The 144,179-nt window shown below is 39.2% G+C and overlaps 8 protein-coding genes and 2 pseudogenes across 12 annotated transcripts; 3 read left to right on the top strand and 7 right to left on the bottom strand.

Moving 5' to 3' along the window:
* The first annotated feature begins 21,484 nt into the window (after positions 1 to 21,484).
* LOC125255826 lies at positions 21,485 to 33,221 on the top strand. 5 transcript variants are annotated; one of them, XR_007181999.1, is made up of 9 exons: positions 21,485 to 21,736; positions 22,170 to 22,254; positions 22,803 to 22,930; positions 24,157 to 24,230; positions 28,122 to 29,197; positions 29,477 to 29,632; positions 30,041 to 30,136; positions 32,010 to 32,390; positions 33,080 to 33,219. XR_007181999.1 is itself a non-coding variant. In XM_048171327.1 (8 exons), exons 5-8 carry the CDS (start codon positions 28,130 to 28,132, stop codon positions 32,328 to 32,330), a joined length of 1,641 nt encoding a protein of 546 aa, XP_048027284.1. In that variant the 5' UTR covers positions 21,486 to 21,736; positions 22,170 to 22,254; positions 22,803 to 22,930; positions 24,157 to 24,230; positions 28,122 to 28,129; the 3' UTR covers positions 32,331 to 33,221. The 5 variants fall into 5 exon arrangements, 4 of the variants coding, with proteins under 4 accessions (XP_048027284.1, XP_048027285.1, XP_048027287.1 ...); XM_048171327.1 differs by having other exon boundaries at positions 21,486 to 21,736; positions 32,010 to 33,221; XM_048171328.1 differs by lacking the exon at positions 22,803 to 22,930 and having other exon boundaries at positions 21,486 to 21,736; positions 32,010 to 33,221.
* Positions 33,222 to 35,712: 2,491 nt separating this feature from the next.
* Positions 35,713 to 45,813, bottom strand: LOC125255821 (annotated as a pseudogene).
* Positions 45,814 to 71,936: 26,123 nt separating this feature from the next.
* LOC125255812 (extracellular calcium-sensing receptor-like) lies at positions 71,937 to 76,810 on the bottom strand. The gene is made up of 6 exons (XM_048171313.1): positions 76,110 to 76,810; positions 75,575 to 75,869; positions 74,528 to 75,313; positions 73,954 to 74,175; positions 73,312 to 73,435; positions 71,937 to 73,141 (listed from the first exon to the last, which is right to left on the bottom strand). Exons 1-6 carry the CDS (start codon positions 76,331 to 76,333, stop codon positions 72,228 to 72,230), a joined length of 2,565 nt encoding a protein of 854 aa, XP_048027270.1. The 5' UTR covers positions 76,334 to 76,810; the 3' UTR covers positions 71,937 to 72,227.
* Positions 76,811 to 76,943: 133 nt separating this feature from the next.
* Positions 76,944 to 80,666, bottom strand: LOC125255807 (extracellular calcium-sensing receptor). The gene is made up of 6 exons (XM_048171306.1): positions 80,312 to 80,666; positions 79,856 to 80,144; positions 78,797 to 79,612; positions 78,478 to 78,702; positions 78,032 to 78,155; positions 76,944 to 77,953 (listed from the first exon to the last, which is right to left on the bottom strand). Exons 1-6 carry the CDS (start codon positions 80,536 to 80,538, stop codon positions 77,055 to 77,057), a joined length of 2,580 nt encoding a protein of 859 aa, XP_048027263.1. The 5' UTR covers positions 80,539 to 80,666; the 3' UTR covers positions 76,944 to 77,054.
* A 286-nt stretch (positions 80,667 to 80,952) lies between these two features.
* Positions 80,953 to 86,584, bottom strand: LOC125255835 (extracellular calcium-sensing receptor-like). Its single transcript, XM_048171340.1, has 6 exons — positions 86,350 to 86,584; positions 85,910 to 86,198; positions 84,920 to 85,729; positions 84,527 to 84,751; positions 84,168 to 84,291; positions 80,953 to 81,867 (listed from the first exon to the last, which is right to left on the bottom strand). Exons 1-6 carry the CDS (start codon positions 86,550 to 86,552, stop codon positions 80,966 to 80,968), a joined length of 2,553 nt encoding a protein of 850 aa, XP_048027297.1. The 5' UTR covers positions 86,553 to 86,584; the 3' UTR covers positions 80,953 to 80,965.
* A 1,645-nt stretch (positions 86,585 to 88,229) lies between these two features.
* On the bottom strand, positions 88,230 to 92,326 carry LOC125255815 (extracellular calcium-sensing receptor-like). The gene is made up of 6 exons (XM_048171316.1): positions 92,014 to 92,326; positions 91,516 to 91,804; positions 90,383 to 91,192; positions 89,989 to 90,213; positions 89,689 to 89,812; positions 88,230 to 89,561 (listed from the first exon to the last, which is right to left on the bottom strand). The coding sequence occupies exons 1-6, from the start codon at positions 92,211 to 92,213 to the stop codon at positions 88,660 to 88,662; spliced, it is 2,550 nt and encodes an 849-aa protein (XP_048027273.1). The 5' UTR covers positions 92,214 to 92,326; the 3' UTR covers positions 88,230 to 88,659.
* Positions 92,327 to 92,892: 566 nt separating this feature from the next.
* Positions 92,893 to 95,260, top strand: LOC125255829 (annotated as a pseudogene).
* Positions 95,261 to 105,214: 9,954 nt separating this feature from the next.
* Positions 105,215 to 108,909, bottom strand: LOC125255814 (extracellular calcium-sensing receptor-like). Its single transcript, XM_048171315.1, has 6 exons — positions 108,603 to 108,909; positions 108,063 to 108,351; positions 106,956 to 107,765; positions 106,567 to 106,791; positions 106,266 to 106,389; positions 105,215 to 106,132 (listed from the first exon to the last, which is right to left on the bottom strand). The coding sequence occupies exons 1-6, from the start codon at positions 108,800 to 108,802 to the stop codon at positions 105,231 to 105,233; spliced, it is 2,550 nt and encodes an 849-aa protein (XP_048027272.1). The 5' UTR covers positions 108,803 to 108,909; the 3' UTR covers positions 105,215 to 105,230.
* A 557-nt stretch (positions 108,910 to 109,466) lies between these two features.
* On the top strand, positions 109,467 to 114,223 carry LOC125255802 (extracellular calcium-sensing receptor). Its single transcript, XM_048171302.1, has 6 exons — positions 109,467 to 109,919; positions 110,034 to 110,331; positions 110,520 to 111,353; positions 111,526 to 111,747; positions 112,814 to 112,937; positions 113,096 to 114,223. The coding sequence occupies exons 1-6, from the start codon at positions 109,696 to 109,698 to the stop codon at positions 113,989 to 113,991; spliced, it is 2,598 nt and encodes an 865-aa protein (XP_048027259.1). The 5' UTR covers positions 109,467 to 109,695; the 3' UTR covers positions 113,992 to 114,223.
* Positions 114,224 to 131,281: 17,058 nt separating this feature from the next.
* LOC125255801 (extracellular calcium-sensing receptor-like) lies at positions 131,282 to 135,990 on the bottom strand. Its single transcript, XM_048171301.1, has 6 exons — positions 135,688 to 135,990; positions 135,231 to 135,528; positions 134,150 to 134,983; positions 133,695 to 133,916; positions 132,416 to 132,539; positions 131,282 to 132,320 (listed from the first exon to the last, which is right to left on the bottom strand). The coding sequence occupies exons 1-6, from the start codon at positions 135,912 to 135,914 to the stop codon at positions 131,425 to 131,427; spliced, it is 2,601 nt and encodes an 866-aa protein (XP_048027258.1). The 5' UTR covers positions 135,915 to 135,990; the 3' UTR covers positions 131,282 to 131,424.
* Positions 135,991 to 144,179: the final 8,189 nt, after the last annotated feature.

Below are 144,179 nucleotides of genomic sequence, written 5' to 3'. Positions count from 1 at the left end.
TGTTAGAAGGTAGTATAAAACATATGGAAAAAATAGCAATAGTCACTCCAACCAAAGTAGTTTTCAGTTCGGTCTCAGGGCCTGTTTACATCTGGTCACTTCATGCGTTTTCTCTGATCAGACAGCTGTCCGAAAGACCAGGGGCCGGTTGCATAAACTGCTAAGACTAGTCTTACAAGTTAGTCATCACATTTTTTTCTTTAAGATTGTTCATAACTGTTTTAAGTCAAGTACATATAAATGTAGATTGGTATAATTTGAAACCAAAAAGTAACACATGCCCTTGACTAATCACTAGTTAGTCATACTAGTACTTAAGACACAGTCTTAACATATTGGCAATGTTTATGCAACTGGCAGCAGATGTAAATGCCCTCTGAAATGCAATCGAGATGGATATAAATCTGATCACTCAAACCACTTCAGGAGGTGGTCTGGGATACATTCCAGTCAAAACTGAACAAGTTTAATTGCATTTGGTTGTTGAAACCATACATGCAAATTTTACTCCTCCCAAAAATGTTAAATAATAAACATGTGAGAGCATGTTATAGGCTAAATAATATGTTATAGCCAGATGTGTCAGTGCTACTGCATCACGCATCACAGCAGATAAACAGCTGAGCATCTCTTAAGCAAGCCAACAAGCAAACTGCTGCAAATGAAACTAGTGAAAAAAAGTGTCACAGATGCTCAAAACACTATCATCCTTACTAAAAGTAATGAGACTTAATTATCTTACCAGTGCTGTTGCCACGCTCTTTCCTACTGCGGTCTGTGATATTGAAATTAACTGATGATCAATAAAATGTAGCTCATATTTGTTGCTTTCTGTGATGTGAACTCCATTAAATCTGCATATAGCGTGGGAACTGAAGATCGGATTTACATCTGTTAGACATTTATGTGGCCAAGTGTAAATGGAATCATTATGATAAATCAGACAGCTATCTGGTCAGCAGAATTGCCAGGTTTTCACAACAAAACCCACCCAGTTGCTACTCAAAACTAGCCTGAAACAAAAATTGTGTTCCGCTAAATATCATGTTATTTGGAGTTTCTTCAACCCGCAGCAACAGTGTTAAAGTAGCCCAATTCCGTGGGAAAATCGAAGACTTGGCAACACTGCTGATCAGTAAAAAAAAGTGAAGTGATCAGATGTAAACAGGCCATCAGACTATTGGACTCCACTTCACATTGGAGGTGTCTGTTCCTTTGCATCTGAATTTCAACAAATCCACCAAACAGAAACACTTTCTTAAGTAAAATGCATGAGAAAATGATCACAAATGAGTGTTCAGATGCTGTAATTGTCAAAAGCCAAACCAATCAGCTGAAAAATGTTTTTAGCTCGGCTTGACTCATTTTGGCCCATAAATTCTTCAGCTGCTTCCTTCATGAATCACACAACCCTGTATTCTCCTCCAACAACAGTAAAAGCTTGTATTTCCAATACTTCTAATGTGTCCGATGAAATGCCCTGTTTACAGTACAAACACTATATACATATCTGACTCTGAGGGGGTTTACTGTTGAAGTTGAATGACTTGTTTTAGCAATTAAATTGATTGTTGAAAACACTTTTCCTCAGCTCTGAATACTAATTTTATGTATAAGAAGAGAAATACGGACATGGAGTGACAGAGTTAAAGAATGCCAGAGAGGTGGGTGATTTTGAGTGGGTGTTCATCTAATGCTCTGGGGGTGTGTGTAAAGATGTTAAACACAACAGCCTATAAGTATGCACGTCTCTGATGCACACACAGTTCCTGACTGACATCAGACACGAAACATGGACTTCATCAAGGGAGCAATGGGTGGGAAGGTGGACAAGATAATCGATCAGGCTGGTAAGCTCATTGCAAGGTTACAGTATCCTCTAATTGATGCCTGAAAACAAATGTAATTTAGTTGCAAGAAGTGGTGCATGCTAGTAATTTCTGTAATTTACAGCTAACCTAGCCAAAGAGAAAGTTGAAGCAATAATCGGAGGAGACAAGGAAAAGGCAGAAGATGCAAAAGACAAAAAAGCGGAAGGAGGTAATATTTTACTTTCCTTTGAAAGGAGCTCTTGGGAAAATAATCTTAAACAACTCTTCCACTATCATATTCATCCAGTTCAAAGCTCTCTGATCAATGCATTCTGTCTGTGTAGGCATTAGTGACATGTTGAGCGGTGCGATCGGCAAAGCTGCTACAGATGCTGCGACTGATAAGGCAGCTGATCAGGTGTTGTCCTTTGGGAAGAGCCTTTTCAAGTGAGCCTGGATACTTTAAGCCTGAACTCTCTTCACTCATCGCTGTATGCTAACTGGACCCCATCCTTCTGCAATTATCTTCTAACTTTCAGCACTGAATAATAGGAGCTGTACATTTTGTCGTCTAGAAATAGGCAATGTCTGAAGCAGACAACTTTCTGTATATTTTGTAGTACCTTTTTGAGCTCAAACTTAAAAAATGTTTGTTGTCATTTCAGAAACCTTGTATAAAAACAATTTCAGAAATAAATTATGAAAATAAGTGAACTATTATTTGAACAATGGCAATAAACTTAGCTGGATGCTATATGAAAATATAGAATTAAAGAGCCATTGCTCAGTTAGAGATTGAGTTTGAACAGGTTTAAGTTCATTTATGTATTTTAACCATCTTTTGAAATCTTTAAAATGATTTCAGAGAAACATCAGAGAATCAATAAAATACATTGCTAACACTCACTGATGTTTGTTCTGTTGTTTTCCCACCAAAATGATGTCACTTCCTGGAGGGCTGGTTTTGGTTAGTTAAAGGGATATTGGACTACCTCTTTAAAAAATATATGGTACGTTCGAGTCATGTTGGACAGATCATATTTAAGAGTTTAAAGCACTTGAACGGCACCAAAAATTCCTTATTACAATAGGGATTTACTCAGGATTTTCTTTGTCACAAATTTGTTAAAATATATTTAACTATTATTGTTATTCAAAATAAAACTAGCAATGTTGCATGCTCAAAACAGTATTGTACATTCACATTTGCAATCGCTGATGTTTCTGATGTCACAAACTACCTTGTAACCAATCACATCAACAAGTGGATCTCTGAACTGGTGTGAGTGACTGGAGGCGGGGCTAAATTGTATATTCATAGAAGAGCAGTCACAGACACATCAGGCTCCACCGTTCACCAATCACAGCGCACTCAATCACCAGAATACTGATTACCGCCACCTTCACCTCATCAACGCACTCATCAACACCACTACAAAGAGCACTCACACACAGCACTCCATGTCTGGTCTCGTTTGCAGATACTTACGTGTATGCTTACCTCAAAGACTCCCTGCTCTCTACTTACCTGTCTCCAGTGTCTCCTGTTCTCCCAGTGTGTTCCTTCGTCCATGTGTGAGTGCTCCTTTGTCTCCAGTGATCTCCAGCTCCAGCCATTCCAAAGACTCATTCATCTGAAAACAGAAAGGACTGTAACTATCTCTACTCATCTCAACATTCATCATCATTGCCATTACTTCACTCCTGCACTGCTGTTTATGCTCACTGGTTTTAATAAACAACACTTACCTGTGAATCTCTGTGTCCGACCCCTCTGTAACGTAACAGAAGACCGGACCTATACCGAAGAACCAGTATGAGCCAACCGGATCCCTTCCAAGCACTTGTGGATGCGCTTCGTCGCACTCTCATCACCAATCCACCATCACCGCCACCAACAGTCACCTCTCCTTCACTAGCACCAGCAGTTGCCACCGTCAACACAGGTACTTCTTCGTCACCACCGGTCTATGCCAGTCCCATGGCCAAGCCAGCGCCCTACTCAGGATCGACGGAGGACTGCAGCGGATTTCTCCTGCAGTGTGAACTGGTCCTGGAGATGCAGCCGCACCTGTACCCGAACGACACCTCCAAGATAGCGTTCCTCATCTCCCAGTTGAGTGGCAAAGCACTGAAATGGGCAGACTCCATCTGGTTTCAACACGGTGCTGTCACTCAGTCATACTCTGCCTTTATTTCCCATTTCCGGGAGGTGTTCGGAAAACCGATCACTGATTCATCTGCTGGTGAGAAACTTTATAATCTAAAACAAGGGTCGATGTCTATTTATGATTATGCTTTGCAATTCAGAACGCTTGCTGCTGTCAGTGGGTGGAATGAACAAGCTTTGATTACCACCTACCGCCAAGGATTGGAGCCTCGGGTGCGGCTGCATCTTGCTGCATACAAGGATTCCATCGGCTTAGAGAAGTTCATCCAGCTTTCCATCCGCTGCGCCACTCATATGCATGCGTGTCTTCAAGAACATCAGGGCCAGTCACTTACCAACTCACTCCTCTGCCGGTCCGAACCCGTCAGCTCCCCAGAACCAGCCAACGAACCCATGGAAGTAGAAAATTCCCGTCTCACTCCTTCTGAGCGCCAACGTCGGCTGACCCTGAACCTGTGCTTGTACTGTGGCGCACCCGGGCATGCGATCTCTGCATGCCCCACATGACCTCCTCGTCCCATGGTGAGTGCCATTATTCCTTCTATTCAGAAAATGAAACCACTCACCACTATCGTCAACCTTACTGCGGCTGATATCTCCCTTACAGTGGTTGCGCTCCTCGACTCAGGATCAGCCGGCAACTTCATCTCCGGCGCCCTCTGCCGGCAACTTCACCTCAAGACCTCTCCGTCTCCGACTATCTACCAGATCAACTCCATAACTGGCAAACCTCTCAGCCGTAAGCAAGTCCGCCGTGTGGTAGGACCCATCAAGCTGCAAGTTGGACTTTTACACCTGGAGGAAATACATCTGCTGGTTCTGGAGGATTCCACCGCTGACGTGGTTCTAGGGCGACCCTGGCTGGAGCAGCACAGTCCCACCATCTCCTGGAAAACCGGCAAAATCCTGAAGTGGGGCGAAACCTGTTTCTCACGATGCTTCTCTGAACTTCCCATTCCTTGAGCTTCTCCCAAAGAACTTTCCATCTGTGCAACATCCATCGAGAGTCCTGTGGAGAAATGTTCCATCGACATTCCCAAGTGTTACGCCCCCTTCAGTGATGTCTTCTGCCCTCAGAGAGCGTCTAAGCTGCCTCCACACCGGCCAAGGGACTGTGCCATTGATCTGCTTCTGGGTGAACCAGTGCCAAAAGGAAAGATCTATCCACTATCCATCCCGGAGGAGAAGGCCATGGAGGAATACATCAAAGAGGCCCTTGATCAAGGTTACATCTGCCCGTCTACTTCCCCTGCTGCTTCAAGCTTCTTCTTCGTGGCAAAAAAGGACGGAGGCTTGAGGCCCTGCATTGATTACCGCTCTCTCAACAAAATCACCGTCAAGTTTCGATATCCCCTTTCTCTCATCCCAGCGGCCCTGGAACATCTCTGTGGTGCCACTGTGTTTACGAAGTTGGACCTCCGCAGCGCGTACAACCTCATCCGGATACGTGAGGGGGACGAGTGGAAGACCGCCTTCATCATGCCCACTGGCCACTACGAATAGCTTGTTATGCCGTATGGCCTGGTCAATGCCCCCTCCGTATTCCAGGACTTCATACATGAGGTGCTCCGGGAGTTTCTCCATCGATTCGTATTGGTTTACATCGACGACATCCTCATCTACTCCCGGAGCCTGGCCGAACATCGCCAACACGTTGCGGAGGTCCTCACACGTGTAACGATGTAGCGGTTATTAATCAATTTATGGGTGGAATATGAATATAATAATTCATAAGGTTTTATGAATTATTATGCACATATTGACCCAAGGGGGAATTAAACATATTTGATTACATATGTGATTAGTTCAGGTTCAATAATTATTTAGAGAAACTACCAGCTCGTCCAGCAAACCGTTGCTTCTCATAGAATATTATGAACGGAGTTATTCTCTGGCCATGAAAATAACTTGCTATTATAGCATCAAAGCATAAAGCGATCGAAAACGTTAAAGTGACTTGGTCTTCAGTTGAAAGAACAAACAGAACAATCGAGCGTGAATAACGTTTTAATATATGCAAACTACGAATACAGAGGTTATACATCTAAATATATATACAAGAATATACACACATATGTACAAGAGTGGAAGTAGAGAAGGAAAGAGAGAAGGCAAGTAGCAAACTTACAAAACAGTCCTTGAGGCCAACGCGGAAATCATTTTCATCATCTAAGATTGAGAAACGGCAGTATACTTGCATTGGTTGTGCGTGTCGAATTTCAGTTTAGCGCTGGTGCAGTTCGTTGGCTTCTTCCGTTCCACGGGAAGGTTTGAACTGAGGACTTGAGAGTGAGTTTCGCTGGAAGATGGCGGTCCCGAAGCTGAGCGCGATGGCAGCGCGTGGTCACCGGAGACGTCCGGGAGAGACGTGCACGAGGTGCTCGTGAGACAATCGGGAGAACACCCACGTGAATGATTCAGGGCCGTCGGGAGCACACACAGGAGAATCCTGGTGTTCCTTTTTATGACAGATAGGCCGACACACCTCCTTGAGGTGGAATGGCCAATGACATTGATGCAAAGTTGGCGGGCAAGCTCTTTCTTTGTTTGGTCTCCTAGATGAATTTGCATACTTTACGACTATCAGATCGGATTTCGAGATGGAGTGCTTTCTTCACAATATCATTTAAACACTAGAAAACATGTATACGCTCGAAATACATGATGGATATATTTCAGCATAGTTGTATTTTACATATACAGTCAAAAATGTATGTTTGTGTGTTTCTGTATTTGTTTGTGTGTGTGTGTGTGTTGGAATGTGTTCTGGACAGTCTCTGGGGGGTAGTGCTCCTTTGAAGTCACCAAAGTGAGGAAGTTGGAGTTTACTGTTTACCCTCACGGGTCCACAAACCTGCCGAAAGTCACAGCCGTCCGGAGCCGATTTAGTGATTTACAAACAAAGTTCATCAGGTTAAAAGTGTTCTGAAAACTCCAAAGTTTATTGACTCTGAACGGATCCATCCAGACGTTACAGTCCCCCTTTCGGCCAACGAAGTTCCTGTGCGGACTTCGTTGGACGTTAACCAAGTTTGATGGCACATGGATCCGGATGGTCACGCAGCAGGTGGTTCCTACTGGTCCTTGAGGAAGGGCAGATAGGCACTTGTCTGTGGACTCTTGCATCCCTTTGGTCCCTTTGGATAGGATGAAGGCCAGGCCCAGGGCGAGTGCGTACTTGATTGCTATGGAGAGGCAAAGGACTGTGTTGTCAGCAGTCCAAGCTTGGGCTTTAGGTGAGCTGGTCAGGACAGGCAGCCGGGAGAGTGCCTGGAGGGCTGCATCGATGGGAGTACTGTCACTTAGCTGGGACCCCCCTTTGTCAATCCTCAGTTCCAGTCCTGGATCTAAGGTGTGATGGTGATTCCTGGAGGGGGATGGGATTTCCGGTTCCGACTGGTCCTCTTTGCTTGAGAGACAGTATACTGTCAGGTTGCAGCGGTGAAGGATGGAACCCAGGGGTACCTGGATCCACTTGGATTGGGCAGGCTGACCCGAGTGGCGGTGTTGTGCTGATTGTAGGTTAGGGTGGCAGCATGAGTGGGGGTGTGGACGAGCAGTCGATCACCCACAATCTCGGCTTGTGTTCCGATGACTGGGGTGCGAGGCTTGGCCTCGGCAGGGCAGCGTGTGTCGCTAGTCATGGGCTGCAACCGGCCCATTCCTTCAGTGTGGTTTCTGAGGAAGAGCTGGTTTGGGCAGAAGTACTGAAAGTCTTTGGTGAAACTACACCTGCAACCGTGGGGAGCCAGGCACAGCCGTGGGTTGCTGTTGTGGTAGGCTACCGCAACCGAGGTGTGTTTCTTGGCATGGGTGTTACGTTGCCACCACCTGATATTGACCTTGTCTTTGGGTCCGGAGATGTTATCTTGTTCACCACTGGTTAGATTGAGAAGGACGGCCACCTCATTCTGCTCGGGGGTCGACATGCAGTAGGATGGCAGCACCCAGGGAGTCAGTGAGGTGGGCTGGAACAGTCTTGGTGGGTCTGCCAGTAGCAAAGTCCAGCACAGTTTGTGTTGGATACTGAGGAATCCTATTCATAGCCACTCTGTCCATTGAGAAGCTGACTTCTCGCAGCAGGTCTGTCATCAGAGCTATTACCGGCTGATTTTGGGCAAAGTCATTTTGGAAGACTGTAAACAGCTGCTTCATTGAGTTCGCCGTTTGGATCAGCAGGAAACTGTGAGTACAGAGAACCACCACAATACCTTTCCAGGTTTTGCAGATGGTTTGCAGGGTTTGGCTCTGTGTTGCGAGTTGTTCTCTCAGCTGTAGGCGGAGCTTGTTGCGATGCTGATGAGTGGAGTAGGCTGTGATGAGACTCGAGTCTCCTGGTTGGTACAGGTGCAGCGGCACCTGCCGTGCCATCAGTAGTTCCGTGGGGAACACCTGAGTTGACTCCTGTATGGTGTCTGTGATGGCCATGAGCGTCAGGGGAGGTTCTACAGTCCAGTCTTTCTGGTCGACTGACCATGGAAACGTGACTCCTCTGTGTTGCAGTGGAGCTCTGTAATTTGCGTTTGCAGTCTGGACTTGACAGCAAACTTGACATTCTCTGACATACTCTGCCACATCTTTCTGCATGCTGGGACAGTACACCACTTGTTTCAAAGTCTCATAAATAGTTCTGGTGCCATGGTGTTTGGCACATGGTGTGTCGTGGGTGTATATCAGTTCACCCCCCTTTTGGCCCTGTGGCAGTACAAGCTTTGGCGCTGTGAGGACATCGGGGGACATATTGTAGAAAGTTCACTCCCACACGCAGCATGTGGTTGGTCTCATGTAGTTGTTTGTGGCCAGGGGCCGTCGTGGGACCAGATGCCGTGAACGGGAGGTTGGAGGGGTATGAGTGGTGGTGCAAAACATGTCGCATGGAAGTGTTGGCAAGTTTGGTTGTCAGTGGCAGTGGCAGTAAGGCGGGAAATGTTGCAGGAACAGTCCGCTGGCTGCGGGTTGTTGTTGCCACACTAAGGGTGGGTGACTGGGGTGGGGGTACCCGTAGGTTGCCGTGTGGTGTGCCAGTCTTAGCACGGGCAGTAGTTTGGACGTTTGCGCCTTTGCCACGCCCTGGTTGCTTTGAACGTCTTTTCAGCTCTTCCCAGTAAACAAACGTGTTGTGTGTTTGGGTGGTGTCATCACGTGTTTGGAACATGTGTTGATGTTTCACCGGCATGTTGTGTTCAGTTTTGAAACCAGTCTGTTTCCAGCTCAGAAGATGGCATTTGAAACCACGTCTGGCATAGTGTGAGTCTGTGCAAATGAGTTCTCTGAGGTTATGAGCTAAGGAGACGTGAAGGGTTTTGAGGGTAGCTGCTGCTTCACCATACTGACATGACTGGGAACCCCACCTGCTGTTCTGTGGTTGGCAGGGTTGGTTGTTTAACCATCGTACCCCTGCACTTGCCTGTAGGATGCCCTCATGGGTGTAGGAACGTCCATCGACGTAGGCCGTGGGCATTCCTTGGCACGCATTCTCTTTGAGGTACCTGTGACAGGTTGGTTGCTGTTGTTGGGGTACCTTTATCTTAAGTGTCAACGCTGGTGGGCTGTTATAGCAGTTTTGGCAGGCAGCTGAATCTCCGCTCCGTGCAGACTTGTGCTTTCTGGCACGTCGTGGCAGTGGCACTTGCTGGTTTGACATCCTGAAGTCGATGGTGGGTCGCCACTTGTTGTCTGGTTTGACAATGGACCAGATGGGGACTGAATAGGTGCTGTTGCATGGGCAGCTAACACCTTTTCCTTCCATGAAACAAATAGTTTCCTGTACTGGTTCATGTGAGGTGATGTGACTTTTGTATTGCCTGATGAAGGTGGGAGGAGCATTTGGGTGTGTTGCACTATGCACTGGGTGAAGTTTAGTGAGACCCCAGCCTAAAAAGTCTTTGTCAAATGTCACTTTAAATTTGTTCAGGACCTTTCGGAGTTTTCGACAGTCTGCATCATTCTTTGGGACATTTGCATCTTTCTGAATCTGTTGGCCTTTAGACTCAAACCATGGGAATGACTCCTCCGTGGTGGTGTCAGCTGTCAGATTGGCTATCAGGGGTGCAGCGCTTTCCTGAGTTTCCCAGGCAGGCTGGTTAGCGACTGTGGGTACAGCGAGGTGTTGGTCCTCCATCAGCTCCGTTCTGCGCACCTGTTCTGTGGGTACCAGTTTGATGGAAGTGATGGAGATGCTCTTGAAGGATGCTGTGAAACTTGTATTGCTTAGGCTTCCTTCTGGGACCCTTGCATCTGGTATTGAGCCGGTGGCTGTTAACCTGAGTTCACCAGTCATGGCAGTTGTAGTTCAGTGTCCATTCTAGATGGTAGGCTTTGGGAATGCTGATGTCTGTGACCATGCATTCGTTGAGCCAACTGTGGACTACATAGGGTGACACTTCAGTTAGGGGTGTGGCTTTTAGAGTGAGTCCAAGTTCCACGCCTTCAGGTGAAAGTGTGAAGGAGCCCAGCGTGTGGCTTAGGGTTTGACCACATTGCCTGTTGAGCCAAACAGCACCCCCTTTGGTGTAAGGTGGTACTACCGTTTCCTGTGTGTGGAGCCAAACAGCACCCCCTTTGGTGTAAGGTGGTACTACAATTTCCTGTATGTTGATCCAAACAGCACCCCCTTTGGTGTAAGGTGGTACTACAGTTTCCTGTATGTGGATCAGGATGCAGACCTCTTGGATGTTCTGGGCTGACAGGAAGTTGGCAGTGTTGGCAGGAACAACAGGGAGCTGTACAGTCATTGGGCCCACAACAACTCCTTAGCATTGTCCGTATATGAGCATTTAGAGTGCATCAGGAGGTCTGGAAGGACCAGGAAGTGATGAGTTAGACGCTGGTTGTTCCCTTTGAAGTTCAAAACGCAGATGTCCTTGACAGTCGTCATGGTTGGCAGACGAAAGTCTAGTGGGAAGTGTGTTTGCTTGTTGACAAATGGGAGGTCCGGTGTTCCTTCAATGAGAGCCCTGAGCAGTGTATGGCTGAAGTTGTCTGCCCACAGTGTGAGAATAATGTCTGTTGTAGTTACATCATTCAGCTGTGAGTCTGTCATGATCTTGGAGCAGAAGGAGTTACAGTCTATGGTGAGTTGAAGTGCGCCGGGTAGCGAACTTGAACTGTGCTCTGAGACGGGGTTCCCGCGGTTAGCTGGGAGATTTCCCGCGACCTCTGTGACCTGACCGTCTGGCTCAGGTGGTCTGGGTGACTGGGAAGGCAGAAGTTCACACACTTGAGCCCAGATTTTCAGCGGTCTGGCGTTCAATAAGGGCTCAAAACAGTCTAGCAGGTCTTTGTGGGTGAAACAGAGAAACGTGTCCATTTGCGCTACGCACACAGGAGGTACCAGGCTCACTCGACCAATGGTGTGGTGCATGGGAGCTGTGTGTTCAAGGTGGACCTCATTTGGACTGTGCGACTGCACATTCAGCTCACATCTTTGTGACTTGAGAGTCTGATTTTGTCTTTCAGCTTCATTTCTCAGTCTTTCAAAAAGGTAAGGACAGGTTTCTGGGCAGTGATCGGAGCCTGGTAACTGGTTGATTTCTACAGTCTTTTTAGAGCAGTTCTGCTTGGCTTGAGCTTCGTCGACCAAGTCTCGCAGCTGCTGAATAGACATGCTGCGTGAGCAGGCCAAGGCTGCCAGATGATCACTCACCGCAGGGTGCAGCTCTCGGAGAAACAGAGTTTGAAGATGAAATCTTCCTCCATTGCTGGCTGACATGCTCTAGTACCCTTTGCAGTCGGCTGTAGCAAGTGTATGGGTTTTTCAGTCTGCCCCTTTTTAGGTCCATGGCAGCGGGGAGCCCTTGATCTGATGCAGGGTCAGAAAGCTTTTGGATCAGAGCCTGTTGCAGGTGCTGGCAGTTGGATGTGACAGCTGCTGGCAAAGTTTCTTGGCCGCTGGACGTTTTGGGCAGTGGACTTTTAACCCCATTTGGAATTAGGGCTTCTTGACTGGTTAGGGGAAACTCGGTGATGTGTGTTTCCCCTCCCATGCCACTTTTCAGTACTCTGTAACCAGTGTCAAGTTCATTCACATAGTCTCTTTGTTGTTTCGGAGCCATAACTCCTTTCTGGGCCTGTTTGAGATGATTTTCACAGGTCAGGGCTTTATTGTGTCTGTCTTTCGGCTTAGTCTCTGCTTTGGCTAGGGAGCTTCGCTGTGTTGGAGTTTTTCAGTCAGTTCTCTACGCTCCACCTCCAGGTGGAGCTCTGCAAGGGCTTTTTGAAGTCTTTGCAGCTCCTCCTGCAGCTCGGGTTTGGATTCATCCGCTGTCCAACGCTGGTCCTGGGTCTCGACGAGTCGCTGATCGTGGTGACGATGAATCTGGGCCTGATTCCTCCGGGCATCCTCCGCCTGGAGCTTGAGGTTGTGGGCGATGGCTCGGATGACTTTCGCCCATTCTTTGTAGCTCGGCGTCGGATCGTGGGCCATCAGTCGATTTCAGGTTGTCGTCCAGCTGCTCGTTGCTTAGGTGCTGGGGATCCACAGCGGCGTTGGGCAGGAACGTGCTGGTCAGGGAGCCCAACCAGGTCTTGAGTCGGTCCCCGTGGGTGCTGGGGCTGGCTGCTCTGAACACGTTAGCTTGCTGTTGGCGAGAGAAAGACAGCACAAACAGAACCAATGCAAGCACGCGCAGAACTAACGACTTATAATAATGCATGATTATATAATTCTTTGGTTTGGTTCCAGTTAACTGGTGCAGACAGTTAGTGGAATGTAGGCTAGACACTTAATTGTCGATAGCCAAAAGGACCACGTGGGTCAATTTGTGTGGGTGAGTGCCGGATTTAAACAAAGAATTTGACAGGCGGTAGCCTAAGAGTCCTTTGATGACTCTCGCTGCTCGGTCGTCTATCTATTACTCAGTTTTCCGTGATGGCTCTCACAGGCTCTGCTTTTACATGAACTGAAAGAACAAACACAGTAGAAAAGCAAACAGAACAGGGTGGATGCAATTAAATGAGAAATAGAGCAGTAAACAAATAGAAAGGAATAAAAATAGAATAGCAATAAACTAAAACAGAAGGGCTAGAGGGGAGAAGTGAAACTTAAACTTCCTATTCCAGCTGGGTTTATGACGGTGTCAGGCGAGTGCACTGTTGCGTCATAAACCTAGAGGGATGGTATGGCTAGAGTATAAGGGTTGGCCCGCACCTGAATAATCGAAGAATATGTAATATTCTGTGGCTTTCAATTAGGTGAAGTGACTGTATGTCACTAATTTAGGCCTGGGTGAATTGTGGGTGCTCAGATAAGAACTCAATGGCAGGCAACCTTTCCTAGACGTTCAAACACTCGACTGCGGTGTCCGTGGCCACCTGTCCCCTTTGTAACACGGTGCAACCTCTCAAACAGGGAACACAGCACAATTGCGCACTTCGGTAAGGTATTTGCGCCAACGGCCAGTGACCGGTCAAAATTGAGTTTTCCCTGAACTCAGAGTCTGTCCCCTTTACGGGCAGTTACTCCAAACGGGCGGTTCTGTCGTGCAGAAGCCTGAGCAGGGAAATTAAACAAAATTGCCGTTTGTTGTCACTGGGCTCGTTGCCTCCCTGTACCTGATACACAACTCGCTGACGTCCTTGCGTGTTGCCCGTGATACGAGGTCAGAATGTCCCCGATTCACACACAGTTAGTGCAAGACCCGCCAGGCCAGGCAGCTCCACTCACTGGAACTCACTGGGGCGACCGTCAACTCACCACCAGGCGGTGAAGGGCCTTATCTGCAAATACACAAGTGGTCACACAAACACAGCTTAATTGTAAATTTAAATCTCAGTTTAAATCTTGTTTAAACCAAATTTAAATAATTAAGTGTGTATGACAAAAGAAAATGAGCCTAAAATGACAGTCAGAATGAACTAGTTAAACTAGAACTGAAATGAGCAAAAGGGGGTAAAGAAAAACAAAATAGTTCAGATGCACTTGATTCAAATTTGCATTAAACGAGTGCGCAGAATAGCAGAATGGGAAAAGAGAAAGCAACGAGGATAATTCAGATGCACTTGATTCAAATTTGAATTAAATCTTGTTTAATTAAATTTAAATGAGTGCATAGAATAACAGAATGGAAAAAGAAAGGAGAAAGCCTTCCCTATTTGTGATTTTTCTAAAGAGAATTGCTTGTTGATGAGCAAAATGCCAACTGATTGACACTACTTAATTTTAAAATTCAATTAAATGTTATTTAATTAAATTTAAAATAAGTGTATGAAATAGGGGAGGCTTGGGTGTGCGTGAATGTTATTGCCAGCAATAACAAACAGGACCCAGAACTAAGAGTGAATAAAATAAAACATTAAGTAATAAAAGGAATGAATTTCCAAAGTAAAAATAAGAAATAACTTGAGAGAAGAGAGAGAAAAGACAAAAAGGGAATAGATGAAATAAAACAAAGTAAATAAAATAAAATAAAATAAAATAAAATAAAATAAGAGTAGATCTGTGAACACAGGAAAAGAATACAAGGAAAAGAGAATTGACTTATCTGGTAGTGTCCACCAGGGGGCACTCTCAGAAAGTGAATTCTCTTGTTGGAAGGGAAACTTAATTTAAATTAAAAATTTAAACGTGTTTAAATTAAATTTAAATCAGTAAACCACATTCCAACAATGATTGGAAAGCATAACCACCAAAAGCAAATTACTTTTACAACTCCCCGCAGTATAGAGAAGCAAAGATAATTTGGAGATAATTTCAGTTCAAAGTATGGAGAGCGGCTTTAACTCAGAACGTCCACGGTGGCGTCAATGAGTCCACACAACCAATAAGTAGGGAGGGGTGCCACCTGGACAGACTGCCCTCTGGCGTCTGGTCAGAGTTACTGCATCCCCTTTCTTTAATTCGTGATATAAAACGAGCGCGCTTGTGGGATTCTACGCTGTTTTAACTGCACGATCACGATTACAACTATAGAACCTCAGCAGATTCTTTCATAAATATATATGTGTACCGTTTTACTCACGGGTACACAACTTTTGGGAATCAGTCCCTTTGGTGCAAACTTTAATGCACGCGAATATGTAACTTTGCGGGATTGCTTCGCCGCTGTTACTAATCAACATTGGATCAGATGTCGATATAGCTCCAAACTTTTACACATCAATCGTTAAACAGATGAACTGCTTTCCGATTAGATCTGTAACGGTCACGTGGTTGGGTAGCTAAACCAACGCATGTACCAAGGAGCGCCAACTATTGTGAATTATTTGGACGACACAAGTAATTCAGATTTAATAGTGGCAGATAATAATAAGGCCTTTTGAAAGAGGGATCGCAGGAATCTCGCCACGACTCTCTAAACTCGCTGAATACGATTCAATTCGTTTATTCAAGCGGAAATTAATATTAAACTGTATTGCAAAAGACTGTCGCCCTTTTGCATACGAGTCTGAATATTAACAAACTGCAGTTATTTCACGGTCAACCAAGGCTAGGCCTGCAGTGTTTTTAGACACAAACAGTAGCTTGTTAACGGTGTGTAGTGAGGACGCGTGCGTCGTCTCACTGAATAAAGCGCGCATACACACATTAAATCATACAAAATTATTCTACATTGCTCTTTTACCAAAAACCAAGTTTAAAACGTGCCCGCATCCTCCACCAAAAATGTAACGATGTAGCGGTTATTAATCAATTTATGGGTGAAATATGAATATAATAATTCATAAGGTTTTATGATTATGCACATTCCGACCCAAGGGGGAATTTAACATATATTGTGAATCAATTACAACGAATTATAATTGATTACATATATGATTAGTTCAGGTTCAATAATTATTTAGAGAAACTACCAGTCGTCCAGCAAACCGTTGCTTCTCATAGAATATTATAAACGGAGTTATTCTCTGGCCATGAAAATAACTTGCTATTATAGCATCAAAGCATAAAGCGATCGAAAACGTTAAAGTGACTTGGTCTTCAGTTGAAAGAACAAACAGAACAATCGAGCGTGAATAACGTTTTAATATATGCAAACTACGAATACAGAGGTTATACGTGTCTAAATATATATACAAGAATATACACACATATGTACAAGAGTGGAAGTAGAGAAGGAAAGAGAGAAGGCAAGTAGCAAACTTACAAAACAGTCCTTGAGGCCAGCGCGGAAATCAGTTTCATCATCTAAGATTGAGAAACGGCAGTATACTTGCATTGGTTGTGCGTGTCGAATTTCAGTTTAGCGCTGGTGCAGTTCGTTGGCTTCTTCCGTTCCGCGGGAAGGTTTGAACTGAGGACTTGAGAGTGAGTTTCGCTGGAAGATGGCGGTCCCGAAGCTGAGCGCGATGGCAGCGCGATGGCAGCGTGTGGTCACCGGAGACGTCCGGGAGAGACGTGCACGAGGTGCTCGTGAGACAATCGGGAGAACACCACGTGAATGATTCAGGGCCGTCGGGAGCACACACAGGAGAATCCTGGTGTCCTTTTTGTGACAGATAGGCCGACACACCTCCTTGAGGTGGAATGGCCAATGACATTGATGCAAAGTTGGCGGGCAAGCTCTTTCTTTGTTTGGTCTCCTAGATGAATTTGCATACTTTACGACTATCAGATCGGATTTCGAGATGGAGTGCTTTCTTCACAATATCATTAAACACATAGAAAAATGCATTTGTCAGCTATGTGACATCTCTCAGTGAATAGCTCGAGTCCGGAGCTTTAAAACGAGATCAAACTCGATAGATCAGAAAGGCATATACAAGAAGTTATGGTTTACAGACAAAATTCCCTTATTACAACTAACACTAGCACAAATACACTCATTTAAACACTAGAAAACATGCATACGCTCGAAATACATGATGGACATATTTCAGCATAGTTGTATTTTACATATACAGTCAAAAATGTATGTTTGTGTGTTTCTGTATGTGTTTGTGTGTGTGTGTGTGTTGGAATGTGTTCTGGACAGTCTCTGGGGGGTAGTGCTCCTTTGAAGTCACCAAAGTGAGGAAGTTGGAGTTTTCTGTTTACCCTCACGGGTCCACAAACCTGCCGAAAGTCACAGCCGTCCGGAGCCGATTTAGTGATTTACAAACAAAGTTCATCAGGTTAAAAGCGTTCTGAAAAGTTTATTGACTCTGAATGGATCCATCCAGACGTTACACACGTCTTTGTCAGTTCCATCTGTTCCTGAAAGCTGAGAAATGCTCTTTCCACCAGTCATTCCTGGGCTATATCATCGACCACAGTGGCATCCGGATGGACGAGAGGAAGGTGGAATCCATCACCACCTGGCCAGAACCATCCACCATAAAAAGAATTACAACGCTTCCTTGGATTTGCCAACTTTTACCGTCGATTCATCAAGAACTACAGCTCCATCACTCATCCTCTCACCAGTCTGCTCTGTAACAAGCCCAAGTCTCTGTCCTGGACTCCAACTGCCACCAACGCCTTCAACTGCCTCAAGGAAGCCTTCACCACCGCTCCCCTCCTCGTTCACCCCGATCCAGAGCTGCCATTCATCGTGGAGGTGGACGCCTCCACCACCGGAGTGGGAGTGGTTCACAGCAGCAGGGGACACCAAGTAGGCTCCATCCATGCGCCTTCTTCTCCCGCAAGCTCAACCCGGTGGAGGTCAACTACGACATCGGTGACAGAGAACTCCTAGCCATGAAGTTGGCTTTGGAAGAGTGGAGGCATTGGCTGGAGGGAGCCAAACACCCATTCCTGGTCCTTACAGATCATAAGAACCTAGAATATCTCTGTGCTGCAAAAAGACTGAATCCAAGACAAGCCTGCTGGGCCATGTTCTTCTCCCGATTCAATTATACAATCTCCTATCGTCCAGGTTCGAAGAACGTGAAAGCTGATGCCCTCTCTCGTCTTCATGCTCCAGAAGAAAAATCCGAAGAACCTGAGTCGATCATTCCAAGCTCCCTCATCGTCAGCCTGATAACATGGTCAGAAGAGACCATTCCCTCCTCCAATGCCTCCNACTTATTTACACTTAAAGAGTTGGATTATCATGCTAAACATGGTCAAAGTTTCAAAACACAAGTTGGATGTATATGACGGAGTATTTCAGTGCCAAAAATACTCTTCCAAATCCTCATAAATTTTCAAAGTCTTTTTTTCGAGTATGTGCCCGAGTGACATTGGAAAGGTCGGAATTCCTTGTTTGTGCACTTCTACCAGAAGGGTGCATGCGCAAATGTCGACCAGAGTGAGAGAGCAAGAGCACACCCATCAACGCACATTCCGTCAGCAGCGCTTGCCAGGTCACAGGACTTCAAGAAATCAACAATGTCACCAAAGAAGTGTGTTTTTGGTTGTGAGGGAAAGATAACATTGAACCCAGCATTAAGTGGAGCTGAGAGTTTTGTGCTTATGCATTACATTGATATGCTCTCAATATTTGTTATTAAAATAACCATAGAAACTGATCGTTGCAAACACTTTTTTATTGGTTAAAATGAATGGAGAAAAACCTTGTGTTTTTCCGTGGCTGCTCGAGCCCTCAGTATCGGCGCTTATGGTTTTATAAACAAGGCCCAGTTCTACACTGGATTTACCGATCATTTTAAACTGAAAGATGGAGCGGTCACAGCTGTAATGATCCCGATCATGAGTCAGAACCACAGACAGGTGGTGAGTAAAACTGCTTCAAATGTCTGTTTTGTTGGCAATAGGCACCTAAGTTCATATAATGTAAACAACACAAATGTAGTGAATTCATAAATTCATTATTCATCATTCACTATATGCTATATTCATTATAGTGATTCAGAAGTTATCCAGGGATAATACGATGGTGTAGGCAGTTTTCGGAAAAACTCGGTACAGCGTATCTATCTTTTATAAATATGATAAAACTAAAGACTTTTCAGAGATATGAAGGATGCACTACTACTCTATAAGTACTTAAGATTATCAAGAAACTGTGTGTGATACCCCCCCCCCCCCTTAAAATACACTTAAAGCTACTTTGTTCTTAAATTGATAAAGTTAACAACATCAGCATTGTCTGACTAATTGTGTTTATTGTGTATTAGATTTACCTGTAGATTTAAATTTTTGTAGCCACTCTGCAGTCCAATGTCTTTTGCTTTTGACTACATGTGAATCTCCACTTGTCACTGATGATTGTCATTTGGACCTTTCTGGATTACAATTCGCCATCAAAATGGTAAGTATAATTATAGCAGCTGTTAAAAAAGGCTATAAATGATCCACTGCCTGTATCATCCTCCACATGCCATATATAGCTTACTAGCTGGGACTCCTTCCTTATGTAAACAAACGTGAAGTAATGATGCAAAGACGAACGGATGCATGCTCGAATTTCCCGAGGAAATTCACCAATAACACCCGAATTAGAAAACATTATTACTAGCTTACCGTTGTGAAGTGGACTAAGGTAAGGAGATTGTTTTGAACACTGGCTGGTTATGTAACATGCCAAATATTAAAAGGATTGCAATGTAAAATATTATTGTGTACATAAAGATAAAAATGCTTTGGTGGAATCCGGCTTTTCCTGTAGATGGTCTGCTCGCACGCTTTAATGAGCAGATCCATAAGCGTTCAGTTTTTCCGCTTGCAAATTCCGCCATGTAAATAGTGAATCTGCCATGGAGCGAGTGCAACTGGCATTTAAAGGGAATGGGAGATGAGACTCTGATTGGTTTATTGCACGTTACGCCCAAAACACACCCATTACTCATTACTCAAGAGAATAGGGAAAACCCTTTTACACCATGTGCCAGGCACGCAGACCATTTCCCCGTCCTTAAAAGTATATTTAAAAAAACAAATGAAAACAAGTCAATTAATTACAAAATGATTCAACAGAGAATACCAGAAGCCATTGCTGCCCTTGAGGAGGACCTTAAGAAACAAAATTGGAGTGAGGTTTATGTAAATGATGAACCTAATAGAGCCTATGATGCTTTCTTGACCATACTAATTGAACAATATGAAAAACACTGTTTCTATAAGATTGTAAGGGAGCGCAAAAATTATGATAAACAACTCAAGCAACATGGAAAGTTCTCAATAGTATAATTAAAAAGAATATGGCAAAAGTAGATTATCCAAATAATTTTATAAATGATGATACAAGAGTTATAGATAAGGTGAATGACATTGCTAGTAAATTGAATGAGTATTTTGTAAATATTGGATATAAGTTAGCAAATGAGATTGTGGTGCAAAGAAATGGGGATAGGGTAGAAGTAAATATTTCCAGTAATAGTTACTCAATATTCATTAGGGGAGCTGATGAAAAGGAAATACTTGACATTGTCAATAACTCTAAGAGTAAAAAGTCAACTGATTTGTAACGATATTGACATGTCATTATTAAAAAAACATTATAGAACATATAGTAAAACCATTTACATATATTTGTAACCAGTCATTTTTAATAGGTTTATTTCCAATTAATATGAAAGTAGCTAAAGTTATTCCTACTTTTAAAAGTGGCGATAGACATCTTTTTTCCAATTACAGACCAATTTCTCTGCTTTCCCAGTTCTCAAAAATTTCAGAGAAATGATTTGTGTGCCAGCTTGATAATTATAGATAAACACAAATTATTGAGTGAACACCAGTGGCTTTAGAGCAAATAGGACGACAGATATCAATATGTACAAATAAATAATGTTAAATCAAAGTCACTTGGTGTGTTCCGCAAGGCTCTGTGCTAGGTCCGAAATTGTTTGTACTGTGTTATCAATGATATTTGTAAAGTGTCTAAATTATTAAAAATGGTTTTGTTTGCTGATGATACAAATTTATATTGTTCAGGGAAAAATCTGGAACATATTTTTAATGAAAACTCATTATATGTTTTGTATTGTTCGCTCATAGTTCCATACATGATTTATTGTGTGGAGGTGTGGGGTCATACATATAAAACTAATATAAATCCAATATATATGTTACAAAAAAGAGCTATTAGAATTATAAAAAATGTTGACTATTATGAACCAACTAATAAATTGTTTAGAAAAAAACTGCATGCTTTAAAATTTGTTGATTTAGTGGATTTTTATACTGCACAGGTAATGTATAAGGTATATAATATTTTACTTCCAAATTGTATCCAAAGGCTGTTCACAATAAGAGAAAGTAAGTATAAATTAAGAGGATTATGTATGTTTAACAAAATAAGGGCGAGAACTAATATAAAATGTAGAAGTATATCTGTCAAAGGGGTAAACTTATGGAATAATTGTGACAAGGAATTAAAATTGTGTACATCACTTTCTAAATTCAAGAAAATGTTTAAAAACAAGGTGATAAATAATTATACAATTTAATATGAAATATGAGTATGTAATATTTAAACTATTGTATTATTATTTAAAATGTGTATTTTTTTGGAAAATGTCTTGTAGCAAGTCCAGGGGAAAAAAAAGTGACATTCATTTGATATATATGTATAAAACGTAGGCATAATAAGCAGTGGCTCAGCCTACACCTTTTTCGGTTATTATGTATACACTGAAAAAAATGATTCTGACCCCTTGTAAATGTTACATGTTTTTATCTGGTTAATTTCACTGATTTTAATGTGTTATTTAATCCTACTTATTTTTTATTACTAATTTTCAAATCCACTGCCCTTGTTTAAAACAAGTTAATTTCATTCAATTAAAAGTAATTAGAAAAAAATACGTTTCATTTAATTTCCATATACTGTCCGGTCTGCGCATGTGCAGACACATTTTTTTCTGAAGGCGCCAAGGCTTGGGGGATTGAACGTGATGCACTCGTTTGAATGCTGCATCCAGCTCTGCATTTTCGGTAAGTAAGCAATATATAATCATTGGTGTGTTATATTTGTTACTTAAACAGGGTTCTGTTTACACTTTAAAACATTTTATAGAAAAAAAATGTGTTTAGCTAATGCTAAGTTTGTGTGTTTTTTATATAAATTACTTTAGCTAAGGTTTCAGCGACTAGCTTAACCACGTGAGTTGTGTAAGGTTAGTAAGTTAACTTAGCTTAAGTGTTAAATGCTTGGTGAATTCAGTGTTTGTCTTGACTTATTTATTAGTTTGTGGAAGCCGAATAAAAGCAAAACAGTTTTACGAATGTTAACGTTAATTGTAGCTGTAACTAATTTTCAAATTCACTGCCCTTGTTTAAAACAAGTTAATTTCATTCAATTAAAAGTAATTAGAAAAAAATACGTTTCATTTAATTTCCATATACTGTCCGGTCTGCGCATGTGCAGACACATTTTTTTCTGAAGGCGCCAAGGCTTTGGGGATTGAACGTGATGCACTCGTTTGAATGCTGCATCCAGCTCTGCATTTTCGGTAAGCAATATATAATCATTGGTGTGTTATATTTGTTACTTAAACAGTGTTTAGCTAATGCTAAGTTTGTGTGTTTTTTTTATATAAATTACATTAGATAAGGTTCAGCGACTAGCTTAACCACGTGAGTTGTGTAAGGTTAGTAAGTTAACTTAGCTTAAGTGTTAAATGCTTGGTGAATTCAGTGTTTGTCTTGACTTATTTATTAGTTTGTGGAAGCCGAATAAAAGCAAAACAGTTTTACGAATGTTAACGTTAATTGTAGCTGCACCTTCCTTGCTGTCTAGGCTTGTACGTTACGTTAGACTGGCCAAGCCTAACATTACATTAACGTTATTCCTGACTGGCTGTAAGCATGTTTTCTAATTTTGTCAATGTGTTAACATTAGGACAAAATACACCTGTGAAATCATGTTGGTAAAAGGTGGTTAATGTGCACTGACGGCAAGAATTTATGTTTCTACATAATCATAATGGCAGGCCTAGGTAACGTTGGGTGCCTGAATTTACCGTTTCTTTAAAAGTTTGTATTTTTTTCACACCTGTAGACCCGCCCCTACTCTGCCGCTCCGACCGACCGTGACATTTTTCAAGGCCTGTCACTCCACTTGCGCAAACCTAACCAACGAATGCAACGAACACTAGCCAATCAGAGGCAGGTCTTCGCGGAATGCGGGTAGGAAAAAAAAAAAACAAGCTTCTCTTTCGTGGTAGCGGCATGGGTAGCAGTCCTCGTGGACGGTATCCGACTCGCCTTATCAGAGCTTAAAACGTAAAGGTGGGGCTGAAAGTACATGTAGTAGAAGCATGCAAATGTTTCATAACTAAATAGCAGGAGATTTGCAGATGACACGAGAGGACCAGCTAGTACGACCACAGCCGATAGTCCAGTGAAAGACCAGTTAACCTGAAGTGGTAGGCAGAAGACGACAGGGATAAGAATGTGGGTTTAGCTAGCAGGTTGATGTTGTTCAACTTTGTTTCTGCTCTAAACACAAAGACCAATTATGTTGGCACTGCATTTATTGCTCCCAATTTCAAACTAATACTTTTAGTATAGAAGTGGAACATGAAAAATACAAATATTAATAGTTAGTGATATGGCATGAAGACAGAAAAAATAATTAATTAATTTTAATTAAATTAACAAATTAATTAAATTTACAAAACTAAGAGCTGGCAGGGGTCTTGACTTGTTGACTCAGTTATATCTCACAATGTACTTAGTAGTTGTAGGCTTGTGGACTGCATTGTGAAGAGATTTTTCTGTTTCTGATTTCACAAACAGTTTATAAAAAATCGCCATATAATATGATCTGACACGATGTAAATAACCTTACACAATTATTTATTCTAAAACATTGTACAGGTGTTTATATTTCATGCATTGTTGTACAAACAATGGTAGTTAATTTAAGAAACCAAATCTATTTTGTACTTAATTCACACAATTTCCAGAAACTTCAATATACCCCTCTTGTTTCATATAATTTCCTGTCTGTATGCTTAGAGCATCTAAAGCTTTGAAAGCATTATTTTCTGATGTCATTTCTAAATGCTCTTAAGTAATTTATAAGAGGAATAACACGCTTGCAAGAAAATAGTCCCGCTGTGAATAAATAAGTTGATAATTAAAATAATCTTTCCTGAAAATGAAGTCCATGTCTGTCTGTCCACTTCCACCCTCTTAATCTGCCATTTGTTGGATATTTTTTTATAGTAATAAGGTATTATTAAATTTTGGACTTGGACAGAAATTAGGTTGTAGTGATCTGATTTGAGTCGTGGGCTTTAACATGTTTTGTGCTGACACAAGTTTGTGATTATTGGACAATTACTTTTTTCCTCAACATGCTTACAATTTATCTTTTTAATCCCTGCTCATTTTTATTTCTGTTGCAGGTTATTCTCATATCTGATTGTCTTGGTGTGATGTGGACCAAAACCTAATTCTTTGGGGAGCTCATATTGTTTTGGTAAGTGCATTTAACATGCATCTTAACAGCTATACTGATCACAGCAGTGATGCTACGGAGAAAGCTAAAAATGTTCTGCAACTGTGTGGTATACATTTTGTTCTTTATTTATGGGGGGGATCTCAACGCTGGTACTTTATCATCATATAATTCATAGAGAAGTGCTGCTATAAAAGTACCAGTACACAGACATTTTCTTCATGTCTAGCTTCCTGCTAGGCGTGCTTGTGTGTATTTGTTCTTTCTATAACAGTAATTACTAACAGCAGTGCAAAGTAAATCTGCCACTGATACACTGTTACTCTTAGGGCGTACTCACACTAGGCCCGGTTGCCTTGTACCGTGCCCAAGCACGATTGTCCCCCCACGGTTATGCTTTCCTTGTCTAGGAAACACTGCACTCTTTTGAGAAAAGCGCTCTCTCTCGCACGGCACAGTGGAGTTTATGTGCGAGTTCCGTGCTGAGTGTGAGTACGCCCTTAATCTGTTGAGTAAAGCTTCTGTTTGCTTAATATGAGATTCCGTGGCCCAAACTAAGTCACAAAAAACTATACATTTAGTTGTCTTTACAGAGCATAGCTTTATGTAATCAAAGTTGAAGCGGATCACCATGCCCCGGATGTGACTGTTATGACACCATCACTAATGTTTGATTTTTGTCCCCTTTTCTCTCTTTGTGGTTTCTCTAGTTTATGTGGCAGTGTAAAGACTGTGGTGCGGAAGTGTCTAGGCGATCAGAAATTCTTAAACATTACAGACTAAAACATAGTCATTTTGGGCGTGGCCATCATATTAAGTGTATATACCCTAATTGTCCATGCGTATTTACGACTTGGAATTCACTTTTGTCACATTTGTCAAGGAATCACGAAAATACCTTAAAGCACTCTGACATATTTACTTCATTTTCCTGTCATTTATGTGGCTGTAGTGAACTTGGAACAGAACATGATTATTTTGTGCACATAGGCCATCATCTGAAAAACAATGAGACAGTCACATGTATGTTTAAAGGCTGTGAATACACATCCAATGTATACAGCACCTTCAAGTCGCATAAAAGTCGGAAGCACAGCTTACATACGTTGAGAGATTTTAAGCATGGTGTAGTCCAGGGAACTAGTGTAGCTGAAACTGAAGAGCCTGGTGTTTCAGACAGTGAAGAATTCTGTAATGAAAGTCAGTCTGATGACATTGATTTAGATAAGTCAAAGGATCAGCCAGAGATAATAGAACAAAAAATTGCTGCAGTGTTATTAAAGCTGGAAAATATTTTTCATGTGCCAAGTGCTGCAATTGATGAATTGCTGGAAGAATTTCAATATTTGTTGAGCACAGCATCTTTGTGTAGTACAAGAAATGTGATACATGACACACTGAATAGTTACAACCTGCAAATTGACAAGTCAGTCATTGACGAACTTGCATCGGCCCTGTGTACATCTAATCCGGTCTATAAGTCAATTGGCAAAGGTTGTCCTTTGGCAACATCCTTTAAGCGCAAAAAATACTACAGAGACAATTTTCAAGTTGTGGAACCCATAGAATATATCTTGGATGACAAAGATAAAAGAACGCTGCAGTATGTTCCACTATTAAAGTTTTTACAGCAGCTTTTTACTAATGGTCACATTCTTAACAAAGCATTAGATAATCACCTCATATCAGAGGGCAGAGGAGAAGTGAAATACGAGTCTTTTCGAGATGGTCAGTTTTTCAAGGATAACCATTTTTTGTCAGAAGGTGAGGTGCGAGTGTTGTTGAATTTTTATGTGGATGATTTCGAAATTTGTAATCCACTTGGCACATCTCGTAAAAAGCACAAGATCTGTGGCGTTTACTGGACTCTCAGCAATTTACCACCAGGTTGTCATTCTTCATTGTCTTCAATTTATTTGGCCTTACTCTGCAGATCTGATGATGTGAGGAAATATGGCTATGAAAAGGTACTAGAGCCCTTGTTGAGGGATCTTGCCATTTTGGAAAGTCAAGGTATTTTTATTGCTCAGCTTGGAGATTTTGTTAAAGGCACAATACAGTGTGTTGTAGCAGACAATTTGGGGGCACATGGAATTGCTGGATTTATTGAAAGTTTTGCAGGTGAATACATTTGCCGCTTTTGTGTGGCAAAAAAGTCGGAAATTCAGGAGCGCGAAGTGAGTTCAGGGACATTTACTCTCCGAAGCAAAGAGATGCATGAAATGCATGTTAGATCAGCACAGGACAATGCACAACCTTGTTACGGTGTTAAAAGGAAGTGTGTTTTCTCTTCATATCTTTCTCATTTTAATGTCTGCACAGGCTACCCTCCAGATGTTGCACATGACATCTTTGAAGGCATATTACCAGTTGAGTTGGCACACTGCCTCAACTTGTTAATTTCAAAAAAGTATTTCACACTTGACAAACTCAATGAGTCCATTCAGAAATTTCCTTACAAGTGGACAGACAAAAGTAATCGTCCTCATGCTATTCCCAGGACATTCATGCTGAAGAAAAGCATTGGAGGAAATGCGCATGAAAATTGGTGTCTTTTGCGATTGCTTCCGCTTTTGATTGGACATTTGGTGCCCCCAGATGAACCTGCCTGGCAGGTCATTTTGGACCTTAAAGATATCGTTGAGCTAGTTGTTGCACCAGTGCACACAACACAATCCATTGCTTTCCTTGAAGCCAAGATTTGTGACCATAGAGCTAGGTTACAAGAGGTTTTTCCTGGTCTAAACCTGTTGCCGAAACATCATTTTGTGGAACATTATCCACAGATGATCAGATTTTTTGGTCCACTAGTTGGGTTGTGGACAATGAGGTTTGAGGCGAAACACAGTTTTTTTAAGCAGGTGGTCCGTCACACACGCTGCTTTAAAAACGTACTCTTGTCCATGGCGGTGAAGCATCAGTTCATGATTGCTTATAACTTGGCGTCAACCACAACCGAAACTTCTAGCTTGACTGTCTCAGCTGTCTCAACTGTCTCTGTTGACATTTTGCATCAGGATGTGCAGAAGGTTCTGCAGTTGGAATACCCTGATATTACTCACATTCAACTCACAAAGAATGCGTCTGTTAATGGAGTTAACTACAGAGAAGGTATGGTTGTTGTTCATGGCTCTGTAGGTGGCTTACCAGAGTTTGCAGAGGTTATCCAGATGGTTGTAGTGGAGAAAAGCTTGAGCTTTATTGTTAAAAAGCTTGATGCATGGTATAGGGAGCATTTTAGGGCATTTGAGTTATGTCCCACTTCAGAAGTCTCCCTCATTCAACTTGGTGCCTTGTTGGACCAGTACCCCTTGGCAGATTACAGGATTGGAGGCCGGCGAATGGTGACACTTAAACGATTCATACAGATACAAGGTTGGATTATGGTAGTTCGTGTTGTGTTCATACGCTGCATGAGTTCATACACTAATACACTAAATATGGTAACAAGAGGGCAGCCTAACATTTCTTACAGGAGGAATAATTTTGTTTTTAGTAATGATAGAAAGAATTTTCTTAGGGAAATCCAATCTAATCATCTGACATCTCCCTGTACTAAACTACCCTCATGTTGCCATTATATAAATGTACATGTTAAGGAAAACATTTGTGACTAAAATAATACAAATTAGTGTTCAAATCTGTCAGTTTAAATATATCATGTTCAAAGGAAGAACTACCACACAACCACAAACAAAGAAAAAAATATCTCAGTGTTCTTCATTCCACGCAAAGAAAGTAACGGTAAAAATTCATTGTGTTTTCAAGTGCAGAATAACATTACAGATTGGAATTGTATGGTGGTATGTTCCTGCTCTGGTTCGGTTCATAAAAAGTTATACCTAAGTAACAATAGTACGAAATTCTGATTTACCTTTTTTTTTTTTTTTTTTTTTTTTTTTTAACAATTAGATTGAAGAATGGCACAGCATCTGAAGTTGAGAGTCATTGTGGGCGACGATGACTATAGAAGACTTGATCTCCATTCAGGAATGCCAGAAACTTTGGCAGAGTTCCACAATACAATTTGCCAAGCATTTGGAATTGAAACAGACTTTCGTATTCAATTCATGGATCCTGACTTCAACAATGATTTCATGAATGTTACATCAGTACAAGACATAAAGGACAGAAGTACAATCAAGTTGGTGTACATGGCAACCCTAACTCTAACCCCCCTAAATGATGTGGGTTTGAGTCCATCTTCTGTAATGCAGAATGCTCCCAGCACTTCTGGATCATCTGGAGCACCAGTGAGCAACCAAACATCTCCCATTTCCTCACAGGCCTCATTGTCCACAACAGACTCGGATGACACCATCATTCTGCCACATTCAGACAATGAATTGAGATCACGTGCATGGCCACGTGAATTCCCCATTCCTCACTTTCCATACAATGTAGAGGTGCAGCTTCAACGTGGAAATGACCGCTTCAGAGAAACTGGCACTCAACTGAAGATTACTCCAGGGTTAAAGTCTGACATCTTAGAGAAGCTAGCCGAGGAGATCTTCCAGTATACAGCGTACCCACAAAATTACCAAATAGATGATGTAGCAGAGGCACTCATCAAAAAATTTCCCTGTTTGAAGGAACCATCTGCCACTGGTTACTATGGCTGGATGATTAGCCTAAAATATAAAATGGCTAATTACAGAACAAAGATGCGAACAATTGGCTTTCCAGAAGTGACTGTAAATGCTTTGAAAAACAAACGTAGTGATGACTGCCTCCCAGCCAAAAATGTAAAGAAGCCTAAAAAGGCTGAAGTCAACTTTTGTCCTTCACACCCTGCTGGTGAAACGGATGAAAGCTTAGAAAATGTCAGACTTGAAATGTTGAATGATGTCAGACAAAGAAACAGTGCATCATGTGTAAAAAAGAAGATGTCAAAAACATTCTCCTACAGAAGAAAAGAGGTAGTGCAGGAAAATCCAGCTGCCGGAGAGTTTAAAGCCAGGTGGCCTGCACTTTTTCACATTGATGAGGTAAGCACATGCTTGCTCCCAGGGTTTTTACATTGCACTTTGACCCATTGTAAATATAAAAAAATATTAGCAAGGTTTAAATAAGGATGCAGGCTGCTGGTCCAGTTTTGATTTCTTGCCATTACCCTTGATTGATAGCAATACATCTGGCTAGAACACACTGTACACCTAATATAAGGAAATTAGAATATATCTATTTAATAGCTACAAAATATCATTACACCGATGGCTGATCACAGTGCTCTTTGTCTTCTGTTGTTTTTTTTGTGTGTGTAATAGATAAATGCTGAATTCCAGCGCATAACAACCGTCCCACTTGAAACAACCTTCATGGCTCAGTTGGACAGCCATTTACCCCAGCTGACATCTATTTTCAACAAAAAGGGAGGTGTTTCTGGCCAAAAACTAGCCAAACATCTGGCGATCTTGCAAGAGGTAAACATGTTTTTACATTTTAGTAGAAAATATCATATACACTGTGGAGAAACCTGAAATGTACCTGTCTAGTGCCAGCCTTGATTATTTGTAAGGGGCAAGGTTCCTAAGGCTACATCCACACTACTACATTTTTGTTTTAAAACGGAGACCTTTTGGTACATTTGCACCTACCATGCAGACTGAACTGTCACCCTATCACCCTACACATTCAGACCTGATATTTTATGAAAATTAAGTCACAATACACTAACATTCTTTAGCTAAAGAAGGCAGTCCATTTACAGAATGTATAATGAAGTCATTGTGTATATATTTTTGAGGTTACCACAGGTTTGAAATATTCTACAGTTTCAAGACATTTTTTATTATTTATTGTATTTTAATAGTTGTAATCCTTTTACACAGGCTACAAGTGACATCAATCTTAAAAGGGCAGCAGTCCTCAAGGCACTTTGCATCTACCTTGGTGAGGATGATGGACATCTCATTCGGGAGTATAAGGCAAGTCATTGTAATTGCATTTATCAATCAGATGTACTGTCTTGTATTATAAAATGTTTTAAGATCCTAATGTCACTAACCCACTAGTTAGAAGAAAATGAATTTAAAGGGGCATTCAACAAAAACAAACCCGATGCATAACAAAATCAGTGTGTTGACACCAAAACTATGGCAGCTGTAGTCCTATCACAGTCTACATGCTGTCGTGTTTTGGGGTCTAGAGCTATTATAGTGTGGAAGCCTGCTGTTTATTTAAATCAACTAATGCAAATTCTCTAGCCACTAAAGCATGTCACTACAGAGGATCATACTGGTGTTTTTATGTTTTAGCCCATTGATGACAAATGCATTAAAGGAGAACTCCGGTCAATTTTAACATTGAGCTCATTTTTTTGTAAATTTGGAGTGCTGTCAGTACAGAGAACCTGTTTTTTGGTCCACAGTAGTCGATTGTCGAGTTCAAGCGCATAGGTTTAGTTACCTATGATCACGCGCGTGATCTCGACAATCGACTACTGTGGACTTCAACCGAAAACAGGAAATAAATACAGGTATGTGCACTGGCTGAATTAACATCACTTTTATTCATATCTTTCACATCTGCTGCAGTCAGATTCACCCGTGTTCACTCTAAAGGAATTGCTCACATGGCTGGGCATTTGTAATGACACATCAAGGATGTTAAGAGGCTAAAAGCAGGTTTAAAACTTGCCCCATTGAAGTCAACAGGGTGCAAATTTTAAAAACAGGATAACACTGTGTAGGCAACACCGATTTCTGTCGTTGTTCTCTGTACTGACAGCACTCCAAATTTACAAAAAAATTAGCTCAATGTTAAAATTGACCGGAGTTCTTTAACATTACCACTGACCATTTTCCAAAGCATCAATTTTAAAAAAATTAATTTTAACCATATAAGTAGCCATAAGGTTGAGAATATTTGTATAAAAATCAACAATTTGCTGCACAATTTTCAAAGCAGGTACCATTTTCTAAACACACCCTGGTGCATTCAAGAACTCTGACATCCAGTAATTATTAACAGACTCTGACAAACTTTATGTTGAGGAAATGAAATCCTGCAGAGTAAAACAACATGGATGTTGTCACAGGATGATGTACATTTGTCTGTGTCTGGACTGGAGATTTTCAGTAATTGGCTAAAACATTTTAAACCATCAGTTTGGTTCTTGGAACAATAAGGCAGGCTTTATTCATTATTTTTCTTATTGTTCAATTAAAAGACCAAAACCAACAATGTGTTAGTCCATCTCTCAATCCATTCTGACTTCTGTCTCTGCTCCATTTGCAGAAAAGTTTGGATATTTTTCACAATGCCATAAAAACAAAAATCTGTGGTTTGTTAATTCACATTAGGGCTGGGCGATATATCGCATGCGATTGTCACGCGCATTTCGTCAGTAAAGCCAGTTCCCTGATTACCGCTAAATCGCCATCACTTGCTTTCAAATGCAGCGGCATTTAATAGACAGAGCCGTAGATCACTGACAAGCCACGCAATATCGCGTTCAATATCGCAGATGAATCGCCTTCGATAATGAACGCGATATTGCGTGGCTTTTCAGTGATCTACGGCTCTGTCTATTAAATGCCGCTTCATTTGAAAGCAAGTGATGGCGATTTAGCGGTAATCAGGGAACCGGCTTTACTGACGAAATGCGCGTGACGATCTCATGCGATATATCGCCCAGCCCTACTTCACATGAACCTTTATTTAACTGACAAAAATATTTTCAATAGTTTTACTGACCAGTGTAATTATATATTGTAAATATAAAGAAATTTAGAATTTTCAGGTCATTAAAATCTATTACATAAATTCATGTTTTTCTTATATTCTACAAATATACAGGACATCGAAGGAGATGACATCCAGAGAGACCTGCAGAATTCCACCATGGGCGTATATGTCATCAACAAGGAGGGTGGAGAAATTGGAGCACATGATGACATTGGCATTTATGTTGAAGGAGAAATCATTCTGGACAACATTGGATCTGTAGCCCAAGCATGTGCAATGATGCTGGGAGTCATCTATGTATTGAACATGGCTTACCCCAAAGAGCTGAAATACTCCTATGAATTCATTCAAAAAGTGCTCTTGAAAATGGATGGAGAAAGGCTTTCCCCCAAAGTCCTTGGACTAAAGAACAAAATCATTGCTGGACTGTAGGATTTCTTCAGCCGCTCTTGTGAACGCCGCTAAGCTGCATTTTTAAATCTGGTTTGGGAGGCGATAGAAAACATTTAGTATGATGTAAAATGCAGCCCTAGAAGATGTTTCAAACTGAAAACAAAGTGAGTGGTGGACTGTAATACATAGCCACTGGTGTGAACATTTAAAGTTGTCATTGGATTTTGTAGAATATTCACCTGAAATTAAAATTGCAATCCTGGAAATAAGCCAGGTTTCTATCCACACTCAGCACAAAATGTATCCATCCATCCATTAATGCCATATGAATATTAGAAGTTAAGCGCTTTGAGATAAACAGTTGGTGATGTCTGCGTCATTAAGGCATTGCATAAGAAGAGGACACAATGAGATGACGTCATTAAAAGAGCTCCAGTCAAAGTTCAAACGATGGAGAACCATGTGGAAAACATGGAATTATGACATTTCTTGTTAGTTTCATGTAAGAATGTTACAGCCTCCTCATTGCTCCACACAGATGTGATGTTTTCATTTGCCACTATTTTTATTATTCTCAGAGGAGCTTAAGCTTCAGTGGACATTTAAGTCACGTTTCATTTTATTCAGTAAGTGTTTCCATATTGATACACCAACTTTTTCACCTCAGCCAAGCATAAAATCTATTTTGTTATATTACATTCTTTTTTTCCTATTACAGTATTTTTTGAATGTAACTTTGCAGTTTTTTGTAATTTCAGCATCAAGTCCTCAGTGTGCACTGTGTTGCAGCTGTGGACAGTTCTTGTACTATAGTATTTTTTGTTCTGTATAGTACTGGTGTATTTTGTTATTTGTATATGTTGTGCTCTTGCAAATGGGTGGTAAAAGGCTTTCCTCCAAAGTTCTCCTGTGTGTGTATATATATATATATATATATATATATATATATATATATATATATATATATATATATATATATATATATATATATTACAGCCACTATTGTGAACATTTAAAGCTGTACTAAGGATGTTTTGGAATATTGACTCAATGTAAGTTTGCAGTTTAATGTAATCTCACACAAGTTCCTCAGTGTTTGCTGTCTTCCAGCTAATCTGGTTCATTTGTTTTGTTTTTGTAACGAATGGTACAATGTATTTTATGTTAATGGATGATACTAGTGCATTTTGTTATAAGAAAGCAATTTGAGAAATGGTGACTTGAGTTACATTACTGGCATTCTTGTTTGAGAGAGCAAAAATATCTCTTGGATCAGAAAAATAAAGTTAGAGTTGAAAATATTGGGTTTGCTTTATTTGTCTGAATATTAATGAAAGATACAATAGATTAAAAAAAATATTGGATTAAACTTAATTTTAATATGTAGAAATTAAACGATTAAATTGATCTGGTTGCACAATTAATTTGAGTAAATTCTACTCAAAATAGTTTAGCTAAAATTATGAATATAATTAATCTGAAATTACTGAAAGAGATTAATAAACTCAATGTATAAAATATAAGTACAACCAATTTATAAAATATAAGTAAACTCAACTTATAAAATATAAGTTCACTCAACTTAAAAATATATCTGGATTTAGATAAATTTATTTCGTGCAACCCCTTGACGTAATAAAATTAAGTAAATTCAACATAACATTTTTTTCAGTGTATTTTTCTTATGAATAATTGATTGCAAGGACCGAAAAAAAAAAAAAAAAATGTTGTAGTTGTACATATTTTCATTCTACATAATCACTGTTTCAAAACACAAGGGCCCTCATTTGTCAAACGATCGTATGCCAGAAAACTGCGTACACTCATTTCCACGCAAAATTTGGCATTTATCAATATGAGCGTGAGCGGTGGCTATGATAAAATCTCACGTCAGGGCTGCATTCATCCCCGACAAAACATCAAACATCATCAAAAGACATCAAAAGAACATTAGGATTCTAGTGTTGCTAACTTTGCATTTCAACCATATCAGCAAACTAAAATGCAGACAAAGTTAACACTGCTCAGTTTAATGGTCCGAGTACATCTAGGAGTACATTTATTTTTTCGCATGCGATTACTTCCTCTTCATGGCCGGGTTACATTTCTCTGTGTCGTAAACTATAGGGCAAGACTTCTAAAATTTGGAGCGTGATATTTAATTGACGACAGTTTTCAGCCGCCACATTTATCATCACCCGTTCATTCGTGCGACAGAATTGGCCGCATACGAAAGTTTAATGAATCACATGTGAGCGTTGTCATAAGTTTCTACGTTCGTTTGATAAATGAGGGCCATTTTTTGTAGTGAAAAGGATACTTTATGATTTTGTGTATTGCACACAATTGAAAATATGCTAAAATTTTTGAAAAAAAGTGCACTTTTGATGATCTGTTGTGATATTAGTACTAAGAGTTTTGAAAATTTACCAATTGCTTGTGAAAATTGCACCAAAGCAATTAAAAAAAAAAAAAACAAAAACTAAGAGTATTTGGTAATGTGGCATCTAGCCTGTGTTACTATAATTATTTCAGCAACAAGGGTGATTTGAAACCTGTATCTTGCATTGTTTGCTGCTGAATGAACTGATTTTTAAAAGTATTAAATTGAAAGAAGAACATACTGTTGTGTTTCGGTGATTGAACCAAATGTTGTCATTACATATCACAATGATCTTGTGTTTTGAAATAGTGATTATGTAGAATGAAAATATGTACAACTAGAATGAAAGTATGAGATCAGGTTTCGAAAGAATGACTAGCTGTATTACAAGTGTGATCAGTTTGGATTTTTGTACTAAGAGTTTTGAAAATGTACATCTTGTGAAAATAGTACCAACGCAAATTAAAAACAAACTGTAAATTTAAAATAAAGAAAAATGTTTGTCTTATTTTTATTGTCTTTTATTTTATCAAAAGTATGCAAGCTGACATATGCAAACATAATTGTAAAGAGAATTTACAAAAAAAAGAAATATATATATATATATATATATATAAATTAACATACTTATGATTTCATTATATATGTTTCCATCTTCATATTTGCACATTTTCATACATTTCATGTTTGCAAAGAAGTATAACAGCTGATGCATTAAAAATCACAGAATATATAATTTGCAATATTTTTTAGTATGCACTGATGCGGTGATTGCACTGTGTGACTCAGAGAGCTTTTGATGGTACTTTACCCATTAGGTGTTTTTTGGTATTCTTCTCTGGTCTAAATACAATAATGAAGCACTTAGGCACAAAAATACAGAGAATCAGACCAAAGCTTGAAGCTAAAATGGCAAATATCTCTACAGCTACAGTAAATTTCCCTGGAGAGCTGACATAAGCTGGAACAAATGTGATCCATACAGCACAGAATATGAGCATGCTGAATGTGATGAATTTAGCCTCATTGAAATTATCAGGCAGTTTTCGGGCAAGAAAAGCTAAAACAAAGCAAAGGAAAGCTAGGAGGCCAATATAACCCAGTACAGCCCAGAAACCAATAGCTGATCCTAAACTGCATTCAAGAATTATCTTTTCTTTGTAGATTTGCATATTATTGTAAGGAAATGGTGGGGATGTTGTTAACCAAAGCACACATATGAGAACCTGTACAAAAGTGAAACCAAAAACACTGAGTCTCTGTTGATGAGGCCCAAACCATTTCATGACATTACTTCCTGGAAGTGTAGCCCTGAAAGCCATTAACACCACTATTGTTTTCAACAGAACACATGAGATACAGAGGACAAAAGTGATTCCAAATGCTGTGTGACGTAACATACAGGACCACTCAGTGGGCCGACCAATGAAAGTAAGTGAACAGAGGAAACATAGAGTCAGTGAAAAGAGCAGCAGAAAGCTCAGCTCTGAGTTGTTGGCTCTTACTATTGGAGAGGCTCTGTTTTTGTAGAACACTAAAGCCATGCTCAAAGCCACTAAAGAGCCTGCAATAGAAAAAGCAGCCAGGATAATCCCAAGGATTTCATCCCAGGAGAGAAACTCCACTGGTTTAGGAAGACACTTGTCCTTCTTATTATTGGGCCAGTACTCAGGTAGGCATTTATGACAATCTAAAGAATCTGGAAGATGGAAGAAATCAATGCGTTACAGTCATTTATGAACCATAGGAAGAAAAGGGAGACAAACAGGTTATCAGACCTTTTAGAATTACCAACTCAGTGGAAAAAGCAGGGTCCATGATATGGTGCTCATTTTTGTCCTATAAAATGCTATCATTTTACCTAAACATTAAGTTAACATACATTCTGTAAAGTGTAAATAAATAAATAAATGAAATTGAAGAAGTAAACTCTTGAAATATTGCATGTTGTTTATTTATTTATTTAGTACTACCCTGAAAAATATATTTAAAAAATTGCATCTTGTTTTCATTTAGCACTTGTAACGTTTTATGTAGATAAACCTCACGAAGATGAAGATAAAGACTATAAAATATACTTTAATAACTAAAACACTGGAGGCAGGAAATATTTACATGCAAACATAAATGAGAACAGACAAACACTGAAGGAGAACTGAGGACTTATAACCAGGAACCAAACAAAGGAACTAATGAGATAACAGAACATAGGTGAAACCGAATGAACTAATCAGAACATAGGAAAACTGGGTCACAGAGAGCACAAAAGGCCATACATTTTACAGTACTGCCCTGAATAAGCAATTTAATAAAAGTCTTGGTTACGACTGTAACCTTAGTTCCTTGAAGAGGGAACGAGACGTTGCGTCGAAAATTACGTAGTGGGAACGCAACGCGTGATGTCGTCATGAAGCACATGTGAAATCAGTCCAATGGTGTGAAAAGATGTCAGAGGAGGGTGACATCACGACCAGGAAACTATAAAGCACGCTCAAACAGTGCAACGCTAGCTTCAAAAGTGTCTGAAGTAGTCGCTGACAGACATGCTGGAAGTATGGCAGGGCGACGCAACGTCTTGATCCCTCTTCAGGGAACTAAGGTTACAGTCGTAACCGAGACGTTCCCTTCCAAGGGAACTTGTGTTGTGTCGAGAAATGACGCAGTGGTAACGTTAATACCCACACAGTCATAGTGTCTAGTGTCTGTCTAGTGTGACTCGTCAACACTAGAAAAAACCCGGGCCCCAGGGGTGGATCTCAGGTCAAGGTCGTAAAACCTCACGAATGCATGTGGCGAGGACCAGCCTGCCGCATCGCAAACATCTTGCAAAGATACTCCGGAGAGAAGAGCTTTAGAGGCCGCCATACTTCTAGTAGAGTGGGCTCAAACTGACATAGGGGAAGGTTGTCTGGCCGACTCATAGGCAACTATCCATGCCTATGAGTCGGCCAACTATCCATTTACTCATTCTCTGCTTGGATGCTGGTGCCCCTTTGCTATGAGACCCAAAACAAATGAACAACTGTTCCGACTTACGTCACAGGGCAGCTCTGTGGACGTAAGCATATATGCTGCCCTGAGTGACAGTAATTTCCCCTTGGACCACAGGAGGATTTGGTGCGGCAGTTTGTAAAGTGGACGCGATCGCAAACCCCCTTGGTGATTTATGTAGGCGACCACTGATGTGTTGTCTGACTGGACGAGAACATAACTGTGCTCCCTAAGCCCCACTATCGATGCATAGTGTGTGATCTGAGCACTATGCACTCGATAGGAGGCTGGTTTCTTCCAGGATCTTGACACCTCGGTGTGGAGATCTGGAAAAAATGTGAGGCCCCAACATGGAGGTTGTGCTCACAAGGGCTGGAAGCATGTCCTCACTCTCACACATATCGATGCTCTCCACATCCAACTCCTCAGAGCTGGACACGTTGAGCACCAGTGCTTCAACCAGCATGGAAGAAACTGCAAAGCGTGCTTCCAAACACTGAGAAAAAGCACTGGATGTATCAGGTGAGGGCTGAGATAAGGCTGTCTCAAACCCCTCTGCTAGATCCATTTGCGACCCCCATGATCTAGATCGCCGCTGTGCCTCAGCAACAGCAGGACCCGAACCATGGGGAACGCAAGCCTGGGTGCCCTCCTCAAAGAGTGGGAGCGGAGTGTCCGTAAAGGAAGTAATTCACAGTGCTCACCGCCAACACCCTTGAGTGCTGACTGTGCTTGCTCCGCTCCCAAACAAGCTACACAAAGATTGTGTGTATCCCCACTCGTGATATAACGTGGGCAGGGATGAACACACAATCTAAACTGCTTGTATAGATATGGATATATGACAATACAACACCAAATAAGACAAACAAGTCACAGAGAGCACTACTGAAGACACAGAAGCTAGTGTTGTACTGTTTGAGCGTGCTTTAAAGTTTCCTGGTCGTGAAGTCACCCGCGTCTGACGTCTTGTGTGACCATTGGACTGATTTCACATGTGCTTCATGACGACATCACGCGTTGCGTTCCCACTGCGTCATTTCTCAATGCAACACGAGTTCCCTTGAAAAGTACTGATGTTTACATATAGTCCGCATAACAAAATGACTGGGCACATTTACACGACAAATATATGTTTAAAATGGATACGTTTTTCCTTTGAGTTTTCCACATATAGACGACACCACTGTCAAAACGATCCCCATTCATACGAATCTGTGAAAATGACTAAAAACACTGTATTCTGCTGGCAGACCATTAGATGGCGAGGAAACCCTATAGAATGAACGTAATGTGCATCATTCGCGTTTTATGTTTACACAGAGACCGTTTTCAAAAACGTGCACTTTGAAACTTGTTTTCAAAAGTTTGCATTTTCAGGCCACCAAAACGCCGTTTTCGTGTAAATGAATGCCCAAAAAGCAAAAACAGTTTTATGTTTTTAGTTGAAAAACGGTGTCATGTAAACGGCCCCTGAATTTACTAAATTTATTAAACCTGTTTAAAAGTTTACTACCTGGATGATCGATGACTGTTTTTATGCCTTGATTATTGATACTCTGTGTTATTACCTGGATGATCAATGACTGATTTTATGTTTTGTGATAGTTGTTCATGAGCCCCTTGTTTATCTTCTGTTGTATAGAGAAATCCTCCAGGTCCTGCCCTCTTCAGCATCTTTTGCATATTTAATTTTGAGATTCATCCTTTCACACTCAGGACAATTGAAGAAACTATTACAAAAAGTGCAAAAATGTACTAATTCTAAAGAAGGCAAAGAAAAAAAAATGGCAGTGGCTATTTGCACTAAGTGCAAATAACGATAGATGCTATTTACACCAAGTGTAAATAACAATTAGATGCTATTTACACTAAGTGAAAATAGCATATTTTCTGAGCAAAAGATTTTATTTACAAGTGAAATAGCAATACATTCTATTTACACTGAGTGAAAATAGCTATAGATTCTATTTACACCATATAAAAGTAGGCTATATGCTCTTTTCAATAAGAGTAAACAGGCTTGTAATTAGATGCTATCTATAGCCTACTTTATATTGGCAGATACCATTTGCACCTGGGTATTTATGTACATTAACAGGATGCAATAATATTAAAAACAGGACTTTTAATATTATTTAACACTCATTTGCAGTTTATTTCTAGTTATAGAACATTATTTTCATTTCTATAAAATGAATAATAAATGCCAGCTTGGCAAAAGGCGGATTCGAACTTGCGTCGATCGTGTCAAAAGCCAGGTTTGCGAGTCTCATGCACTACTGCTGTGACACCAAAGACTTTAAACACTGTGCATCTTTTTTAAAACTTGAGTGGCCCAACCAGACATTGCAGGGCTGAGCTAGTGCAAATAGCATTTGCCAACAAGGGATGCTATTTGCACTTAGTGTAAATAGACACTCCGATAAAATATACTGGCATCTTACCCCATGGGTCTAATTTTATTTTTTCACTTCAAAATAAAAACTGTAATTTTTACTTCACTAGTTCAAAAACACCCATGTCTACAAATTCCCCATTACTGAACAGAAACAAAAAACTTTGATGTTCAACAATGATACAATGTCACTATTTTGAAATTCACTATAATCATATTAAAAAAAATGAGATAAATTAACCTCAAACCTATTTCGACAATCTCTCAAATGTTGATATATGGGCCGTTCTACAGAATTGATACAAACTGCTGTCCAACAACCAAACCCTTCTATTATCTACTGAATCTGACAAAAAATAATATATATATATATATATATATATATATATATATATATATATATATATATATATATATATATATATATATATATATATATATATATATAAATATCAGTAAGCTTAATCTAAAATCATAATTTATTTGGTACTTTCAGTTAGGAGGTGGCTGTCCCAAACCCTAACCTCTAAATTTCAACTTGTGAAAATGTTTTAGAAAAAAAAAAAAAAAGTGTCCCACATTTTCATGTCACTACCAGAACAGTGTATGTTAAACAGCTAAATGTGTTCAAAAGTCTGAATTTTTTGAACAACTCTGTAACTTGAGGGGACATCACTATCAAGCAACTTTTTTTGCAAACTTTTTTGGGTGTTATTATAAATTACAAAATTTAGTTTTTATGTGTGTACTGTGTACTGAACTGTGCTAGGTAGCCATGTACTGATTAGCATCTTTGAGCTAGGCTCAAAAGTATCTAAAATTGTCACTACAGAACAGTGGCGGCTGGTGCAAAAAATATTTGGCGGGGCGCAAAAAAAAAAAAAAATTTAGAAATGCAGGAATGAATAGGCTAATTGTTAAATAACCATTTAACAAGTGATATAATAATGTATCTATCTAAAACATGGAAAATTCAGTATTTAATGCATGCCATAGGGCTGTGATCTAAAAAAAAACTGTATTTAATTAAAAAAAAAAAAAAAAAAAAAAAAAAAAAAATTTAAGATCCTGCCCAATATTGGCCTAGAAACAATGTTCATATTGAAGGCTATGAAAAAAACATGAATGTAACTAGTATATGCTATAAATTATGTGCAAAAAAGGGGTCAAATCACATTAGGCCTAGGCTACATTCTAAAATTGTACCTTTACAATCTAAAAACAAAATGTTTTTGAAGCAGAAATTAAATACACTAAACTAAAAATGAAAATAAATAAAAACAAAAGAACAGACTAATAATTATTATTATTTTGATTACCCTACAATAGTCACTTTACACAGTTACTGCTATCGTACAAATACACTTAGTTGTAGGTTCAAAATTCTACATATGACATAGTTATGTTCGCCAACAAAAACAAATTTTCAACAAATATTTTGAGCAAAATGTATTTTACTCAGATTGAACTCGTTCACGGATGTTTGTGCTTGTTGAAGGCTCGTCCACACCTGGCTGCAAAATGGAAATATTTTCTCGACTTTCTAACATTTACAGGTGGAGAATATGTCTGTCAAATGTAAATTATGCACTGAGGAAATTATTAAATGTCATTTCAGCTTAAAAAAAATTATTAATAGAGGTATGTTTGTTTCCACCAATCGCTGCACAAGTTAAGGTTACATATGATGACGAAAGCACGTTAGTGCGAGCCCTCCCGGAACCCATAGAAATTGCATTGCAGTGCCTACAGTTCGAAAAAAAAAGTTCTTTGAATGGAGGTCTATGGGAGCAGTCGGGGCAAATCTCCGCCAGACTGAAATGCCCAAAAAGAGGCGGTACTCCACCGAACGTGATTGACGCTGATTGGACTATATCCAGAGGCAGAACAAACAGCCTAGCAGTGACAGCTAGCGTAACTCTGTGGTTGAATGTGATTGAAAAATCCGTCCCTTTCTCACTTTGGTGGTGCGTCGCCCTATTGTCCTAATGAAGAAACCGCCCCTGCTACAGAAACAGTCACAACTGAAACGTGGTGAATTTTCGGTTGTGACATCATTGTTTTTTGGGGGGGGTTATTCGATAAAATTTAGTTTTTGCTCAAAAGTATCTAAAATTGTCACAACCAAAACTTCACCACATGTTTCGGTCATGACTGTTTTAGTGACATCATTGTTTTGGTAGTGACAAAAGGGAACACATAATCGTTTATTTGGGGGGAAATAAACAAAATTTTGGTACAGTTATGCAAATCATTAGTGTTTTAGTATGTAAGTTAAAATTCTAAGATGTTATTTTAGTGTTTAGTTCAATGCATATTCAAACTAATGAATCCTCAGAGTTCAAATCAGTACAATAAACTTCATGCCTTTTATAAAGAAAGATTTTTTTTTTTTCCCCCAAGACATTTCCAACTCTGACTTTAAACCAATTCTATAAAATAGCCCATATATAAAAAGTGGCAAAATAATAAAAAAAAAAAAAAAAAAAAAAAAAAAATTATAATAATAATAATAATAATAAATAAAAAATAGGGAAGCCATTCATGAGATGAGATGTTGTGTCATTTATGGTCAGCAGAAAATAAATAAAAAAATATTACCCCAGATTTGTAAGATCTAAGTTTTAAACTATATTTAAACTATTGTTTTTCTTTTCTTTATCATTAACTGTCTGTGAGTATTTGTCATTGGCCCAGAACCACCTGTGATTTATCAAGCAGAATGTCCAAACAAATTACCTGTCTCATTGCTGATTTCTCCATTTGCACAGTTAATGCAGTCATAACAGCAGACAGGTCTTCCTTTTTGCACAGCCTTCCTAGTACCTGGAGGACAGCTCTCACTGCACACAGACAAAGGCACCTGCAGGTGACAGGAACACAGAGCATCAGAGTTACAAATGAACTTTTTTCTTTCTTTTTTTAATTAGTAATACACTTAAATAAAATTCATTCATTCATTATCCAAGGCTATCTAGTTATGTTTAGTAGTGTCATATTTATCTGTAAGGATGCTACACCTGTATTTTATGTCTGAGTGGCAAGTGGTGTTGAACATTCAGCTCATATGAAGTGATTTATTTTAATTAATTAATTCAATTAAAGTAAATGACATACAATGATGTCGCTGTACTTTTATATGGTTAGAAAAACAAATATTATGTCAACATAAAAATACAAAAATGTCCCCAAAAAACAGTTCCAGTGGTACCTCACAACTCTAGTAAGTAGCCACAATCACATAGAATAGATCACATGCTATACCTTTTCACTGCCATCATGCCAAATGATATCTCTGTTCAGACTGAATTCTTGGCCTTTACGCTGAGATGCATCATAATGACCCACTGTCACAAAATGAACTGAACTGTCCTTTTGAAGCTGCCAATTCACAAGTTCATATGTGGCCACAGGGTCTCCATTGGTATCAAATGAAACAGAATAATTATTTTTTGTAAAGTTCACTTGTTTGAGCTGATCCAAAACCTGCATAATGGACATGAAAATTTTAAACTGTGTTGGGATTAAAATTATTTGCTGATAATTAGTAGCTGAAATAGTGGATGTTGTTGTATAAATATTTTATAGTAATTTTACACAAAAAAGTAAAGGAATAATACTGTAGTATATAGAGAATTTTAAATTCACTTTTGTAAACATACATATATATATATATATATATATATATATAAAAATCAGCAATAAGAAAAAGTACCTGTCGGGGCTCAACTTTCATGTTTTTGTCACAATACTTTTCGTTACAGACAATGCCATGGAGGGCATGAGCTATAGCATATGTGGCTTTGTACACCATGTTAGTAATCCGTAACTGGGACGTTTCTGTGTACGGGTTCTGTAATGTGCGTAAGGCCTCTGTGCCATCGCATGTTGGCATACCAGTAGAAGAACCTGTCTGCTGTTTTAGACTACAGCTAAATGAGCTTTCCCAGAATTCTGTCAGCAGGGGAAATTTCAGCACCTGCTCTAGAGAGAGGTCAAGTAGAAAGTTACGAAAACCTGGGATAACAGACCGCGGAATTGCAAAGCCCACAGCACCAATACACAAATTAAACCGCAGCATTTCTGGGTCTGTAACCCAAGTCTCACTGCCAATCCACTGCAGCGGAGGAGGAGGCTGCTGACTCAGCTCTTCTAAAAGAAGTCTTATATCACCTGTGGCCAAAAAGGCAACTATTACACGAGCCGTTGATCTGCGAATGACATCTGCGACTCTTTTCAGTTTACTGCGCGGCTGGGTCCTGTAATAGGCCTCAGAATACTCCACACAGATTCCCTCCTCCTCCGCAGCTTTCAGGAATGATGCCATGCCATTGTTCCCATAGTCTGAATCACTGCGCACAGCCCCGATCCACGTCCATCCAAAGTGCTTGACCATCCGTGCCAGTGCAGCCGCTTGATGATGATCGCTGGGAATGGTCCTGAAGAAAGTAGGATATTGCCGCTTGTCACTGAGACACGCACATGTTGCATAATGACTCACCTATAATGCACCAAGATGGAAAAAAAAACAACAACATTTAAAATAAAATGTTTCCGAATGTATAAGGACTTAAAGTAAACATTTTTGATCTTATTGCAATAACATTCATTCTATGTCTCGTGACAAATGTTCACAGATGTTTCTTTTAACAAATATTTTCAAAGTTTTTCTATGTGTATTATGACAAAAATACAATATTTTTTTACAACAATAATTTTTGAGTTTCTGGCACAGTGCCAACATTTTTATTTATTTTGGAAATCTTTTTGACTAAAATATAGTTTTATTTGGCAAACACCTGTGGAATTCCAAAAGGACTGAAAAGTCTTGACATGCTTATAGATGGTGTGGAACCAGATTCTCCAACTAGTGCAAGAACTCCAGCAGATTTTGCACAGGAATCAGTCTCGTTAGATGTGAGATCTAGTCCATTGGCAAGCTGAAATGATACTTTGATTGCCATTGGCACAGAGCCACAAGAGTCATATATATGATACCCTAGTGTGATGCCCGGTAAGAGATCAGAGCTGTTGTTGATCTCTTGGATGGCGAACTGCAAGGCACGAGCAAAGCGCAGTTCTCTGAAGTCCATGCTGTTGAAGTACACACAAAAAAACTATTTAGGTAAAATAAATCATTATAAAAATAAGCACATGAACAGTTTGATTATATGATTCTCATTGAATGAATATCAGAATATAATATGAATATATATTTAGCACAACAGCAAACTACTCAAAACATCTGTTAAAAAAAAAAAATAAATAAAATGTTACATCAAAATCTAACCTGCCACTGCACTCTAGCATTTGTGGCCATCTAGTAAAGGTGTGCTTCTCTGTCCTTAGATAGTAATGAATGGAGAAAACCCCTCCAATAATAAAGTCTCCATCCTTGAAAAGAGCGGGAGGCTGAGGGTTACCTTGGAGGATGCAATTGCCTAAATTAATCCTACACACAGCAGGACAAAGTCTGGTAATACACAGTATTGTCACTGTCAATAAAATATTAACATGCATTTCTCCTGCTTGACAAGCAATCTCTCCAAACATTAGGTGGGAATTAAGCCTTGTTTTATATACCCACCAGCAACTACTGTTGTATTTTGTACATCTCTGTAATGAAAAATGTAAGAGGGTGTGGTTAATATTTCATATCAGTAAATCATAATGAGACAATATGTCTCAAGTGAATAAAAGTTTCAAAACACCCAACCCAGGATCTTCTTTAAGGTAATCCCACCCCCCTGCCAACCTCAAGAGAAATGAGGTTAATGGAAAACATGTATATTTGCATTTAATTGCCTTTACTACTTATTTTGTAAACAATTTGTAAACTTCTTATGTTGACACAACTGTAAAGCATTCTGCAATAAATGCAGCCATAATTACTATAGCCATAGCTATTTAAAAAAATAAAAATAAACATTACTTTGTTCACACCAAACCAAATCAAAAGTTAACTTACAGATGACTATAATATTTAACCCGTCTAATTATTACGTTTGTAGACAGCACCATCAAATGTCCTGGTAGAAATGTCCCTGCGACCCTGTAGAGGACAAGTGGCTTGGAGTATGGATGGATTTTTGCATTTTTTTATGTCATGAATATGTAACAAAGCATACTCATAACTAAGCAGATCAAGTAGTTGTCAAAATTAACTGTTTTAATTCAAAAGATTTGCACCCCAGGACCACAATGTGTCCATAATGTAATGCAGTGTTTGTCTAGACAACATATTCAGAAACTTAAAGGGAACCGCTAGTATTAAGACTTGTATGGCTTAATATAACATAAATGATGTCTCTTACTGAAATATGTAGTAGAAACCCCATGAAAGATTTACATTATTTAAAATAATCCATGACATATTTGGACAATAGGCGGCACCATTTTGTTTAGGTGCACAGTGCGTTCTATGTCGATGACGTCAAATGGTTGCACTCGGTGAGCTACTCACACTGTTGTTATTTTTACCGCAACACAACTTGGAGTATAATATACAATGCCACATTGTGCAGCTTTTGGTTGTAATTTCCAGTCGAAGGGCAACAAGTGAAGCAATGCAAGTCTTGGTTGACTACCTACTGTAGTTCTGGGTTTTTTAGCTTGTTTGCTGTACACCTTGTCACATATCAGTGTTTAGAAATTGTTCTGTTCAGCTTCACGCAATATAAAGTCAATGGAGATGGTTGGATTAGACACGCCAAACAGGATTTCGTTCAAAATACTTCCTCATTCGAAAGAAAGATGGAAGTTTCAGGCCCATCTTGGATCTCAAACACCTTCCTTTCTGCATGCTGCATGTCATAGATGTCCTACAACCAATCGAACCCAGCATGTGGTTTACCTCCGTGGATCTGAAGGATGCATATTTCCACATCCCCATTGCACCTCATCACAGGTTTAGGAAGGTTTTATCAGCTCACTTTTCAGTGCAGGACATACCAATATCGAGTCCTACCATTTGGCCTCTCCCTCTCTCCCCGTGTATTCACACGATGTGTCCAAGTGGCATTAGAACCTCTACAACGGGAGGGCATGTTGATTCTCACATACCTGGGTGACTGGTTGCTTTGTGCCAGATCACCACAGCAAGCAGCCAACAACACACAACGCCTACTAGAGCATGTCAAACCTACAGAAACCTACAGAAACCTACAGAAAAGCTGCCTCTCTCCGTGTTAGTCATTATGCTTCCTGGGGTTACATCTAGACTCCAGAGTGATGAGGGCCACCCTCACAGCGTGCAGGAGGCAGGCTATTCGGGGAGCTATAAAAAAGTTCCAGGTTCGACACAAGCTACCTTATCTCAGCTTCCTACGGCTGGTGGACCTTCTCATGGCAGCTTCATCAACCATTCACTTAGGGCTTTTACACCTTCGTCTCCCTGAGGCTTTGGAGACAGAAACGTTTTCTGCAAAGGGGTGTACCAATGGGGCCGCCCCTGGCATGCAGGGAAGTGGTTACAACAGATGCGTCCCTCACCGGATGGGGAGGACTGTGGCAACATCAGGGCATACGAGGCAGCTAGACCCTGCAGCAGAGGACATCTCACATCAATGTCCTGGAGCTGAGGGGAGTGCTTCTTACCCTAAGACACTTCAGACAAGAGTTATAAGGGAGGCACATTCTGGTGCGGACCGACAACACCGTGGTGGTGGGGGCACAGGGGGGCTCAAGGTCTCTATCTTGCCTTTGACTTTCACGAGTGCTGCTGTTGTGGATGAACAAGCACTTTCTGTCGGTCAGAGCGGCACACATTCCAACAGGGGTCATTGCAACAGTGTGTCAGATTCGCTCTCTCTGAGGCCAGGGGAGTGGTATCTGCACAAAGCGTTGTTCAGTCAATTTGAGGAATTTATGGTACCGCAGCCGTGGACCTCTTTGCCTGCAGAGAGACAACACATTGCCCGCTGTGGTTCACAGCGCAGGAGGAGCGGGGATCACTAGGCCAGGATGCCCATGCCCATGCCCATGACTGGCCGGATCTCCTCCTCTAAACCTTCCCTCCAATTCTACTTCTCTGGCCTGTCCTGAGGCGTATGCAAGAGATACACCACAGGCTTATTCTAGTGGCGCTCTGCTGGCCAGCAAGACCATGGTTCAGTCTGCTGTTGGCCCTTACGTCCCCCACAACCATTACCAGTTCGGAAGGACCTGTTATCGCAAATGAACAGGGCCCTTTGGCATCCCTCACCGAACAAGTTCAGGTTGTGTGTATGGCCCCTGGGGTTGAGCAAGAGCTCTTGCAGTGTTCAGCTGGTATGAGGAACACTGTCATGAATGCTAGAGCTCCATCGACACGTCGCACTTGTGCCAGTAAATGGAAAATTTTTGTTTCATGGTGTACAGAGCTGTCTGTTAACCCAGTCACTTGTGCCATCAGTTCAGTATTGGAATTCTTACAACATTCTTACAACATTTATTGGACACTGGATGGTCCCCAGCGACTCTAAGAGTGTTTGTGCCCAACAGTCATTCATGAACCACATGAATAAGAGAGTGTAGCGTCTGGACCAATCAGACACACAATTATTCATTATATTTAATTCTATATATTTAATGAATTATCCAAAAAATCAATCTATCAAAGTTCTGTGAACCCATCCGCCTAAAACTGCAACAAGCATCCCAAACGTAGCTAACACACAGGTGTCCTGTTACAGAACACAGGAAAACTGATACGAACTTACAATCAGAAAGAATTTTGCAGAGACTAGTGACTCTGACTTCATTCTTTCTGAGAAGGACAAATAAACCCTCTTAATCCTATATATTCTATATATAACCACTTGAGAAATGTATAAACGTGTATCCAATTTTCCCATCTCATGACTTTCCTTTTTATAGGCTTTATTCCATGTATTAATTCTCTCTTTTGAACTATTTTGGTATTAATGTTTCAGAGTTGCAAAATTTATGGAAGTAATTTAATGCCAAATGTTTTTGAAATAAAAAGCTTGTTGAATTGCACTAATTGAAAAAAAAATGAATAACACTTTATATTAACTAGTTAATATGAACTAACAATGAACTGTGCTTCTACAGCACTTATAATCGTTGTTAATGTTAATTCCAGCATTTACTAATCCATTATTAAAATCAAGAGTTGTATTTGTTAACATTAATTAATGCACTGTGAACTAACATGAACAATAAACTGCTGCATTTTATTAACGTTAACAAAGATTACCAAATACAGTAACAAATGTATTACTCATGGATAGTTTACATTAGTAAATACATTATGAACCTTATTGCAAAGTGTTTTCAAATAAACTGTCAAGTAATATGTAAATATTGCTATGTATTTCACTACTGTATGGGATCATACAAAAAAATGGCATCATTTAAACCTCAATAGCATGTGACGAGACTGATTTACAGTCACAAAACCAACTGTAAAGTGTTCATCTAGGGCTCAGGTCGAACAGTGATGCACCCTACTCTCTCTCACAAACACACACACACATACACGCCTATATTACTAACGGGACTATCACTCTACACTCGCCAAGAGGGGACCAGTGTTTCTGGTTATTTTGAAGAAACGAAAATGACATACAAAATTTTCTTTTAAGGTCTTTTTTCATAATATAACTTCAAATAAGCATTTTTTTATTTTTTAAAAAATATGCCAAGAGGGGACCTGCAACTCTGACCGATGTCTACCTATCCAACAGGGGACCTCCATAGCCTGCAATGGAGCTATGTGTGAACAGTGAGCTGGCAGCGAAGTCATTATGTAACTTTATATAATTATGTAATGTTCACACAGGCATAAGGGATCACAGTAGGCATAAACATACACAATATACAAATAAAAAAAGAATGACCAAACCATCAGTTATTAAAAATTTTAAACGTTGAATTGCTTGAGGAAAACCATTTGAATCAGTTTTAAATACAACGGGGGAAAAATACAGTCAGTGAGATGGCAACAGTTCAAAAGCTAATGTTTTGGACATTACAGAAGAGTATTTTCTTTAAGAAATGTATTCTCTGTTGTGGCTTCATACAGTATATGATCAGTCCACATATCCCATTTAAGCTTATTGTCAAGTACACCAAGATATTTATAATTTTGGACTGATTGTACTGGCTGCCTATTAATTAAAAATTAATTAATGCTCTCCAAAATTAATAGACATTTCCTTTGTTTTGGAGATGTTTAGAGTGAGATTTGATTTCTTGCACCAATTTTAAAAGATTGAGGACTGGACTGTGTTCCTCCTGCCCATCATATAATAGACTCACTATACATGTTTCCACTGTTGAGGCAAAAACTTCAAAACTTGCTGCATTAAAAAATCCTCAGTTGGCTCAATTAAATTATGTGAATTGAACACTGGCACTTCATTTCTTAAACCAACCAAAGATTTTCAATGAAACAATCAACATAAAAATTAATTTTGACCTAAAAAAAAGAAAAAAGAAAAAAAACTTATTACAGAGTATTTTTTATGGCAAGAACTAAGTTCAAAAGTTTAAATCTAGCAGAAACAGGTATAAGGTAACAATTGCAGGTCACCATTTTATCAGGTTAGTGATTATATTAAACAAATGGATACTGGTCCCCTGTTAGATGGTGTGAAATGATCTGGTTGCTTTGCCAGTTCTTCATTTTCATTCATTTTGACCTTAAAAATCTTTTTACAGTGTATTTTAATAACAATAATAGGTGTTTTAGTGTTTTTTATGAACATTGCTGCTACATTCAAAGATATACAGAATACAAAATATTGCTAAATATAAAGGTATAAATATAAAAATATTAACATCACTGAACCAACCTACCAATTTCAATCAAGCAGAAATAGCTCTTTAAGGTAACAATTGCAGGTCATCACTTTATACAGTGAAATTTGATTTGATTAAACAACATGCTTTTGGTCCCCTGTTTGATGGTAAATTGCGACATCTGTTTGGTTGCTTTGCCATTTCTTACCATCACAAACACACTCAGATCTCAAAATTTTATGTTAACTCACTGCATTGCTGCCAAATTGTCAGTTATCTCAATTAAATTATGTGAACTTAACTTACACTTTAGCTGAACCAACTGAAGATTTTCAATGCAGGAATCAACATAAAACTGAGTTTTGTCCTTTAAAATCTTTCTACTGTGATGAACATTATGAACATTGCTATTACATTCAGAGATAGTCAGAATAGGAAATATTGCTAAATATAAAGGCAACCAAGCAGGTGTCACTTTACCATCTAACAGGGGACCAGTGTCCTTTTGTGTAATGAAATCAATATAACATGCACATTTTGCTGCTGCTTAACTTCACCATGTACACTTGTGTGAAAATGGGCATGGAATGGTGAATAAAAAATGGTAACCTATTATGGTAACCTGTTATTATAATGGTGAATTAGCTAATTTTGTTCAAGTCAATTATTAAACCTTGCTGAACCAACCTAAATACTTTAATTTATAACAACAAAACAAAGTTTTATGGGTTAAATCAAGCAGAAATAGCTCTTTGAAGTAATACCACTTTATACAGTGAATATTGATTCAATTAATAAAATGCTTTTGGTCCCCTGTTAGATAGCAAATTGTGAAATCTGTTTGGATGTTTTGCATATACTTCAATGAGAGCGAGACATCACTGCCATTGTCAGAGCGCGATCAAGCCAAACAAATCGAGTGATGAATGCAGTTGGACATAGTGGTGTATTAGAGGTAAAAAATGATATAAATACTGTTCGGTTTCTCGCACAAACCGATCGTTTCTTGTCTTAGGACATCAATGTGTTGTCACGAGCTGCAGGGTTTAATTTGGACTTGTCTAAGCAAGTTTTATTTACTGTTATTGTAGAAGTTCCCATCCACTAGCATTATTTGACTGACAGACAGCAACGGTTGGAGGTAAAAATCATAATTTGTGTTCTACTGAAGAAACAAAGACACCTACATCTTGGATGCTCTGGGGGTAAGCAGATAAACATCAAATTTTCATTTTTGGGTGAACTATCCCTTTAAGCAGCAGCAACATGTGCATGCTATAGTGATATCATTACACAAAAGGACACTGGTCCCCTGTTAGATGGTAATGTTTGACACCTATTTGGTTGCCTTTACATTTAGCAATATTTTGTAATCTGATTAGCTCTGTTTGTAACAGTAATGTTCATAATAAGACTAAAACACCAGTTCACAAAATTTAATTGAGATAACTGACAATTTTGCAGCAAGTCAACATAAGATTTTGAGATCTGACCTCCAATATCTTTACAGTGTGTTTGTGATGGTAAGAAATGGCAAAACAACCAAACAGATCTGGCAATTTACCATCTAACAGGGGACTAAAGGTTGCCTGGAAAATCCAGCCTCACCACTGTACCAGCGGATGAGTCTGGTCGGCCATTGAATCAATTCGATTTCTAGGGCGGAGCAAATCCGAGCAAACAGGAAGCGGAGTAAACCAATCAGAGAAGGGCAGATATGACGTTAGCAAAGCGACAAGAGAGTCAACAGCGAAAAGTAAATAATTAATGTGTTTTTGGTCATTTAAAACTGAATTCACAGCTGAATAGAATGAACTCTCAGGTCTCCCGTGCGCAGCCTTTGTTGATATTGAAGGGACTTTCGCCACACTAGAGTGACGCTGTTTGTGTCACTGAAATAAACGAATCTGATTGCACGGTACGTTTTGGAGTGGACTCGAATCGCGGCGGAGGGCAGACTGACCAGACTGATATATCTTGTAGATATATATCAGTCTGGCCTTGCCAGGCAAGACTAAAGGCATTTTGTTTAATCAAATCAATATTCACTGTATAAAGTGATGACCTGCAACTGTTACCTTAAAGAGCAATTTCTTCTTGATTTAAAACAAAACTTAGTTTTGTTGGTATAAACTGATGTATTTAGTTTGGTTCATTGATGTTAAATAATATTTTTGACTTGAACAAAATATGTTAATTTAGATGTTATTATTTTTATTCATCATTCAATGCCCAATTCCACACAAGCAAAAGTGTTCATGCTAAAGTTAAGCAGCAGCAGCATTTGCATGTGCAGTAGTGATTTCACTACACAAAAGGACACTGGTCCCCTGTTAGATGGTAAAGTGCAATTAGCAATATTTCATACTGTTCATACTTACTGTTTACTGTTGTATCCCATATAACTAAATATAATATATAATAATAATGCTATCCATACAAACCCAGACACTTAAAACAAACTTAAAAGACTTCTATGTCAAGGTCAAAGTTCAAAATTTTAGGTTGACTGTTTTATTGAAATTTTTCAGTTGGTTCAACTAAAGTGCCTGTGTAAAAAAAGACATTCAGTTCGCATAATTTGATTAAATCAGCTGAACATTTTCAACGCAGCAAGTCGATATAAAATTTTGAATCTTCACCTGTTCAGTTGCTTTGTTTTTTGTTTTGTTTTTTACTTTGGTTGATGACAGTTGTATTTAATTTTATACTGGATGAGTATATATTTTGAAATACTGTTTAAAATGTCAATTTTAAATAAAATTTCATATTAATGTAATGCAAAGTTTGAAACTAGTAAGTTTTAGGCTTTTTCCACCTTTTCTTTTACAAGGTCCCAGTTCACAAATGTGTTAGTGGCTAAATTGGTCAAATATTATCCAGATGTAGAACGAAGTTTAAATGATTTCTATATTAAAAAACAAACAAACAAAAAACATTTGAATATTTTGTTAATTTACATGGTAATTGCCTCGGAATGTATTAGCATTACAGTGAAATAATAATTAAGATAATTCAAAACATTTCTATAATTGGCCTAGTAGTATAAAAAATAAAATAAAAGGTTCCTTAAGAAAGCAGCCTGTTAAACAGCAGCTTGTAGTCTCAGAGCCTTTTCTAGGACAGCAAGCCTACTTAGTTTGTTATACACTATATATACACTACCATTCAAAACTTTGGGATCGGTAAGAATTTTAATGTTTTTAAAAGAAGTTTCATCTGCTCACCAAGGCTGCATTTATTTAATTAAAAATACAGTAAAAACAGTAATATTGTGAAACAATTTACAATTTAAAATAACTGTTTTCTATTTGAATATATTTTACAAAGTAATTAATTCCTGTGATGGCAAAGCTGAATTTTCAGCATCATTACTCCAGTGTCACGTGATCCTTCAGAAATCATTCTAATATGCTGATTTGCTGCTCAAGAAACATTTCTTATTATTATCAATGTTGAAAACAGTTGTGTACTTTTTTTCAGGCTTCCTTGATAATTACAATGTTCAAAAGAACAGCATTTATCTGAAATACTAAGCTTTTATAACATTATACACTACTGTTCAAAAGTTTGGGGTCAGTAAGAATTTTTTTTTTTATGAAAAGAAATTAAAGAAATTAATACTTTTATTCAGCAAGAATGCATTAAATTGATCAAAAGTGACAGTAAAGACATTTATAATGTTGCAAAAGCTTTGTCAACACAAGAATAAATTACATTTTAAAATATTTTCAAATAGAAAACAGTTATTTTAAATTGTAAATTGTTTCACAATATTACTGTTTTTACTGTAATTTTAATTAAATAAATGCAGCCTTGGTGAGCAGATTAAACTTTTTTTAAAAACATTAAAAATCGTACAGATCCAAAACTGTTGAACGGTAGTGTATAAGAGATATAAGGATTTTTTTTTTGTAGTATATAATATAGTCAATAATAAAGTGTATAATGTCAATAAAACAGTATACAGCAAATAAAAAAGTAATGTATTAAATAATAACAACTACCCTCTAAACAATGTTTTGTTTCGTATCTCAAGAATCAGTTCCTTAAGCAGCCTGTTAAACAGCAGCTCGCAGTCTCAGACCCTCTCTAGGACAGCAAGCCATTCAAACAATAGAAGAGTGTGAACGACGTGTGTTTATGGGCAATTGCAGTTCTTGCTCCAGCCTACAGGGGTGCTGCTGAGTATGGGCTTAAACACTCACACACCTATAGGTCCCCACTTGGTCAAAAATGAAAAAAAAATTCACCAGAGCGTTTTTTACTTGATTTTAACATGATTTAAAGCATGACCAAGTGGGGACCTGAAAAATGTCCCCTCTTTGCTCGGTGGTCCCCTGTTCGTGAATGTGTTACGACACCAATGTCCCCTGTTAGATAGGTAGACAAGTACACACACACACACACACACATTCAAACACACACAACTCAAAGTACATACACATACTTTTTCTTTCTTTTTTTTAACACATTTATGACACAATTTGTTCTACTTTGTTAATTTTATTTTTCCTGCTCATATAAATGCTTTGGCAACACAATATAAAATTTGTATAAGCAGGATAATATATGAGCAGGAAAAAAAAAAAAATAATAATAATAACAAAGTAGAACGAAAGGGTGCATCACTGTTCGACCTGAGACCTAGATGAACATTTTAGAGTTGGTTGTGTGACTAAATCATTCTCTTTAAACGCTATTGAAGGTAGAAACGTTAATTCCAATGTCGTAACTTTAGAGGCGGTCCCTAAATTTGCGAACGTTAAACGTTCAGCGTCAAAACAACTTTATGCCAGTATCTGCTTTCTTGGAGCCTATAACTTAAATCACAAAATGAGGTGCGAGTTTGTTCTTTTATATCACTGTACTAGTCCATTAAGCTATGTTAAGCATTTTATATGTCCTGATGGCAGAGGAATCCTATGAAGTATAAGGGAAACCCTAGTATTACAACACAGCGCTGCAATATTAAGTTAAGGAAACTAAACAACAGAGAGAAATACATGTCTAAGAGAGGTTGACATTACTCTCGAAAAAGCAACCCAGCTTTGTGTCGCTGCAAAAACAACTAAAGCACAAATTTAAAAAATGCATGAGGAGGATCTCAATGTACAAGCCTCTGCATGTGAAAGCAAGCAGGTTGATGCCGTGAAACAAACAGACACGGAAAAAGACCAACAAGATAAAACGAAAGTGAGTGAAAAAGACAAAGCAAGCACGTTTGATTGCAAACGACGTGGAACTGAGCATACATCGCGTTCATGTCCTGCGTATGGCAAACAATGTAAAAATTGCAAGAAGATGAACCACTTTGCCAGGATGTTTAGATCACGGAAAGTGCACGCAGTAGATGATGAAGTCACGGATCAGCAAGCAAGTCTTTTTGTGGGAGATGTGCACGCGAACACACAGTCACGTGCAGAGGAATGGACTATCGAAATGAAACTGGAGCGCAAAACTGTCAAATTCAAACTTGATACTGGCGCACAGGCCAATGTAATTCCATACAGTTTACTACAGAGAACAGGCAAACAGAACATACTTAAACCAACAAAAGTAAAGCTGTCAACATACACTGGAGACAAAATACCTGTGAAAGGAAAGTGCAACTGGACAGGGAAATACAAGAAGAAAATTTATTTCCTAGAATTCATTGTTGTAAAATCAGATGCCAAACCAATACTAGAAATTAAAGCATGTGAACAGATGGGGCTCATCAAGAGAGTGATGGCACTGAATAAAAGTGAAGAAACAGATATTTTCAAAGAGTATGCTGATGTGTTTGAGGGCATAGGCTGTCTGGAAGGGGAACACACCATTCGAATTGATGAGAGTGTGACACCAAAAGTATACCCACCCAGAAAGATTCCTGTCACTTTAAGGGAAAAATTAAGAACAGAACTGTACAGGATGGAAAAAATGAAAGTGGTAGCAAAAATTGAAGAGCCTACGCAGTGGGTAAACCCAATCGTGATTGTAGAGAAGTCTAATGGAAAATTAAGAATCTGCTTAGATCCACGTGATCTAAATACAGCAGTAATGAGGGAACACTACCAGCTACCAACTGTTGAGGAAATAACCTGCAGACTGTCAAAAGCCAAATACTTTACAGTGCTGGACGCAAGTTCAGGTTTTTGGCAACTCAAATTAGATGAAGCCAGTTCTCGCCTCTGTATGTTCAACACTCCCTTCGGCCGTTACAGATTCCTCTGTCTTCCTTTTGGAATTAATTCGGCACCAGAAGTGTTCCATAGGACTGTGGGACAACTGTTTGAAGGAATTGAAGGCGTTGAGACGTACATTGATGACCTTTTGATTTGGGGAGAGACAAAAGAACAGCATGATGAAAAATTGAGAGTGCTAGAGAGAGCAAGAATCAAAAACTTCAAGCTGAATAAAGAAAAATGCAAAGTGTGCCTGGAGGAAATCAAATACCTGGGTCATGTTTTTTTCAAAAGAAGGACTGAAACCTGATCAGAGCAAGATTGAGGCTGTAAAGAAAATGCTAACACCTGAATGCAAAAAAGATGTGGAGCTATTTCTGGGAATGGTCACGTTCCTAGCAAAGTTCATTCCAAACATGTCACAACGCACTGAGCCATTACATGGACTAACTAGAGATGATATGGCATGGCAGTGGAGATATGAGCATCAGCATGCATTCGACCAATTGAAAACAATGCCCACTGAAACTCCTTTGCTTAGATACTATGATGTAAACCTTCCTGTGACACTATCGGTGGATGCTTCCAAAAACGGACTTGGTGCTGTCTTACTGCAAGAGGACAAACCGATTGCATATGCATCACATGACTTGACTTAAACAGAACAGCGCTATGCGCAAATAGAAAAGGAAATGTTAGCGATTGTGTTCGGGGTAGAACGTTTCCATCAGTATGCGTATGGAAGAGACATTAATGTAGAGTCAGACCACAAGCCACTTGAAGTGATAATGAAAAAGCCATTGAACAGTGCTCCAGCTAGAATACAGAGACTGTTAATGAGACTGCAGAAATATCAAGTGCACGTACAGTACAGGCCAGGAAAGGAGATGCATATTGCAGATGCATTGTCCAGAGCTTACTTCCCAGTGACCGACTCACTTGATAAAGACATAGAAGCTCAGGTGCACATGGTGATCTCCAATTTGCCTGTGTCAAATGAGAAATTAGAAGAATTCAAAAAAGAAACAAAGAATGATAAGACGCTGAGTAAACTCATAGAGACAGTTCTGAGTGGATGGCCGAAGACAAAGAGTCAAGCTGCAAAATAAATACAAATGTATTGGAATTACAGAGAGGAAATTTCAGTAGTGGATGGTGTTTTATTCAAAGGAGAACGACTCATTGTTCCTGCAGCAATGAGAGCTGAAATGCTTAAGCGAATTCACGAAAGTCACTTGGGCATTGAAAGCTGCAGACGTAGAGCGAGAGAAGTACTCTTTTGGCCTGGAATGTCGCAAAGTATCACAGAAATGGTGAACAGCTGTGATGTGTGTAGGACTCATCAGAAACGACAAACCAGAGAGCCGTTACATCCACACAGTGTTCCAGATAGACCCTGGCAAAAGATAGGTGTTGACCTATTCACCTTTGGCCAGCAGGAGTATCTACTCTTAGTGGATTACTACTCCAAGTTCATCGAGGTAGAATGGCTGAAGTCAGACACAAGAAGTGCAACAGTCATCACCCATCTTAAGTCACAATTCGCTAGACATGGAATTCCTGAGACAGTAATTTTAGATAACGGACCTCAATTCAGCTCGCGTGAATTCCAAGCTTTTGCAAAAGAGTAAGAGTTTTGTCACAAAACATCAAGCCCCTACCACGCTCAATCGAATGGAATGGCTGAAAGAGGAGTACAAACCGTTAAGCTCATGCTAAAAAAAGCTAACGCAGATGGAAAGGATCCGTATTTGTCTTTGCTGAACCTTAGGAGTACACCATTGGAAGACATTGGAGCATCACCAGCCCAACTGTTGATGGGTCGACACGTGAGAACAAGACTTCCAACAGTGTCACAAATGTTGAAACCCTGTATGGTCTCTAACACAGTGTGGCAGTTGTTAGAAAAAAGACAACAAAAACAGAAAGAATACTTTGATCAAGGAACAAGGGTGCTTCAGAAACTTCAGATTGGTGACAGTGTCAGAATATGGCAAGATGGCATATGGAAACCAGCTCAAGTAACTGAACTTTCTGATCAGCCTAGATCCTATGTTGTACAGACACCTGATGGACAGATGTATAGACGGAACAGAAAGTTTCTGATGCAGTCAAGGGTGAAAAATAACATGACCAAGGACAGGGACAATCAAAATGTGACACAGCAGAATTTGTGTGACAATGCCGATGAGCCATGTGAAGTGGACATTCAAAACAAAACACCACAAAGAAATGCTAGTCCTACAGAGCTTTCAAGTCTCCCAACCAAAACAGCAAGTGGACGTATTGTCACTAAGCCAAGAAGGCTTATTGAGGAGTAGCTATGAACTTTGTGATGACTGTTGAGGTGCAATAGTTTAAAGGACATTAAAGCAGCCGTTAAGGGAAAAAAGAAAAAGAAGAAAATAAAAATGTTTGTTTTTGTTTTGTTTTGTTTTTGTTTTGTTTTTTGTACAGGAAATGTAAAGACATGTTCATAAACAAGAAGGATGTTATGTTAAAAAAAAAAAAAAGAAAAAAAAAGGGGGGATGTCAGGATATGTAAATAATTCATCTTGATTATGATGCAGTTCATGTGGAAGCCACAGGGTGGGGCAGTTCAATAAAGGTACAAGTAATTAGCAGAAAACCTATAAGAGGTCTGTCGTGTATGCTCCATAAATTAATATCTAAACACCCTTCTTCTCTTTTACTGAGAAATGCTGATGTGAAGATGATGCTAAGAAGCTAGAAGCTTCTAAGGAACCCCAAGCTTGTGCCAGGCTCTGGCCTAGACCTTCTATTCACCAAAGATCCTCTGAAAACTGGTTCTCTTTCATCACAACAATATCAGCAAAGATTCAACGGGAGCCTCCACAAATTGCATCAGGACAGATTTAATTCAAATGGGCGAGACATGCAAGTATCAAACTTAGTCTCATTATTTGATACACTAAGTATCTTTACCCCTTTTAAAGAAGGGCCTGTTAAAACTAAACTGATGGTTTGCTCAAGGCTGTTGATCGGCTGAATTTCAAACAATGCTGTAACTTCTTGCTTTCCTGTATTCTGCTTTAGCTCTCTCTTTCCCTTGGTAAACTGTATGCATGTATGTGTGTGAATGTTAGAGTAGTTAAGTGTTTAGTCTAGTTAATAAAGTCTTGATCATGACACACATAAAGTTGTCCATGTTTCATGCTCATATACTAGAGTCTCTAATCATGCAGATCTTGACTACATGCTCTTAGTACTGTACATAAGATTGTTATTTCCCATAACCTGGAAATGAACATTTCTTAGAATTATTAAGCAATTAACACTGAATATTCATTGGCCAAACAGGTTAATTGATTGTAATATAAATTTGATTACATTAAGTTAACTTTATTAACTGATTATTTTGAGCTAATTTGCTACAAGAGATTCTAAAACAGTGTAGTCTGATAACCTGTATTGGCTATCAGACTGTTTTGGAATAAACAACCTTATAAACAACCCTCCTCTATGATGAGCATGTTCTTAAAATGATTGCAAATTTTTAAAGGAGTCATTCCTCAATCTTTTGATATACAAGAGGTCATTGTACTATAAAAAAACATAAGTTTCAAAACTCACAACTTCATTGTTTGTCCAAAAACAAAGTTTATTGAAATCAAGCTAACATTACCTTTTAAAGGATCCTAATGTAAGGAAAGGGGCTGTTTATTTACAACTATGTGAATGTGGTTCCAAAAGGGGGTTTTCGCAGCAATAGCATAGAAGAACCATTTCCAATCCCCAAAGAACCTTTCAGTGAACAGTCCTTAAAAGAACCAATTTTTTAGTGTGTAGAACATTTTGATCATAAATCCACCTTATTCCTGATGAGCCTACTGCACTCATGAATTATGGGTGGAACTTCCGGTTTGGGGAACTTCCGTTCAAAAAGACTTAAATGAATCATATCAAATCATAAGGTTGCCCTACAAATAAAGCTTATCCATCAGTTTGACTGAATGAGCTGTCAATTTTTCTTTCATGTTTTATTTTCAGACATCATGAGAATAATGTAATGCTTGGTATTTTAACGTAATGCTTATTATTTTATTTATTTATTTTATGATGTATTTTAAAGAGCTCTTTTGAGTCACTGCTTTCTATCCTTGTGACTTTTTATTTAGTCCCTTTGCATTCCACTGTAATAGTATGAAAAAGGACAACATATACTGCACATATGTGTTCTGTTCTCCCTATAATAATTTCCGATATCCCATTAATAATTCACTGTAATGCATGAAGAACCTCTCATTTTCTCCTCAAATCCTCACATTATTACATGTGGTTGTAGTAGAGAGCGCACAGACACGGACTTCAACATAAAAGAGGTTTAATCACAAAAGGAAAGCTACAACGCAACACAAAGAAAACAATAGAACCGACAAGGGAGTGCATTGAGTGAGTCCATTATAAAGGAGAGATAATGAGGTGATCCAGGTGTGGGGAATCTGTGATGATGGTGAGCTGATTGGGAAGTGCGTGCAGGTGTTCAGTCCAGAACTGAAGGGAACTGTGACACACATCTCTTTCCAGGTTTGTTTTTACAGGTAAATACAATTTATTATCTGTAAAGTTAATAAGTTCATTCAACAATGTATATTACATAATACAGATATATTTCACTACAGTTATATTTAAACCATCCGTTATTGCTGTGGAAAGAGTCACAGCTTTTCATGGTCTAATGAAAGTACCTTGTTGATGCTTTTACACATTTAAATGTCCTTTTAATTTTCGTTGGTTGAAGGTTGAGTAGAATATTGTCATCTCATTGTACCCAGATAAAAAAAAAAAAAAAAAACTAAAAAAAAAAAAAAAACTACGCATTATTGCATACATAGAGTGGGCCTTTCATAAGAACTCGGCACCAGTTTTTTTTTTTTTTTTTCATAAGTTGAATAGGGAAGGCGTAGAACATTCAGCGTAAGCGTTTTGAAGAATGCGGAAAAGGAAAGTACGTTCAAGGTGATATTTTGTTTATAAAGCATAAACCGTTATATATTTTTTTTTAAATGACCATTCATTTTGCTAGATAAGACCCTTATTGCTCGTCTGATATCGTTTAAAGCCCTTTGAAGCTGCACTAAAACTGCAATTTGGACCTTCAACCTGTTGGTAGCCATTGAAATCCACTATATGGAGAAAAATCCTGTTTTCCTCAAAAACCTTAATTTCTTTTCGACTGATGAAAGAAACATGAACATCTTGGATGACATGGGGGTGAGTTAATTTATCAGGAAAAGTGTATTTAAAAGTGGACTAATCCTTTAATCAGGATCTTTTGAGGTCCAGAAAGGTAGTAAAGACATTGTTAGAATAGTCAACATGACTATAATGGTCAAACCTTAATGTTATTTAGCAAAAAGAATACTTTTTGTGTGCAAAAACACATGCACCGTGCTGCTTGTGTGTACAGTGTCAGCCAATACTGAGCCCACGTTCGGACGTAAACATAGAAGAGCTGAACTGCATTCACTACGTCAGCTGCGTATGACTACAGTTCAAATTGTTAAAGTCGTTATTTTTGTTTTGAATTTGTGCACAAAAAGTATTCTTGGCACTTCATAACATTAAGGTTGAACCACTGTAGTCACATGGACTATTTAACAATGTCTTTAATACTTTTCTGGACCTCAAAAGGTGCAATGACATTGCTGCCTATAGGCTTGAATTGTATAGGAAATACTCAACTTTCAGTGACAATGGTGTCGATTTGTATTGTTCCCAAGTGCAAGTATTCAAAGAGTAAATGTTTAGCCAGAGTTATTTTCAGTGAAGGATCCAGCGTGTTGTAGGCAGTGGCTAAAGGCTCCAAAGAATCGTAAATATGGAGAGAAGACATGGTGATATGTCTCCAAGATATGGAAGTTTTTCAGATTATCTGGAAAAACCTCCATGTCTGTAGTCTCCTTTTCAAACAGGATTACTATGAACACAGTGTTTAGGGACAAACGGAGGGGAAAAAAAATAAATAAAAGAAACTGCCGTTCCATCAGTTCTGTCCAACCCCTGAAACAAAACACTATGAAGTACAGATAAGAAAGCTTTTGACATGTACCATTTTTTTCCCCATAATGCTGTTTAGAAAAGTAGACAACATAAAATACAAATTTCTGTGATAAACCTTTTACAATAACCTTCTGTCTATCTGTTTGTGGGTGGAAATACAATCTGTAGTTTTCACAAAAGTCTTGGAGTGTTTATCATTATCCAGCAGACTTGTATGTCCAGCAAAGCTGGCTGAAAATCTGCAAACTTGCACTTTAATATGAGCAATAGTGATGCTTGTAAACACTGTTAATAAAACTCAATAATTAAGCATGTGATCTTACCTCCTACACATTTAGGGAATTGTCCATCTGAAAAGCAGGTGATTTTGTTCTGTAATTTCACTTCCCTCCCAACACATGAAAGAGTTATTATGTGTCCAGGTCGTACTGAAACCTCAGGCCCTGGGTGTCCGTCCTCAGTGATGTCTGATATCATGTTCACTGTCAGCTTAAGATCGGATCAATCAAGCATCCTCCATGTGAACAACAGATCTATCTTTGATCTACAGCTTTGTCCAATCCAAGGCTTTTGCCATCTGTGGTGTTACCTTCACATTTAGGAAAAGGGCTGCTCCATTCTCCATTTGGCTGACAGGTGATTTTTCTCTGTCCTAAGGGGGAGGGGGAGGGGGGTTGAAGCCGTTTTATTGGTCGATGCCTGACCAATGAACAACGCCAGCCAGTGCGGCATTTTTATGCATATGTATGAGACAATATTTTCATTAAAATATCATTAGTTTTAACGGGGTTTTTTATTACAGTAAAAGATTAGTAAAGTCGTTTATTGGTTAGAGTCGGCCAATGAAATGGGACGTTTTGGTGGTCCATGTAGCAGCCTTTCATCGCGATGGAGGCATCGAGCAATTCCAGGGTAAGTTTTTCTTTATAATACTTATTAAAACAGATTCAAAATAAAATAATTTTTCCTTGATGTATCTATAACGTTACCTTCACTACTGTTAGTGAAGGTGGACTGCGTTAGGTGGTTCTGTAACTTTTATAATGAACTTTTTCATATAATATGAATTTTATAGTTACATAGAAGTATATTTATTTATATTATCAGTGATTTTAAACATCGTGAGTATTGATTAAAATAAAAATAAGACCCATGTAGAATATTTTTGTAACAGAATAATTACCCTGTGCCATGCATGTGGGGTGGGTTACTACTTGATAATTAAAATATTATTGTTGTTGTTATTGTTGCATTTTACGTGAATGCAACTTATATTGTTTTCTTTCTACAGGAGCAAAATTCAGAAATAGAAAGTGCTGTAAGGAATCTGCTGGGCCTCATCCGAAGGCATAGCAACATAAGTTGCAATAATATTTTAATTATAAAGTAGTATTTTGAATCTGTTTTAATAAGTATTATAAAGAAAAACTTACCCTGGAATTGCTCGATGCCTCCATCGCGATGAAAGGCTGCTACATGGACCACCAAAACGTCCCATTTCATTGGCTGACTCTAACCAATAAACGACTTTACTAATCTTTTACTGTAATAAAAAACCCCGTTAAAACTAATGATATTTTAATGAAAATATTGTCTCATACATATGCATAAAAATGCCGCACTGGCTGGCGTTGTTCATTGGTCAGGCATCGACCAATAAAACGGCTTCAACCCCCCTCCCCCTCCCCTCCCTCTCCCCCGCTCTCTGCTCTCTCACATCTGCTTTCAAGTGCACAAGTCAGTTTTGCACCAGGAATATCGCAAAAAGAGTAGCAAAAGTCAAAGCGCCAGAAATTGAATTTGTACTGCCAGATCTGAGAGGCTGTAAGTGCCGACTTGAAGCTGTACAGCGAAACTGAAGTAAAGAGCAAAAGTAAATATGCCTCACACATTTGTGTTTGTCGTTTTGTATTTGTGAATGCCATTTTACACATTTGTAACTATTAATCTGCAACTACAACTTCGTAACACGGGTGTTTTGATTGTTGTCTGTGTGTGCAAATCGAAACATTCAGCTTTTCGCGTCAGGGCAGTGATTGTAAATTTCAATTTACAAATACAAATATTAATACTACAAGTTCTCACATTCAAATCAGCAACCTCTCGGGTTTTGCTACTGAATTACTTCCATAAGGTTTGACGGGACCCACAATATCAGGGAATCGCTCCATTTTTAAGTCTTCCTCTGCTGTGTTTAGAGGACACGTTGCCCCTAGAGAAAGCAGACATTTGATCACATATTTATCCGCACAGAATCATTTATACTTTATGTGGCCCAGTGTTTTGGAGTCACTATACTACTGTTCCCTTTCATGGGAACTGTTGATGCTGCGTCATTACGCTTTGGGAACGCCTCTGCGTGATTGCGTCATGAAGCACTCGTGTATCTAACCAATAATGTGACGAGACATCAGAAGCAGTCTCGGCCGTCAACAAGCTCCTCAGCGCATAGAGCGCAACAGAAAGCCAGTGTGGCCACCCGTGCTCCCCTGCAGAGAGCTTGGGGACCGGGGCGGTCATCACAGGCGAAGCCTTCAAGGGGTAAAGCGGATCTGAGGACTGTTCTGTGAGACAGAACAACATCGAGATGTTGTTCTGTCTCACATGAAGAGGATTGGGTTGAGGCTCAATGCCAAGGAAAGTGTGCTAGTTCCGGCTCAAACTACCAACTACTTAGGGGTAGTCTGGGACTCCACCACGATGCAGGCACATCTGTCTCCTGCTCATGTGAGTTCCATTCTCGATGCCATGAATTGGGTGAAACTAGGCCAGTCACTCACTGTCAAACAGTTTCAAAGACTGTTTAACAGTGATAACTTTGATTTGATGTGATAACTTTTGGCCTTCTGCACATGAGACTCTTGCAGTGGTGGCTCAGGACCAAGGGGTTTTCTCCGAGGGGAAATCCTTTTTGCACGATCAAAGTCATGCGGCGATGCCTTCGTGCTCTGGCCGTGTGGAAAAAGCCTTGGTTCCTGTCCCAAGGACCTGTGCTGGGGGCTTCTTGTCGTCGCGTAATGCTTACAACAGATGCTTCCCTCACGGGCTGGGGGGCGATCATGAGTGGTCGCTCAGCTCAGGGGCTATGGGAGGACCATCAGCGTTCCTGGGCTGGAAATGATGGCGGTATTTCTTGCAATAAAATACTTCCTCCCAGACCTGAGGGGCCATCACGTGTTGGTCCGCACGGACAACATGTCGGTGGTCTCATACATCAACCATCAAGGGGTCTGCGGTCTCGCCAACTTTGCAAATTGGCCCGTCGGATCCTCCTGTGGGCCCATGGGAAGCTCCTCTCACTGAGAGCAGCTTACATCCCAGGGCATCAAAATGTGGGAGCAGACGCCCTGTCAAGGCAGGGGGCCGAGGCCCGGGGAATGGAGACTCTACCCCGAGGTGGTGGAGCTCATTTGGAAAAATTTTGGTCGAGTGGAAGTCGACTTATTTGCTTCGAGGGAGTCAACCCAGTGTCCACTGTGGTTCTCCCTAACTCATCCAGCACCATTGGGTCTGGACGCTATGGGACAGACATGGCCGAGGCTATGTCTGTACGCATTTCCCCCATTCGCTCTGCTCCCGGGAGTTCTGGAGAAAGTACGCCAGGAAGGGGTCAGTCTAATATTGGTAGCCCTGTACTGGCCAACCAGAGTATGGTTCTCAGACCTAGTGTCGCTTCTAGACGGCTCCCCGATGGAGCTTCCTGTCAGGCAGGATCTCCTGTCTCAAGGGGGTGGCATGATAATTCATCCACGCCCAGAACTATGGAGACTGTGGGCCTGGCCTCAGAGGGGGCCAGGCTCATAGATGCTGGTCTCCCAACTGAGGTTGTGGAGACCATTCTCCACTCCAGAGCTCCCTCCACGAGGAAGTTGTAGGCATATAAATGGAAACTGTTCTCTACTTGGTGTAGACAACGCAGTGTGGACCCCGTCCACTCCTCTATTAGCCTTGTGCTTCAATTTCTCCAAGAAAAATTCTCGGATGTTTTATCTCCTTCAACCTTGAAGGTTTATGTTGCGGCCATTTCGGCCTATCATGCTCCTCTGGGGGATTCCTCGGTGGGTCTTTGTAGGAGATCTTCGAGCACTCTCAGTTGCTCCTTCATGTTTGGAATTTGCGCCTGAAATGGTCAAAGCTTTCCTGCACACTAGACCTGGCTATGTGTCAAAAGTCCCCACCAATGTCCCAGGGCCCATTGTACTTCAGGCCTTCTGTCCTACTCCATTTACAAGTCCGGATCAGGAGAAACTCAATCTGCTTTGCCCAGTGAGGGCTTTAGATACATATGTCCACAGAGCTGTCCTGTTGCGTAAAACAGATCAATTGTTTGTGTGTTACGGGTCTCCTAAGAAAGGAGGCCCAGCATCTAAGCAGAGGATGAGCAAGTGGGTGGTCGAGGCTATCTCACTTGCTTACGAAGCGGCCGGACAGCCATCTCCATTAGCTGTCCGTGCCCACTCTACCAGGGGTATGGCAGCCTCAAAGGCTCTAATGTCAGGAGTGTCTATCAACGACATATGTGATGCAGCTGGGTGGTCTTCTCAGCACACATTTATTAGGTTTTACAACCTGGATGTCGGCTCCACAGACAGGTACTTGGCACTACGGCATAGTTGGGATAGTGTTCCCAAAACATAATGACGCAGCGTCGACAGTTCCCATGAAAGGGAACGTCTCAGGTTACGTATGTAACCCTGGTTCCCTGAATAGGGAACGAGACACTGCGTTGCTTTGCCATAACCCCAGCATACCTGGGAGCGTCTTGCTTCAGCCATAATCCAGAAGGTAACGTTCTTTGTTCTGGGTATGCTTTATAGTTTCCTGGTCCGTGATGTCACCCGCTTCTGACGTTTTGTCACATTATTGGTTAGATACACGAGTGCTTCACGACGCAATCACGCAGAGGTGTTCCCAAAGCATAATGATGCAGCGTCTCATTCCCTATTCAGGGAACCAGAGTTACATATGTAACCTAAGATTTTTTCTAATGAGTAGGGTTTAGCATAACAATTAAATTTTTGGGTACCACTTTAGAATACTGATCCTTCATTAATTAATAACTTCATAGAAAAAAAAAAAGACTGATGTATTATTAACACAACTACTAATAACTAACAAGAAACTCTGATAAATGAATAGTGCTCAGTTGAAGGTGGTAGTTCACTATTATCTAATCAGTAATTACTGTTTTTTCATACCTACTAGAGAACTACTAAGAACTACTATGTACAGGTAAATAATTGACGTGACTGATGCATGATGTATAATTAATTCTAAAGTAAAGGTCATGGTAACCCACTAGTAATGACGGAAGTATAGAGGGTATGTACGTTACGTCACCGTCGACCATTATGACTACGGTTCCACCCACTCAGTGGCAGCATTGGTTTTCAGCGTGAATGCTGGAATTTTCAGTAGGAATTCTGAAATATTGGGTGTGGTTATATAGATATTTTATAGCAGGCCTACATGTATTGTGATATTTAGTTCAGTTGTTCCAAAATGAGAAATCTTACCTTACGGGGATCAATTTTGATGTTTTTGCCACATCTTTTTTCTTTACAGACAATGCCATTGAGGGCATGAGCTATAGCATATGTGGCTTTGTGCACCATGTTAGTGATCCGCAACTGGGACGTGTCTGTGTACGGGTTCTGTAATGTGCGCAGGTCCTCTGTACCATTACATTAGAAGAACCTGTATGCTGTTTTAGACTACAATTAAATGATCTTTCCAAGAATTTTGTCAGCAAGGGAGATTTCAGCACCTTCGCTGGAGAGAGGTCAAGTAGAAAGTTACGAAAACCCGGGATTACAGACCGTGGGATTGCAAAGCCCACAGCACTTTTTCTGGGTCTGTAACCCAGACCTCACTGCCAATCCACTGCATTGGAGGGGGGAGGCTGCTGACTCAGCTCATCTAGGAGAAATCTCATATCACCAACGGACATGAAGGCAACTATTACACGAGCTGTTGACCTACGAATGACATCTGCGACTCTTTTTAGTTTACTGCGTGGCTGGGTCCTGTAATAGGCCTCAGAATACTCCACACAGATTCCCTCCTCCTCCGCAGCCTTCAGCAATGATGCCATGCCATTGTTCCTATAGTCTGAATCACTGTGCACAGCCCCGATCCACGTCCATCCAAAGCTCTTGACCATCAGTGCCAGTGCGGCTGCTTGATGGTGCTGGGTATGGTCCTGAAGAAAGAAGGCTCATCTATAGAGCACCGTTAAGAAGAAGAAGAAGAAGAAGAAAAAAAGCTAATTTTTTCTTTAACATGAAAGGACATTTTAAATAATTTCATTACTCGAATCCAGACTTTACAATCACATTTACATGTGTACTATCTGCTGTGACACAAATGTCAAATGTGTCCGATGTTACAAGTATTTTCACATTGTCATTGTCACAGTGGCAACATTTCAAGAACAAGATCAAGAAATAGCAATATAAAGCACGCACCTGTAGAATTCCAAACGAACCAAAAAGTCTTGAAGTGCTTATAGCCGCAGTGGAACCAGATTCTCCAACTAGTGTGAGAACTGCAGCAGATTTTGCACAGGAATTAGTGTCGTTAAATACCAGATCTAGCCCGTTGGCAAGTTGAAATGCTACTTTCATTACAATTGACACAGAGGCACAAGAGTCATATATATGGTACCCTAATGTGATGCCCGGTAAGAAATCAGAGCTGTTGTTAATCTCTTGGATGGCGAACCCTAAAGTTCATGCTGCTGAAAAGCACAAATGAAAAACTGTATTATAATAAAATGTAATTAAATATGCACCTTAGTGAAAGTTCTGCTTGTATGATTCTCATAAACACAGTTTACATAAAGAAAAAAAGACAACTATGAACATGATTTCAGCACAGTAAATTGAGCCCATGCAATCCTTTTGTTTTAAGGATTGTATTTAGTTTTGTCAAACTCTAACCTCCCAATGCACTCTAGTGGTTGTGGCCATCTAGTATAGGTGTGCTTCTCTGTCCTGAGATAGTAATGAATGGTGAAAGCCCCTCCAATAATAAAGTCTCCATTCTTGAAGAGAGCAGGGGGTTGATAGTCACCTTGGAGGATACAGGTGCCTAAATTAACCCCACACACAGCAGGACAGAGCCTGGTAATACACACCACTGTCAATACAAGATTAACATGCATTTCTTCTGCTAGGCAAGCAGCCACTCCAAATGTGAGGTCAGCATTAAGCCAAGTTTTATATATCCACCAACCACTACTGTTGTATGTTGTAACTCCATACAGGACAGGGGGTGTGGTTACTATTTTATATCAGTTAATCATGGTGAGAGAATGTGTCTCATAAGTGTATCATTAAATTTCAAAAGACCAAAACCATGACTTTTCTTCGTTAAGGTCATCTGTGAACCCAAAACGAAATGTAATGAGGAAAACAAGTTTGTTTTAAATGTCATCTGACTTGCCATTTCCTTTGCTTTTTAAGAGGTTTGTCTTGTCTGTTTCAGACTCCATGTTTCAATGACATATATGACTTTCTGTAAATGCAGCCATAAATCATATTGAGTAAATGTTGCAAAAAGTTGTTTAAACTCAAGCTTTTATTCTAAAAATATTTTAAATAATAATAATAACAACATTACGTCTGTATGCATTTTCCCCGATTGCTCTGTTTCCGGGAGTTCTGGAGAGGGTTCGCTGGAACGGCGTCTGCCTGTTGCTAGTAGCCCCATTCTGGCCGGCCCAACTATGGTTTTCGGACCTAATGTCCCTTCTAGATGGCTCTCCTATGGAAATTCCGATTAGGAGTGACATTCTCTCCCAGGCTAACGGGTCTATCCTTCACCCCTGTCCAGAGTTGTGGAAACTATGGGGCTGGCCTCTGAGGGGGCCCAGGTCTCTCAACTGAGGTTGTTGAGACCATTCTCCACTCCAGAGCTCCTCCCACAAAAGGCAACTTTATGGCCTGAAGTGGAGATTATTCACTTCATAGTGCAGATATCACCAGTGGGACCCAGTTAACTTCCCAGTGAGTGCAGTGCTAAACTTTCTGCAAGAAAGGTTTTCTTTTCAGGGTTATCTCCCTCCACAATAAAGGTGTAGATACTCCTTTGGGTGATGTATTTTTGCGGAGACACCTTCTTATTACTTGTTTCCTTCATAGCACTTTGAGACGAGGGTGCTGGCCTGGGATTCGGACGTTGTTTTGCAAGGCCTCTCTGTGGCTCCTTTTGAAGAAGTTTCTGAGAAGTTACGAGATGCTGCGTCGTCATGCCATACTCCTGGCGTGTCCGTGAGCGACTTACTTCAGGTATATCAAAAGCTAAATGTGTATGTTCTAGGGTAGGCTTTATAGTTTCCTGGTCAGTGACGTCACCCACATATGATGTTCCATCATAGCATTTGACTGATTTCATACGTGCTTCACGATGCAATCACACAGAAGCAGTCCCACAGTGTTTCGACTATTCAGGGAACTAAGGTTACATACATAACCAAGAAGTTTTGTGCATTTTAGTAGGGCAGGTAATGGGTTTATTTTAAGATTGTTTTAAGTTCACTTAAAATAAAGTAGTCAAGTTATATATATTTTTTAAAGCCCATTCAATGTTAAAATTGATAGTTTTACTGAAAATTAGCTTCTGAACACTGAAAAAATAACGCATGTCCTCATTTGACTCATTTGAAAAGTTTGTAGTTACATTGTTTGTAAAAACTTTTTCTTAAGTCTAAGTTAAGTATATATATATATATATATATATATACTTAACTTAGACTTAAGTTAAGTATATTACACCGCTAAAGGCCCATTTACATTTCTGTAATAATTTATTGGCTAATGTTTCATATTAATATATTTTTAGGTTAATTAATATAACATTAATACATTAATAATAATTTATTGTGAAGATAACGTCACAAATATTAGAATATTATAAAGCAATGTTTTATAAAAATGTTTTATTTGTATATCAGTTGCCTATACAGTATTGTGACTAAGAAACATACTGAAGTACATAAGATTATACATCTGTTAGAACAACATGCAATTGTAAAACTATATTTATTGCACATTTATCTTGAATTCCATTTTGATTTTTCTGTTCAAAACTGTTTTTGAAACAATCGTACAGTATAGCACAAAAATGTAAAACAGTTATTTCAGTTGATGAGAAAGCTGACACATTAAAATCACATAATGTATCATATTTTATATTAAACAGTTGGCACGAGAGTTTTGTGTGTCTCAGAGGGCTTTTGATGGTACTTTACTCATTAAATGTTTTTTGGTATTCTGCTCTGGTCTAAAAATTATAATGAAGCACTTAGGAGCAAAAATACAGAGAATCAGACCAAAGCTTGAAGCTAAAATTGCAAATATCTCCACAGCTACAGTAAATTTCCCTGGAGAGCTGACATAAGCTGGAACAAATGTGATCCATACAGCACAGAATATGATCATACTGAATGTGATAAATTTAGCTTCATTGAAATTATCAGGCAGTTTTCGGGCAAGAAAAGCTAAAATAAAGCAAAGGAAAGCTAGGAGGCCAATATAACCCAGTACAGCCCAGAAACCAATAGCTGAACCTAAATTGCACTCTAAAATGATCTTTTCTTTGTAGTGTTGCATATTGTTGTAAGGAAAAGGTGGGGATATTGTTAACCAAAGCACACAAATAAGGATCTGTACAAGAGTGAAACCAAAAACACTGAGTCTCTGTTGATGAGGCCCGAACCATTTCATAACATTAGTTCCTGGAAGTGTAGCCTTGAAGGCCATTAACACCACTATTGTTTTCAACAGAACACAGGAGATACAGAGGACAAAAATGATCCCGAACGCTGTGTGACGCAACATACAGGACAACTCAGTGGGCCGACCAATGAAAGTAAGTGAACAGAGGAAACACAGTGTCAATGAGAAGAGCAGCAGAAAGCTCAGTTCTGAGTTGTTGGCTTTTACTATCGGAGATGCCTTGTTTTTGTAGAACACTAAAGCCATGCTCAAAGCCACTAAAGCTCCGGCTATAGAAAAAACTGTGAGGATGATACCAAGGATCTCATCCCAAGAGAGAAACTCCACTGGTTTAAGAAGACACTTGTCATTCTCTTTGTTGGGCCAGGAATCAGGAGGGCATGGATAACAATCTACAGAATCTGGAAAATAAATTAATGGTTAAATTCCACACAGATGTCTTGTCCATGCGATGGACACGCACACAGAAGATAATAGAGGAAAATCAAAATACCACAATATACTGTGGGTTAGAATTACCGGCCATGAATTATGGATGCTTTATTTAGCAGAATATGCTTGAACAAAATACCTGTCTCATTGCTGATTTCTCCTTCTGCACAGTTAATGCAGTCATAACAGCAGACAGGTTTTCCTTTTTGCACAGCCTTCCTAGTACCTGGAGGGCAACTCTTACTGCATACAGACACAGGCACCTGCAGGTGACAGGAACACCCCAGGTGAAAAAAAGTACACTTCTATAATGTACTTAAAGTGCTATATTTTCATGCACCAATTTTGTACTTAATATACTAAAAATTATTCTTTAGTACTTCTTAAGATCATCTTAAGAACATCTAAGTGTACTCAACTGTGCTATTTTGAGACAGCATGAAATATGAACTAAAATGTGCTTTTAATATACTATCTCTGTATTTAAAAAATGTATTTAGATACCACTTATAGTACATTTGAACCCATAGTGTACTACAATTGGTAGCTAAATATATATATATTTTTTACATTTTTTTCACAGTTAAGTACACTTAGATGTTCTTAGGATTATCTTAAGTAGTACTAAAGAAGAATTTTTAGTATATTAAGTACAAAATTAGTGCATGAAAATAGAGCACTTTAAGTACATTATAGAAGTGTACTTTTTTTCACCTGGGACACAGCACTCAAAGATATTCACAGCTATATTCACATATGAACAGAACAAAACAATGCATACTATTTTCTTGCCATCATTCCAAATGATAGCTCTGCTCAAACTGAATTCTTGGCCTTTAGGCTGGGATGCATCATATTGACCCACTGTCACAAAATCAATTGAACCGTCTCCTTGAAGCTGCCAGTTCACAAGTTCATAGGTGGCCACAGGGTCTCCATTGATATCAAATGAAACAGAATAATTATTTTTAGTGAAGTTCACTCGCTTGATCTGTTCAAAAACCTGCAGGGTGGAAATTCAAAATTCAGATGTATTTTGACATGGTGACTGAAATATAATTTGTTGAATAATCAGTGTAGAAATACTTCTACTTCTATATATTTTGATTATATTCATATATATATATATATATATATATATATATATATATATATATATATATATATATATATATATAATATATAATGTGTGCGTGTGTGTGTGTGTGTATGTACACACACAATGTAAACTTTAATTTATAAACAAAAATGTATAATAATATACATTTGTTTTATTATCTCACTTATTTCTTTTTTTTTATATCTTTTTTTTTTCCTCATTTAAAATCAATTTGCTCCATGATGAGAAAACTTACCTGCCGGGGTTCAGCTTTTATGTTTTTGTCACAGTGCTTTTCCTTACATACAATGCCATGAAGGGCATGAGCTATAGCATATGTGGCTTTGTACACCATGTTAGTGATCCGTAACTGGGACGTGTCTGTGTACGGGTTCTGTAAAGCATGCAGAGCCTCTGTGCCATTACATGCAGGCATTCCAGTATAAGAACCTGTATGCTGTTTTAGACTACAGCTAAATGAGCTTGCCCAGAATTCTGTCAGCAGGGGAAATTTCAGTGCCTGTTCTGGAGAGAGGTCAAGTAGAAAGTTACGAAAACCCGGGATAACAGACCGTGGGATTCCAAAGCCCACAGCACCAATACACAAATTAAACCGCAGCATTTCTGGGTCTGTAACCCATGCCTCACTGCCAATCCACTGCATCGGAGGGGGAGGCTGCTGACTCAGCTCTTCTAAGAGGATTCTCATGTCACCTGAGGCCAAGAAGGCAACTATTACACGAGCCGTTGATCTGCGAATGACATCAGCGACTCTTTTCAGTTTACTGCGCGGCTGGGTCCTGTAATAGGCCTCAGAATACTCCACACAGATTCCCTCCTCCTCCGCAGCCTTCAGGAATGATGCCATGCCATTGTTCCCATAGTCTGAATCACTGCGCACAGCCCCGATCCACATCCATCCGAAGTGTTTGACCATCCGTGCCAGTGCGGCTGCTTGATGGTGATCGCTGGGAATGGTCCTGAAGAAAGTAGGATACTGCCGCTTGTCACTGAGACATGCGCATGTTGCATAATGACTTACCTAGTGCACCATTAAGGAATAGTGAAGAAGTAAGTGACCAAAAAAGAAAAAAAAAGACCAAAGTCATTTACTTTACATTCTAATGGTCATTCTTTTGTAAATATGCAGTAAATGAACAATTTTGGAACATTTTTAGTCAATACTATGCCTGTGTCTGTTTTCAATTTATATATATATATATATATATACCAATAATGTATATCCAAAACACATTTTCATTTATTTTTAAAATGACATGAAGTAATCATATTGAACCCTCACCTGTGGAATTCCAAATGGACCGAGAAGTCTTGAAATGCTTATAGACGGCGTGGAGCCAGATTCTGCGACTACTGCTGTAACAGCTGCAGATTTTGCACAGGAATCAGTGTCGTTAAATATGAGATCTAGTCCATTGACGAGCTGAAAGGCTACTTTGATTGCCATTGGCACAGAAGCACAAGAGTCATATATATGATACCCTAAAGTTACGCCCGGTAAGAGATCAGAGCTGTTGTTGATCTCCTCAATGGCGAACTCAAAGACACGAACAAAGCGCATCTCTCTGAAACCCACGCTGTTGAGATAAACACAATAAATATACATAAATAAATAAAAATAATATACCTTTACATGAAAACAGTTGCACATATGATTTCTCATAATTTTATCACAGGATTACAAACATTAGATTATATTTTTTATTAATATATTAACTATTAATTATGATTTTATTATTTATATAAACTAATAATTTTAACAATTTCAGTATCAACATGTTATATTAAGAATGATATCCCATACTACATATGCTAACCTCCCACTGCACTCTAGTGGTTGTGGCCGTCTAGTATAGGTGTGCTTCTCTGTCCTCAGATAGTCATGAATAGAGAAAACCCCTCCAATAACAAAGTCTCCATCCTTGAAGAGGGCAGGTGGCTGAGGGTCACCTTGCAGGATGCAGATGCCTAAATTAACTCCACACAAAGCAGGACAAAGCCTGCCAATGCAAAGTACTGTAACAATTAATAAAACATTCATTTCTCTTGTTAGGACAGTGAGCTTTCCAAATATCAGGTGAGTGTTACATCATGTTTAAATAGCCACTATTGTTCTCTGTGGCAATGAATTTCCAAGAGGGAATGTAAAGAAGGTGTGGTTAATATATTTTAATGCTTAGTCATAATGTCAATTATGTGCTGTGTGTTTTCTTAACTTCAGAAATGGGACCTGCTTTCTTAAGAGTCCCCAACCCCATGAGGAATATGTTACATTCAAAATCCATTATTATATTTGTTTCTCTCACCATCATACTTATTTTGATAAGTTTATTATCTTATTTAATTAACATTTGGGTCACATTCTCAGTCTTTAGCCTGGACTTCTTGTATTTAGTTATTATTATTATGCATGGCTGTAGTATCCCTGTACAAGTGTAGATTTAAGTTTGATTGTTCCTTGTAGTCTCTCCAAAGCACAGTATTCTGCAGGATATGAAGTTTGTTGTTTGTAATGTCCAGTAAATTGACATACATATACTCACTGTTGAACCATTGTGTGATAACTGTATGGTTGATTGTGTACCCTTGTTAACAATAATGGATGGCAGTAATATGTATACAGTAAGATATAAAAATAAAGTAAGCAAAAATGATCAAATCAGTGTTTATTCACTTACTGTTAATTTGTTATTGTGGTTATTTATTTCATATTATTACTATTTCATTCAATTTGTACTGGACTCAAAACATGATCAATTGTATTATTTGTCTTTTCCCATTAGATGTTGTTTGGTGTTTTTCTCAGGCTTTAGTAAAATTATATAAATCTTGGGGGTGAACAAGCAGAGGAGCAGGCCAAAACTGGATGCTAAAATGGCAAAAATTTCCACAGCAGTTGTAAATTTACCAGGTGAACTGACATATGCAGGTACAAATGCCAGCCACACTGCACAAAATATAAGCATGCTGAAGGTGATGTATTTGGCCTCATTAAAATTTCCTGGCAACTTCCGCGCTAAAAATGCCAGAAAAAAACAAACAAAAGCCAAAACACCAATATATCCAAGCACACACCAGAAGGCCAGATCAGAGCCCACACTGCAATCCAGGATGATCTTGGACTGTTGATATTTAGTGTTTCTATAGGGGAAAGGAGGGGATACTGTAAGCCAGGTGGTACATATGACCACCTGAACTAGAGTGCAGCAGAAGATTATGATTCTCTGCTGTGTTGGGCCCAACCATTTCATTATATTGTTTCCAGGTCGGGTAGCTGTAAAAGCTGCCAGAACCACTAAAGTTTTGCCCAGGATGCAGGATATGCAGAGGGAGAAGGTGATGCTGAAGGCAGTGTGTCGCAGCATACAGGACCAGGATGTGGGTTCCCCAATAAACACCAAAGCGCATAAAAAGCATAGAGTCAGTGATAACAAGATGAAAAAACTGAGTTCTGAGTTATTTATGCGCACAACAGGAGTGTTTCTGTAATAAAGAAATACAGCAAACACAGCTAAAGTGAGGCAGGCCCCCACTACAGCTATTACTGTTAGGGTCAATCCCATTGCATCATGGGACAGGAATTCGACCACTTTCGGAATACACACTGTTCCATCATCATTTGACCAGTAATCTTCAGAACAGGCCATACACTCTACTGAATCTAAAGAGAGGGAAACACTATAAAAATGAAGATAAAGGTCCACAGATTTTTGTTGAATTATTGAAGTTCTTCTCCAACCTGTCTTATTACTGATTTTGCCACTGTCACATGGTACACAGTCAAAGCAGCACAGAGGCTGGCCACGCCGGACAGCCTTCCTGAATCCCGGAGTGCAGCTGTTGCTGCACACAGACACCAACACCTGCTTAACCAACACAGTCACACATATATTAGTAATTTATATTAGTGTATAATAATAATGTTCCTGCAGGTCAATATCATTATTAATTACAAGAAACTAATTAGCTAGTGTGAAACTAACCTTGATAAATAATGAATATGGGGCATACTAATTAAAAAACGGGGATTATTTTGCCTTTTGCATTTTCTTCCAACAGGCAGATCTGCCATCTTCAGATGAACAGTTCTTTCATGTTTCAAATGGATACTTACCTCCATTTGACCCTACAGAACTTCAGAACATGAAATCTCATGAACTGAAATACACTGTGAGAACGGCTTGCCTCAGTCTGATGGCCGGGCCACATGATGGCCTTCTCTTGGATAACCAGTTCTTGTCCAGATTCTTGTGCACCATCGAACCTGCCCACATTAACAAACTCAATATTCCCAGCTGAGCCCCTCTGCCAGTTTATGAGGTCATAAGATGGAATAGAATCGCCTTTCATATCAAAATTCACTGTCTCTCCTGAAATAGTGAATGACACCTCTTGGAGATACTGCTGTAACTGAGTTTAAGAGATAAAATCAAGACAGTTTAGTTCAAGTCATAACTTTGTACAGAGTTCATTTAGACATTTAAGCACTCATTATTTTGAGTACCTGCCATGGATAGACATTATGTATATTTGCACATGTGGAGTTACTGAATGGCCCTTTTCCAGGTGTACAGTGAAGAAGGTTGTGCAGGGAATGAGCAATGGCATACACTCCTTTATAAACATTATAGGAAATACGGGGGCTGGAAGTATTAAAGTAGGCAGAGTGCTGCACCCTAATAGTCTCTTGCCCTGTACAGGAGGGTAGATGATTATTCAAGCTGGAACTGGAGGGCGAACAGTCATATAAAACCCCCCACAGCTCGTGAACCAGAGGATTTGAGGGGTAACTTTCTGGGTTCACTGTTGTGAGATACTCTCTTAAACCAGGAATTTGGCCCTGTCGTATGCCAAATCCTATGGTCCCTCCAAGGAAAGGGTAATATTCACTTCCTGTGAACACAGAGGCTGTAACCCATGCCTCACTAGCAATCCACTGTATTCCAGTGACATTCTGTTCCATGTAGTCTCTTAAGAAGGGTGTAAGCTCCCCTTCAGCTGAGAACACCACTACCACCCGAGCAGTGGAGTGACTCATGACTCGAATGATTTCCAGTGCCCTCTGATGCTCGTATAACAGAGGAATCATCTCTTGATAAGCAACACATATGCCTGTGCCCTCCAGCTCCTTCAGTAAGCCCTGAAGGGCAAAGCGACCATACTCGTGATCTCCTCGTACCACTCCCACCCAGGTCCAGTTAAAATGCAACAGGAGTTTTGCAATGGCCTTTACTTGATAGGCATCACTAGGGATGACTCTGAAGAATGTAGGGAATTCTCTCCTATCACTAAGACAGGCACAGGATGAAAAATAACTGATCTGCCAAGAGAGAGAGAGAAAAAAAAATATATATAACAAGAATATTATTTGATCTTAGGTTGCACTGCATGGTTTCACTGTAAACAGATAAGATTGTGTACATGGTTAACTCTACATTACTGAAAAAGAAAGAAAATACTATAATTCTTTTCTCACAAAAAAAAGAAAAAAAAAGCATACACAAACAACAATGCACTTTAAATTAACACAACAATAATTGAAAATGTTTCATTTTAGACTCGCCATTGGTATCCCGAAAGGCCGCAAAATTCTTGAAACTACAATAGACTGAGCTGACCCGGATTCTCCTATGATAGCAAGCAGTGGACCAGCACCTGCACACATGGGGCTTTCTTGCTCATTTGGCCCATTTAGAACAGCTACTGCTGATCTCTGCCCAGTCAGAGGGTATGCACAAGAGTCAAAGATTTTGTAACCCAGATTGTAGTTAGGTAGAAGATCGTTTCGCTTGTTTATTTCCTCTACAGCAAGTTTCATTGTAAGGGCCCAGCGGAAAGCTCTAGGATCAAATCTGCAGTTGAATTAAACAGAGAGAAGGACATAAAAGGCATCCAAACTATAGTTGTACACAGGTTTAAATATTTATATCAAAGCACCCATTCAAGATATTTATACCTTACAAATATAATATTCTCTAAGCAGTTAAAAAAAAAAAAAAAAAACATTTTTGTTACTCACCCATTACATTTGACTGGCCCCGGTCTGTAAGTACAGTTGAGGTCTGGCATTTCCTGATTGTAGTGCAAAGGAAAAATGCCACCTATTAAAAAATCTCCATTAGCCATGAGGCCTGGCTCAAAGTCATTTTGCAGAACACATGTGGAAGCATCTCCGGGAGTGAGTGCACTGAGATAGTAAACCAGAAGCCACGGGAGCAGGACAGTCATGCTCTCTAATGCCTGCATCCCTCAGCATGACTACAGTGGGCAGGACAGCTTGTTATATATACCAGACACAGGTCTCCATGCATCTCATTATGTGTCATGGTTATATGACATCAGTAGGATTCAAAATACTCATATTCATAATTATGTTTTATTAATATACTTCCTTTCTACAACAGTAGCACAACCCATGACCATATACATTGTATTATTTAGAAAGAAGGTAAATTTGTTTTAGGACATGATAGTTTTGTGGTGTATAAGTCTCATGTTATTTTAAGTATATACAAGTTTATACAGTCTGTTTCCTATGTCCCTATATGAAGATATCACATTAGAATAAACATAACATCATATTAGATGAGATATGTTGATTTATGGTAAAATTATATTTTAATTCAAATTCAACATTTTTTGGACACTTTTTCATGTTCAGCTTTCCATTACGTCATTTAATAACTTTTCCCATGAGATGTTGTTTGGTGTTCTTCTCAGGCTTCAGTAAAATAATGTAACATTTGGGGGCAAACAAGCAGAGGAGCAGGCCAAAACTGGATGCTAAAATAGCAAAAATCTCCACAGCAGTTGTGAATTTACCTGGCTGGCTGACATATGCAGGTACAAATGCCAGCCACACTGCACAAAATATAAGCATGCTGAAGGTGATGTATTTGGCCTCATTAAAATTGCCTGGCAACTTTCGTGCTAAAAATGCCAGAAAAAAACAGACACAAGCCAAAACACCAATATATCCAAGTACACTCCAGAAGGCCAGATCAGAGCCCACACTGCAATCCAGGATGATCTTGGACTGTTGATATTTAGTGTTTTTATTGGGGAAAGGTGGGGATACTACAAGCCAGACAGTACATATGACCACCTGAACTAGAGTGCAGCAGAAAATTATGATTCTCTGCTGTGTTGGGCCCAACCATTTCATTATATTGTTTCCTGGTCGGGTAGCTGTAAAAGCTGCCAGCACCACTAAAGTCTTGCCCAGGATGCAGGATATGCAGAGGGAGAAAGTGATGCTGAAGGCAGTGTGTCGCAGCATGCAGGACCAGGATGTGGGCTCCCCAATAAACACCAAAGCACATAAAAAACACAGAGTCAAGGACAACAGGATGAAGAAACTGAGCTCTGAGTTATTCACACGGACTATAGGGGTTCCTCTGTTGTACAGAAATATCACCAGCACTGTGACAGTCAGAAAGGCTCCCACTATAGCTATCACAGTCAGGGTGATTCCCATTGCATCATGGGAGAGAAACTCAACTACTTTCGGGACACACACTGTTCCGTTTGCATTAGACCAGTAGTCTTCAGGGCATGACAGACAATCTACTGAATCTAAAAAAAAAAAAAAAAAGATCAGAAAAAAGGTTAATAATAATAATAGTAATAGTAATAGTAATAATAATAACAGTGCATGTGAGAGATTTAAACAATTCACTGATTCTTGAGATAAGGGACAAAACATGTTTTATATGTTAAAAAAATAAAATAAAAACTAACACTACATTATTAAAAAATTATATTTTTGTAGACAAAGGTTCCAGATAATGAACGATGTAAGGAAACAGGTTTTTATTACAATGTTTTTTTTCTAAAAATTAATGTTTATTCACTTAATTTGTGTCAGCTCCGTCAGACACATTATAAAGCACGCCAATTTAATTAAATCTATCCAAAAACAGTGTAAAGACTTCAGTTATGTAATATTGGTGTTCTTTGTTCTGTTTTCACACTATTATGAACAATCCAGCTCCTAAATTCTCCTCCCTCCTTTTAATATTAAAGGGTTAGTTCACCCAAAAATGAAAATTCTGTCATTAATTACTCACCCTCGTGCCGTTTTACACCCGTAAGACCTTCGTTAATCTTCGGAACACAAATTAAGATATTTTGGTTGAAATCCGATGATGCTCTGAAGCTTCCTGAAGGTGTGTTTTGAAATCGGCCATCACTAAATAATTTGTTATTTTGTTTTTTTTGGTGCACCAAGAATATTCTCGTCGCTTTATAATATTAATATTGAACCACTGTACTCACATGAACTGATTTAAATATGTTTTTAGTACCTTTATGGATCTTGAGAGAGGAAATGTCATTGCTCCCTATGCAGGCCTTACGGAGCCATTGGATTTCAACAAAAATATCTCAATTTGCATTCCGAAGATTAACGAAGGTCTTACGGGTCTGGAATGGCATGAGCGTGAGTAATAAATGACAGAATTTTAATTTTATCTTTAATCATATATCACCAATGTTCTTAGGATAATAAAACATATCATGAATTTTTATTGATGTTCTAAAATTTTTACACAATAAATTGAAAAATGGATTAGACATTTCTTTCAAAATTAACAAAAACCTTCACTTGACGGTGTTAAATACTGATGGAGTTGAGGTCCAGCTGGGGCCAAATATACAATATATTTAAATAGAATCATGAAATAACATTAGAAGAATTCCCCATATGCAAAAAAAATAAAAAATTAAATCACATTATATAGACTTTTTGAAAGTACTTGTCTACTATCAGACATAAAACCTGATAGAGTTGATGTCTGACAGAGTTGACAAAATTTAATGTTTTTCCACTTTAACCACATGTTGTACAGTGGAACATTTTTGTTTTCCCCTCAGTTGTAGGTGCCTTAATAAAAATATAAAAACATTTGTGAAGACACAACTTTGATAATATAGTAATTTTGAATAATAATTTTTAATTTGTTGCATTTTTAAATACTTTGTTTGGCAGATTTACATTGTGACCTCATGCTGAGGACAGGTTAAATTACATGTGTTTCCAAACTGAGTGTGCTTTTAAAATAATACTAAAGAAATTATTTAAAAGTATAAGCAATGAATGCCCCGAGTATACAAATTTCCTAGATGTAACTTTTTAAGTATGTTTATTTTGTTGATATTCTTACAGTTTAACATAAATAGGGCTTTTGTGTTTAGGACATGTTTTGTATGTATGTATATATATATATATATATATATATATATATATATATATATATATATATATATATATATATATCTGTGTTTTTTGCTTTCAATAGGATACAAAGTGTCATCTTTCAAATTCTGTCCATTTTAACACAAAATTCAAACAATAGTGCCATTTTGACGCTTTGTAATGTGGAATAACAGATTGATGTATAGGCACCTCACTTCAATCAGCAGCGCTGAGCATGAGTGAATGCGATCATCCCTTCCTCTTTACTACTAGTTACAGAATAAAGATGAATGAACATTTGTAAGTATGTTGAAAGATACAGTACAACTTACTGAAATGTATCATATCTTGTGTAATCAAACACAGTTTGAAAATCAGTGTTTTAACTGCGGAAAGATGTCAATACATCTTGTAAACAACGTTATGTAGCACACAACTTGTCCACAACTTATTAGTTCGCTAGAGAGAAATGAACTCTTTCGCTAAATATATGCACTATATTAGCCTATATATTATTTATAATTTACTTATCCTGTTAGTGATGTCTTAATTATTTAATGTATGTTTAAATAAATACGTCATGAAAACGAGTTATGACAGCTACTGTGCAAATGATTGTTCAACAACGAATTGCAGAAACATAATTTTTAATTAGATATAGAAGTTATTGCAAATCTACCTGTTTCATTACTGATCTTGCCACTCTCACATGGAACACAGTCAAAGCAGCACAGAGGTTGCCCACGACGGGCAGCCGTCCTAAATCCTGGGGCACAGCTATTACTACACACAGAGACAGGTACCTATGAAAAAAGTACATATAATCACACATTTTAAATATGAGTAAATATATTTTAGTAATGTATAATTACATTTTCTTTATGTTTTCCTCAGTTATACACAGCATACATAGCAAATGTTTCTGATAGAAAGCAGCAAAATACAGTATATAATATGCTAATAGGGGCTCAAGGACAACATAGTAAGTTATTTTAATAGAACAACAGATGGCAGTACAGTGCACAGTCAACACCTTGCCTTGTTCTGTTGGTTAGACCACATAATGGCCTTCTCCTTAATCACCAGTTGTCTCCCAGAGTGCTGAGCACCATCATAGAGGCCCACTTTCACAAACTGAATATCTCCACTTGAGTGTTTTTGCCAGTTTATCAAATCATAATATGGAACTGAGTCTCCTTTATCATCAAAGTTGACATTTTCACCAGATACTGAGAAGGAAACAGCCTCAAGATAATGCTGAAGCTTTGGAGTGCATAAAAGAAGGAACAGAAAATACCAGATAAATTACACAATTACATTTGCCATGAAAAAAAAGTAACCTAAATTTAAAATGTTCCAAGGATAAGATGAAATATGATTTAAATTAATTTATAATTCACTAGTTCTCCTCAGACCTTAAAACAGTTTTACCTGCCATGGAAACACGTTGTTGAGGTTTGCACATGAGGAATTCTCAAATGGTCCATTTCCAGGCCTACAGTCAATGAGATTATGTAGAGAATGAGCAAAGGCATACACTGCTTTATACACATTGTAGGTCACACGAGGGCTGGACGTGTTCATGTAGGCAGCGTGTTCTTGTCTGAGAGTTTCTTTCCCTGTGCAGGAGGGCAAATGGCTGTTCAAGCTGGATGTGGAGGGGGAACAACCATACAGAGCCTCCCACAACTCCTTAACTTGGGGGTTAGAAGGGTACCTTTCGGGGGTCACTGTTTTGAGGTAATCCTGAAGACCTGGGATGTGTCCTTGACGTATTGCAAACCCAACTGTGCCATCTAAGAATGGATATGTTTCTGCTAACACTGAAGCTGTTACCCAAGCCTCACTTGCAATCCACTGAATTCCTGTGATATTTTGAGTAACAAACTCTCTCAAAAAAGGGTAAAATTCCCCTTCTACTGAAAAAACAACAACAACCTTAGCTGTGGATTCCTTCATTACTTTAAGAATCTTTAGGACTTTTTCCTGTTTGTAGTCTTTAGGGATGATTTCATGATAGGCCAAACAAATGTTAGTATTTTCAATTTCTCGCTTTAAGCCTTGCAAAGCGAATTTGCCATAATCATTTTCTTCAATGACTACACCAATCCATGTCCAGCCAAACTTCTTTAACAGCTGTGCAATAGCTTTGACCTGGTAATCATCATTGGGAACTACTCTGAAAAATGTTGGGAACTGCTTCCGATCACTTAGGCAAGAGCAGGTTGAAAAATAGCTTATCTATAAAACAGAAAAAAAAGAAAAGAAAAAAAAAAACCTTTATTACCATAAAACACATAAAAAATAATATATACATATTAAGCTTACGTCTCCAAGATACAGAACACATATAAAAAATAAAAATAAATAAAAATAAATAAATTTTAAAAAAAGAAAAAGAAAAAGAAAAACACTTATTACCATGGGTATTTGGAAGGGTTGCACAGTTCTGGAAAGAACAATAGATTGTGAAGATCCAGATTCCCCTATTAATCCTAATAAAGGGCCAGCCCCAGAGCACATTGAACTCTGAACAACATCCTGTCCATTCAGTACTTCCAGGACTGCTTTCTGAGCCGTAACAGGAGTGGAGCAAGAGTCAAAAATCCTGTAAGCCAGTGTATGATTTGACAGGAGATCTTTTCTATTATTTATCTCCTCCACAGCAAGCTTCATAGAAAGAGCCCAGCGGAAAGCTCTTGGATCAAACCTGCGTTTAAAGTCACAAAAATAACTTTGTAACATTGCTTTTAGAACATTAGTTTGGCATCAGATAGGTTTTGGCAAATGGATTAAACATTAAACAGCAGATAAAATATTGAATTGCCCACAAATGTTTGGAAAGTAACAAATATCCTTACCCTTGACACTGTGCTGCTAAGGGTCTTTTTATATAGTCTGTTGATGGAAGTTCTACTCTATAATGCAAAGGAAAAATCCCTCCTATTGTGAGGTCTCCATTATTCATGAACACTGGCAGATTAAAGTCATCCTGTGGAGAGCAGGTTGAAGTCAGAGCTGCACTGGAAAGGTGAAATACAGAGACAAAAATGTAAATCATCATTCTATCAAGCTCCAAAAACCAACAAACAAACAAAAAACTAAGAGAGCTTAGAGATGTTTCTATTTCACAAGGTTTTATATTGTTAGCCACCTTGCATATCATTATGAATGACGTCTCTTTGGGTTACAGAATATGTTAAATAAGGTGGAGTGTAATAGCACCCATGATGCAGCAAAAAATAAATGAATATGTAAAACCTAATTTAAATATGATGCCTATCAAAGCTTAAAGCTACATTATGTAACTTTATTTTTTTTATTTTTATTTTTTTTAGAGTTTTGAGTAAAATGTAAATAGTGAGCAAGTACATCATAAAACCATCTTCCAAACCATGTTTTTGCCTTACCCTAAATCTCTATGAGCCTATATTTATTTATATTTTAGAGTTGTCAGGACAGATTTCAGTAAATTGCATACTTTCATTATTTGTCTATGTGTATTTACACCATAAGGTCATGCTACTATATGAGATGTAACTAGCTTAGCCACAACAAATGAACTCTGGACCGAAATGGCTTCGTAAGCAAAACGGGAAAGGGACATACTCGTAGTAAAACACAAATCAACATAATTTAAACCATAAACCAGTAAATACTTTGGTCTATTTGCTTTGGGATTACAAATTTAAGAATCTGTTTAAAATCTGCTGATCCTACTTCCTGACATAACTTTACATGAAAAATTAAGGTGAACTGCAATGTATTGGGCATTCAAGGTGAGCACAATGGTATCAGTTTACTGATTAGATAAATATAGTTTCCAGTGAGGGGGTTCTGCAAGCCTCTGATCTTCCTAATGAGAGACAAACTATGTGTGAAATTAATGTTGACAGAGTACCCCCAAATGGAATAAACAGCACCTGGTCATGAGAACTAAGACTATTGTCTTCAGAGTCGGGGGTTCTTTTCTATATTGTTTTTAGATGCTTTTGTTTTAGTGGTCACTTCTAAGGCTGTGTGTACGGTCAACACCTTTATGGACTGCCCACAGAATGCCTATAAAATACAATGTACAGCTCCCTTAGTCAGACTTGGTTACTGCAGCGACCAACAGAACTTTCTCAATATTGCTGAAGATACACAGAGACTCCTGGTTTCTGCTTCTGAGCCTTGCCAAGTTATAACATATTTATACCGGATGTAAACAAGGCTTATAACTGTACACAGCAAAATCCCCAGAGTTAAATAAACTCTGTACATATGGTCCCTCTCTAAATAGCGTTGAAATAACACTGAAGCAGAGTTAAATTTAATGAGATAATTAAGCAATTAATTAAGTAGAGATTGCGCATTAGTGATGGACACCTGCTGTTAACAAGCAGAATCACTGAAGGAATAAGAAAAAACACAAGAACTACAAGTGACTTAAGTCACAGCCTTATTAATTGCTTAACTGTCTCTTTAACTTTAACACTATTTAGAGAGGGACCATAATGTACTCTTAGCAGAGTTGATTTAACTCTGGGGATTTTGCTGTGTAGGTGAATTGTGGTGATTTAATTATATAAATCTTATAAACCTTATGTCAGTAGCCAAAAATCTAAGTATGCGAAACTAGAAGTGATAATGACATACAGTTATGTCTGTATTCCCTGTCCTGAGGAGAAATGGCAGGCTTCTTTCTTTCGTATGTCAAACACAGGTCTCTATGCTATTTGTCCACATTAAAAGTCCAAAATGAAATACATGACAGGCTTTATTTGAATAAGATTTTGCAACAGCAGGATAGCAGTTTTAAATGTAGACTTTTAAATATATATATATTCCACTGCATTACATAAAATATTAAACCAAGTGTCATCAGCAAGCAAATCAAAGTGTTGGTCAAGTGACCAATTACTTTTGAATGCCTTATAATATTAAAGACAGAATGAAAATGTTTTTAAAGACATGTTTATACGCAGTTGTAAGTTGTAAATGTATGTATATATTAACATTTAAAATATCATAAATGTATTGTCTTATTGTATCATTGTAAGATTAAAATATTACAGATTAATAGCTATAATTTCCTTAATATATCTTCTTAAAATCTCTTGTATAGTTCTTTGTCATATTCATTTAGTCCCAAAAATTGTATCCATGCAATAAGAAAAAAAAAAGTTTTTTTATTTTTTAAGCTTTCCCATTAAATGCTGCTTGGTGTTCTCTTCAGGCTTTAATAAAATAATGTAACATTTGGGGGCAAATAAGCAGAGAAGCAGGCCAAAACTAGAAGCTAATATAGCAAAAATTTCCACAGCAGTTGTAAATTTGCCAGGTGAACTGACATATGCAGGTACAAATGCCAGCCACACTGCACAAAATATAAGCATGCTGAAGGTGATATATTTGGCCTCATTAAAATTCCCTGGTAACTTCCGGGCCAGAAAAGCCAGAAAAAAGCAGACACAAGCCAAAAGACCTATGTATCCCAACACACTCCAGAAGGCCAGATCAGAGCCCACACTGCAATCCAGGATGATCTTGGACTGTTGATATTTAGTGTTTTTATAGGGGAAAGGTGGGGATACTACAAGCCAGACAGTACATATGACCACCTGAACTAGAGTGCAGAAGAAGATTATGATTCTCTGCTGTGTTGGGCCCAACCATTTCATTATATTGTTTCCTGGTCGGGTAGCTGTAAAAGCTGCCAGCACCACTAAAGTCTTGCCCAGGATGCAGGATATGCAGAGGGAGAAGGTGATACTGAAGGCAGTGTGTCGCAGCATGCAGGACCAGGATGTGGGTTCCCCAATAAACACCAAAGCACATAGAAAACACAGAGTCAAGGACAACAGGATGAAGAAACTGAGCTCTGAGTTATTCACACGGACTATAGGGGTTCCTTTGTTGTACAGAAATATCACCAGCACTGTGACAGTCAGAAAGGCTCCCACTATAGCTATCACAGTCAGGGTGATTCCCATTGCATCATGGGAGAGAAACTCGACTACCTTCGGGACACACACTGTTCCATTTTCATTGGACCAATAATCTTCAGGACATGACAGACAATCTATTGAATCTATTAAAAAAAGAAAGAAAGAAAGAAAGACAGAATTACTAAAACATGATTTATATTTTATAGTTTTATTACTTTATTACTTTATATTTTCTTGTCAACAGGAAAACATACAATAGGTTACTCTCACCTGTCTGATTACTGATCTTGCCAATATCACATGGAACACAATCAAAGCAGCACAGAGGCTGCCCACGACGAACAGCCTTTCTGAATCCTGGAGTACAGCCGTTACTGCATACAGACACAGGTACCTATTTTTTTAAAAAGTGCATTGATTCATTAAAATTGTATTGAAGCACAGACATGTCACAAACATTTTTCTTATTATACTCAATGTTTTAATACTAATAGGGGCTCAATGACCACATAGTGACAGTTATTTTAATAGAACAACAGATGGCAGTGCAGTGCACAGTTAACACCTTGCCTTGTTCTGTTGGTTAGACCACATAATGGCCTGCTCCTCAATCACCAATTTTCTCCCAGAATGCTGAGCACCATCATAGAGGCCCACTTTGACAAACTGAATATCTCCACTAGAATGTCTTTGCCAGTTTATCAAATCATATGATGGGATTGAATCTCCCTTAATATCAAAGTTAACTTCTTCTCCAGAAACAGAAAAGGAGATTTCCTGTAAATAATGCTGAAGCTTTGGAGTAGAAAAAAGCAACAAGAAAAGAAAAATGAATGAAGGGGTAAGGAAGGGGAACATTTATTAAAAATTATATTTAGTTTTAAAAAGACACTACATCTTGTGCAAAATATAATTACTATTCTGTCTGAAAACCAGTTCTCATCAAACCCTAAGGAACTTTTACCTCCCATGGAAACACATTGTTTAGGTTTGCACATGAGGAATTCTCAAATGGTCCATTTCCAGGCCTACAGTCAATGAGATTATGTAGAGAATGAGCAAAGGCATACACTGCTTTATACACATTGTAGGTCACACGAGGGCTGGACGTGTTCATGTAGGCAGCGTGTTCTTGTCTGAGAGTTTCTTTCCCTGTGCAGGAGGGCAAATGGCTGTTCAAGCTGGATTTGGAGGGGGAACAACCATACAGAGCCTCCCACAACTCCTGAACTTGAGGGTTAGAAGGGTACCTTTCTGGGGTCACTTTTTTGAGGTAATCCTGAAGACCTGGGATGTGTCCTTGACGTATTGCAAACCCAATTGTGCCATCTAAGAATGGATATGTTTCTGCTAACACTGAAGCTGTAATCCAAGCCTCACTTGCAATCCACTGAATTCCTGTGATGTTTTGAGTCACAAACTCTTTTAAGAAAGGGTAAAATTCACCCTCTCCTGAAAAAACAACAACCACATTAGCTGTGGATTCCTTCATTACTTTAAGAATATTCAGGACTTGTTGCTGGGTATAGTCTTTAGGGATCATTTCATGATAGGCAAGACAAATGTTAGTATTTTCAATTTCCCGCTTTAAGCCTTGTAAAGCAAACCTGCCATAGTCATGGTCTTCAGTGACCACGCCGATCCATGTCCAGCCAAACTTCTTTAATAGCTGTGCAATAGCTTTGACTTGATAATCATCACTAGGAACCACTCTGAAAAATGTTGGGAACTGCTTCCTATCACTTAGACAAGAGCAGGTTGAGAAATAACTTATCTAAAAAAAAAAAAAAAAAAAAAAAAAAAAAAAACAAGAAAGAAAGAGAGAAAGAAAGAAGCAGAAAAAGCAACAAATGTTAGCCAACTTTGTAAATATTTAACAGAAAAAGAAAATGTATAGACATTACACAAATACCTCAAGAGTAGTTAAACTAATTTCATTATAAGACATCATTATAAGTCAATCGCTGGAAGTTCCAATGCCACCTTCATAAAAGTTAGGACTTAAAAAATATATAAGAATATATAGAATAACAGGAAAACAAAGTTTCAAAACCAAGGTGTGTTTTTCTTTTTTTTTTTTTTTTTTTTTTTTTTTACCATGGGTATTTTGAAAGGCTCCAGAGTTCTGGAGACAACAATGGATTGTGAGGATCCAGATTCCCCTATTAATCCTAATAAAGGACTAGCTCCAGAACACATAAAACTTTGAACAGCATCCTGTCCATTTAGTACTGCCAGGACTGCTTTCTGAGCCGTTACAGGAGTGGCACAAGAGTCAAAGATACTATAAGCCAGAGTATGGTTTGGTAAAAGGTCTTTTCTGTTGTTAATTTCCTCCACAGCAAGCATCATAGTGAGAGCCCAGCGGAAAGCTCTTGGATCAAACCTGCATAAAAGAAAAAAAATAAATAAAATAAACCAATTTTATATATATATATATATATATATATATATATATATATATATTTTTTTTTTTTTTTTTTTTTATTATTATTTATTGGAAAAAGAATGATAAAAAAAAGAAGTAAATAATAGATTAAAAAATACAGGTTAGGAAAGATGTTAAAAAACAAACCATATAAGACATGTCCTTACCCTCGACACTGTGCTGCTAAAGGTCTCTTTATGTAGTCTGTTGGTGGAAGCTCTACTCTATAATGCAAAGGAAAAATCCCTCCTATTGTGAAATCTCCACTACTCATGAACACTGGCAGATTAAAGTCACCCTGTGGTCTGCAGCTTAAAGGTACAGCTGCACTGGAAAGGTGAAATACAGAGACAAAAATATGAATCATTATCCTGTTAACCTCCACGAGAAAAAAGGTAGAGAGATGCTTCTCTTACCTTCGATTTTATATGTTAGTCATGCATATCATTATGCATGACGTCCTTCTGAGCTATATATCGTATCAGGGGCACTATGTTCTTTCCCATGATGCCTCAAACTGAAACTATTAGCGTCTGTGCTAGACATATTATACTGTATTTAATTACAATATCAATAATGGTTTATTTAGTAGGATTGTCAGTCAAATTAATTACATATGCTATATATATATATATATATATATATATATATATATATATATATATATATATATATAGATAGATAGATAGATAGATAGATAAAAAGCAACTGCAGAATGCTTAACCTAGAAGTTTATATACATTTAATTCCATTATGTTGTGTCTTCACATAATTGATGGTATATTATTAGTGTACCATCTAAACATACTAAATGTAAAATAATTAGACAACATTTAAGTTAGGCCATCTTAAGTGTCCATGTTACAGGTCTGATCCACCAATTGTTTTAAAAATATATTTACAGTGTTTACAGACCATAGTAAAATAAGCACCAGAATAGTTTAAATGAACAAACAGAGATAAAAAAAAAACACATTTAAAATTATTATGTGACCACTTTATTGAACCAGAATTGCATTAAATATTACAAATATTGCAATCAAATATTGAATGTGTAGCAGGTGTGCATTATCATTGGTTAAAAGAAGTGATTAAATTCACAAGGGCTTGGTACATTAAAGATTGACAGCAGGAGGGGCATATGCTTTTGGTTTGCTTGTTTCAGGTGAAAAGTTAAGGCCATCCCTCAATTGCAGATTATCTATATATTCTGTACCCATTAGATTAAGTTGTGTCAGTTATGGCACGGCTTTATGCAATATTGCTTACATTTTGGCCTCTGTGTATTGGTTTGCAGAGACAGCATAAAAGCAAGGACAACTGTGTCTTTCAGGGAGATGAGGATACATCAAGCTTTTACCAGGGGGGAGATGTGGTTTTGGGAGGGATTTTTCCTTTGCATTCCAGCCCTATATCATCATTGTTTTCTTTCAGGACCAAACCTAACCCAACCGTGTATAAATTGTACGTCATGCTTTCATCATCTGAAAGTTGTTGTAAACCTAACCCAACCATGTATAAATTGTACGTCATGCTTTCATCATCTGAAAGTTGTTGTGTAAAACAATATAAATGTTTAGAAATTGCATACATTTTCTTTGTTGTGTTGCAATTATGTGTGTGTGAAATCTGTTGCAGCTTTACCCCTCGAGCACTGAGGTGGATGCAGACAATGATCTTTGCTGTAAGAGAAATTAACCAGCGGCAAGACCTTTTGCCAAATCTTTCTCTGGGCTACCACATCAGGGACAGCGGTGATGACATAGCTGTATCTGTAAAGAGGTCTCTTCTCCTAGTCAATAGACAGCCAGAGAGGGCAGTGGACAAAGCTGTGAAGACACACAAAAGCAGCCGAGCCCTGTAATTGTTAGAGATGCTGCATCAGGAATATCCATGGCTGTTCTGAGAACTCTAGGCTCCTTCAAAATACCCTTGGTAAAGCATTTAACATTATTCATTGTTGCATTTCCTTTTTGGTAATGAAGGCTGTAATGTTGTATTAATTTAATGCTATAATATTGTTTGATTATATTAATGATAGATATGTTAATCATATGTAATTCATCTATATTTTTATATTTTAGGTGAGCTACTTTGCATCCTATTCCTGTCTCAGTAACAAGAGAGAGTTTCCAGCATTCATGCGAACAATGCCAGATGAACTATTTCAGATTAAAGCTTTAGTAAAACTTGTTCATTATTTCCAATGGACATGGGTCGGGGTGACCGGTGTGGATTCAGACTATGCTCGGTTTGCCATTCAGCTCTTCCTGAAAGAGTCACAAAGATTTAATATTTGTCCTGCTTATGTCCACTTTTATCCTGTTGTACTGATGCAAGATGCAGTGGAGGAGCTTGTGAACATTTTAAAAACCTCATCTGCTACAGTCACAGTAAACTTCTCTGGGGAATCAGAACTACATAGTATACTAAAAGAGTGCAGACGGCAAAATGTTACTCATCTTCAGTGGATTGCCAGTGAGGCCTGGGCTACATCAAAAGTCCTCTGGGAGGATTTTGATGATCTGTTAAAGGGAACATTAGGTTTTGCCATACGTAGAGCTGATATCCCACATCTTAGCAGTTACCTCAGAAGAGTAAATGTTTCAGTTGCTCAGACTTCCCATTTTCTCTCTGAGTTTTGGGAAGAGACTTTCCGTTGTCAGCTGAATGGGTCCTTAAATACTCATGCTTATGGAGAAGCGGCACAGAACTGGCCACCCTGCAATGGCAGTGAGAGTCTGGATGATGTGTACACCCCTTATTCAGATGTGTCACAACTTAGAGTGTCCTACAACGTTTACAAGGCTGTGTATCTCATAGCAAATGCACTGCATGACATGAGCACTTGTGTCCCAGGAAAGGGCCCTTTTCAGAACGGGACATGTGGGAGTCTGAATCAAATTCTCCCATGGCAGGTGTGTGTTACTCACCGTTTTACTTTCTCTGCATTTATAGCGCTGATAAGGAATTATCAAACAGTATACAAGTTTTAAAGCAATGCAAATATAACATCTATGTATAAGTATTTCCATCCATGTATTTGAATGTTTCCTTTGCATCATCCTTTCTCCCAATCTTCACCTAAGCTCCTGTACTACATGAAACAAACACATTTCACAACATTAGGGGAAGAGGTCAGATTGATCACAACGGTGATCCGATTGCATCCTATGATCTGATGAACTGGCAAAGAGGGTCTGATGGCTCCCTTCAACTAGTGAGAGTGGGATTCTATGATGCCTCCCTCGAAGAGGACACAGACCTAATAATAGATGAGCCAGTAATTATGTGGCCAATGCGTATGGCTGAATGTAATAAAATCCAGTTTTGTTATTTTAAATGGCAATGCACTATTGATTTCTTTTTGTACTTAAACTTTATATATAAAACTTTGGACACACTTTAGTTTAGGGCCCAATTCTCACTATTCACTAACTATTATCTACAATGCTTGCCTCAGTAAAACCCTAATTACTGCTTAGTTAGTTTGCCCATATAATCTTTAGGGTATTAGATTAGCTAATTTGGCTTGCTGTCCACTGAGGAGGGGCTCGATGAAGCAGCTTCAATTCGAGCTCTGATATACCCCCCACAGTGAATAAAATATAGGATATGATTACATAGGGCAAGGTACCTGAGATGAAGGTGGAGTTTGGGGAGGTGGAGGGATGCTGGAACAGCTGAGCATGACGAGAGGTAAGCAGCTGCTTATATACTCTGGCTGTTGATTGGAAGATTAGATGGGCTCGCTCCTCCCTAAATTACATATAGGAACTTCACTAATAGTTAGTGAGGTAGCTGTTAAGTTTAGGTATTGGGTAGGATCAAGGGATGTAGTACAACTCCTTAACTTGGGGGTTAGAAGGGTACCTTTCGGGGGTCACTGTTTTGAGGTAATCCTAAAGACCTGGGATGTGTCCTTGATGTATTGCAAACCCAATTGTGCCATCTAAGAATGGATATGTTTCTGCTAACACTGAAGCTGTTACCCAAGCCTCACTTGCAATCCACTGAATTCCTGTGATATTTTGAGTAACAAACTCTCTCAAAAAAGGGTAAAATTCCCCTTCTACTGAAAAAACAACAACTACCTTAGCTGTGGATTTACTTTAAGAATCTTTAGGACTTTTTCCTGTTTGTAGTCTTTAGGGATGATTTCATGATAGGCCAAACAAATTTTAGTATTTTCAATTTCTCGCTTTAAGCCTTGCAAAGCAAATTTGCCATAATCATTTTCTTCAATGACTATACCAATCCATGTCCAGCCAAACTTCTTTAACAGCTGTGCAATAGCTTTGACCTGGTAATCATCATTGGGAACCACTCTGAAAAATGTTGGGAACTGCTTCCGATCACTTAGGCAAGAGCAGGTTGAAAAATAGCTTATCTATAAAACAGAAAAAAGAAAGAAAGAAAAAAAAAACTTTATTAGCATGAAACACATAAAAAATAATATATGCATATTAAGCTTATGTCTCCAAGATACAGAACACATATTAAAAAAAAAAAAAAAAAAAAAAAAAAAAAGAAGGAGAAGAAGAAGAAGAAAGTGAAAAACACTTATTACCATGGGTATTTGGAAGGGTTGCACAGTTCTGGAGAGAACAATAGATTGTGAAGATCCAGATTCCCCTAATAAAGGGCCAGCCCCAGAGCACATTGAACTCTGAACAACATCCTGTCCATTCAGTACTTCCAGGACTGCTTTCTGAGCTGTTACAGGAGTGGAGCAACAGTCAAAAATCCTGTAAGCCAGTGTATGATTTGACAGGAGATCTTTTCTATTATTTATCTCCTCCACAGCAAGCTTCATAGAAAGAGCCCAGCGTGTCACGGTTCATGGGTTCACTTACTCACCCTCGTGTGGTTGTGGTGTGTGTTGCCTGGTTACTGATTGTGTGGGTGTCACCCACCTGATTGATTGTGATGTGCTGCCAGCCGTGTCTTGTTCTGTGTGTGCTTTATCTTGTGCGTGTCTACATGGTGTCTTTGTCAGTTCGTTGCAGGTTGTCCCACTGTCGTGTTCTGTGTTTCACTTCCTGTTATCCTGGGGTTCTGGACCTTCGTCTTGTGCCCACGTCTGGGTTGGATTATTCCTTGGCTTCTGATACCCGTTGCAGCCCTGCGCCACCCGGTTCATCTGCTTCAACACACCACCGCGTCAGCTCATCTTTGTGACTGCAACGACTGCCCTTTTGGAGTGAAGTTATTGTACAGCGTATTCTGTCAATAAATCCTGTTTTACTTGCACTTGGATCCTCTCTCTGTGTTCATTTCCTGACAGAACGAACTGACCCAGATGGATCCAGCAAGGTCGTCGGATCTTCAGGAGTATTTGAGCAAGAGCGCTCAACGGATGGATGCTTTTACATGCTTTTACATGCTTTTCTTATCTGTCAAGTTTGGATTTGTTTTAATGATCTTTCCACCTTCTTTTCACTGAGATATGTCACATAGCTGACAAATGCATTGTTCTATTTGTTTAATGGTTCGGTGAAGAAAGTACTATCCAATCTGATACCCATAAATTCTGCAAATTCAGCCACAAGACAAGACAAAGGAAAAGTTTGCCCGCCAACTTTGCACCTATGTCATTGGCTATTCCACCTCAAGGAGGTGTGTCGGCTTGTCTGTCATAAAAGAGGAGTACCAGGATTTTCCTGTGTGTTCTCCCGATTGCCCTGAATCATCCCTCTCCCACTCACGCACGTCTCTCCCGGACGTCACGGCGATGCGCTTCCATCGCGCTCATCTTTCGGGACCACCATCTCCAGCAAGACTAACTTTCCAGTCCTCGGTTCAAACCTTCCCGCGGAAACGGAAGAAGCCAACGAACCACAGCCGCACTTCTACGAAACTCAGCACCTAAACTATTGCAAATACCGTTTCTTAATCTTAGATAATGAAACTGATTTCCATGCTGGCTTTCAAGGACTGTTTGTAAGTTTTGGCTATTTGTCTTCTCTCTTTCCCTTTCTTTACTTTCACTTCTGTATATATGTATCCACCCTGTGTATAGCCGTATAACTTTTGTAGTATTAATTTTACATATTAAATACATTATATCCATGCTTTTTGTTCTTTTGCTCATTCAACAAAAACCAGGTCACTTTAACGTTTCGATTCTAATACAATCACTTTACGTTTGATGCTATCATAGGAATTTATCCTCGTGGCCAGAGGATAACATTTCCGTTATAATAGTCTGTGGAAAACTTACCGGTTTGCTGGACAAACTGATAGTTTCTCTAAATAATTATTAAACCAGAACTAATCATATATGTAATTGATTATAATTTGTTGTAATTAATTCACAATATATGTTTAATTCCCCCTTGGGTCGGTATGTGCATTATAATTAATCATAAAGCTTTATGATTTATTATATTCATATATTTAACCCATAAATTGATTAATAACTGTACAATTTTGCTACATAGTAAAACGCAAATCAACATAATTTAAGTTCACAAAACAATGTTTATGTTGGTAAAAATGCCAATACATAAACCAGTTAATACTTTGGTCTATTTGCTGAGGGATTACAAATTGAAGAATCTGTTTAAAATCTGCTGATCCTACTTCCTGACGTAATTTTACATGAAAAATTAAGGTGAACTACAACGTATTGGGCATTCAAGGTGAGCACAATGGTATCAGTTTACTGATTAGATAAATATAGTTTCCAGTGAGGGGGTTCTGCAAGCCTCTGATCTTCCTATTGAGAGACAAACCATGTGTGAATGTTGACATAGTACCCCCAAAAGGAATAAACAGCACCTGGTCATGAGAACTAAGACTATTGTCTTCAGAGTTGGGGGTTATTTTCTATATTGTCTTTAGATGCTTTTGTTTTAGTGGTCACTACTAATGCTGTGCGTAAGGTCAACACCTTTATGGACTGCCCACAGAATGCCTATAAAATACAATGTACAGCTCCCTTAGTCAGACTTGGTTACTGCAGCGACCAACAGAACTTTCTCAATATTGCTGGAGATACACAGAGACTCCTGGTTTTTGCTTCTGAGCCTTGCCAATGTGGCAGGATGAGTCATCTTATTGGTTGGTTGGAGTGTAGTTGGTAGACCAATTAGGTGATAGTAGCTGCACTATTTAAGGACCTTAATTTGACGGGTAGGTATGCTTTTGACTTGGGGCGCTTCTCTCTCTCTCCCTGGCATTTCCGTTCTGTTTCCCATTCAGGTATGTAGAGTTCTTGGTGGTGTAGTGATGCATATATTGCGAGGCTAACATGCGCTATTTATAGTTTAGAGCGGAGCTGGTGGGGTTTGGCATTGCGGCAAGTTGTGGCAGAGTCCACTTGCAGGTGTGTTTTAATGCGTAATTTGCCATCATCTTAGTTGTGGTATTTATTGCATTTTGCTCTCAGTAATTGCAGCGAGGGCAGGTGTGTGTGAATGCTGGTCGCCAGGTGCGCCGTTGGCACAGGGGACAGGGGGGTCAGGACCCCCGCAGTTCCCTTATCGAGTCGGTTTCTCGACATTACGTATGAGGAAAACCCTTTTCCTCTAAATGCTGAAGCCTGATTGAATCACTCTATTACTTTGCAATAGCCAATGGCGTCCGAGCATTCGCCTGATTGGCTGGCACAGCCACTATATAAGCAATGTCGGGTGCCAAAATACCTTTCTTCTTCACCTGGAGCCTTGTTTCGCCATTGATCTGCGCGATTAGAGTGGACGACGCAGTTAGCGATCCCCTCTTGTGTTCCGCATGTGTGGTGGGCCCATCGACTTTCCAGATGCACACAAAGATTGTGTGCTGTGTCTGGGTCGCGCCCATGCTGAGGAGGCGTTGGAAGGATCGGATTGCCGAGCCTGTGAGGAATTGCCAATCAAGATCCTTTGTGCTAGGCTGGCCATTGTTCGCAGCGGTGGCCCGCTGACTCCTGCATCTCCTCCGCCCGCCGCCTTTGAGCCAGCAGACTGCAGGTTACTCCTTCGGGAGGCTCTACCGACGGGGCTGACGTCGGCCCAACCCCCACGTCGCCCTCAAACACCGGAGGCCCCACTCATCTATGTTGAAGAGACTTCCCGCCCACCGTCAGAAGTGCGGGAAATGGTCTCGTTTGGCTATAAAGAGGATGACGTCATGTCTACGAGTGTCTCTGACCCGGGTGCCTGGTCGGAGATCCCTTCAGAGGCTAGCTGCACCCTGACTTCTATGGACGCGGAGCTGATGAGCATCCTCAGGGAGGCTTTGGGAGATTTGGAGTTGGACTGGGCAGCCCCTGAACAGCCCTCTAGACGGTGGATGGACGGGTCTTTCCTCGGCGCGAGCCGCCAAACGGACGCTTCGCAGACACCCGCCCCTTTCTTCCCTGAGCTCCACGAGGAGCTCACTAATTCATGGTGCTCCCCTCATTCAGCCAGAGCCCATCTACAAGGGACTCAGCTTCTCACGACAGTGGAGGGGGCAGAGAAAAGAGGGTACGCACAACCGCCTCCCGTCGAGGACGCCGTCGCGGCTCATCTATGTCCATCCCGAGGCTAGAAAACCGCCTCACTGCCTTCAAAGCCATGTCGAGTCACAGCTCATATTGCCGAAAAGGCATATATCTCTGCAGGACACACAGCATCTGCCCTCCACACGATGGCAGTCCTGCAGGTATTCCAGACACGACTGCTGAGGTCCCTGGATGAAGAAGGCCCAGACCCAGAGTCACTCCGCAAATTGCGGACAGCAGCTGATCTAGCCCTGGCCACATCTAAAAAGGTTGCCCAGGGAATCGGCCGTAATATGGGCAGCCTCGTTGTTTTGCATTCGTCACCTGTGGCTGACGCTTACTGAGATGCGAGATGCAGAAAAGAAACAGCTGCTCGACGCCCCGGTGAGCCCGCAGGGTCTCTTTGGAGCCGCAGTGGAGTTTTTTTCTGAAAAGTATTCAGAAGCACTGAAGCAGTCGATGATGCTACCGCACCTCCTCCCTAAACAATCTAACGCTCCCCCCAGGTCAAGGTCCAGATCGTCGTCAGCTCAGCGTTCGACTGGATATGCTGGTCGCACTCCACCCGCGAGCGCGGGCTCGCACTGCAAGCCTGAACCACCGCTTCATCGGAGGCAGTTTAAAAAATCCCGCTTCGGAGCAAAGCCGGCCCCTCGTCAGCAGGTGCGGCCTGCAGAGAAGAAGGAGCAGCGTTCCTGATGTTCGTGCCAGGAGGAAGAGGGCACGGTCCGTGTGCAACATCAGAGTTCACTCGGTGGCCAGAAGAAAACCCCGAGAATGCATGTTTAAATGTTATGTTGAAACCGATGTGTTCTGTTGTAATAAACATAAAACATTACATGCCTCACCAAAAGAGCTCTTTTCCTCCCTTCACTATTACCAGCCACATAAGCGAAACTTCTCCCTCGGGGGATGTTTGGCAGAGCGGAAGCTCGGGGCAACCCGAGTTTTCAGGTGCAGATGTTCCCGTGCGACGCGCCGCGGATGCGTCACCTGTCACTCTTTTAAGGAACGGTGTTTCCCCGGCGACTGGCGCACAGCCCTCACCGCAGAGAACACTATCGAGTCACCTGAGCGCATGGGCAGTGCTCCCGTCAGCGTCAGATTGGGTGATAAACACTATAAAGCGTGGCTATACTCTTCAGTTCGCTCGCAGACCACCTCGCTTCAGCTGCGTTATTATGTCAGAAGTGTCAGCACAGAGCGCCCCGCTGTTACGGGCAGAAATCTCCTCCCTTCTAGCCAAGCAGGCAGTAGAGATAGTACCCGAGGAGCAGATGAAGTGCGGGCTATACAGCCGTTATTTCCTTGTCCCGGGGGCATGCGTCCCATTCTAGATCTAAGACCGCTGAACAAAGCACTCGCGAAACGCGCGTTCACGATGATTACAGTGAAGCAGATCCTTGCGCACATTCAGCCCGGGGACCATTTCATAGCGGTGGATCTGAAAGATGCTTATTTCCACATCCAGGTAGCCCCTCATCACAGGTGCTTACTGCGATTTGCATTCGAAGGTGTTGCATACCAATTCAAAGTGTTGCCGTTCGGGCTGGCGTTGGCTCCCCGTACGTTCACGATGTGCATGAATGCGGCGCTGACACCCCTGCGACTCGATGGAATGCGCGTGCTAAACTATCTCGACGACTGGCTGATCATCGAGGAGTGTACTCGAGGAACACAAACACAGGCTCCTCACCCATCTAGAGTGTCTAGGTTTGTCTGTGAACATGCAAAAGAGCACGCTTCAGCCCTGCCAGTCAATTACTTTTCTGGGTATGGTTTTGGACCGTGCACGATGATCGCGCGCTTATCAGAGCAGAGAATCCAATCCATTCACAAGACACTAGCCTCGTTTGTGCACGGCAAAGCGGTTCATCTGAAAACGTTTCAAAGACTGCTTGGTCTAATGGCAGCTGCAGCCTCCGCCTGCCGCCTGGGCTTGCTGCATATGAGGCCGTTGCAACTCTGGTTACAGGACCGAGTCCCGCCACAGGCGTGGAGAGAGGGGATGGAGCACCTTGTCATAACGCGTTCATGTCTCCAGGCTCTGACACCTTAGTTCGGCACAGCTATGTACGAACGGGGTACTGCGATGGGCAGGGTGGTCAGACAGATAGTGGTGACCACGGACGCGTCGCTGTCAGGAGGTGACCTCCTCTGTGACGGCAGACCAGCGTTCGGTGTATGGACAACAGACCAGAAGCGCTGACATATAAATTGCTTAGAGATGGAAGCCGTTCCTTTGGCGCTGCAAAATTTTCTTCCGTTTGTGAAAGACCACCATGTACTGATACGAACGGACAACACGGCGGTGGTGGCGTACATCAATCGCCAAGGAGGAATGCACTCGTGTGCCCTGCAGGGCTCAGCAAGATGCCTGCTCTTATGGGCAGATCGGGTACTTCTCTCGATTCGAGCAGTCCATGTACCGGGCAGTTTGAACCATGGCGCGGACATGTGGCAAGTCAGTATGGAGTGAACCAGTTATCCGTTTCACAGCATGTATTGCACACGATAACGGAAGCTAGAGCGCCTGCAACGAGGCGCCAATATGGCTTGAAATGGAAAGTGTTTGCGAACTGGTGCGCTAGCAGGCATGAAGACCCGATAAGCTGTGATATCCCGGCTATTTTGACCTTTCTGCAGGAACGTCTGGATGCTGGCAGCTCTCCCTCTACGCTGAAAGTTTATGTAGCCGCTATCGCTGCCTCTCATAACATGCTGGAGGGCCGCTCAGTCGGTTAAGCACCTCCTAATATTGTGTTTTCTTCGTGGGGCGAGACGGCTGAATCCTTCCCGCCCTCGCCAAATGCCAGTATGGGACTTATCATTAGTGCTCAGAGCGCTGTCCGATCCACCGTTCGAACCAGCTGAGTCTAGCAATATAAAAGTGCTCTCATTTAAGATGGTGTTACTGCTCGCGCTAGCATGTGGAAAACGGGTGGGTGATTTACATGCCCTATCAGTCAATAGTGCTTGTATGCAGTTTGGCCCAAACAATTGTATGGTCAGACTCGGCTACACACCTAAAGTGCTCTCAACCCCGTTCAGGGCCCAGGTTATAACTTTACAAGCGTTCTGCTCCCCCGAGCCAAACACCGATTCAGTGTCACAGAAGTACGCTCTGTGCCCCGTGCGTGCGCTGCGTGCTTATGTAAATACAACTAATCAGTTTCGAACTTCAGAACAGCTTTTCGTCTGTTTTGCGGGCGCTAGGAAGGGCGGACTGCTGTCTAAACAGAGGTTGTCTCACTGGATTGTGGAAGCCGTGCGTCTAGCCTATGATTCCCAGGGACTCGACAGCCCGATAGGAGTGCGTGCCCACTCCACTAGGAGTTTGGCATCCTCATGGGCCTGGGCTAAAGGTATATCTATTCAGGTATATCTATTGCTTCGCGGCGGGCTGGTCATCTCACAGCACTTTTGCAAAATGTTATAACTTGGATATTCCCTCGTTTGCACCACATGTCCTGTCAGTGCAGGAGGGGAAGGCTGAGCAGTCATTGGACGACTGAGTCGCCTGAGGACACGCCGCAGTCTGGCTCGTGTTTCAGCCCATGGTTTCAACTAGGTCGTCTAGGCGAGACGGTACAACATCATATTAATTCTCTTACGTGAATACAGTCATTTACTAAGTGAAACAAGCACACATACATAAGTGTCCCCATTCATCCATGCCCGCTTATTCAGGCCGGCAATGTTATCAAGCACCAACATGTTTTGCTGCCTTATTTCACCCCCTATATCACAGCAGTTCAGTGCTGTTTGTGTACAGGGAGGCACTGGTGGCGCCGGCGCCGTGCTGGCTCACTGCCAAGGTTGCCCCTGAGAGTTCCCTGAGAGGAGGGAAAGAGACATTACGTAGATTGCCGTGTGAAAACCTCCTACAACCTCAATAGCTCTCATTCAGTCGAAAGATTCTGAGGTATTTTGGCACCCGACATTGCTTATATAGTGGCTGTGCCAGCCAATCAGGCGAATGCTCGGACACCATTGGCTATTGCAAAGCAATAGAGTGATTCAATCAGGCTTCAGTTGGTGAAACTTACCTGTGTGGCTTTTTTTTTATTGGGAGTTATTTCCCTGGCCTCCCACCAGGGTGGCATAGTCGGATAAAATTTAAATGGTGATTGATATCCCTCTCCATTCGGTATTGCCACACCAAGTTATAACATCTTTATACCGGATGTAAACAAGGCTTATAACTGTAGGTGAATTGTGGTGATTTAATCATATAAATCTTATAAACCTTATGTCAGTAGCCAAAAATCTAAGTATGCGAAACTAGAAGTGATCCTGTCCTGAGGAGAAATGGCAGGCTTCTTTCTTTCATATGTCAAACACAAACTATGCTATTTGTCCACATTAAAAGTCCTAAATGAAATACATGACATATAGACAGGCTTTATTTTAATAAAATTTTGCAACAGCAGGATAGCAGTTTTAAATATATATATATTACACTGCATTACATAAAATATTAAACCAAGTGTCATCTGCAAGCAAATCAAAGTGTTGGTCAAGTGACCAATTACTTTTGAATGCCTTATAATATTAAAAACAGAATGAAAATGTTTTTAAAGACATGTCTATATGCAGTTGTAAGTTGTATATGTATATATATATATATATATATATATATATATATATATATATATATATATATATATATATATATATATATATATTAAATATCATAAATGTATTGTCTTATTGTATCATTGTAAGATTAAAATATTACAGATATAATTTAGTCATTTGGTTTTCACAACACAGTTATTAATAGCTATAATTTCCTTAATATATCTTCTTAAAATTTGTTGTATAGTGTATAGTTCTTTGTCATATTCATTTAGTCCCAAAAATTGTATCCATGTAATAAAAAATAAATAAAATAAATAATAAAAAAAGTTTTTATTTTTTAAGTTTTCCCATTAAATGCTGCTTGGTGTTCTCTTCAGGCTTTAATAAAATAATGTAACATTTGGGGGCAAATAAGCAGAGAAGCAGGCCAAAACTAGAAGCTAAAATAGCAAAAATTTCCACAGCAGTTGTAAATTTGCCAGGTGAACTGACATATGCAGGTACAAATGCCAGCCACACTGCACAAAATATAAGCATGCTGAAGGTGATGTATTTGGCCTCATTAAAATTCCCTGGTAACTTCCGGGCCAGAAAAGCCAGAAAAAAGCAGACACAAGCCAAAAGACCTATGTATCCCAACACACTCCAGAAGGCCAGATCAGAGCCCACACTGCAATCCAGGATGATCTTGGACTGTTGATATTTAGTGTTTTTATAAGGGAAAGGTGGGGATACTATAAGCCAGACAGTACATATGACCACCTGAACTAGAGTGCAGAAGAAGATTATGATTCTCTGCTGTGTTGTGCCCAACCATTTCATTATATTGTTTCCTGGTCGGGTAGCTGTAAAAGCTGCCAGCACCACTAAAGTCTTGCCCAGGATGCAGGATATGCAGAGGGAGAAAGTGATGCTGAAGGCAGTGTGTCGCAGCATGCAGGACCAGGATGTGGGTTCCCCAATAAACACCAAAGCACATAGAAAACACAGAGTCAAGGACAACAGGATGAAGAAACTGAGCTCTGAGTTATTCACACGGACTATAGGGGTTCCTCTGTTGTACAGAAATATCACCAGCACTGTGACAGTCAGAAAGGCTCCCACTATAGCTATCACAGTCTGGGTGATTCCCATTGCATCATGGGAGAGAAACTCGACTACCTTCGGGACACACACTGTTCCATTTTCATTGGACCAATAATCTTCAGGACATGACAGACAATCTATTGAATCTATTAAAAAATGAAAGATTAAAAGGAAGAAAAAAAGAAAGAAAGAAAGAAGGACAGAAAGAATTACTAAAACAAATGATATAGACTTTATATTTTCTTGTCAACAGGAAAACATACAATAGGTTACTCTCACCTGTCTGATTACTGATCTTGCCAATATCACATGGAACACAATCAAAGCAGCACAGAGGCTGCCCACGACGAACAGCCTTTCTGAATCCTGGAGTACAGCCGTTACTGCATACAGACACAGGTACCTATTTTTTTTAAAAAGTGCATTGATTCATTAAAATTGTATTGAAGCACAGACATGTCACAAACATTTTTCTTATTATACTCAATGTTTTAATACTAATAGGGGCTCAAGGACCACATAGTGACAGTTATTTTAATAGAACAACAGATGGCAGTGCAGTGCACAGCTAACACCTTGCCTTGTTCTGTTGGTTAGACCACATAATGGCCTGCTCCTCAATCACCAATTTTCTCCCAGAATGCTGAGCACCATCATAGAGGCCCACTTTGACAAACTGAATATCTCCACTAGAATGTCTTTGCCAGTTTATCAAATCATATGATGGGATTGAATCTCCCTTAATATCAAAGTTAACTTCTTCTCCAGAAACAGAAAAGGAGATTTCCTGTAAATAATGCTGAAGCTTTGGAGTAGAACAACAAGAAAAGAAAAATGATTAAAGGGGTAAGTTGAACATTTATGATTAAAAACTATATTTAGTATTAAGAAAGACACTACATCCTGTGCAAAATATAATTGCTATTCTGTCTGAAAACCAGTTCTCATCAAACCCTAAGGAACTTTTACCTCCCATGGAAACACATTGTTGAGGTTTGCACATGAGGAATTCTCAAATGGTCCATTTCCAGGCCTACAGTCAATGAGATCATGTAGAGAATAAGCAAAGGCATACACTGCTTTATACACATTGTAGGCCACACGAGGGCTGGACGTGTTCATGTAGGCAGCGTGTTCTTGTCTGAGAGTTTCCTTCCCTGTGCAGGAGGTCAAATGGCTGTTCAAGCTGGATGTGGAGGGGGAACAACCATACAGAGCCTCCCACAACTCCTTAACTTGAGGGTTAGAAGGGTACCTTTCTGGGGTCACTGTTTTAAGGTATTCCTGAAGACCTGGGATGTGTCCTTGACGTATTGCAAACCCAATTGTGCCATCTAAGAATGGATATGTTTCTGCTAACACTGAAGCTGTTACCCAAGCCTCACTTGCAATCCACTGAATTCCTGTGATATTTTGAGTCACAAATTCTTTTAAGAAAGGGTAAAATTCACCCTCTCCTGAAAAAACAACAACCACATTAGCTGTGGATTCCTTCATTACTTTAAGAATCTTCAGGACTTGTTCCTGGGTATAGTCTTTAGGGATCATTTCATGATAGGCAAGACAAATGTTAGTATTTTCAATTTCCCGCTTTAAGCCTTGTAAAGCAAACCTGCCATAGTCATCGTCTTCAGTGACCATGCCAATCCATGTCCAGCCAAACTTCTTTAAGAGCTGTGCAATAGCTTTGACTTGATAATCATCACTAGGAATCACTCTGAAAAATGTTGGGAACTGCTTCCGATCACTTAGACAAGAGCAGGTTGAGAAATAACTTATCTATAAATGGAAAAAAAAAAAAAGAAAGAAAGAAAGAAGCAGAAAAAGCAACAAATGTTAGCCAACTTTGAAAATATTTAACAGAAAAAAAAATGTATAGACAGTACACAAATACCTCAAGAGTAGTTAAACTCATTTCATTATAAGACATCATTATAAGTCAATCACTGGAAGTTCCAATGCCACCTTCATAAAAGTTAGGACTTAAAAAAAAATATATAAGAATATGTAGAATAACAGGAAAACAAAGTTTGAAAACCAAGATGTATTTTCCTTTTATTTTTTTATTTTTTTTACCATGGGTATTTTGAAAGGCTCCAGAGTTCTGGAGACAACAATAGATTGTGAGGATCCAGATTCCCCTATTAATCCTAATAAAGGACTAGCTGCTGAACATATCAAACTTTCAACAACATCCTGTCCATTTAGTACTGCCAGGACTGCTTTCTGAGCCGTTACAGGAGTGCCACAAGAGTCAAAGATTCTATAAGCCAGAGTATGGTTTGGTAAAAGATCTTTTCTGTTGTTAATTTCCTCCACAGCAAGCATCATAGTGAGAGCCCAGCGGAAAGCTCTTGGATCAAACCTGCATAAAAAAAATATATATAAAATAATAATAATAATAATAATAATAATAATAATAAATGTATATATATATATATATATATATATATATATATATATATATACACCTTTATTGAAATTCTTATAAAATAATGGATTGGTTTTTCAAAATTATTTATTGGAAAAAGAATAATAAAAAAAGTAAATAATAGATTAAAAAAATACAGGTTAGGAAAGACAAACAAAAACAAACCATATAAGACATGTCCTTACCCTCGGCACTGTGCTGCTAAAGGTCTCTTTATGTAGTCTGTTGGTGGAAGCTCTACTCTATAATGCAAAGGAAAAATTCCTCCTATTGTGAAATCTCCACTAGTCATGAACACTGGCAGATTAAAGTCACCCTGTGGTTTGCAGCTTAAAGGTACAGCTGCATTGGAAAGGTGAAATACAGAGACAAAAATATGAATCATTATCCTGTTAACCTCCACGAGAAAAAAGGTAGAGAGATGCTTCTCTTACCTTCGATTTTATATGTTAGTCATGCATATCATTATGCATGACGTCCTTCTGAGCTATATATCGTATCAGGGGCACTATGTTCTTTCCCATGATGCCTCAAACTGAAACTATTAGCGTCTGTGCTAGACATATTATACTGAATTTAATTACAATATCAATAATGGTTTATTTAGTAGGATTGTCAGTCAAATGAATTACATATGCTGATCAGTTCATCAAATTATTCACAATCAGTTGCGTATTTGAATTTTACTATATTTACTATATATATAGATAGATAGATAGATAGATAGATAGATAGATAGATAAAAAGCAACTGCAGAATGCTTAACCTAGAAGTTTATATACATTTAATTCCATCATGTTGTGTCTTCACATAATTGATGGTATATTATTAGTGTACCATCTAAACATACTAAATGTAAAATAATTAGACAACACTTAAGTTAGGCCATATTAAGTGTCCATGTTATAGGTCTGATCCACCAATTGTTTTAAAAATATATTTACAGTGTTTACAGACCATAATAAAATAAGCACCAGAATAGTTTAAATGAACAAACAGAGATAACAAACACATTTAAAATTATTATGTGACCACTTTATTGAACCAGAATTGCATTAAAGATTACAAATATTGCAATCAAATATTGAATGTGTAGCAGGTGTGCATTATCATTGGTTAAAAGAAGTGATTAAATTCACAAGGGCTTGGTACATTAAAGATTGACAGCAGGAGGGGCATATGCTTTTGGTTTGCTTGTTTCAGGTGAAAAGTTAAGGCCATCCCTCAATTGCAGATTATCTATATATGCTGTACCCATTAGATTAAGTTGTGTCAGTTATGGCACGGCTTTATGCAATATTGCTTACATTTTGGCCTCTGTGTATTGGTTTGCAGAGTCAGCATAAAAGCAAGGACAATTGTGTCTTTCAGGGAGATGAGGATACATCAAGCTTTTACCAGGGGGGAGATGTGGTTTTGGGAGGGATATTTCCTTTGCATTCCAGCCCTATATCATCATTGTTTTCTTTCAGGACCAAACCTAAGCCAACCATGTATACATTGTATGTCATGCTTTCATCATCTGAAAGATGTTGTGTAAAACAATATAAATGTTTAGAAAATGCATACATTTTCTTTGTTGTGTTGCAATTATGTGTGTGTGAAATCTGTTGCAGCTTTACCCCCCGAGCACTGAGGTGGATGCAGACAATGATCTTTGCTGTGAGAGAAATAAACCAGCGGCAAGACCTTTTGCCAAATCTTTCTCTGGGCTACCACATCAGGGACAGCGGTGATGACATAGCTGTATCTGTAAAGAGGTCTCTTCTCATAGTCAATGGACAGCCAGAGAGGGGCAGTGGACAAAGCTGTGAAGACACACAAAAACAGCCGAGCCCTGTAATCGTTGGAGATGCTGCATCAGGAATATCCATGGCTGTTCTGAGAACTCTAGGCTCCTTCAAAATACCCTTGGTAAAGCATTTAACATTATTCATTGTTACATTTCCTTTTTGGTAATGAAGGCTGTAATGTTGTATTAATTTAATGCTATAATATTGTTTGATTTTATTAATGATAGATATGTTAATTATATGTAATTAATCTTCAGTAAGATTACAATTAGACTTTTAATCTTACTGAAATGTGTTTTTATATTTTAGGTGAGCTACTTTGCATCCTGTTCCTGTCTCAGTAACAAGGGAGAGTTTCCAGCATTCATGCGAACAATGCCAAGTGATCTATTTCAGATTAAAGCTTTGGTAAAACTTGTTCATTATTTTCAATGGACATGGGTCGGGGTGATCGGTGTGGATTCAGACTATGCTCGGTTTGCCATTCAGCTCTTCCTGAAAGAGTCACAAAGATTTAATATTTGTCCTGCTTATGTCCACTTTTATCCTGTTGTACTGATGCAAGATGCAGTGGAGGAGCTTGTGAACATTTTAAAAACCTCGTCTGCTACAGTCACAGTAAACTTCTCTGGGGAATCAGAACTACATAGTATACTAAAAGAGTGCAGACGGCAAAATGTTACTCATCTTCAGTGGATTGCCAGTGAGGCCTGGGCCACATCAAAAGTCCTCTGGGAGGATTTTGGGGATCTGTTAAAGGGAACATTAGGTTTTGCCATACGTAGAGCTGATATCCCACATCTTAGCAGTTACCTCAGAAGAGTAAATGTTTCTGTTGCTCAGACTTCCCATTTTCTCTCTGAGTTTTGGGAAGAGACTTTCAGTTGTCGGCTGAATGGGTCTTTAAACACCCATGTACATGGAGAAGGTGTACAGAACTGGCCACCCTGCAATGGCAATGAGAGTCTGGATGATGTGTACACCCCTTATTCAGATATGTCTCAACTTAGAGTGTCCTACAACGTTTACAAGGCTGTGTATCTCATAGCAAATGCACTGCATGACATGAGCACTTGTGTCCCAGGAAAGGGCCCTTTTCAGAATGGGACATGTGGGAGTCTGAATCAAATTCTCCCATGGCAGGTGTGTGTTACTCACCGTTTTACTTTCTCTGCATTTATAACGCTGATAAGGAATTATCAAACAGTATACAAGTTTTAAAGCAATGCAAATATAACATCTATGTATAAGTATTTTCATTCATGCATTTTAATGTTTGCTTTGCATCATCCATTTCTCCCAACCTTCACCTAAGCTCCTGTACTACATGAAACGAACACATTTCACAACATTAGGGGAAGAGGTCAGATTTGATGACAATGGTGATCCGATTGCATCCTACGATCTGATGAACTGGCAAAGAGGGTCTGATGGCTCCCTTCAACTAGTGAGGGTGGGATTCTATGATGCCTCCCTCGAAGAGGACACAGACCTAATAATAGATCAGCCAGTAATTATGTGGCACAGAGGAGAGAAGGTGTGTGTCATCCCTCTCATCACCAGATATTGCTTACTATGTTTGTTTTGCCTTCAACTCTTCCCAATGCTTATGGCTGAATTTAATAAAATCCAGTTTTGTAATTTTAAATGGCAATGCACTATTGATTTCTTTTTGTACTAAAACTTCGGACACACTTTAGTTTAGGGCCCAATTCTCACTATTTACTAACTATTAAAGGGTTAGTTCACCCAAAAATGAAAATTCTGTAATTTATTACTTACCCTCATGCCCTTCCACACCCGTAAGACCTTCGTTAATCTTCGGAACACAAATTAAGATATTTTAGTTGAAATTCGATGGCTCAGTGAGGCCTCCATAGAAGGAAATGACACTTTCTCTCTCAAGATCCACCAAAAATATTCTCGTCGCTTTATAATATTAATATTGAAACACTGTGCTCACATGAACTGATTTAAATTTGTTTTTAGTACCTTTATGGATCTTGATAGAGGAAGCGTCATTGCTCCCTATGGAGGCCTCTCGGAGCCATCGGATTTCAACTAAAATATCTTAATTTGTGTTCCGAAGATTAACGAAGGTCTTACAGGTGTGGAACGGCATGAGGGTAAGTAATAAATGACAGAATTTTCATTTTTCGGTGAACTAACCCTTTAACTAAAACGCTTGCCTCAGTAAAACCCTAATTACTACTTATTAATAGCTAGTGAGATAGCTGTTAAGTTTAGGTATTGGGTAGGATCAAGGGATGTAGAATATGCTCATGCAGAATAAAGCATTAATATGTGGTTTATAAGTACTAATAAACAGCCAATATCCTAGTAATATGCATGCTAATAAACAACTAGTTAATATTGGGAATTGTACAATAAACTAAAGTGTTACCAAAAATTGTTAAATGTGAGTTATTCTGTAGAGTATAATGTAAATGATCTGGCTACATTTTAGATTTTTAAGTTTCTAAGTTCTTAAGTTAAAATTAAGTTTAAAATGCATATTTCTTCATGCATTGGAATATATGGTGATATGCACTCCCATTGAGTTCAGACTACATTTGTATTGCTTGTTCTGTTGTGGTCATTAGGCACCAGAGTCATTGTGCAGTCAAAGCTGTCTGCCAGGCTCCAGGAAGGCCAGGCAAAAAGGAAAGCCAGTCTGCTGCTTTGACTGCATACCATGTGCTGAAGGAGAGATCAGTAATCAAACAGGTGTGAATTTCTTCACAGCTCCTCAATTAATATATAGAACTTAATCAATCAATAAATTAATGTAAAAAACAAACAAACAAACAAAAAATAAACAAACAAACAACAACAACAACAACAAAAACATTTTATGCTCCCCCTTTTCACTAATTTTTCCACAGACTCAAATGATTGCCTGACATGTTCAAAGGAAACATGGCCGAACCAAGCCCGAGACCAGTGCATTCCCAAAACATTAGAATTTTTATCCTTTCAGGAGCCCTTGGGAATAATCCTATGGGCATTTTCAGCATTCGGGGCCTGTGCAGCATTAGCAGTGCTTGTTGTGTTTATAATGTACAGGAAAACACCAGTCATACGAGGAAACAATATGGAGTTAAGTTTCCTTCTCCTCCTGTTCCTCTGCACATGCTTTCTGATTGGCCTGACATTTATAGGGAAGCCTACGGACTGGTTATGTCGGATTCGCTATCCAGCCTTTGGAATCAGCTTTACTCTATGTATTTCATGCATTTTGGCAAAAACTGTAGTAGTTTTAATGGCATTCAGGGCCACCCTCCCTGGCAGTAATGTCATGAAGTGGTTTGGCCCTGCTAAACAAAGATCAAGTGTTATCTTCTGCACTTGTGTGCAAGGACTTATTTGCATCATATGGTTAACAACTAAGCCTCCTGTTGCTGCATATAACACCAAGTTCATGAGTGCAACAATTATTGTTGAATGTGCTGTAGGATCTGAAATTGGATTTTGGTGTGTGTTAGGATATATTGGCTTCCTAGCTTGCATGTGTTTCTTAATGGCATTTTTGGCCAGAAAACTACCAGATAACTTTAATGAGGCTAAATTCATCACATTTAGCATGCTTATATTTTTTGCAGTGTGGATAACCTTCATTCCAGTTTATGTGAGCTCTCGTGGAAAGTATATGGTTGCTGTCCATGTCTTTGCTATTCTAGCCTCTGCTTTTGGTCTCTTGCTGTGTATATTTGCTCCAAAATGTTATATTGTACTTCTGAAACCTGAGAAAAATGACAAAAAGCATATGATGAAAAAATAACTTTAAAAAACGTGTTTTTAAAAAATCGTTTGTAATAATACAGTACAGTAAAAAATAAATAAAAAAAATGCAGTAATAGCCAACATTTTTTTTTTTTTTCCTCAGCAGAAAGGACCTATACAAGTTATCCAGTAAATGAAATTAGCTTTTTATATCCACTTTGTTGTTGGTATTATTTATATTTGACTTTCGACATTCACTTTCAGTTAAACTTCACCAACAAATGCACACAACACAGATGGAAAAAAATTAAGAAATATGAAAATTCAGATAAATAATTTTTACAGTGTACATAAACACTGTAAATGTGGAAATTATGTGGTAATAAAAAAATGTCTTTTTTATATCTTTGACACTGTAGCTATTATATACTTACAGTATACGATTATATGTGAATTTCATATTCTAGCTTACTATATACAACTATGACTTAAAATCCCATAGTGCATCTTACCTTCACAGAATAATAGATCACAGGGCAGTCTTTTCCTTGTTGTTATGGTTACACTAGTGACATGGATAAACCTTTTCATAGGAATGGGCAGAAATATGAAACAAATGTAAACTAAATGAATCAGCAATTTAAAATAGTGAGTAGTAGTTACACCAGGATAATATTTGCTAAAGATTTGTTTCTCTAAATTTTTCTCTGTGTTTTATATTAGTTTACTGATGAACAGTTGCGATCAAGTACTGGATCAATATACTGTTTGATCGAGAACAGCTAAGCCTGGATCATTGAGCTCTTTAAAAGAATATGTTGAATGCACTATAAGGGTGCTTTCATACTAGAGCTTTTGATGCAGTCCTGAGTCCATTTGTAGTCAGAGTTTGGTTTGTTTGCTTTCTTATTAAATTAATTTAACATCAAACAAACAATATAATAGGGCTACTTGTTCACAGTAATATTAATAATAAAATAAAAATAAAAAAAATGTGCATCAATTAAAACTGGCACAGTAGGGGTGGGCGATATACTGGTAGACATTATTAACTGGTAGAGATTTTGGAATATTTTCTCTATCGCCGTTATACTCACATGACCTTGTTGTGCTGAACCGTTATGAAAGCTTACCATCTGTATGCGCTTTTTAACCACTGCTGTTTAAAAACAAGTGATTTTAAACTGTTGAAACGCAATCAGCAGTGAAAGAGAACTCATTTCCCTACATGTGTGCACTGTCTGTGGGCCGTTTACACAACACTTTTCAACTAAAAACAGAAAACATTTTTGGCCATTCATTTACATCACAACGGCATTTAGGGGGCCTGAAAATGCAAAACTTGTAACGGGGCAATTTTAACATCTCAAATTACACCAATCAGAAATGAGACAGAACCATGAAAATCATTTTGCAAGTGCTTTGTGGAGATCCCTGTCTGCATTTCAAAGGAAAAGCTGCTGAGTCATACTTGGTAAAGTTTTTCTGCAAAGACTCTTTTTTGAGGTATAAAAGTAATTTGTTTCATCTACAGTATTTTCCTCATACTGTCTTAACCATTAATGTCTATGAATTTAAATATGTCTTGTTTTGATGACCGTCTAACATTTGATATCTTTGACAAACATTAGCTTTGTTGTTTTTAGCTAGCAGGGTAGCTTGCCATGGGGTGGTACAGTCGTGGGCAATTGTAACACTGTGTTACAATTGCCCCAGACACCATCAAAATAGTGTCCAGCTTAGTAAGGACATCACAATAGAATTTTTTTTTTTTTTCCCCCAATAATTTAAGAAAAGAGTTTTGTGTTCAGTTTAAATATCTATGTATACTCTGAATATTGTATTGTGGTAGCATAGTCCAGTGGTTAAATCTTTTGCTTCTCAATCTGGGGACCGGGGTTCAAAGCCCATGCACCATGAGCAAATTTCTCATGCTTTCAAAATCTTCAATGATTATGAATCTGTAATGAAGGGTCCGAAGCCATGGGATCCATTTGCAGCTTTATTACAGACAAACGTGGTATAACAGGCAGGGGTAAATCACCGTGGCAACAACTGTATCATAGACAAGGCTGAAACGTAACGAGGGGACAGGCACAGGGTCGGGGCTGGCATCAGACAGAACAAGCCGTATCCAGATAAACAGGCAAGGAGTCAGATGGGCAGGCAGCGAGACGTCATAACAGAATAAAGAAGTAAACATTAACAAGGGTAAATGCTCAGAAATGTTAGCTGTGGCAAAACAAGTCTTCGCTGTGCGTGTGTGTGTGTGAATGTGTTTTATAGTCCACCGGAAGGGGATCAGGTGCACGCGAGATGAGCGCCAGTCAGTGGGTAATGGGAAATGAAGTCCGGATGAATTTAGCCACAGAGGCCGTATTCGTGACAGAATCAGAAGTTGTCTTAACTTTAAATACTGCCATATTGGTGTTAGATCAACATATTTATTAACATATTTACTAATATTTTTGGCTTGGAATAGTAGCATGGAAACTCAATATGGAAAATAATAGATGATTTTTTTTTCTAAGGTCATAATAATATTCCAGAGGTTAAAGTTTTTGTCTCTCAATCTGGGGATCCATTTTACTAGTAGGCCCTGTACACTTTCTATTCACAGTATGCCTAGGTTCAGACCAAGGAAAACCGCAAGGGGAGTTAATTAATTGTTCTGGATAATATGGATGTAATGGATATTAAATAGTTTTAACTATATCCATATTCTCTGGAGTTTATTGTGGTCCTTGGCATTCATATGAAGGTATAACATGTGTTGTTACAATTGCTCACATATTCTGTTACAATGGCCCCCACATGTGGGGGCAGATGTAACATTTGATTTCTGTTTCAATCAATATTGTGACTCTAACATTGCTTGTAAAACATTTGATGATTGTTAACAAGTAGAACACAGATACAAGTTATGGACATAAAAATTGCATCCAAATATTTCAAAAGGTTTTTGAGTAACACAAAAGAAAAACTTTTCTGTTTTAAGTACATCATTGCCATGTTAACATACCTTCAGAGATGTGTACACATGAAGCTGCTGCTTATACAGCATGTGAGTAATGAATTGATTTGGTTAAATACACATATTTATGTGTCAAAATGCCCATCTTTGCAAGTATCCTCGTAAACACTGTCAGTTATTTCTTAAGCGAACGTAAACAGTTGAGAAAGAAAACGCATGTGAATCAGTAAATTGGATCCATGTATTCGGTCTTAACCCTCTAGGGGCTAATTATGAAATCACAGCTAGAAAAAAATGAATGACTTTATATTTAAGACTAAAATCCTTTTCCAAAATTAGTTTTTCTGACCTTTCACCTTTTTTTTTTTTTTTTTTTTTTTAGAGTGCCATCATTTATAAATGACTTTATCATTAGGGTAAATTGTTTTTGCCAAATTGTCTGAATTTGCACACATTCAAATGCATTTTCACCATCTTAAAAGTATTGAAAAGGTCTTAGTGTTTTTTAAAAAAAAACAACAACAAAAAAAAAAACATTAAAAAGCTTTATTAACATTCCATTTCATCTTGTGCTACTATATTTCATTTGGAACTCATGTGAAAATGTCAAACACTTGACACAAATTCATGCTGCACATTGGTGTAACAAACTCAGCCACACCTTCACCACCAGATTCCTACACACACTCCCAATCACCTGACTACTGATCAGCACAACCTGCACAGCCACTATATCAACCCATTCACAACAGTCAACAGCGTCTGGTCTCGCCGTTCAACACTGAACACTTACCCGACTACCTACCTGTGGACACTTACCTGATGATCCTGTATCGAACTGTCAAAGTCTTTAGTCCTTCTTCAGCCTGCAATCTCAAAGTGTTTTTCAGCCTTTCTGTTTACCAATCTTCACTTCACGCAGCCTGCAACAGATAAGCACTGTCACCACACTGCCAGTATCACCATATTTAATGCAAAGTCAGCGGAATAAGGATCCATCTGCAGCTTTATTATAACCAGAGTCAAACAATACAGGGTCACAACACAGCAATGGCAATAGAGGAGACAAAACTGAATCGTAAACAGGCAATACTTGAGTCGTAGGTTCCTTGTCGATAGCCAAACCCACTGCCCTGGAGATTGGCCTGCTGTTCTTGTCTGTGTACTGCGCGTAGTAGATGGGTGTGTGCTCTGTTCCAGGTCTTGCTGCTGAAGCCACTCAGTGACAGAGGGGAGAACGGATGGTTCACCGGACCAGGGAAACAAGGGTGGTTGATAGCCCAGAATGCATTTGAAGGGAGTCAGACCAGTGGCGGGTTTCTGAAGAGAATTCTGGGCATATTCCACCAACATTAAATATCTACTCCAATCAGACTGGTTCTGTTGGCAATAAGATCTGAGAAAACGTGCGAGTTCTTGATTTAAGGCGAGACATGGCAGGTGAAAACATCGTTTTTTCATGCAGTGGTCAATTTTGAGATTTTGGGCCAGTTTGCTCCCTTAACATGTAAGCTTTCATGTCAAAATAAAAAATATGTCAACATTACACATTAAGGTGGTTATTTCATTATATTTTGTCAACTTGCGCCTTTAGATTTCTATCGGAAAAAACCAAAAGTTAGCATTCTAACGCGAGCTCCCGTGCCGTCTCCATTCACAGAAACATGTCATGCCTCGTATCATTGTAAAGCTCTCAGTCTCATTAACAGCGCTGTCAAATCCAAATATGGACATTTCCTTTGTAGAAATAACCAACCGCGAAAGTTTGCCGGGGAATCTACAGCCGAAAACCACATCTGATTGATTGCTGTGAATTTCCGACTACGTGATTGGTTCTCAGGCGTCACGCTTCCTTGTTTATTCTGCGCCTGAGAGAAAATGCCGACAACACCGAAATCAAAATACGGCAACAGCTGTCACTTGCAAGAGCTAGTAAAATTAAAGTAAACAACAGATTAGACGATGAAACCCCATCAGCGAGTGTCTCATCGCGTAACCTATTGTTTGGAAAGGGAAAGAGTGTGTTGGAGGGATTGGGAATGACAGCCGCGCCACACAGGAATGGCTCATAATTCACGTCACACGATTTTATGAATTACTGTAGTCATGTGTTTGTGTTGTCCTAACTGTGCTGGATCAGGGCTGAAAATTAACATCGATCCACAGAATCATGGGTTCTGTAGTAGTGTGTTGCTGGAGTGTAGTCTGTGTGAGAGAGATAGGTACTGCAGAAGTTTGCAGTTTTTGTGACTGCTGTTATGTGTGTTTGTTATGGTAGTTCTCTTCAGCTTAAGGCTATTGTTATTATTAATTTATTCATTTATCAATTTCCATGTGTTTTAAATATTACATAATACTGATATTAATAAACTGAATATATATTTTGTTTGTAGGTCGGGGGTTTCAATAGAAATAAATGAACTTATACAATATAAAAACTTTAAAGGCCGTTTTCTCAAAATGAGTTTTTTCTCACTCTCAGAGTCAGATATATCCACTTCAGTAGCACCTACAAGCACCAACTTTTCCAGACTTATACTTAACTATATTCTGAAGGCTTTTACAGAGGGATTTGTTGATATATCATTCCTATCCTGAATTATGGGTCATTTTACTCAAAAAAACATGGCGAAAATAGGTTTTTTAAGGCTATTGTCAGTATTCTCTAATTTACTAAAGCACAAAATAAGATATCCAGAATCCCTTCTGTAAAAGCCCTTTCATCTAATATGTCAACAAATATAACCAAAAATTTTAAACCTGGACCATTCCAATTTTCAGATTTTGTTTTTGGAAATGTATGCAAATGAGCATATATTTAAGTAAATAAGGCCTCATTTGCATATTAAAACATAAATTTACACAAAATTTGTAATACATTTTTTTCTTATGTTTATGCCAGTAATAAACTGGAGAAGTTTCACAGTGATATCTTTTAATTTTAAAAAAATCCCTATTCACCTGTAGTGTCTCGCCTTAATTGTTCAGTTTGGCCATTGGATTGTGGATGGTAACCAGAAGTGAGACTGATGTTTACATTAAGCTGTTGGAAGAATGCTGACCATACTCTAGAGGTAAACTGAGGGCCTCGGTCTGACACAATGTCTTCAGGTAATCCATAGAAGCAAAAGATATAATTACATAATACCTCAGCAGTCTCAAATGTATTGGGGAGTTTAGACAGAGGAACAAGCCGACAGGCTTTGGAGAAGTGGTCAATGACTGTTAGGATGGTAGTGTTGCCCTGAGAGTTGGGAAGGTCAGTAATGAAGTCGATAGCGATATGGGACCATGGGCGTTGGGGAGTGGCAGGGGTTGAAGTAAACCGGCGGGTAGTTGTCGAGGGGCTTTAGAGGTATTACATGTGGTACAGTTCTTCACGAAGTTTGTATTGTCTGTAGACATTGAGAGTGCGTCGGCCTTGGTATTCTTGGAACCAGGTCTATAGGTGACAATAAAGTTAAACCGAGTGAAAAACATGGCCCATCTTGCCTGACGAGGATTCAATAGTTTAGATACTCCAGATTCTTGTGATCTGTGATGACTGTGAAAGGATGCTGTGCCCCCTCCAACCAGTGACACCATTCCTCTAGTGCTGCTTTCATGGCCAAAAGTTCACGATTGCCGACATCATAATTCCTCTCTGCAGAAGATAGTTTCCTGGAGAAGAATGCGTATGGAAACATACGTGCTGGAGATCCATGACGCTGAGAAAGTATAGCCCCAATGCCTGTAATGGAAGCATCTACCTCCACAATAAAGGGGAGTTCTGGGTCAGGATGATGGAGAATGGGTGCAGAAGTGAAGCGTGTCTTAAGATTCTTGAATGCCTGTTGGGCCTCAGGTGACCAAAGGATGCGTGAAGTGAAGCGTCTGGTCATGGCAGTTAGAGGAGCAGCGACTGTGCTGAAGTCGCTTATGAATTTTCTGTAGAAGTTGGCGAACCTAAGAAATCACTGTAGCTCCTTCACTATGCGTGGTTGTGCTTGAGAAAGGATGTGGATGTCTGGTGGAATTCACATTTTTCTGCTTTGGCATAAAGTTGATACTGTATTAGGCGTTTGAATATGGATCTTACGTGTTGGACGTGTTCCTTGAGATAACTGGAGTAGATCAAGATATTGTCTATATACTATCTGTCGAGCATGTCACAGAAGACATTATTGATGAATGACTGGAACACGGAGGGACTGTTCACCAGGCCAAGTATTTGTAGTGCCCAGACAAGGTTGAAAAAGCGGTCCTCCATTCATCCCCTTCTCTGATATGGATTAAGTTGTATGCACTGCGTAGATTAAGTTTAGTGAAGTACTTGGCTTGACAGAGTTGTTCAAGTGCAGCGGGGACCAATGGCAAGAGGTATTGGAATTTAATTGTGATGTCGTTAAGACCGCGGTAATCAATGCAGGGTCTTAAGCCGCCATCATTCTTCTTGACAAAAAAATAATCCAGCTGATGGAGGAGACGTAGAGGGTCTGATGAAGCCTTTTGCCAGTTCTTCCTCAATGTAAGCCTTCATAGCTTCGGACTCAGGTTGTGAGAGAGGGAATATTCTGCCTCTAGGGGAAGTTGCACCTGATACCAAATCGATGGCACAGTCACTGGAGCGATGAGGTGGCAGTGGGGCTGCTCATTTTTACACGAGGAGGAATAATTGAGTTGCGCACGAGCACTCACCGATTTGGAATTGTAAGAAGTGGGTCGTATGGGACATGACATCTTCAGGTGTTCGCCTTGACCGCAGTACATGCACAGATGGTGTTGAATTCGATGTTCCCATTCTTCAGGGGTTAAATGAGTGTAGCCAAGCTGCATAGGCTCTGTAGTGACGTCAGGTGCTTGCGCGCCAGTAAACATGGTGCAAACAGGGCGTAGTGTGCGGATTAAATTGTCAGTTTGGATCGTCAGACTCGGTTAGCTATCTTCCCTCATCGTGGCACGCTAGTTCTGCTTGGAGTTCCAGACTTAATCCTCTTCTGAACAGTAATTTTAATGTGTCCTCCACCCAGTTAGCTTGTGCCGCGAGAGTACGAAACAACAAAGCATATTCTGCACGTAGGCCCTGTAGCATCTTGCGAGTTCTTCAATTAGGAAAGTTAAATGATTGAGCTGATGCTGATGCATCGTGAGCTGGTGGGCTTGTGCAGATAGAGTCTGTAACGCAGAGTCAGTGGAGTGAGGATCCATCTGCAGCTTTATTATAACCAGAGTCAAACAATACAGGGTCGCAACACAGCAATGGCAATAGCGGAGACAAAACTGAATCATAAACAGGGGCAGGCTTAGGTCGAGGCAAGTGGCAAACATACACAGTCCAGGAAAGCAGGCAAAGGGTCAGGGCAGGCAGAGTACAATCACATTCGAAAGAACAGGAATAGTCAGGGCAGGCAGCAGAGAATCAGGCAACAGGAAAACAGTCCCAGATATAACAATCCACAAGAAACGCTCAGAAATGACTACCGTAGCAAATCAAGACTTTGCAATGGTGGTGTGCATGTCTTTCTTAAATAGTGTGTGTGTGATGAGCTGCAGGTGTGTGCGCAATCAGTCCCAGGTATGAGGGCTTATGGGAAATGGAGTCCAAAAGCAACAGTCAATATTCTGGTGAGAGCTCCCTCTGATGATCCGGAGGAAGCGGAGAGGGAGCCTCACCTGTGACAGTATTGATCTACTATTGAGTTAGTTACCTTGTGTTCAAACTCTGGATATTACCTGTGTTTGTATTCTTCTGTTCCATGACAGGTGGTGGTTGAGAAGATTCCCCCCTTCTATTTGTAAAGCGCTTTGAGTGCCAAGAAAAGTGCTATATTATTGTAAAAAAAAAAATAATAATAATAATTATTATTATTATTATTATTATTATTAATTTAAACTGTGAAGTATATTAAATGTTTTTTTATATACATTATTATGTACAATTTATTTGGTATTTCTCATTTCAGTAACACTTTATTTTAAGGGTCCAGAATTATGCATTAGTTAAGCCAAATAAACTAGTAATTAATGATTAACTTAACATATAGTAAGGGCATATTAGCCATTGAAGGATCCACATTCATGCGATAAAGAATCAAAAATAAGCTAGTAATTAATGATAAACTGAATGTACAGTAAACGCTTTTTAGCCATTACTTACAATCTAATAAGCCATATATTATTTTTGTGTAGTGATGTAATTACATTTCAGTGATTCACCATCTGTTAAGTTAACTGAAAAAATATGAAGCTATAACTGTTTAATTAGTGCTGGTTTTACAGTAATAAATTGCTAAAGTGAAAGTTATTTCCTCATTAATTATGACACTTATTGAGTGATATTCCAGTTTATTGACCAGAATAAGCTAATAATTAAGGCTAAACTGACATTAATACAGTACCAATAAAGACAATTTGACCCCCTGTTCTAAAGTTAAAGTTATATTCTCAATTATTGAATGGGCTCATTGTTATATAAGTATTAATTACATAACTTTTACAGACAGAAAACATACTTTTTTTGGCAGTTTAAAATGACCCAAATGTACATGATCATTATTATACAATTCTTATACAAAATGGCAGATGACAACAATTTAGGATTGGTTAATTAAGGCCTGGTTTCACAGACAGGGCTTAGATTAAGTCAGGATTAGGCCTTAGTTAAATTAGGACATTAGGTAGCTTTTATAAACATGCCTTAGAAAAAAAGAAGGAAAAAAAAAAAAAACATTACTTGTGTGCATCTTGACACAAAACAATGCTACTGCTTAATCCTTGTGTGTTAAACCGGGGGAAAATGTTTAAGGTGGGGCTTAGCAAAAGTGTGTTTGCATGCATGTTTCAGATACAGTATCTATAAATAAATATTAATTCAGTATCGCATCAGACAGTGCATTGTAGTGTCCCTGAGGAAAAATTCTATTCATTCTTTTCTATAGGAGAGGAAGAACTGTCTAAACTTGTTAAATCATCAAAATCAACAAAATGTATGCGAGACCCTATACTGACTCACTATTAAAAGAGATGATTCCAGAGGTCATAGATCCTCTTCTTAATATCATTAATTGGTCCCACTTTATATTAAGTGGCCTTAACTACTACACTGTGTTCCAAATTATTATGCAAGAGACAAATCAGTAAGATTTCTGTACAATAAACATTCAGATTTTAGTTTTTCTAAGAAAATGTTTGTTCGTTTATTTATCCATGTCTTTTTAGATAACTGGTATTAATCTCAGACAAAATAATTTGCCAGGTCTATGGAAACCCTACTTAGAGGTTGTTCCACATTATTAAGCAAGTCACAGTTCTCATGCAATATGGGGAGGAAGAAAGATCTTTCTGAAGATGAAAAGCATGAAATGGTGCAATGTTGTGCAAAAGGCATGAAAACAACCAATATTGTGTGAAACTGAGTGGAGATTATCGAATTATCATAAGATTTGTGAGTGCTTTAGAGCACAGCAGGACTCAGTCAGATAAAGGCTTATTGAGGAAAGTTCCTATCAAAAAAATTAATTGTATTAAAAGGGCAGCTATAAAAAAGCCAGTGTTGAGCAGCAAACAGGTATTTGAAGCTGCTGGTGTCTCTGGAGTCTCGAGAAGCTCTCCATGCAGCCTGGCAGTTGTGCGTAAAGATGCATTTCAGCCACTCCAAACCAAACCTCACAAAGAGAAACATTTACAGTGGGTTTAGAAATACATGAAGACTCATTTTTAAATAGTTTTATTCACTGACTAATGCCGTACTACAATGAATGGTCTAAATGGATGGATTTCTGGATGGTTGCTGAATGGCCACCACGTGCCAATAAGACTGCGACGTCAGCAAGGAGCTGGTGGGTGATGATTTGGGCTGGAATACTGGGAAGTGAGATGGAGGTTTTTAAAATGACTTTTGCAAGATATGTGGAGTTCATAACTGGCCATTTTTCAGCTATGGTATAAAAAGGAGGATAGTGCACAGTACAATGCACTATTTGTACAATGCACTATGCACTATCCCATGCTGCAAAAAAACACCACAGCAATAAATCTGTTTGAAAATGTATTTCTAAACCCACTGTAAATGTTTCTCTTTGTGAGGTTTGGTTTGGAGTGGCTGAAGTGCATCTTTACGCACAACTGCCAGCCTGCATGGAGAGCTTCTTGAGACTCCAGAGACACCAGCAGCTTCAAATACCTGTTTGCTGCTCAACACTGGCTTTTTTTATAGCTGCCTTTTTAATACAGTTAATTTTTTTGACAGGAACTTTCCTCAATAAGCCTTTATCTGACCAAGTTCTGCTGTGCTCTAAATCACTCACAAATCTTATGATAATTCGATAATCTCCATTCAGTTTCACACACTATTAGTTGTTTTCATGCCTTTTGCACAACATTGCACCATTTCATGCTTTTCATCTTCAGAAAGATCTTTCTTCCTCCCCATATTGCATGAGAACTGTGACTTGCTTAATAATGTGGAACAACCTCTAAGTAGGGTTTCCATAGATCTGGCAAATTATTTTGTCTGAGATTGAAACCAGTTATCTAAAAAGACATGGATAAATAAACAAACAAACATTTTCTTAGAAAAACTAAAATCTGAATGTTTATCGTACAGAAATCTTACTGATTTGTCTCTTGCATAATAATTTGGAACGCAGTGTATGTACTTACATCAAAAAATATGGACAGTGTACTTATTGGGTTCATATTGAATTGCAAAACACTTTTGCTGCTATTGAGGTGGGATATGGGTAAGGTTAGGGACAGGTTTGGTGGTATGGGTAGGTTTAAGGGTAGGGGTAAGGTGTAAGGGATGGGTCAACAGTGTAATTATAAATGTAATTACAGAAATTACAGATGTAATTGCATGCAGGTGTTTTTAAAATATAAGTACAATGTAAAAACATGTATGTACACAATAAGTGCATTGTATCAAATGATTAATTAAAATGTAAGTACATAGTAGTTAAGGCCACTTAATATAAAGTGGGACCCATTAATTCATCTTTGTCACTAGGATATGTACCAAAAACTTTTAAGCTGGCTATTATTAAACCTCTTATTAAACAAACAAAACTTGATCCTACAGAATTAGTCAATTACAGGCCGATCTCGAATCTACCTTTTCAGTCAAAAATACTAGAAAAGGCAGTATTATCACAAGTATGTTCCTTTTTAGAAAGAAGTGGTATCTGCGAGGATTTCCAGTCAGGATTTAGACCGTACCATAGTAGTGAGACTGCTGTCATCAGAGTTTGATTTGCTATTATCATCCGATCATGGTTGTATCTCTCTATTAGTGTTACTAGATCTCAGTGCTGCATTTGACACTATCGACCACAACATTCTTTTGAATAGACTCAAAAATTATGCTGGCATTAGTGGAATTGCATTGGCATGGTTCAAATCATACTTATCTGACTGTTATCAGTTTGTAGCAGTAAACGAAGAGATGTCATACAGATCACAAGTTCAGTGTGGAGTACCACAAGGCTCAGTACTAGGACAGTTGCTTTTCACCTTGTACATGCCTTGGGAGATATTAGGAAGGAGATAATATTAGTTTTCACTGTTATGCTGATGATACTCAGCTCTATATTTTTTCACACCCTGACAAAAACTTACCAATTCACAAAATTAATGGAATGCATAGCTGATAAAAAAAACAAAAGCAATTGGATGACTAGTAATTTCCTATTACTGAATTCAGAAAAAAAACAGAGATTTTAATTATTGGACCAAAAACTTCTGCACAAAATAACCTAGAATACTGTCTAACTCTTGATGGCTGCTCTATTAAGTCTTCGTCATCAGTTAGGAACCTGGGTGTGCTCTTTGATACCAATCTTTCATTTGAAAGCCACATTTCTAGCATCTGTAAAACCACATTCTTCCATCCTAAAAAAAAAAAAAAAAAAAAAAAAAAAAAAAATATATATATATATATATATATATATATATATATATATATATATATATATATATATATATATATATATATATATATATATAAAAATTACGACGTATGCTCTCAATGACAAATGTGGAACAGTTAGTTCATGCGTTCATGACCTCAAGGCTAGATTATTGTAATGCTCTACTTGGTGGTTTCCCTGCACACTTAAATTACAGCTGGTCCAAAATGCAGCAGCTAAAGTTCTTAATAGAACCAGGAAGTATGACCGCATTAGCCTGGTTCTGTCAACAGTATAGATGTATAGATTTGTATAGATTTGAACATGACAGCAAGATTGTGTCAACTATCCCCCGTGAAGGCCTCATTGACAAGACAGCCAGTGGCACAGATCCTCAACAAAACCGTTTCCATACCGGTGTGATGAATCCGATCTTTAACCAGTTGGAACTTGATTAAATATTTTGACTGTTCCGATCCCAATCTGACTTCTGACCTGTAATGCTGCCTGAATCATAATCGTGCACTTGTGGCGGGGGTTCGAGGGCAATAAGGACTTTTATTTTAAATACAGTGGAAATTATAAAGATATCAAACTCACTCCGACTACGCCACTTTGGGAGTTTCACCCAAAGAATTAGAATAAACCACTTATAGTTGTTTACACAGGTTCGTATCACTAATTAGAGTCAGAGACATGGTTAACAGTACAAAATTATTTTATTGACATCATTAAAAACAATATTAAAACAAACAATTAGACATTTGTCCCAGCCACACGGGAGAAGGTTCTTAGAACAAGTCGAGGGCAGGGGCTAGAGCTTACCAGTAGAAACGGATAATCAGACCAGACCGCCTGTAGGTGAATCACTGCACTTTACTGTGTCCACACACACGCGCACACACACACGGTGAGGTGGTCACTGCACACTTGTGAGGGATATACCACCACCTAAAACCAGTCCTCTGCCCCTGGTACTCAAGCCCTGCCGAGACAAATGATCAGAATCAAGCACACAATCACTTTTAGAAACTGGGTAGTGCAACTCAACCAGTCAAATAACACAAATGAAATGAATGTTGGTAACAAATAATTGCTTAAAGCAAAAAAGTCAAAATTTCAACAAAATACAAGTAAATAAAAAAAAAAAAAAAGAAAAGAAAAGAAACAGAATAGACTTTAAACAAATTATATAAGTCACAAAACAAAATCTAACGCAACTGGTGGAAAGCAAATCAAATAAGTAAAAATCACAAAAATATAATCAAAATTGGAAACAAAGGTAATTCAAACCCCAAAAACAATACAGAAATCTAAAGCAACTAAAGAAACAAACAGAAATAGACTAAGGAAAGTCACAAAAATATAATAATTAGAATTGAAACTGAAATGATTCAAACTTCAAAGACAAAAATAGTATTAATACAACTGAAAAGAGCAAACAAAACGATATAAAGCAGTCAAGAAAGAAATATTAACAAAAAGAAAATTGGAAACTGGAAACAGGACAGCACTGCAGCCATAAACACGGAGCACCCCAAACAGATTGCAGTTACGGCCGTCACAACACCTATAGATAAAGCGAGACTGTTACTCTGTTAGATATATTCTCTCACCATAATATGCGTGTGCATGAATACTTACCAATTGCAGGGATTAACGTTTCTATAAAAAAAGCCAACAAATAGAATCTTTTCAAGCAGAAGCAGGTACAGAAAACAGCGACCCAGCAAGTGCATCTGATTCTCACAGCTAAGAAAAGGGGTTGAGTTAAGAACATACTCAATTTGATCAGCGTGCTCCCGAATGCATACATCGCTTAACGCAGTTAAATAGGAATTAACAGCATTCGACCTACCTTCTTCGATGTCTACACCCACTACATGTAAACAATAATAAACGACATTGCAGCAAGAACTCGCCGAGTCCAGGTAGAAATGCTCTCCAACCAAGTTGCAGTCTCTAAAACACATTAGATAGAGAGTACGCCTCTCGTAAACAAACATGCCATATCAAACAAGATAACTAGCAGCGCGTTATTACCGTGTCGAGCACTCACATCCAGTTCCGGGAAGTGACGGAAGCGCGTTGACGACGCAACAGTTCCCTAAGTGACGCATCCCAGGTAAACGCGCATGTTCCCGTTTTTATAGCCTAGTGACACTGCCAATAAGCTAAAACAACATTGTGACGTAAGCAACAATAACCCCTCCTGCCACACACTGTTCATTGTTCATGTACTGGCCCCCCAACTGAGCCTTGTTTCTCACAAGTTTTTTTTTTTTTTTTTTTTTGTCACCTGATGGAGTTTGGGTTCCTTGCCGCTGTTGCCTCTGGCTTGCTTAGTTGGGGACACTTGATATTCAACAGTGTTTTTGATCTGCCTGCATCGACACCGTTCTATGCAAACTGAAGTGAGCTGGACGATGACATCACTGTTTTCTCCAGAGATGCTGTATAGATAAATGAACTAAATTAATAAGTAATGATTTTTACAATGCAATAAATCGATACTGAATTTACTTAAGCTGGACAATAACACCATTTTCTTTTAGAGCTACTGTGCAGCCAAAATTATTTTCCTGTTGTCACTCTAAAGCTGCTTTGACACAATCTGCACTGTAAAAAGCACTATATAGATAAAGGTGACTTGACTTGACTTGACTTCAGTAAGACTATTATTTCCTGCTACTATGGGCCGTCCTGGTGGATTAACCAAGCTCTTGTGTACCTTGGGTAGAATGTAGAAAACTGGCCTATTTGGAGAACGATTGACCAAATATTGCATCTCTTTATCAGAAATCAATAGATGAGCATGTGCTTCCTGAAGAAATGTCTCAATCTCCCTTTGAAACTGAGCAGTTGGATCTAATTGTAAAACTCGATAGTAGGTGGGAATTTCTAATTGAAGAAGAGCCTCCTGATTATAGAGGGCTCGGGGCATAACCACCAAACCACCTCTTTTATCTGCAGGTTTGATTACAATGTCTTTATTTCTGCACAGTTTATCAGGAGCCTCTTTTTCCATCAAGAGCCTCTTTGTTAAATTTGACTTTTGGTTATGAGATGAAGATGACTGCTCAAATAAATTAGTCACATCCCTTTCAAGTAACCTGCATTATGTATCAATAGATGAATTAGATACAGATGGACAAAATTCATGGACTTAAATTTAGCTCGACCATTGATGTACAATATGTACATTTTGTTGATCTACTTTAGCATTTTTATAGAAGCATTTCAATCTTAATGCCCGGAAAAAAACGTAAACAGTTCAATCTTGATGACAAAAGGATCTGTAGCTTTAGATGGAACAAAGCTTAAGCTCTTATTTAGAAGATTTACTTCTTGTGGATGTAGTTCTTGGTCTGTAAGATTGAAGATTAGATTGTCTTTGGGCAGGTTCCCCTCTTCCAAGCTGGTTGTCGAGTGTTTCCTCTTACCCCCACGTCTCCTCCATCGAGTGGTCTTCTGCGTAGTTGATTTTGGCATGACACCCTTAGATGATGTTCTGTGTCATTTGTGTGATCAGATACAAAATCCACCTGACTGTCACCACTGGATGCAGAAGTGATGCTTACGGTTTAATAATAAACATGTGATTAGTTGACTAATCGCTTAAAATGAACAACCACTAGTCGACCAGAAAAATCTTTAGTTGAGTTTGTGGCGACCAGGGCGGACGAGAGCCGTGAGGGAACGGCGCAAGGCCGGTGGTGCCTTGAGTCTCTCACAGAGGAGCTCCGGAAGCATAAAAGGAGGAGCGACGACAGTGATGGACGAGAGAGGACCAGGCCTGGACTTTATTTTATGTTTTATTATGTTTGTGTGGCCGGCAGACGTCCGCGAGGGTCTGCCGGCATTACTTTCGTTTTGTTTATTTTATATTAAAGTTATGTTGAACGTTCGCCGGTTCCCGCCTCCTTCTTCCCGTATATACGAACTACATTAGAGTGTTAATACAGTCATATAGTGTATGTTATACCAGTATACTGCTACAACCCTAGACCCAACACAGTTATTTGTGTATCTGATTAAAATCTGATCTAAATTATTGTATAAACACTTAATATATTGTATAAATATAAGTGCTTATAAATAAAAATAAAATAAATATAATAACAATTAGAGGCAAAATCTGGGTAATTTTGTCACTAAAATGCTTTCACTGTGAACTGCTTTAATTTGGAGCAAGAGATACAGGCACAGAGTGACTTTATTGCAGCAGATGTAACTTTCTCTTACAGCTGAGGTCCAGTTTGGGTTTGTGATCTCTTACTCAGAATAAAATATACTCCGGAACACGTTAGTACAATTCTTAGCACAATTAAATTAAATTACAGTTCTTTTAATGTCTTCAATCTGCATTCTATGCATTTAATGTGGAGATAATGTTGACTGTCCTACTTTCTTTTAGAAAAAATAACAACAGGAACAAGAGTACTTTAATAGCAAGGTTTAATAACTGTTCAACTTATATGGGTTATATTAATCTATTTGCTGAGGATCAATTGTGGACTAACCCTGTATAAGTATGGCGTGAGTGAATTTTGCACACATACATTCAGCCTGTAAGCATTAATCCTGTAACATGATGAACTAGATTTGAAAAAAAAAAAAAAAAGAAAGAAATCTATTTTTTCATCATATGCTTTTTGTCATTTCTCTCAGGTTTCAGAAGTACAATATAACACTTAGGAGCAAATATACACAGCAAGAGACCAAAGGCAGAGGCTAGAATAGCAAAGACATGGACAGCAACCATATACTTTCCACGAGAGCTCACATAAACTGGAATGAAGGTTATCCACACAGCAAAAAATATAAGCATGCTGAATGTGATGAATTTAGCCTCATTAAAATTGTCTGGTAGTTTTCTGGCCAAAAATGCTAATAAGAAACACAAAGAAGCTAGGAGGCCAATGTATCCTAGCACACACCAAAATCCAATTTCAGATCCTACAGCACATTCAACAGTTATTGTTGCACTCATGAACTTGGTGTTATATGCAGCAACAGGAGGCTTAGTTGTTAACCATATGATGCAAATAAGTCCTTGCACAAAAGTACAGAGGATAACACTTGATCTTTGTTTAGCAGGGCCAAACCATTTCATGACATTACTGCCAGGGAGGGTGGCCCTGAATGCCATTAAAACTACAACAGTTTTTGCCAAGATGCATGAAATACAGAGAGTAAAGCTGATTCCAAAGGCTGGATACTGAGTCCGGCATAACCAGTCAGTGGGCTTGCCTATAAATGTCAGGCCAATCAGAAAGCATGTGCAGAGGAACAGGAGGAGAAGGAAACTTAACTCCATATTGTTTCCTCGTATGACTGGTGTTTTCCTGTACATTATAAACACACCAAGCACTGCTAATGCTGCACAGGCCCCGAATGCTGAAAATGCCCATAGAATTATTCCCAAAGGCTCCTGAAAGGACAAAAACTCTAATGTTTTGGGAATGCACTGGTCTTGGGCTTGGTTTGGCCATGTTTCCTTTGAACATGTCAGGCAATCATTTGAGTCTGTGAAAACATTGGAGGGAAGGGGCAGCATAAAACACTAATTTTCCCTTCTTCTCAGAATACCATTAAGTGAAGAACTGTGAAGAACTTCACACCTGTTTGATTACTGATCTCTCCTTCAGCACATGGTATGCAGTCAAAGCAGCAGACTGGCTTTCCTTTTTGCCTGGCCTTCCTGGAGCCTGGCAGACAGCTTTGACTGCACAATGATTCTGGTGCCTAATGACCACAACAGAACAAGCAGTAGAAAAACACTGCATTTCCTTAACTCTTTGCATAGGGAAATATCTGACCGATAATCATAATTTATGCATAATTTTGTGTGCACAATAATCTAAATAACTTAAAATGTTGCAGGATCATCAAATTCTGCTGCTGGAGGGCCACCTTCCTGTGGAGTACAACTCCAACCTGCTCCAACAGCCTGGAGGTTTCTAGTGAGTCTGAAGACCTTGGTCCTGTCCCACTACTTGCTTTGCAGTTGAGCACTTTCTACTTTCATTACTTATTTTCTGTATTTTCTGTAAGTGTTTAAGTGGCATAAAGACTGCACTCTGCAGGACTTTTGATTACCCAAAGGGAGATGTTTATAGTGTTGCAAAAGGTTTTTTTTTGTTGTTGTTGTTTGTTTTTGTGTTTTTAAAGAGCTTCATTTGCGAATTTTGATTTTAAATACTTTGCACTTTAAAATAAACTTCTCTGTTTAGTATTCCTTATGTATCAGACACAATTTAGTAACTGTTGTGCTTCTAATAAAGTGAAAAAAGGAGTTGCAAACATTTTTCAAATGCATATTATCGTCTCTGCTCCAATAAAATGCATAATACCTTACATTTTACTGCCAAATTATATGCATTTTTTTTTTCTCAACATCTTCAATTTTCAGAGCATGTAAGTTCTTGAACATGATAAATGATGGGATACGCTTAGCATCAAAGTGGTATTAGAGATATTGTGGATTTAGTGTGCAGCAAGGGCACTGATATTTGGCATTTATCAGACCTTGAACAGTCTTGCACACTTACTTTTTGTTGCATACAAGCATTCTCAAGTGGCCAAAACTGCAAGTGTGGATAGTGGGACAGGTCCCTTGATTAGCTGGTTCAGGTGTGTTTAATTAGTTAAGGCTAAACTCTGCAGGATAATGGTCCTCCAGGAGCAGGATTGAACACCCTTGATCTACATAGCACAGTGAAAGTTTACACATGTATTCTATATTAAAATGTTTAGTACAACAACATAAAAATCAACAGTGCACTTCCATTTTAAATTATGAAACTGGATTCTTCTTAGTTCAGAAATAAACATTAAGTAGAGCTGAAAGAACAGCAAACATAGTAAACAATGTCTGGTGATGAGAGGGATAGCACACACCTTCTCTCCTTTGTGCCACATAATTGCTGGCTCATCTATTACTAGGTCCTTGTCATCTTCCAGGGAGGCATCATAGAATCCCACCCTCTCTAGTTGAAGGGAGCCATCAGACCCTTTTTGCCAGTTCATCAGGTCATAGGATGCAATCGGATCACCGTTGTCATCAAATCTGACCTCTTCCCCTAATGTTGTGAAATGTGTTTGTTTCATGTAGTACAGGAGCTTAGGTGAAGGTTGGGAGAAAGGATAATGCAAAGTAATGAACACATTAAAATACATAAATGTACACACCCCCACCCCATATTTTTGTATAATTAAGCCATTGCTTTAATACTTGCACACTGTCAAAAAATTAATTAGAAACATTATAGGCAGAGAATGTAAAATAGAAAGTAACACACACACACACACACACACACACACACACACACACACACACACACACACACACACACCTGCCATGGCAGAATTTGATTCATACTCCCACATGTCCCGTTCTGAAAGGGACCCTTTCCTGGGACACAAGTGCTCATGTCATTTAGTGCATGTGCTATGAGATACACAGCCTTGTAAACGTTGTAGGACACTCTAAGTTGAGACACATCTGAATAAGGGGTGTACACATCATCCAGACTCTCATTGCCATTGCAGGGTGGCCAGTTCTGTACACCTTCTCCATGTACATGGGTGTTTAAAGACCCATTCAGCCGACAACTGAAAGTCTCTTCCCAAAACTCAGAGAGAAAATGGGAAGTCTGAGCAACAGAAACATTTACTCTTCTGAGGTAACTGCCAAGATGTGGGATATCAGCTCTCCGTATGGCAAACCCCAATGTTCCCTTTAACAGATCACCAAAATCCTCCCAGAGGGCTTTTGATGTGGCCCAGGCCTCACTGGCAATCCACTGAAGATGAGTAACATTTTGCCGTCTGCACTCTTTTAGGATACCATGCAGATATGAGTCCACAGTGAAGCTTATTATGACTGTGGCAGAAGAATATTTTAAAATTTTCACAAGTTCTTCCGCTGCATCTTGTGTCAGTGCAACAGGATAAAGGTGGACATAAGCAGGACAAATATTAAATTTTTCTGACTCTTTCAGGAAGAGCTGGATGGCAAATCGAGCATAGTCTGTATCCACACCAATCACCCCAACCCACGTCCATTGAAAATAATGAACAAGTTTTACCAAAGCTTTTATTTGAAATAGATCACTTGGCATTGTTCGCATGAATGCTGGAAACTCTCTCTTGTTACTGAGACAGGAACAGGATGCAAAGTAGCTCACCTAAAATTTGAAAACAGAAAGATTAGCAGTGCAATAACAGTACAAGGCAACATCTATATATCACCATAATAATATTGTATATGGACCAAAATGATCAATATTTATGTATAATAAATGACAAAAAATGCAACTTTAAGTTAATCTAAATAATACAGCAGCAACATTCATCAATACATCATCACAATATTCATTACCAAAAAAAATTATATTATTGTTAATGAAATAATATTTATATATTTTGTTTTACTAAAGGTATTTTGAAGGAGCTTAGACTTCTCAGAACAGCCATGGATATTCCTGATGATGCCTCTCCCACAATTACAGGGCTCGGCTGCTTTTGTGTGTCTTCACAGCTTTGTCCACTGCCCCTCTCTGGCTGTCCATTGACCAGGAGAAGAGACCTCTTTACAGATACAGGTATGTCATCACCGCTGTCCCTGATGTGGTAGCCCAGAGATAGGTTTGGCAAAAGGTCTTGCCGCTGGTTAATTTCTCTCACCGCAAAGATCATCGTCTGCATCCACCTCAGTGCTCGAGGGGTAAAGCTGCAACAGATTTCATAGACACTTCATGAATTAAATAACTGCAATGCAGCAAGCAAAATAAAAATGCATTTGCTTTAAATTCAGACAGATAAAGAACAATTTTAACAATTATATTCTTTCACACATCATCTATAAGAAGAAACATAAAACATAACACACAATTTATACTTAGTTGAATTAGGTTTAATCCTAAAAGAAGAAACCAATGAAATAGGACTGAAATGCAAAGGAAAGAGCCCTCCCAAAACCACATCTCCCCCCTGGTAAAAGGTGTATGTATCCTCATCTCCCTGATAGATGCACTTATCCTTGTTTTTATACTGACTCTGCACACCAATACACAACAGAAACCAAAGTGTGAGGAGAGTTGCATAAAGTAGTGCCATAACTGACACACATAATCTGGTGTGTACAGAATTTATAAACAATCTGTGATTGAGGGATGGCCTTAATTCATGAGGAAACACAAGCCAATAGCATGCAACTCCTACTGTCAATCTTTAATGTACCAAGAGACTGTGAATATAATCACTGCTTTGGGCTAATAGAAATGCACACCTCCCCCACATTCCAATGTGATAAAAAAAGACATTAAAGCTTATTATTTCTCCCAATGTTTTTATAATTAAATTAGTGAAGTTATTAAACATAATTTTCAGAGCAGTACGCTCATCTAATCTTCTAAGTAATACCAGTGTATAAAAGTGCATTTGTTAGTTCTTTCGGCAGCCCTCCTCCTCCACCTCTCCTTCTTTTGTATATTTTTGCCTATAGGGGGACAACCAGAGCTCGAGTAGAATATCCTCTCTGAGCCCCTCTATATCAAACAACAAGCCAAATCTAGGTGCCTGTACTTGTGGTTTTAAATGTTCATTGTAAACATCCATGATGAGGACTGGAACTGTTTAATCCATGAGATGTACTTCTCAGAGAGTAGTTTGCATTTGAAGCAATAGAGACTCCATTGCTAAATAGTGCTGAGGAATGTTGGGATATGTCCTGGTGCAAGTTTTGCGGAAGTAAAGAAAATAGTTGTTGCTCAAACAGACATGCCATCTCAGTTGTACTCTTTTAAAAAGATGCATCACACAAGGGTTGCTTGTGAGGCTTTCCTGTATAGTTGCTAGGCATTGGTAGTGTGTTAGCTGATTGTTAGGTTAATTGCTTTTAGTGGCAGCTTTCCGGACAGGGTTTAAATTAATACAGGAGTAGGTCTTAATCTAGAATAGTTAATCATGGCTTAAAAATGGCTTTCTGAAACAGAGATTAAGTACAGATTATGAACACCTGGACTGAGAAGTCCTTAACTAAAATAAACAAGATTAATTTAAAACCAACTGTGCTAATCTGAACTAGCACGACCAAAGTTGCCTATATGGAATGAACCAAGAAAAGCTTAACTGTACGGAAAAAAAAAAATAATGAAACTGAGAAGCAAATCCAAGGAAAACTACCGAACAAGAGAACAGGGAACGAGGCACTGCATCCTGAGACACTATGGGTAATGCCTCAGTGCGACTGATGGCTGAAGCACTGTAAAATCACAATAATTGTATTGGCCAGCGACAGCCATGATGTCACTACTAGTGCAGCCAGGAAATGAATAGTTCTTTTCCAAAACGCTATAAATCCATTTTAATAGTTTTCATGAAAATTACATTTTTTTTACTTATACATTTTGTTAATATTCAATTTATCCTGTTAAAATGGTCTATTGGCTCAGTCTGAACATGTTAAACAATGATTGTTAAATGAAACAACAATTTTGTTATTATAAATTCAAAGTTTTTTTTTGTTGTTTCAAAACGCTACAAATCCATCCTTTTTTTAGCCTTTTTTTATAAAAACATCTAGAATCTCAGTATTGAAAGGGTGACTATATGTTTTAAACGGTTTACTGAACAGCTTGATTGCCTGATACGATGTCACACACTTGCGCGCACACACACACACACACGAGGCGAGCCTCTTAAAGCAGCTGTGAGTTGAGCGCCTCTTTTTAGCCATTTTATATAAAAACATCTATAATCTCAGTATTGATCGGGTGACTATATGTTTTAAACAGTTTACTGAACAGCTTGATTGCCTGATACAATGTCACACACTTGCACACACACACATACACACGCGAGGCGAGGCGAGCCGAGACACCCTTATATTCAAACGACCCTATATCGGGAACCGAGTTGAGTTGGCGCTCCGTACTCCGGCCCCCAGGTGTAGGTCTCACTGGCTCATCCAGGCCATCAAAAGTGTTAATAGAGTTTAAAGCACTCATTTTGAAGACTGAGCACAAACAAACTCCCTCGCTTCAAAGAACTGCCATGTTAGATCGAACGCTCGTCGAATTCTGAATCTGATTGGTTGAGAGGACATATCGCATTTAGGCTAAAAACAGGTTCGGCGCTTATAGCGGTTTGGAAAGAAACTGCATCTTGTATGGCATATAGTACGGCTATTTCTTGCTTGGAGAGACATCGACAATGAAAGCTCTAATGGCAGGGCATACGCAGCAACAGGTCAGGCTGGTGCTGCACTGCACAAAATGGCAGTGATCCAAGCCTATCAAGCAGATCTGCTGAAAGACTTGGACCAGGGTCAGGGTCTTTCCCCTGATGTGGTCGCTGAGCTGTGGCGCACCACTGATTTGGCTCTCTTGGCCACCAAGCAGACTGCTGCCATGGTCGGGAGGACTATGGCAGTGATGGAAGTGATGGTGGCCACAGATAGACGTCTGTGGGTGAACTTGGGGAGAAAAAAAGGCATTTCTTCTCGATGCCCGATTTCGCCCTCAGAATTGTTCGGCACATATGTCGAGGTGGTGGTCTGAAAATTCAAAGAGGCGAAGGAGTGCTCAGCTGCCTTTAAATCTTATATACCGTGCCGGACCGAGTCTGCGACCAGACAATCAGGAGGTCCTGGCCCGTCTCGGTATGAGGACTGAAGACAAAAACTGCACACAAAGAAAAAATGCACATATCAGCTGTGGAATCAAAGGAAAAGGAATGCCTGGAAATCTATTTGTAATGAATTCAATGCAAATGAACACACATCTACAAGAACAATACAACAACTTCAGGTAAGAACCTTCAGCTTTATTACTTTACTGTTTTGTGCAATCTGTGGGTTGTTACATTAAGGTAGTTATACAATACATATGTTGTGGAAGAAAAAAAAAAAAACCTTAAAAAAAAAAAAAAGAAAAAATTGCTGACACTTGAAAAGAGAGGTTTAAGAATGGAGGAGAACCTGCAAGTAAAGATACTAACCAGTAGCTGGATGAATTACTGACAGGGATAGCAACCTTTGGAGAACATACCAGATATGATGACCATGATTTCCTGCAGGAAAACTAGAGCTACTCTAGGACTAAACTGAGGCTTAAATTAAACCTATAGGAGGCAGGTTTAACTTCGGATTAATGTTGTTTCAAAGAAGACACACACACACACACACACACACACATACATACATACATACATACATACATACATACACACACATATATATATATATATATATATATATATATATATATATATATATATATATATATATATATATATATATATATATATCTTGGTATACACAAACATATATGTATATTGAACTTCATTGACATAGTCCAAGTAATCCATGTGTCTTTGAAATACAACATTAATCTAAAGTTATACCCGCCTCCTGGTAGGTTTATTTCAAGCCTCGATTTAGTCCTGGGGTAGCTCAGATCATCCCTCCAGGAAATCAGCTTATTAAACTCTGGACTAGACTAAGTCTAGCACTATTTAAAACCATGACAGAGAAAGCAGATTTCTGGTTATCTGATTTAAAAGGCCATTTTAGTCTAGGACTAGGAATAATCTCTGCCCTGGAAACCTCCCCTTAATGTTTAAGCCAGAGCTCCAAGTTCTGACATAGCAGAACATGTTAATGATCTAGTTCTCAAAAAATGGTAAATTTCTTTATAGGAGAATAAGAGAGTAACAGTGAATTGGGAACCTTTTTCTCCAGACCTAGCCAGAGGATAAAACATACAGAAGAGTTCATCAGTGTTTCTGTTGGCTGCCCTAGATTGATGTTTCATGACACTTCTGTCCATTTTGTCCCCTTGGACTGTCCTTTCCACTGGTGCTGGAAGATCCTGAATCCCACCTCCACTGTCCAGGAACCAGGTATGTATGCATGGCATGTCCTGATTTTGCCGAGCTAGACGCGTTCCTGGGTCGACATGTTTTGTTGATCCTGGAACAACATTCCTGTCCTATTTAATCCTAACTATATCCTTACCCCAAACCTAACCCTACCCATAAGCGATCCCTAAAACCAGAGGGAAATGATAGATGAGTAACACTGATGTAGAAGCACCTAACCCTGGATGTAAGCCTAAACTTGAAATAAACTGTAAACTTGTCCCTCAAATCTGATTGGTTGATTAGAATGTTGTTCTTGGTAAATTAGGTTCTGCTTATGCATATTATGGGAATCAAGGCTTTCCCCAGTCCAACATGACCTGGCTGTATTTTCCATTAAGGCAGACCTCTCTCACTGGCATGTTGGGCAGGATGGAATGATGTTAGATGCACCTTTCAGGCCAGGTGGAGATACTGACTGGATTAGGGACCCCTCTCAAGACCTCATCCTGGGGACTGGAGAGTGTTGCACTCTGCTCCAAGTCCTCAAGTTGCCCTCAATTGTTTAATGCTCAAACCCCAAGACACATCAGTGGCCTCATGTATAAAACATTCCGTAGATTTCATCCTAAAAGTGTGCATATGCATAAAAGCCAGATTTTGCGTACGCACAAAAGTTTTCAGATTTGTAAAACCATGTGTACGCCAGAACCTGCACAAAAGTCCCATTATGAAACCCAGTCAGTGAAGGATTGTGCGTTCATGAATTTCCACCTGTCTCCTGCCCGAAATAACCATATATGGAGCTTACATTAAATTATGTTGCTAAGCCATCTGTTTAGACTGAGTAAGTGTACATTGTTGATCATTATTTGCGCGGAAATATTTTCTCAAAACATGAGTTCTGCTATTTAGAACACAATTTAAAGTGGAGATATAATACACCAAGCAATCCTTGCTGTAGTTAAAACATTAAACACAGCATGCCACAGGAAAAGTGTTCAAAAGCAGAGCATCCACTACACATTTTTATTTAAATTCATATAAAAAATATTGTAACTTCTGGATAATGATTTCATGTAATTTCAATGTTTAACTCCATTAAGGAGAATAGCATATTTAATCTAAATGTGGAAATGGAAATGTTCAAATGGAAAACAGAGTTTAAATCATTCTGTTTACTTTGTTACTTTGCTCACTCCAGTAAAAGAGTGTGCATGCATGGTCTAAAGTGCCCGTACAGTGTGCACATATTTATGCTGTTTATTTTTTATAAATCCCAATAGTTAAAATGGTGATAAACAAGTTTTTTCATGAACAACCAAGAGACCAATGGAAAGCCACAGAAATTATAAATTCAACAGTCCTAAGTGACCTGATGGAAGCAACTGAAATGATGTGGAAAGAGAGACCTGGGGCCTGATGTATAAACATTGTGTACGCACAAAAAAAGGCATTGAAATGTGCATGGAAAATTGAGTATGCGCATTTCAATGCCTGTTTTATGCCTACGCAATTTTTATACATCAGTCCCCAGGTCTCTCTTTCCACTCTTTCTCTCTTTAATTAACCTAATTAACATGTGAGGAGCACATTCCGTTAATCAACTCAGTTAGCGAGATAAGAGGTATATATACAGCAGACTTACCTCTGTTCTATGACAGTTTTCCAGCATTTGGTCCGCCTGTTTGCCAAGACATCGAGGCCTAGCCCCGCCTCCACTGGCGAAACATCTGCCATCTTTCTCTGCGTCTTTCTCCAATATTGTTTGTTTTTATTTAACAAGCAAATCAATAAAATTTTATAAAATCATGTGACAACTATAAAATATATACAAAAAATATAAATGTGAAATATTGCAAATGCAACTGAACTTCATACAAGTTGAACTTTGCGTATATTTGATGGAATCTGTGATGGAACGGATTACGCTCCGTTACGGCAGACATTTCTGCCATTGGATTATGGACTATTATGGTTCTAGTAAAAAATATTTATTTTTTCTGAGTCATCAATTTCTACATTATAAATATGGTTGTTGTTTGGAACTTCTGTATGCACAATGTATTTAGTAATACTCGTGCAGATATGCATTTATTTGATTGTGTGCACTGATTAAATAGATCACGCTGCAGAGAGAACAGATGTTAAAAAACATCTAAGAATTACATCTACTATTTATTAGAAGTGTATATTCCCATATATCCAAATAACCACTAACTTTAAACTTTAAGCTTTAAGCTTTATTACTAAGCTTTACTAAAGTTTGTATACAGCACGCAAGGTTTGTGCGTATGCTCCAAGTCTTATTCTCCATTTTAAGTGTATCTCTCTCTGACAGAATTACAGTGCCACATACTGATCTAGCATGTATACTACATCGTTTTGAGTCAGTTTCAGTGGTTTAGTGTGTATGCAGATATTTCTTGAGATGAGGAAAAAAAAAAGATTGGATAGGGAAAGCTCTGGCTTTGTGTGGATGTGGCCCCAATTCAGACGCTCCTTCCAGTGTACCAGAGTATGTCGATTTACCCATGTTAGCTAATAATTCTGATTATGTTCAAGATGGACACATTTCTAACATAGAATCAGAAGAATCAGAATCAGAATGTGCTTTATTCGCCAAGTGTGCACAAACACACAAGGCATTTGTTGTGGTTTTCTACAGAAGCTCTTGGTACACACATACATATGACATGAGAACAGAAACATTTAAATAAGTAAACTAAGAAAAAAAAATAATAAGTAAAATAAAATAAATAATACTAAAGTGGTATACATCTGGATCAGAAGACATACAGATTTGTATTGTATATACAGCAGGATGAATAGAATATATATATATATATATATATATATATATATATATATATATATATATATAAAATTACGCAACTAATTTTTTCTCTCTCTCAAGTACTAAAAGTGAATACTGAAACAGGGGTAATTGCTATGTTAGCTGTTTAGGCTGGAGATAGCGTTGGGGAAAAAACTGTTCTTATGCCTAGACGTTCTAGTGCACAGAGATCTGTAACGTCTGCCTGAGGGCAGAAGTGCAAACAGGTTGTGTCCAGGGTGAGAGGGGTCTGTGATGATGTTACCTGCCCGTTTCTTCACTCTGGTGTTGTACAAGTCGTGAAAGTTGGGCAGGTGCATACCAATTACCCTTTCAGCTGTCCTAACAATCCGTTGCAGTCTTCTTATATCTGATTTGCTGGCTGACCCAAACCAAACAGTTATAGAATTGCACAGAACTGACTCAATAACAGCTGAGTAAAACTGTTTCAGCAGCTCCTGTGGCAGGTTGAACTTCCTCAGCTGGCGAAGGAAGTACAGTCTCTGCTGAGCCTTTTTCGCAGTGGAGTCAATGTGATTGTCCCACTTCAGGTCCTGAGAGATGGTGGTGCCCAGGAACCTGAAGGACTCCACTGCTTCCACAGTGCTGTTCATGATGGTGAGTGGGGGGAGTGCAGGGGGGTTTCTCCTGAAGTCCACGATCATCTCCACTGTCTTGAGCGTGTTCAGCTCCAGGTTGTTAAGACTGCACCAGACAGCCAGCTGTTCAACCTCCAGTCTGTAAGCAGACTCGTCTCCGTCCCGGATAAGGCCAATGACTGTGGTGTCATCTGCGAACTTCAGGAGCTTGACAGAGGGGTCTTTAGCGGTGCAGTCGTTTGTGTAGAGGGAGAAGAGCAGTGGGGAAAGAACACAGCCCTGAGGGGCGCCGGTGCTGATGGTGCGGGTGCTGGATGTGAGTTTTCCCAGCCTCACTAGCTGCTGCCTGTCTGTTAGGAAGCTGGTGATCCACTGACAGATGGAGGTGGGTACAGAGAGCTGGGACAGTTTATTCAGGAGGGTATCCGGGATTATGGTGTTGAAAGCCGAACTGAAGTCCACAAACAGGATCCTTGCGTAAGTCCCTGGTTTGTCTAGATGTTGTAGGATATAATGCAGTATGTAGGGTCTGCACAGTCTCAAAGATGAGCAGGTCCCACCATAAACTGTGTTTAAGTCCCAATTCACGGAACTTCGGTTTGTAAATCTTACATCTCATCCGGATCACAAGACTCTTTTTATGACTATTTCGATAAGTCCCAAAACTCTCCTCTGTGACTTCAAAGGAGATGCGAACACCACGGATCAGGTTTCGAGGAGACAGGGCCGAATTCCAAACGGTCATAAAAAGAAAATACACGCACGCACCCACAGACACACACACACATACAAAGCCCTACATAAAGACTGTATACACAAATATTATACCTGCAAATATGAATGTATCTGCCACTATGGTGCTTGTTGCATGTATGTGTTGCTAATGTAGAATCGTAGAATTGACTGTAGTAGGTTAGTTTTCATGTTAAACGATAGTATTAGAGTAGAAAGTGTATCTTCTTTATATGACGAGAGACACCTGTCGAGTTTGATCTCTCCGTAAAGCGGTGAATCCGAGCTATTCACTCATGTACGTTACATTTCTGTCAAATGCATCGTTCAATGTTTAATAATACTATGAAGAAA

The sequence above is a fragment of the Megalobrama amblycephala genome, linkage group LG20, assembly GCF_018812025.1.
Source record: "Megalobrama amblycephala isolate DHTTF-2021 linkage group LG20, ASM1881202v1, whole genome shotgun sequence".
NCBI classification, from domain to species: Eukaryota; Metazoa; Chordata; class Actinopteri; order Cypriniformes; family Xenocyprididae; genus Megalobrama; species Megalobrama amblycephala.
This window is presented reverse-complemented; position numbering and strand designations above follow the sequence as displayed.

What these genes read in the sequence shown, in the direction of transcription:
- LOC125255807 (XM_048171306.1), bottom strand. Translation starts at nt 80,538, where the DNA reads ATGCAGGCATTAGAGAGCATGACTGTCCTGCTCCCGTGGCTTCTGGTT. An exon ending in GGGCCAGTCAAATGTAATGG is followed by an intron (nt 80,145 to 80,311) that starts GTGAGTAACAAA and finishes ATTCAACTGCAG; the next exon opens with ATTTGATCCTAGAGCTTTCC. An exon ending in ATAATGTCTATCCATGGCAG is followed by an intron (nt 78,703 to 78,796) that starts GTACTCAAAATA and finishes TCTTAAACTCAG; the next exon opens with TTACAGCAGTATCTCCAAGA.
- LOC125255812 (XM_048171313.1), bottom strand. Translation starts at nt 76,333, where the DNA reads ATGAATGTTTTATTAATTGTTACAGTACTTTGCATTGGCAGGCTTTGT. An exon ending in GTCCATTTGGAATTCCACAG is followed by an intron (nt 75,314 to 75,574) that starts GTGAGGGTTCAA and finishes ATGGTGCACTAG; the next exon opens with GTAAGTCATTATGCAACATG. An exon ending in AGAAATCAGCAATGAGACAG is followed by an intron (nt 73,142 to 73,311) that starts GTATTTTGTTCA and finishes TTTATTTTCCAG; the next exon opens with ATTCTGTAGATTGTTATCCA.
- LOC125255815 (XM_048171316.1), bottom strand. Translation starts at nt 92,213, where the DNA reads ATGATTCATATTTTTGTCTCTGTATTTCACCTTTCCAGTGCAGCTGTA. An exon ending in TTAGCAGCACAGTGTCGAGG is followed by an intron (nt 91,805 to 92,013) that starts GTAAGGACATGT and finishes TCTTTTATGCAG; the next exon opens with GTTTGATCCAAGAGCTTTCC. An exon ending in CAAGATCAGTAATCAGACAG is followed by an intron (nt 89,562 to 89,688) that starts GTGAGAGTAACC and finishes TTTTTTTAATAG; the next exon opens with ATTCAATAGATTGTCTGTCA.
- LOC125255835 (XM_048171340.1), bottom strand. Translation starts at nt 86,552, where the DNA reads ATGATGATTTACATTTTTGTCTCTGTATTTCACCTTTCCAGTGCAGCT. An exon ending in AACCCTTCCAAATACCCATG is followed by an intron (nt 85,730 to 85,909) that starts GTAATAAGTGTT and finishes TCTGTTTTATAG; the next exon opens with ATAAGCTATTTTTCAACCTG. An exon ending in GGTCTAACCAACAGAACAAG is followed by an intron (nt 84,292 to 84,526) that starts GCAAGGTGTTGA and finishes CTTTTTTCATAG; the next exon opens with GTACCTGTCTCTGTGTGTAG.
- LOC125255802 (XM_048171302.1), top strand. Translation starts at nt 109,696, where the DNA reads ATGGCACGGCTTTATGCAATATTGCTTACATTTTGGCCTCTGTGTATT. An exon ending in AAGCCAACCATGTATACATT is followed by an intron (nt 109,920 to 110,033) that starts GTATGTCATGCT and finishes AATCTGTTGCAG; the next exon opens with CTTTACCCCCCGAGCACTGA. An exon ending in ATCAAATTCTCCCATGGCAG is followed by an intron (nt 111,354 to 111,525) that starts GTGTGTGTTACT and finishes CCTTCACCTAAG; the next exon opens with CTCCTGTACTACATGAAACG.
- LOC125255814 (XM_048171315.1), bottom strand. Translation starts at nt 108,802, where the DNA reads ATGATTCATATTTTTGTCTCTGTATTTCACCTTTCCAATGCAGCTGTA. An exon ending in TTAGCAGCACAGTGCCGAGG is followed by an intron (nt 108,352 to 108,602) that starts GTAAGGACATGT and finishes TTTTTTATGCAG; the next exon opens with GTTTGATCCAAGAGCTTTCC. An exon ending in CAAGATCAGTAATCAGACAG is followed by an intron (nt 106,133 to 106,265) that starts GTGAGAGTAACC and finishes ATTTTTTAATAG; the next exon opens with ATTCAATAGATTGTCTGTCA.
- LOC125255826 (XM_048171330.1), top strand. Translation starts at nt 28,130, where the DNA reads ATGGCACAGCATCTGAAGTTGAGAGTCATTGTGGGCGACGATGACTAT. An exon ending in CACTTTTTCACATTGATGAG is followed by an intron (nt 29,198 to 29,476) that starts GTAAGCACATGC and finishes TGTGTGTAATAG; the next exon opens with ATAAATGCTGAATTCCAGCG. An exon ending in ATCTCATTCGGGAGTATAAG is followed by an intron (nt 30,137 to 32,009) that starts GCAAGTCATTGT and finishes ACAAATATACAG; the next exon opens with GACATCGAAGGAGATGACAT.
- LOC125255801 (XM_048171301.1), bottom strand. Translation starts at nt 135,914, where the DNA reads ATGGCACTACTTTATGCAACTCTCCTCACACTTTGGTTTCTGTTGTGT. An exon ending in GCTCCTTCAAAATACCTTTA is followed by an intron (nt 134,984 to 135,230) that starts GTAAAACAAAAT and finishes TTCAAATTTTAG; the next exon opens with GTGAGCTACTTTGCATCCTG. An exon ending in TGTGGCACAAAGGAGAGAAG is followed by an intron (nt 132,540 to 133,694) that starts GTGTGTGCTATC and finishes TGTGGTCATTAG; the next exon opens with GCACCAGAATCATTGTGCAG.